General features: G+C 39.3%; 2 protein-coding genes across 5 annotated transcripts; both read left to right on the forward strand.

The window, feature by feature from the left end:
- The first annotated feature begins 10,691 nt into the window (after nucleotides 1–10,691).
- LOC149416474 (transmembrane protease serine 9-like) lies at nucleotides 10,692–113,043 on the forward strand. 4 transcript variants are annotated; one of them, XM_089641717.1, is made up of 14 exons: nucleotides 10,692–10,982; nucleotides 30,553–30,720; nucleotides 32,221–32,345; nucleotides 38,950–39,129; nucleotides 43,422–43,578; nucleotides 46,111–46,335; nucleotides 47,547–47,641; nucleotides 49,240–49,360; nucleotides 50,325–50,479; nucleotides 78,251–78,342; nucleotides 108,271–108,402; nucleotides 108,664–108,763; nucleotides 110,047–110,166; nucleotides 111,427–113,043. In XM_089641717.1, the coding sequence occupies exons 1-14, from the start codon at nucleotides 10,913–10,915 to the stop codon at nucleotides 111,592–111,594; spliced, it is 1,908 nt and encodes a 635-aa protein (XP_089497843.1). In that variant the 5' UTR covers nucleotides 10,692–10,912; the 3' UTR covers nucleotides 111,595–113,043. The 4 variants fall into 4 exon arrangements, 3 of the variants coding, with proteins under 3 accessions (XP_089497843.1, XP_089497842.1, XP_089497841.1); XM_089641716.1 differs by lacking the exons at nucleotides 10,692–10,982; nucleotides 30,553–30,720; nucleotides 32,221–32,345; ... (8 more) ...; nucleotides 110,047–110,166; nucleotides 111,427–113,043 and adding exons at nucleotides 33,118–34,479; nucleotides 36,100–37,376 and having other exon boundaries at nucleotides 38,950–39,065; XM_089641715.1 differs by lacking the exons at nucleotides 10,692–10,982; nucleotides 30,553–30,720; nucleotides 32,221–32,345; ... (9 more) ...; nucleotides 110,047–110,166; nucleotides 111,427–113,043 and adding exons at nucleotides 33,118–34,479; nucleotides 36,100–37,376; nucleotides 37,629–38,917.
- A 5,117-nt stretch (nucleotides 113,044–118,160) lies between these two features.
- LOC149416475 (uncharacterized) lies at nucleotides 118,161–132,686 on the forward strand. The gene is made up of 2 exons (XM_089641718.1): nucleotides 118,161–127,613; nucleotides 129,234–132,686. Exons 1-2 carry the CDS (start codon nucleotides 126,470–126,472, stop codon nucleotides 130,505–130,507), a joined length of 2,418 nt encoding a protein of 805 aa, XP_089497844.1. The 5' UTR covers nucleotides 118,161–126,469; the 3' UTR covers nucleotides 130,508–132,686.
- Nucleotides 132,687–144,179: the final 11,493 nt, after the last annotated feature.

Genomic DNA, 144,179 nt, shown 5'->3' on the forward strand with positions numbered 1-144,179 from the left:
TTTTCTTTACCCAATATAATATATTGTAATGGCACTACTCCCCAACTCAAACACGAGAAACGTTTTTCTCAATTAAATTGGGTAGTTACGTTAAACAGAAAACATTTTTATTGTAATTAGTTTTTTTTAGTTTAACATATTTATGTTTTTTATATAAAAGAAATATATTTTTAAATGAAAAAAATAAATAAATAATGAACAGGGAATCATGATTTATTTACAACTTTCTGAAGTCCCCGGCGTTGCCCACGTGGCCTCAGCCAGTCTTCTTCTAATAGAACGACTAGGTAGTTCACGTGGCCTCAGCCAGTCTTCTTCTAATAGAACGACTAGGTAGTTCACGTGGCCTCAGTCAGTCTTCTTCTAATAGAACGACTAGGTAGTTCACGTGGCCTCATCCAGTCTCCTTCTAATAGAACGACTAGTTAGTTCAGGTGGCCTCAGCCAGTGTTCTTCTAATAGAACGACTAGGTAGTTCACGTTACCTCAAAATAAAAAAAAATATTAAAATAAATTACAAAACGTATATTGATAAATAAAAAATATTCACGCTGGTTTGCTCTCGGTGGAAGCTTTAGCAAAAAGCAATCGAACGATGTTAGCCGGTTTGCCTCCCCTGTGCTAAGAACGATGTTAGCCGGTTTGCCTCCTCTGTGCTAAGAACGATGTTAGCCGGTTTGCCTCCTTTTGATAAGAACGATGTTAGCCGGTTTGCCTCCCCTGTGCTAAGAACGACGTTAGCCGGTTTGCCTCCCCTGTGCTAAGAACGATGTTAGCCGGTTTGCCTCCCCTGTGCTAAGAACGACGTTAGCCGGTTTGCCTCCCCTGTGCTAAGAACGACGTTAGCCGGTTTGCCTCCCTTGTGCTAAGAACGATGTTAGCCGGTTTGCCTCCCCTGTGCTAAGAACGATGTTAGCCGGTTTGCCTCCCCTGTGCTAAGAACGACGTTAGCCGGTTTGCCTCCCCTGTGCTAAGAACGATGTTAGCCGGTTTGCCTCCCCTGTGCTAAGAACGATGTTAGCCGGTTTGCCTCCCTTTGCTAAGAACGATGTTAGCCGGTTTGCCTCCCCTGTGCTAAGAACGATGTTAGCCGGTTTGCCTCCCCTGTGCTAAGAAATTCTCGTTTAATCCAATATTTTGACAAAATTTCAAAAAGATTTTCATAAAACACATAAATGTTCAATCAAGATACTGAATTTTATGAACATTTTATATTTGACGGATTTCGCAAAAAAGAGCGAAATCTATGATTTTTTAAAATTATTTTTATTCTAGATAAAAAAGAAAATTACATTTTCACTTATTTAACTATCAATAACAAATACATTACACATAAATATATTACACAACGATATTATTCACTTTCATTGTTTTGTTGATTGAGCATAAAACTGATTTTTTTTTTTTTAATGTACCTGCACTTTTTTTATTCATAAAAAAAGATAATAAATAAAATAGTTACCTGCAATGTCACTCTGGCCTAATGATTACTTACTGTTAATGCATAGTTCCCTGCAATGTCGCTCCGGCCTAATGATAACACACTGTTAATGCATAGTTCCCTGCCATGTCGCTCTGGCCTAATGATTACTTACTGTTAATGCATAGTTCCCTGCAATGTCGCTCCGGCCTAATGATAACACACTGTTAATGCATAGTTCCCTGCCATGTCGCTCCGGCCTAATGATTACTTACTGTTAATGCATAGTTCCCTGCAATGTCACTCTGGCCTTATGATTACTTACTGTTAATGCATAGTTCCCTGCAATGTCACTCTGGCCTAATGATTACTTACTGTTAATGCATAGTTCCCTGCAATGTCACTCTGGCCTAATGATTACTTACTGTTAATGCATAGTTCCCTGCAATGTCACTCTGGCCTAATGATTACTTACTGTTAATGCATAGTTCCCTGCAATGTCACTCTGGCCTAATGATTACTTACTGTTAATGCATAGTTCCCTGCAATGTCACTCTGGCCTAATGATTACTTACTGTTAATGCATAGTTCCCTGCCATGTCACTCTGGCCTAATGATTACTTACTGTTAATGCATAGTTCCCTGCAATGTCGCTCCGGCCTAATGATAACACACTGTTAATGCATAGTTCCCTGCCATGTCACTCTGGCCTAATGATTACTTACTGTTAATGCATAGTTCCCTGCAATGTCGCTCCGGCCTAATGATAACACACTGTTAATGCATAGTTCCCTGCCATGTCGCTCCGGCCTAATGATTACTTACTGTTAATGCATAGTTCCCTGCAATGTCACTCTGGCCTTATGATTACTTACTGTTAATGCATAGTTCCCTGCAATGTCACTCTGGCCTAATGATTACTTACTGTTAATGCATAGTTCCCTGCAATGTCACTCTGGCCTAATGATTACTTACTGTTAATGCATAGTTCCCTGCCATGTCACTCTGGCCTAATGATTACTTACTGTTAATGCATAGTTCCCTGCAATGTCGCTCCGGCCTAATGATAACACACTGTTAATGCATAGTTCCCTGCCATGTCACTCTGGCCTAATGATTACTTACTGTTAATGCATAGTTCCCTGCCATGTCGCTCCGGCCTAATGATTACTTACTTTTTATTTTTATATTTTTTTTATAGTGAATACCTCACAAGAGTCCCAACTGCTCCCGTCTGGAGCCAGTGAGACTATGGCATCCCCAATTGGGGGATGTTGTGAGGCTGAAGGTAAGTGGGGAAGTACCTGGCTATTCAGATCTAGTCACTAAACACGGCTAAAGCCATTTGGAGCAACGTTTCAATTCTGAATGGTGGTCTTACACCAGGGCGATACTGGTAGTATCTTCCACTCTGGAACGTGCCGCAAATATACTATATATTATTTTAATTAATTAATTGTGAAATAACACAAATTAATCAAATAAAATTTATTTGCGCACGCCGGGTTCGAACCCGCGACCTTCGGAATGGCAGTCCAATGCGTTACCACTGGACTATGCCGGCCGTCAAAACTACTGTTAACGCATAGTTACCTACAATGTCGCTCCAGCCTAATGATTACTTACAGTTAATGCATAGTTCCCTGCAATGTCTCTCCGGCCTAATGATTACTTACTGTTAATGCATTATAATTATTGTTCCACATCGTTTTTTTTAAATACTTGTATTCATAAAAAACAAAACATGCTCTGTGGTTTTTATAGGAATTCACAAAAATTTATTTCATTGTGATAAAATATATTTTTTTTATTTTGAGAAATAATTATAATGACAATACTCAAACAAGATAAGTTAAAAGATGACGGATTTCAAAATGCGTTTGGCTTTCAAGTCACGTATTCGCAGCTTATTAATAACCTCAATGATAAGATAAGTCATTTCTATCAACTTAGAAATGCCGCGCGCGTGTAAAATGATATCTATCGTTATCAAGATGTGCTTTATAACGATGTTCCTTTCCTTCATTATTTTTAATATTATCTGCAAAGTTTTATTTCTGACACAATATTGTAAAATAAATGGCCGTAACTCCATCAGCCATATGTTAACATAACTATTAAATGTTTGTTAACATTTGATTAACAAACCAATCATTTCGTGAACCGCTGCGATTTCACTAGTGCATTAAAATAACATAGAAAAGTAAAATAACGATTTACTTAGGAAATCACATCTCAAATGGGTCCACAAATGTAATCTATAATCGGCTCTACTGTAAAGTTGACAGAGACCACTGAGGAGATAACCGCTACAAGTGTGTCTGTGTGCCGGGAGTAAGGTCGATTTGCCCTTACTTTGTGTAATCTTTAATCGGCTCTACTGTAAAGTTGACAGAGACCACTGAGGAGATAACCGCTACAAGTGTGTCTGTGTGCCGGGAGTAAGGTCGATTTGCCCTTACTTTGTGTAATCTTTAATCGGCTCTACTGTAAATTTGACAGAGACCACTGAGGAGATAACCGCTACAAGTGTGTCTGTGTGCCGGGAGTAAGGTCGATTTGCCCTTACTTTGTGTAATCTTTAATCGGCTCTACTGTAAAGTTGACAGAGACCACTGAGGAGATAACCGCTACAAGTGTGTCTGTGTGCCGGGAGTAAGGTCGATTTGCCCTTACTTTGTGTAATCTTTAATCGGCTCTACTGTAAAGTTGACAGAGACCACTGAGGAGATAACCGCTACAAGTGTGTCTGTGTGCCGGGAGTAAGGTCGATTTGCCCTTACTTTGTGTAATCTTTAATCGGCTCTACTGTAAAGTTGACAGAGACCACTGAGGAGATAACCGCTACAAGTGTGTCTGTGTGCCGGGAGTAAGGTCGATTTGCCCTTACTTTGTGTAATCTTTAATCGGCTCTACTGTCAAGTTGACAGAGACCACTGAGGAGATAACCGCTACAAGTGTGTCTGTGTGCCGGGAGTAAGGTCGATTTGCCCTTACTTTGTGTAATCTTTAATCGGCTCTACTGTAAAGTTGACAGAGACCACTGAGGAGATAACCGCTAAAAGTGTGTCTGTGTGCCGGGAGTAAGGTCGATTTGCCCTTACTTTGTGTAATCTTTAATCGGCTCTACTGTCAAGTTGACAGAGACCACTGAGGAGATAACCGCTACAAGTGTGTCTGTGTGCCGGGAGTAAGGTCGATTTTCCCTTACTTTGTGTAATCTTTAATCGGCTCTACTGTAAAGTTGACAGAGACCACTGAGGAGATAACCGCTACAAGTGTGTCAGTGTGCCGGGAGTAAGGTCGATTTGCCCTTACTTTGTGTAATCTTTAATCGGCTCTACTGTAAAGTTGACAGAGACCACTGAGGAGATAACCGCTACAAGTGTGTCTGTGTGCCGGGAGTAAGGTCGATTTGCCCTTACTTTGTGTAATCTTTAATCGGCTCTACTGTAAAGTTGACAGAGACCACTGAGGAGATAACCGCTACAAGTGTGTCTGTGTGCCGGGAGTAAGGTCGATTTGCCCTTACTTTGTGTAATCTTTAATCGGCTCTACTGTAAAGTTGACAGAGACCACTGAGGAGATAACCGCTACAAGTGTGTCAGTGTGCCGGGAGTAAGGTCGATTTGCCTTTATTTTATAATTTGGAATACAATTCTTTATCAATGGTTGCTAAACCTTTTCATTTAAAATAATAATGACCCAGTTTGGGTCAACTATCAAGTATTTGGAACATAAATCCAAAATAAGCTCAGTGGTCCAGAGCACCTGACCGGCCATTAGAAGTTGCGGGTCCAATTCCCGTCGAAGACAATTATTTTTACTCGAGAGTTATTTTCAATTTGTATGGATATTTCAGTCGAGTAATTATCGGTTATATTAATTTGTTATCGTTTGTGCTACGCATTAAAAAACCTTGTCTTATAAATATTAGTTTATCATTAAAAAATACCAATCACATAATGTTGGAAAATACATTATCATTTATTATTGTATCAATCAAATAAAAATATAAAGATAATAAATCTACAGAACATTGTGGATTATATCATATCTTGTGATTCAGTTTCTCGGCAAGTCAACTTGCTTGTAACCATTTTCACGAGTAACGTACCTTTTACGTAATAAGTTCATTATTTATCTTTATTTCCATAATCTTATCTTCCATATATGTTATTGAATATGAAACTTGAATATAAGTCTGAAAAATAATATTTAAAACGCGATAAGAATTATATAAAAAAACTAAACACGATGACTAATTATAAACAAACGGTGAGAATAATATAAACAAGCTATGAAAATATAAATACACGGTTGTGAAAAATATATATAAAATACAGGTTGTTGGGGGGAAAGTGCACTAACTTCGGGGGGTGATTCTACATGGAAGAGGAAGATTAGAAGTACAAAAAATGATTAACTTTTTACGAAATTCCAATGTTTTAAGATAGTTTTTAGGTTGAAAAAGCTGAATTGTTTAAATGGGAAAATAAATATTGTTCAATTTACAAATATTTTAGTATGGGAAAAAGTTTTTTTTTCCTTTTTTACTTCTACCATCATGTGGAATCACCTCCCGAAGTTAGTGCACTTTACCCCCCGGACACTTTGATTTTTTTTACTAACTACTATTTTATATAAACGATAAATTAGCGCTCTTTTCCTTTTTTCGCGAGTAAATTATCAGAGGCTGCCATTTTGTTTATTAAAAAAAAAAAACTTCCATCAGGCACAAGATTAACTAATAAACTTATGAAATTTTCAAATATGATTTAAGATTTTCACGGCCCAAAGTATTTTTGCTATTTGTTTTTGGGGTGTTATGCCGTGTTGCGCTAACTCCTTCTTTAGCCAATGTTTCGGACAGCATTGCAGTGTCCATCATCAGGGCATATGTGTTATTTAACTTTTGTTAGATGTGTTATTTAAATAACACATCTGCCCTGATGATGGACACTGCAATGCTGTCCGAAACATTGGCTAAACTTAAGTTGACTTTTAACAAAGGCAGAATATAACACTTTAATGCACTAAATTTTTCGTAAATTCGCCAATTTTCGTAAATGGCGTAGTAAATATTTGTTGATTACAATTTTGCTTTCCAACAAACCGTTCATGTTTATTTCTATACTAATGTTAAGCTATGTTTTGTATAATACCCAATCTGACATTATTAAGGTTTGCTCAACAATAAATATTTCATATTTATTTTGCTAACATCAACAATGTTATTAAATGTTTTTCCGCTTTCATAGTACCTTAAGTACCTATTTTGTACTATTATTATTATTTATTGAACTTATTGAAGTATCTATATCTTGAATATACAACAACTCTCAACGGTAACTAGTATATTGTACCTGCTTGTACTGTATGTACTCGGCCGATTATACTAGTAATATACACTCATTATTGTACTCCTCATCAGCTTATCTTAAACATTGTATTTATGTAAAAGCGCTTTAACAAATACATTTCATATTTACCCAATTATAAATCCCAACATTTTTAAGCCCTTGTTAGAGATTTCTTTTATGTGGGTAACAAAAGAAAGATTTGATGGAAAAGTGATTTCTAACTCGTGTTAATGTTGTAATTAAAGATGACTGGATTTTTATTGGAGAAAATCTGACAATTTGACATTTTGAGATATTTAAGTAAAGTCTGTTTTTATTGCAGCAAATTAATAATTTGTTGATAGAAACTTTTAAGAGGAAGCTACAAGCCAAAAATGTGTTTATTATTGGTATACCTTATATTGTAGGTAATAGGCATTAAAATCGCTTGACAAACGGAGTCTAGAAACGTTCAATTTCAAGCACAAAACTGGTTTTTATTAATTTTCTATAATTTTATAAGAAAGCAAAAAAGTTAATCAAGTGAAACTGTCACAGATAATTTTAGCTGTAATACTGTATTTTTTTAAAGTTGTTTCCTTTACGCGTTCATACATTTCTATTGAAAGATTTTTTTTTTATTAGTTTACATTTATATTTTTTATTGAGTAATTTATTATTTTATTTGTATTCTACTCAAGCGAAACGATAGGAAAACCTTCAATTTATCTAAAGGATATTTTTTGGTATTCATAATGTACACCAATTCGTTATAAAGATGAATCAAAATAGTGATTTAGCATTAAGCTTCAGAGGGGCATTACTGACCACAAACATACCTAACATATTCCATTAGAGTTTCTGAAGGACAGATATGTTTTATCTGTTTTTCTATAATGCAGATATATGTGACTTATTCATCGTGAGGCTGGGTTTACATTTGTAAGTAAAATTTACGACTTTCGTAAATGTTTGATAAGTTACTCACAGAAGCGCTTACATATGCATCCAACTTATCGTAAATAATGTCACGGAAGTTGTTTACAAGTTTAATTTAAGAACTTCTCACAGAGACCGCTACACCAGTTATTCTATTTTTGGTAAGATGGCTTCCTGACAACAACGCGTTGTCGCCGACTTTGACAGCAGCTGTCAGTTAGTAACATTATTTGATAAGGGATTTGTTTATTTACGGTTAGATCATGGATCCCCATATAATACCCATTTCCGCACACAACGGATTGCCGCTGCGATAATATGCACAATTTAGTCAAACAAAATTAGGAGTTGGCTTCAAAGAAGAAGTACTGATGGGGCTTTCGTTCGTTTAACGGCAGAATTAATAATTGAGGATCAACAACAATTCTTTAATTTTATCCAAATAACAGCAACTGACTTCTAATACATATTGGAAAGGATTGGACCGCTAATTAAAAAGAATAATACTCGTTTACGGAATGCTATTTCACCAGCTGAAAATTAATGAGATTCCTGAGGCGTTTGAGTGTAACACCATGTACGATAGTGCGAGAAATGCGGAGATTCGCAAAGAGTACAAGGCTGATGTAAGCGTAATGAGTAAGATCAAGAAAGGGACGCTTAGATGGTTTGGGCATGTAGAGCGAATTAGCGAAGAAAGAAGTGTAGGAAGAATATACGATGCAAATGTGAATGGTAGCAGAAGTCGGGAACGTCCGAGGAAGACATGGCACGACCAAGTGAATCAGATACTTGAGTCGGGCCATGTCAAGAGTCAGAAGTATTTATTAGACGATGTATGAATGTGAATAAGGCAAGAAGTGTGTGGTGTGACCGAGTTGTTTGGCGGTCCGTCCTCTCAGGTTTATATACAGGGTGTATCGGCACTAACCCGACAAACTTTAACCAGCTATTCCTTAGCACATTTGGAGTAAACAATGTTTTGGGCACTTTGCTGTCCGGTAATTTTTTTTTAATAAAAAAATTACTATTCATATTTTTACCACATGTCACCAATGTTTTATCCTTTGTCAAAGTTTTGAAACCCATCTGGCAATATTTTATTCGGGTTTTGTTGAATAATGTACTTATGTACCTACATTGGCGCGTTTTTACAATCACAACGAAATGGCACGGCACCATTCGTCTCATTTTTAACTATTATTATTTAGTGTGTATGAAAGAACGAGGACTCTTTTTGATACACTTGCTATAACAGCTGTTGAACACGAGAAACAATGCCAATGACAGTGACGGAGAGTGGATTTAAAAAAAAAAATTGCCGATACACCCAGTATTATATAAAGTTTGTCGGGTACGTGCCGATACACCCAGTATACATAAAATCGATGTTTTGTAATAAAAATCTTACATTGGAGCTTACATTGCTAACGCTGGCTAAACCTTCTGAGATACATCAAATTGTATATGTTAAAAAGGCGTAAAGCAACGCCGGGTAATTGATTGAAGATGATCCATTATCTCCTCCGCTGGAAGGTATCACTTGACCTCTGTGTGTCCCCAAGTAACAACGAACAAGATATCTGAACAAATCGAATAACAAAATAATGTATTTTCCCCGAATTGTTGGTCATAAGCCAAAATAACAAACTTCTCTGCCAAGATGCGGACTCATGGAAATAGATCAATGGGTGGGATTAGGAAATAATGTTGCCATTCTTTTCTACTAAAGTTTTTACGCTCATATTTCATACCAAACTACGAAACCGAAAAATTTCGTAGAACGGTATAAAATATTCTTTCTTTTAAATAAATTAACGTCAAAATTCCCGAAGAATTGTTTTAAAATAAATTTGTCTTCCACCCCTTAAGGGTGATATTGGCATGATAAAGTTTACATTTTCTCTTAAAATTAGTTACAATTGTTTTAAACTACAGTTACATCCAAGAAACAAACACATTTAGCGAACACGAGGTTACTCGGGGTTATCAGTGGTTTGGAGTAAAGTTTTGATTCTAGTTAACTGGGTGTAGTTTTAAAGTAGAAATAATAATCTGATCAATGATTGAAAACGTTAATTTCTTTAGGTATTCAATTGACTTCATCGTAACATGTCTTCCTCGGGCGTCCCCGATTGCTTCTACCATTCACTTCCACGTCGTAACATCTCATAACACTCTTTTGTCCACTCTCTATGCACAAACAATCTAACCATTGCATTTCGCTTACATGAACCTGATACATACGCCTCACAGATAAGTGTTTGTTTCGTGTCTTACTCTGGTGTTAGATTTAATTAATATATCATTACCCATAATATGAATATTGAAACGCATACAAACTGCTTATTGCGGTTTAAATCCAATGACTCCACCTTAGATAAGATTTCACTATATTTGTAGGTTCAAGTGACCGCTCAACTTGCCATAATATCTTATATAACATGAAATGAACACTGGTTCCAGACGGTTGGGAGCAGCAGACAAATGTTTTATTCAAGTCCGGGCCTGCACCTACATGAAATACGTCAGCGTGTCTATTATCAGTTGTGTGTTTAGTAAACACTGATTTCACTTTGGCTTTGCGACTTCATATCAGGGCAAGAAACTTTTGGCTGAAACATTTCAATTCCGCCGTTAAATTATTTTTATTATAAAGCCACTATGGAAAAAAGTTTTCTAAATCCTTATGTTGTAAAAAAACGCATCAATTTTCTCGTATTCCCCGGCGTTGCGCGGGCTTAACACGGAGCTTTGCGAAATTTATTGTAGATACGACTGTCAGCTTGGACCTTTTCTTTTTCTAGGTAGGTTAACCGGGTCGTGCCTTTTGATGCGTAGGAACTGTTTCATAGTAACTGTTTCAATACATCATGTTAACCTTTCTCTTATTGTGCTAAAAAAATCCACGCGTCCCTGTGCTGCGTAGTCAATACACATCTCAAAATAAGCAATTTAATGTCGGAAAAATATGAATATTCATAGCTAATCGCTTATATTTATTATATTTTATATCAAAAGTGATAATAATTGTAATTTGATTGCTGAAAACAAGAAAAAACCATCGGCAGATGCTAAAAAAACATGCGAAGAGTCCTTATCTATTGCAAAAACTGCTATAGTTTATCTTTCATGTGAATTCAGTGATCACATTTAGTAGCTCGCAACTCGCAACGCGTCGCGGTGTACATACGTTCTGACCCTCGTTAAAATGATATTTTTTAAAATAGTTTTGGTTTTGTGCTTCACAATCATCTTTGGGATTAAACAATTTGAAGATGGTATGTTAATTACAAAATGTATTTATCCTGTTTAATATGCGCAGATATTTTGAATCTTTACAAGGCCAAAACGCACCACATTATAATAATAATTGTGTAGCGCTTTTTAAGTGAAAAATCACCTCTAGGGCGCCTTACTATTTCATATACTACATAGGCATTACCTTATTATTATATATACAGATAATTATTATTTTTTTATTACAGCGACTATTTAAACATTGTACATATAAAATATGATGTTAAATATACGTATAATATTATGTTGTATAACCTCACTAGGGTTGTGTGGCGGACTAAAGTAATTAATTTTGTTTTATTAGATTTTTATGTCGTTTTTAATGTTTTGTTCAGAATTTTTTTCATTAATCTCTTTCAGTCAGATTTTGATTCTAGATTTTTATCATTCAAATTTTCTATTCGCTTTATATCAGGGGGAAGGATATTGTGGAGTTTCCTCGCAAAATAAATATAATTTTTTGCCCGAATTTGGATTTATGACCTGGAATATTTTTTATGTCATTGTGATTTGACCTTGTTTGATGAATACGCGGTATTGTAGAGGATTCAGTATTTTTGAATGGTTTCAATAGTATATTTGTTGTACATTTGGTACATCAAAACTATTGAAAATTTCAATCGAAGGCGTTCTTATGGGTACTTTCAGTATGGTCTTTATGATTCCTTTTAGAATTGTGTTCAGGTTATGTATATACTTAGTTACAGCAGATCCCCATCCTATAATTCCATATTCAATACGAAAATGACATAAAGCGTAATAGATTTTTTCATATCATTTTTATTTACCACATTTCTTAGATTTTTAAAGAAATATATCAGTTTTGTAAGTTTTTCCGTGATACCTTTGATATGTTTTTGCTCTCATTTTTTATATGTTATTTTTTAATTTATTTATATAGAAAAAACCAACAGATCCTTTCTCATCTATAAATAATATACTTATAAAATATATAAATAAAATCTAATGAGATATTTTCATATTAACTTCATAGTATAACAAAAAACTAAGGGTCCAGTCCCCGTGGGATAAAATATTTACAAAAATTCGGAATTTTAAATATTTGATAAATACTAAAATAAGATATTAGAACACAAATAATAAATACAAATAATATTCTCCTAATTATTTATTGTAGTACCTAATGTTATATTGTTACTATGCTCTCATTAGCAATTAAATTAAATGTGTAAACTATATTGGTACGAGATCTACCTCATTTAAATTATTACTTACTTTTCCTCTAAACAGGGTGTGAAGGGACGTATTTAATATAGTTTTTTTTACCAGTGATTCTTGACATTATTTGGAGTAAAAAATGAAAGTTTAATCTATTATTCAATCTAAGATTCAATTAGAATTTGAAAATTTGCCAAAAAATCTGAAATAGCTGCTTTACAGATTTATCTCCTCCGTAATACAAGAATGTAATATTTAACACAAGTTCGTTGCCAACGATGTGTTCTATTCATTAAACCAAACATTTCATCTATTTATTTGATTTTTGACAAATTTAGCACACTTAACCTGCAAAACACTGTCTACTTTATGATAAAACAATAGTTGCTTCACCTTTATTTACCTACAATAAAAGTGATGTAAATATGGCTTCCAACAAAGTGGCAGATCTTCTGCTGATCCGAACACAAATATAAAGTAAGTCCAACAATTGAATTGTCCACTACTTGATTCTGTCCAAGGGAGGGTGGTCCGTCTGCGCTGCCCTTTTCCTACTAAACGTTCATTAGGATTTATCAAAATACCCATCCAAACTGAATAGTTACTTTTCAAATCAAAAGGTATAGCCAATACCCATCCAAACTGAATAGTTACTTTTCAAATCAAAAGGCATAGCAAATACCCATCCAAACTGAATAGTTACTTTTCAAATCAAAAGGCATAGCCAATACCCATTCAAACTGAATAGTTACTTTTCAAATCAAAAGGCATAGCATATATCTAATACGAATAAATATGTAACGTTTTGCAATGTAGTAAACTTACTTCAAACCATTCACAACCCCAAGCAACGCCGGGTACACGTCAGCTAGTTATACAAAACCTTACTTCAAACCATTCACAACCCCAAGCAACGCCGGGTACACGTCAGCTAGTTATACAAAACCTTACTTCAAACCATTCACAACCCCAAGCAACGCCGGGTACACGTCAGCTAGTTATACAAAACCTTACTTCAAACCATTCACAACCCCAAGCAACGCCGGGTACACGTCAGCTAGTTATACAAAACCTTACTTCAAACCATTCACAACCCCAAGCAACGCCGGGTACCTACACGTCAGCTAGTTATACAAAACCTTACTTCAAACCATTCACAACCCCAAGCAACGCCGGGTACACGTCAGCTAGTTATACAAAACCTTACTTCAAACCATTCACAACCCCAAGCAACGCCGGGTACCTACACGTCAGCTAGTTATACAAAACCTTACTTCAAACCATTCACAACCCCAAGCAACGCCGGGTACACGTCAGCTAGTTATACAAAACCTTACTTCAAACCATTCACAACCCCAAGCAACGCCGGGTACACGTCAGCTAGTTATACAAAACCTTACTTCAAACCATTCACAACCCCAAGCAACGCCGGGTACCTACACGTCAGCTAGTTATACAAAACCTTACTTCAAACCATTCACAACCCCAAGCAACGCCGGGTACACGTCAGCTAGTTATACAAAACCTTACTTCAAACCATTCACAACCCCAAGCAACGCCGGGTACACGTCAGCTAGTTATACAAAACCTTACTTCAAACCATTCACAACCCCAAGCAACGCCGGGTACACGTCAGCTAGTTATACAAAACCTTACTTCAAACCATTCACAACCCCAAGCAACGCCGGGTACACGTCAGCTAGTTATACAAAACCTTACTTCAAACCATTCACAACCCCAAGCAACGCCGGGTACCTACACGTCAGCTAGTTATACAAAACCTTACTTCAAACCATTCACAACCCCAAGCAACGCCGGGTACACGTCAGCTAGTTATACAAAACCTTACTTCAAACCATTCACAACCCCAAGCAACGCCGGGTACCTACACGTCAGCTAGTTATACAAAACCTTACTTCAAACCATTCACAACCCCAAGCAACGCCGGGTACACGTCAGCTAGTTATACAAAACCTTACTTCAAACCATTCACAACCCCAAGCAACGCCGGGTACCTACACGTCAGCTAGTTATACAAAACCTTTCTTGAAACCATTCACAACCCCAAGCAACGCCGGGTACACGTCAGCTAGTTATACAAAACCTTACTTCAAACCATTCACAACCCCAAGCAACGCCGGATACACGTCAGCTAGTTATACAAAACCTTACTTCAAACCATTCACAACCCCAAGCAACGCCGGGTACACGTAAGCTAGTTATACAAAACCTTACTTCAAACCATTCACAACCCCAAGCAACGCCGGGTACCTACACGTCAGCTAGTTATACAAAACCTTACTTCAAACCATTCACAACCCCAAGCAACGCCGGGTACACGTCAGCTAGTTATACAAAACCTTACTTCAAACCATTCACAACCCCAAGCAACGCCGGGTACACGTCAGCTAGTTATACAAAACCTTACTTCAAACCATTCACAACCCCAAGCAACGCCGGGTACCTACACGTCAGCTAGTTATACAAAACCTTACTTCAAACCATTCACAACCCCAAGCAACGCCGGGTACACGTCAGCTAGTTATACAAAACCTCACTTCAAACCATTCACAACCCCAAGCAACGCCGGGTACCTACACGTCAGCTAGTTATACAAAACCTTACTTCAAACCATTCACAACCCCAAGCAACGCCGGGTACACGTCAGCTAGTTATACAAAACCTTACTTCAAACCATTCACAACCCCAAGCAACGCCGGGTACACGTCAGCTAGTTATACAAAACCTTACTTCAAACCATTCACAACCCCAAGCAACGCCGGGTACCTACACGTCAGCTAGTTATACAAAACCTTACTTCAAACCATTCACAACCCCAAGCAACGCCGGGTACACGTCAGCTAGTTATACAAAACCTTACTTCAAACCATTCACAACCCCAAGCAACGCCGGGTACCTACACGTCAGCTAGTTATACAAAACCTTACTTCAAACCATTCACAACCCCAAGCAACGCCGGGTACACGTCAGCTAGTTATACAAAACCTTACTTCAAACCATTCACAACCCCAAGCAACGCCGGGTACACGTCAGCTAGTTATACAAAACCTTACTTCAAACCATTCACAACCCCAAGCAACGCCGGGTACACGTCAGCTAGTTATACAAAACCTTACTTCAAACCATTCACAACCCCAAGCAACGCCGGGTACACGTCAGCTAGTTATACAAAACCTTACTTCAAACCATTCACAACCCCAAGCAACGCCGGGTACACGTCAGCTAGTTATACAAAACCTTACTTCAAACCATTCACAACCCCAAGCAACGCCGGGTACACGTCAGCTAGTTATACAAAACCTTACTTCAAACCATTCACAACCCCAAGCAACGCCGGGTACCTACACGTCAGCTAGTTATACAAAACCTTACTTCAAACCATTCACAACCCCAAGCAACGCCGGGTACACGTCAGCTAGTTATACAAAACCTTACTTCAAACCATTCACAACCCCAAGCAACGCCGGGTACACGTCAGCTAGTTATACAAAACCTTACTTCAAACCATTCACAACCCCAAGCAACGCCGGGTACACGTCAGCTAGTTATACAAAACCTTACTTCAAACCATTCACAACCCCAAGCAACGCCGGGTACACGTCAGCTAGTTATACAAAACCTTACTTCAAACCATTCACAACCCCAAGCAACGCCGGGTACACGTCAGCTAGTTATACAAAACCTTACTTCAAACCATTCACAACCCCAAGCAACGCCGGGTACCTACACGTCAGCTAGTTATACAAAACCTTACTTCAAACCATTCACAACCCCAAGCAACGCCGGGTACACGTCAGCTAGTTATACAAAACCTTACTTCAAACCATTCACAACCCCAAGCAACGCCGGGTACACGTCAGCTAGTTATACAAAACCTTACTTCAAACCATTCACAACCCCAAGCAACGCCGGGTACCTACACGTCAGCTAGTTATACAAAACCTTACTTCAAACCATTCACAACCCCAAGCAACGCCGGGTACACGTCAGCTAGTTATACAAAACCTTACTTCAAACCATTCACAACCCCAAGCAACGCCGGGTACACGTCAGCTAGTTATACAAAACCTTACTTCAAACCATTCACAACCCCAAGCAACGCCGGGTACCTACACGTCAGCTAGTTATACAAAACCTTACTTCAAACCATTCACAACCCCAAGCAACGCCGGGTACACGTCAGCTAGTTATACAAAACCTTACTTCAAACCATTCACAACCCCAAGCAACGCCGGGTACACGTCAGCTAGTTATACAAAACCTTACTTCAAACCATTCACAACCCCAAGCAACGCCGGGTACACGTCAGCTAGTTATACAAAACCTTACTTCAAACCATTCACAACCCCAAGCAACGCCGGGTACACGTCAGCTAGTTATACAAAACCTTACTTCAAACCATTCACAACCCCAAGCAACGCCGGGTACACGTCAGCTAGTTATACAAAACCTTACTTCAAACCATTCACAACCCCAAGCAACGCCGGGTACACGTCAGCTAGTTATACAAAACCTTACTTCAAACCATTCACAACCCCAAGCAACGCCGGGTACACGTCAGCTAGTTATACAAAACCTTACTTCAAACCATTCACAACCCCAAGCAACGCCGGGTACACGTCAGCTAGTTATACAAAACCTTACTTCAAACCATTCACAACCCCAAGCAACGCCGGGTACCTACACGTCAGCTAGTTATACAAAACCTTACTTCAAACCATTCACAACCCCAAGCAACGCCGGGTACACGTCAGCTAGTTATACAAAACCTTACTTCAAACCATTCACAACCCCAAGCAACGCCGGGTACACGTCAGCTAGTTATACAAAACCTTAATTCAAACCATTCACAACCCCAAGCAACGCCGGGTACACGTCAGCTAGTTATACAAAACCTTACTTCAAACCATTCACAACCCCAAGCAACGCCGGGTACACGTCAGCTAGTTATACAAAACCTTACTTCAAACCATTCACAACCCCAAGCAACGCCGGGTACCTACACGTCAGCTAGTTATACAAAACCTTACTTCAAACCATTCACAACCCCAAGCAACGCCGGGTACACGTCAGCTAGTTATACAAAACCTTACTTCAAACCATTCACAACCCCAAGCAACGCCGGGTACCTACACGTCAGCTAGTTATACAAAACCTTACTTCAAACCATTCACAACCCCAAGCAACGCCGGGTACACGTCAGCTAGTTATACAAAACCTTACTTCAAACCATTCACAACCCCAAGCAACGCCGGGTACCTACACGTCAGCTAGTTATACAAAACCTTACTTCAAACCATTCACAACCCCAAGCAACGCCGGGTACACGTCAGCTAGTTATACAAAACCTTACTTCAAACCATTCACAACCCCAAGCAACGCCGGGTACACGTCAGCTAGTTATACAAAACCTTACTTCAAACCATTCACAACCCCAAGCAACGCCGGGTACCTACACGTCAGCTAGTTATACAAAACCTTACTTCAAACCATTCACAACCCCAAGCAACGCCGGGTACACGTCAGCTAGTTATACAAAACCTTACTTCAAACCATTCACAACCCCAAGCAACGCCGGGTACCTACACGTCAGCTAGTTATACAAAACCTTACTTCAAACCATTCACAACCCCAAGCAACGCCGGGTACACGTCAGCTAGTTATACAAAACCTTACTTCAAACCATTCACAACCCCAAGCAACGCCGGGTACCTACACGTCAGCTAGTTATACAAAACCTTACTTCAAACCATTCACAACCCCAAGCAACGCCGGGTACACGTCAGCTAGTTATACAAAACCTTACTTCAAACCATTCACAACCCCAAGCAACGCCGGGTACCTACACGTCAGCTAGTTATACAAAACCTTACTTCAAACCATTCACAACCCCAAGCAACGCCGGGTACCTACACGTCAGCTAGTTATACAAAACCTTACTTCAAACCATTCACAACCCCAAGCAACGCCGGGTACACGTCAGCTAGTTATACAAAACCTTACTTCAAACCATTCACAACCCCAAGCAACGCCGGGTACCTACACGTCAGCTAGTTATACAAAACCTTACTTCAAACCATTCACAACCCCAAGCAACGCCGGGTACCTACACGTCAGCTAGTTATACAAAACCTTACTTCAAACCATTCACAACCCCAAGCAACGCCGGGTACCTACACGTCAGCTAGTTATACAAAACCTTACTTCAAACCATTCACAACCCCAAGCAACGCCGGGTACACGTCAGCTAGTTATACAAAACCTTACTTCAAACCATTCACAACCCCAAGCAACGCCGGGTACCTACACGTCAGCTAGTTATACAAAACCTTACTTCAAACCATTCACAACCCCAAGCAACGCCGGGTACACGTCAGCTAGTTATACAAAACCTTACTTCAAACCATTCACAACCCCAAGCAACGCCGGGTACCTACACGTCAGCTAGTTATACAAAACCTTACTTCAAACCATTCACAACCCCAAGCAACGCCGGGTACACGTCAGCTAGTTATACAAAACCTTACTTCAAACCATTCACAACCCCAAGCAACGCCGGGTACACGTCAGCTAGTTATACAAAACCTTACTTCAAACCATTCACAACCCCAAGCAACGCCGGGTACCTACACGTCAGCTAGTTATACAAAACCTTACTTCAAACCATTCACAACCCCAAGCAACGCCGGGTACCTACACGTCAGCTAGTTATACAAAACCTTACTTCAAACCATTCACAACCCCAAGCAACGCCGGGTACACGTCAGCTAGTTATACAAAACCTTACTTCAAACCATTCACAACCCCAAGCAACGCCGGGTACACGTCAGCTAGTTATACAAAACCTTACTTCAAACCATTCACAACCCCAAGCAACGCCGGGTACACGTCAGCTAGTTAAACAGTGTTTTGAAGTTGAGTAGTGAGTAGTATTGTGAAGTGGTCAGTAATATTGGTATTGTGTTCCGTATGGATTGTTTGTTTGTATCATGATGTCCTCAATACATAATACAGTCAGCTAGTTATACAGTGTTTTGAAGTTGAGTAGTGAGTAGTATTGTGAAGTGGTCAGTAATATTGGTATTGTGTTCCGTATGGATTGTTTGTTTGTATCATGATGTCCTCAATACATAATACAATTAGAGTGTCTTCGTTATAACCTAACCTTGTTGGTAAAATAACTGTTTAAATAACTATTTATGGTAAAACGAGAAGTAAGTGAAAGGGTAAAGATAATATATGAATGGTTGAAGAGGTCGAGTACTTAAATACTTTTTACAATACAATGATTTTTTTTTAATAATATATTACACATTTTACAAATTTAAGGCAAAAAATCCCCATAGACTACTTTTTAGCAGTTTGTCTAACTGGTTCTTTACATTATAAATATTATTATAGTGAGTTTACAGTTACACTTTAACAATTACATAAAACAAAACAATTAAAAAAATTATAGAATATAGCAAAAGAATATTATGAAAACATAAATAACAATTTTAAAAGTCTTTAGAATAATATATCATTGTAAGCTAATACAAATTAATTCTTACAGTAAGCCAAGTCTTCAGTAAGTTCACCAATTGTGTGTTTTGGGTACAGTTTTTAATTTCAGCAGGTAACATATTAAAACAATTGGGAATCATATACTTATTATGTATTATGTTTCATTATTTTATACTATTATGTATTTACTTATTATGTATTATAGTATTATGATTTCATTTTAGCCTGTTTATATATGAAGGGTTAATTATGTGCTGAAATGTAATTTTGTACCACAGAATTGCTCTCACTGAAAGAATTTTGAGACTGATAGAATTATGGAATATAATGCCTTTCTTTGTATAAATTATTTTCAGCTAATAATTTAACCAATGAACACGGATTGAACATGGTCGATATTAGTTTTACAGGAAAATCCCCAAGCTGTTATTCCATACCTTATAACAGATTCAGCTAGAGATAAATAAATTATTCCAAGCTTGCAGATTGGAATAATTCCATTTTTAGTTTTTACAATCTGCTTATAATTGATCTTAGTCGTGCACAAACTTTGTTTATTTGTATTTCCCATTTGAAAAAACAATCAATATTGACACCTAAATAAACACATTCTTTAACTAGTTCCATTGTGAGCTTTTTTAAATTTTGACAGGAAACTCAACTTTATCAAGCATATAGAAATAATAACCAATAAAGCTTTGAAAATTTTGGGATTTATTTTAAGGGTATCTAGTGATTTCAATAATGTAAATACTGTAAAAACATTATAATATGTCACTAGTAAGGAGTCATGTAGAATACAATTCCACGGTTTTTTCCCCAAATTATGAGGTTCATTCACATGCGATTGAAAGAATCCAAAATACATTTTTAAGATATGTAAATTTTAAAATGGGCATTCCTAGAGAATGCCTAATTTACGATAATGTTAATTAAATTTAATAAAATTATCCGATCGTAGAATCATTTCCGATTTAACCTGTTTGTATAAAATCATTAATTCAATGTTTGATACCCCTGATTTATTGTATGTAATCTCTTTTCATACTCCAAGCAGTTCAGTTACAAGACAGTACCTACCATATTATTGTAGCAATTCTATATCAACGTCCCAATATCACACTCCTATGCGACGGATTCAACAGCTAGGAAACAAATACTCCGATGTTCTTGATATATTTAGTACATCACTTTTATTATACACACGTTAACGGTATTTTGTCGACTGAAAGAAAAAAAATATTTTGGATTTTTTATTTTTATATTTTGTACCTACACACTGTGTGGATTAAATTCAACTATATTTTTTATTTATATATGTGTTTTAAACAGTCATTTCCTGCACTATTTACTAGTATAATTTTTAAAATATTGTTATATGTGTATGTAAAAGCCTTAATAGGCGTAATAATAAATAAATACAAATTTTCGCTTGTACACATTGCAGGAATACCATCGTGTAATCAATCTGAGGTTTATGTATTTATTTCTGGTGTAATATATACCTTAACATTAGGGAATCTTATGTGTTACAATTTAGTTTTTTTGGCATTTATGATTAAGCCAGTCATGAGACCATTTTAAGAGTTCAATGTAGTATTTTTGTAAAAGGTCTATACAAGTTTGCAAATCAGTGCTAGAAATAACTAACGCATTATCATCCACATATTTACAAAGTGCTTTACATGTCTAAAAATGTGTTTAATAAAAGAAACATGCATAATATACATAATTGGACCTAATATGGAACCTTGAGGAACGCCGGCAAAAAACTTTTTTTTTGCTTAAAGAGTTTAAGAGTTTTAATTTCATGCATCGGTTCTTTAAGTAATTTTCAAAAAGTTTTAGTGGTTTTCCTATTATTCCTATAATTTCTAGTATTTTAAGTAATTTACCATGATCAATAGTATCAAAGGCTTTAGAGTAATCTATAAATAAGACAAATTTATGTTTTTTACAGTTTAATTCATTATTTATCATTAGACATCGGATTATATGCACTAACAAAGTGCCAAAATATGCATGCAAATATGCACTAAAAAAGGCCGAAATATGCACTAAAAACTCTTGATTTGCCCAAAATATGCACAATGCAAAATCAAAAAACCATTTAAATTTTTTATTTTAATTAAAGACCGTACAAATACAGCGAAATATTCTTAAAATTATGCGTAGTTTTTGTGACAATATACAACAAAGTATTTTTCCAAATTTTCGAGCTCAAATCTGTGACGTCTGCCACCCAGTATTAATTTGTACGCCGAAAACGACCTCTCTACGTCAACTGACGTCATTGGATAAAATTTAAAATTTGGCGCCATTTCTGTAGATATATGTTTAGGCAGGGTATGACCTGTGCCGTTGATGTAGGCATTAATGTTCTTCATATCTTCAAGACTCGGGTTTTAAGCAAAATAGAGTCTAACTTCTTACGAATCTTTTCTGACATTGAATTAGGAAGGGCGTTGGCGAGTTCGATCATTGTTTCCAGTATTTCTATTGCTTTAATTAGAGGAAGGTTTTTTGTTTCAAATTTTTTTATGGTATCTGGTAACTTGTGGAAATGTGTTGAGATGAGGGCGATATTCTGTTTAATGGATGCGTCTTCAAATGCTAGCTTGCTTGAATGAATTACAATGGCCTCAGAACTGTAAAATTGCCCAACTACTTGTTTTACGGCCTCAAAATTTTCAGCATAGAATAATACTGCCTTTAGCCAAGTACCCCATCGAGTAATTATGGGTTCTGGCGGCAATGCTAGATTTGGCAATTCCTCTTTATAAGACTGCACACGCGACGGTGCTTTTAAAAACACTTTTTTTGTAGAGGAAATTAATTTATTAACATTCCCATACTCTTGCCGTATCTCTTCTGCAAGGCGATGAAACCCGTGAGCTAAGCAGGTAATGTGTAGTAAATTTGGATAAAAAGTTTGCAAGGCTTGGCCAGCTTTCACCATGTATGGCGCAGCATCAGAAACAAACATGCAGATTTTTTCATCCACAGAACAATCGGGAAACAAAGATCTTATGGAATCATTTATGAAACGAGCAACAGTTGAATGATTTGTTTTTTCTAGGATTTTACAGGCAACCAAGTCACCTAGCTCCCTATACGTAAATGATACCTCTCGCTATTAAACGAAGTATGCACGATTTGGGAAAAAAGGCTGAAATATGCATTAACGTCGTAATTAGAGAGTTATATGCATTTGCATATGCAAATATGCAAATGCATATAATCCGATGTCTATTTATCATGTTGGCAAATTTTTGAAGCAGAAATTCTGTACTCTTCTGAAACCGTATTGATTAATATCTATTATTACATATTATAGCTGTGACGTACTAGATGTACGCCAATTATACGTTAAAACACTACTAAACTACATTTTCGACGAAAAAATAAATTTCAACATACACAAAATAACACTAACAGACCAGTAAGACAGTAAATTCAAGCTTTGGACAAAGACACTACCAATACCATGCTATAAAAGCTTTCAACAGTGTAAAACTTGAAATTAAAATTAACGAAAATAAAAATAAATTCACACACAAAATTACAAAATGGATTAAAGAACAAAAAGACAATATTACCAAAATATCATACTATAAAATTAAAATAAAACCTACACGTAACACACAAAGACCAATATAAACACACATCACTCACAAACACACAAGATTATATTTTTAAATGTATTATTTTCTCTTTAAATGTATTATGTAGATTATATTTTCATATAATAAAATGAAGGCCTCAGCACGGGCAAGCCACCCAGTGAGGCCAACATTACTGGAAAACTTTGAAATGTTAAAAATATTGTACCAAATAATAATAATAATAATAATAAATTATTTATTTCTTATTTATAGGATTTAAAAAAATATATATTTGAGGACCCCAGTAACCAAGGTAAACAACAATATTTGACATTCATTTGAAAAAAAAAACATTTTAAAGGTATATTTTTATGTTGACGTTTTTCTGGAACATAATATATCATAGATTTGTAATGTTGAAAGGTAGTTGAATTGGAAATTATAGATTTGTTATGTCGAAAGGTAGTTTGATTAGAATATTTAATTTGGTCATATTGAAAATTATTTGTTGATTTGGTTACTGGAATGTAGCAGTAACGATACAATCATCTCCTAGTTGTTTTGCAAAATGACAACAATGTCATTTGCAACCAACGTAGATGAACAGGGGATTATTATGTCATCTATACAGATGAACATGGATAGTCTAAGACCCCAAAAAACAGGTATTCCTAGACAGCGTATGAAATGGACGAACGATGTCAATATGTTCATTGTTCGTTCATATTTTTATGTAACCAAACTAGAAACAGATATGTTGTTATATAGGAAAAAAAAAAGTGGGTGTGTCAAGCCTACGCAAGACAGAAGTGAAACTTCTAGTATTCCTCTCTCTCTATTTTCATTTCATCAAAAATTAAATGAATTAATTAAATGAACTACAACTATAAATGTAAATGTAAACGCAACACAAAACGCGAACACAACTTATCACAGCGGGAGCACGCTGCTAACTGATTCACTGGCCGTGGTGGGCGTGGCCGCGCAAGTGCGCTACCGGCCGACCTGCTAAACCGAACTCGTATCTCGCTCGTAACTCAAAGCAAAACGTTCGTGAGCGGCTCCCCCACCTCAACAAGCGCATATGGTGAGAGAGGGACAGTGAACGGTGAGCGGTGGTGGGGGTACCCGCATTTTCGTGTCGATCCTGACTCGGTTTTACTCCGTCCCCGAATTACGCGCCTAAAGAAGTTTCACTTCAATAATATTCACTTTTCTCACAAAATTATCCGATTGCCCAGGTAAACGAACAAAGATTAGCAGACCAAAAGCGAGCAATTTTCAAAAATAATTTAATTCCTGTAGTCACATTAGAACAGATTAAAAGAGAAGTAGCAGATAGATTGCAAATGGGAAATAATTTAGAACAAATTAACACAAGTAATGTCATATCAGATACATTTAATGTAGATAGTTTGGATAATATTCTAGTCGAAATGTCCAATGAAATTACAGTAGATTCAAATAACTTAGACGTTATTTATAATCTTAGGGAAATCAACATTGCAAATTTAAACTTTGTTGATGATAATGTAATAGAATTATCTAACTTACTTCATAATAATATAAACAGATATATAGATATTTTTTTTATTTATTGTTTTTGTGTTTAGTTCGTAGAACTCCATTTAATTTTTTATAAATTTAATTTAGATTAAATTTGATAATAGTATTATTTAGTTCTGCAAGTGTGTTAGTTTTAAAACTAAAACACTTGCAGAACTTAATAATACTATTATCAAATTTAATCTAAATTAAATTTATAAAAAATTAAATTTATAAAAAAAAAAAAAAAAGATATATAGATGTAGAACCAACAGTTAGACCAAAATTACCAAAATTGAATACGTCAGAGAAATTATCTAAATTAATTTTTTAATTAAATAACATAATTTTACCGAAAATAATTTTTGACGAAATTAGTTTTTTAGATCTTCATACAATAGTATATGCTAGTGCTGTTACTGTTTGTAATAAGTTAGGAATCAAATTATCATCCTCTGATGATAGATCATATAGTTATAGTAAACCAGAATGGCAGATCAGATTAGAAAATGATGTAGTATTTTTAAGAAGTAACATAGCTAGAGTAATAGAACATAAAAATGGGAATAGAAGTAGGAAAATTTTGAGACATGTAGATGAAATTGGGAGAAAATTTGGTTATAACATAGATAGTCATAATAATGAAAATATAATCAATGATTTATTGGATTTATTAAAACAAAAATTAGGCGTAAAAGCTAGTAGATTAAAAATATATAATTATACGTATAATAAAAAAAATAATAACAGATTATTCCAGAAAAATGAAAAAATATTTTATTCCAAACTTGACGATAAACAAAATATTATTTCGAATAATAATATTCCGTTGGCATCTGAATAAGATATGCGCAATTTTTGGACTAAAATTTGGAGTAAAGATATAAAACATAACGAATCAAGTCCCTGGATAGAAAATGAAGAACTCAATTTTTCAGGCATTGAACAAATGAGTTTTTCTAATATATCGGTTGAATTGTTAACCAAAATTATTAAAAATACTCATAATTGGAAAGCCACGGGTTGCGATTGGATACATAATTTTTGGTACAAACGTCTAACTACTTTACATCCTCTTTTGGCAAAAAATCTTTCAAAATTTGTCAGTCAACCACAAAATTTTCCAAATTTTCTAACTAAAGGCATTACTTATATGTTGTCCAAAAGCGAAAATATTAATAATCCCTCTCAGTACAGACCCATTACATGTTTACCGACAATATACAAAATTTTAACATCTTGCTTGACAGATTTAATATATACTCATTTAGATGAAAAAAATATTTTATCTGAACAACAAAAAGGTTGTCGCAGAAAACATATGGGATGTAAAGAACAATAAGTTATTGATTCTGTATTTCTAAAACAGATTCAAACTCGAAAACGTAATTTACATACTTGCTATATAGACTACCAAAAGGCTTTCGATAGTGTCCCGCACTCGTGGCTGATCAAAGTATTAAATACATATAAAATTAACCCCATTATTATTAGCTTTTTGGAAAATATTATGTCCTTTTGGAATACCAATTTACTTATCAATTTAAAAGGTAAGAAAATAGTAATACCGGGCATTTCAATTAAAAGAGGAATTTTTCAAGGAGACTCATTGAGTCCTCTTTGGTTTTGCTTAGCATTGAATCCTCTATCTAAAATGTTAATTAAAAGCAAGTTTGGAATAAAAGTTTAGGGTAGTACAAGGGAGAGTAGTAAAATTTCGCATTTATTATATATGGAGGACATAAAATTATTTTCGAATTCTGAACAAAATTTAGAGAAAATGATCGAGGTAGTTAAAAACTTTTCAGATGATATCAAAATGACTTTTGGTTTAGATAAATGTAGAACGATCCATATAGAGAAAGGCAAAATTGTAGATAGGGACGAGAGTATATTTAGAAATTTCCAAATTACTAGTATGAAAAGGGATGAGGTTTATAAGTATTTAGAATACCCACAATCAAATAGATTAGACCATACTAGTATTAAAAATGATATTACGATTAAATTTCAAACTAGGATCAGGAAAATTTTAAAATGCAATCTATCTGCTAAAATTTTTGTAAAAGCAATAAATACTTGGGCAATACCTCTATTAACGTACTCATTTGGCATAATTAAATGGTCTAATACAGATTTAGAAAACTTAGAAAGATTAATTAGAACTACGCTAACAAATTTTGATTGCCATCATCCAAATTCAGCTATAGAACGAGTTAATTTACCTAGAAATTTAGGAGGTAGAGGTATAGTCAAAATAACTTCTTTGAAACATAATCAGGTAGAAATGCTAAGAACTTTTTTTCCATTGGAAAGCTCATAGCTCAGAAATGCACAAAATAATTTGCAAGGCAGATAGAAATATTACACCTTTAAATTTATACGATGAGAATGCCAACATTTTTATAAATCCCAACCAGGAATTATTAGATTCCTGGTCAAATAAAATTTTACACGCAAAACACTTCAATTATCTCAACTAAACGTATGTTGACAAATTTTCGTCAAACAAATGGTTGAGTATTGGAGAGTTGAGAAATAGAAGGATTTATGCATGCTATTCAGGATAGAGTCATTAATACTAAAAATTATAGATAGCATATAATCAAAGATACAAATCAAATTGATGATTTGTGTAGAAAATGTTTGGCTTTTCCGGAAACTATAGAACATATTATATCGGGATGTTCTATATTAGCACCGTACGAACCAAATTCATTTTTAGAAAACGAATTTTATAAAATATATTATGATAAAACTATACTAACAGACCGAGCGATTAGTCATAATAGACCCGATATAGTTTTACATGACAAAATTAAAAAAAATAACTTATATCATTGATGTCGCTATACCAAATTCCTGTAATATTCAAAAATCTGTCAGCGAAAAAATAAGAAAATACACAGATTTAGGAAATGAAATAAAAAGAATTTGGCATTTTGAATACATGTAGGATAACAAAAGATTTTTTTAATATTTATGTTGAGGGATCAGTAGGATTTATAGGCCCTGTTAGAAGTTCTACCGAGCCGAACCCTCTGATATGAAAATATCTAGAGACGGTGAATTTTTTTTCCCATTTGATATCTGGTGAGTTGACGTGTTGTTGTTCTTGTATTGTTTTGTATTTATTTTACTTATATAATGCATTTACATAGTGTTAATTGACTAGCTGATCATTTGTGGAAAAGTGAGTGGAAGGGTTTAGTTTTTCCTATGGGGAAGATTTAACCCGGACAATAAAATCGGAAGGTAAAAAATAATTAGAAAAATCTTCTAAATATTTGTTTAATTTTAATTTGAATATATTTTTCAAGATTTTTTCCTAGTGATGGTAAGATACTAATTGGTCTGTAGTTACCACAGACATAAGAATATATAGACTAGAAATTAAAGATGAGGGGTAAAATCAACTGTTGAAGAACGAAGGGGGTAAAGCTGACTGTGATTCGTCAATAAATCAATCTGACAGTATATAGGCATCTCGCATTATAATATCACCATTTACTTCTTTCAAGTAAAATCTGCTTTTGAATGAATAGACATTTTTACATGGGAGCGCAAATTACTCGCCACGTTATGAACTAATTTGCGAAGTCCAAATTTGGCAAAAAAAAAACTTCTATTTTCAGAGTCGAATATTTTGTTTACGTATTTAGTTAAGACACTTTTATAAGTGTTCATAATTTACTTCCCAGTAACAACGATGCGCACACTTGAGAATCGCTACATTCGACCAATGTTGGCTCGATGTGAAAGTATATGTTTCTACAACTGATTCATATTATACGACGTGAATAAGCTTAAAATGATGCTTACATATGGAATGTAATACGACAATTGGGTTTATTCTCTTTTTCACATCTATTTTTACAAGTTTTCATATCACAAGCCACTATTTTGCCGTTTTCATAAAATGCCTCGACCATAGCTCGACGCTAGTTCGAACAAGAATGATGACGTCACATTCTCAATATTCACGGGAAGCCATACGCGAGCCCAGCCGGCTCCAATAGAACCGGTATGGGGAGTGGGGAATAATACGCTTTTAATCACTTAGGGCAGGTTTACTAATATTCATATGTCTTTGGTAGTTACCCAATACAGTTTGGTCACCTACCTTAAATATAGGTCTTATAATACTACATTTTAAGTCATCGGGAATTTTTGCTTAAAATAAGATTCTATTTATAAAATGGGTTATAATTGGAACTAAGATTGAAATATGTTTTTTAATATCTTTCATCCTGACATTATCAATTCCTGGAGAAGAACTCTTTATTTGTCTAACAATACTTTCTATATCCGCAGCTGTTGCCCTCGGTGCTTTGAGGCATCTTTTCTGGTTCAAATTCAATTGTCTTATGGTTGCACTTATTTATTATTTGTTAACACTTTCAAAGAAATAATCAACAAAATCATTAGTCACACTAATCACATTAATCACACACAAACTCCAACGGCTCGGAGGGCTTTGAAGCAGAGAATGGACGGTTATCTCGAGAGTATTTCATCCTGGGGTAAAAATAATCTCGTCGAATTTAATGTTTCAAAGACCCAATCCTGTCTGATTACGTCTAAAAGGGATCCAAATGATAATCTAGTCTCCTTCAACGGAAGCAATCTTCCGAACAGGCCTTCCATTGATATGCTTGGTGTAACTATAAGTGACCAGCTCAGGTATGGGGGCTCCATCGAAGCCAGAGTAAAGTTGGCCTCTCAGAAGCTGGGCGTACTGTACAGGGCCCGCAGATACTTTAATAGTACACAACTGCTGACCCTGTACAAATCGCAAGTGCGACCTACTGTCGAATTTGGCAGCCATCTCTGGTCCGGAGCCCCAAAATATCTGAAAAAAACCTTTGACTCTGCAAAAACGGGCGGTCCGTTTGATAGATTCCCCAATCTTAACAGACGGACTGCAATTTTTAGAGCACAGGCGTCAGGTAGGTATGCTGTCCTTGTTCTATCGGTATTACAATGGAAGATGCTCTGAGGAACTAGCGTCATTGATCCCTTCGGCACCGGTGCGTAGTCGGGATACACGCCAAACGCGCGCCCAACATTTGTACACGGTTGACATTTGTCACATGAGAACGGGTCGCTTCTACGATTCGTTCTTAAGTTCAACAGCTCGGCTGTGGAACGAACTGCCGGCCTCTACGTTTCCTCCCTCCTACAACATGGGACTCTTTAAGACTCATGTTCACTCCTTCCTCTCCACAAAAAGACCCTCCACCCAGCATCCCCAAAGATGACGTAGGCCCTGAGGGAAATTATTTTCTTCAGGGCCTCCTGTGTGGAGTTAATATAAAAAAATAAATTAAAAAAAACACGAGATTCGAATGCAACGTTGTGTCAACATTTCAAAGCAATCGGTGAAGAATAAGAGATGTGAGAAAACTTTATATGCCGAACGAGGCATCCCAATAAAGCTTCATTTTCCTTTTCTTTCCTTTTAGTAATCTTCAAACCAATAAATAAACAACGGCAGTAACCGATAATACGATAACCGACACTACTTATCTACATTTTGCAAATATAATTTTGTCTCAATATTTAAAAAAAATAACAAATAAGTTGATAACATCATAGAAATGTGAGGCCACATATAACAAACAAAACTAACACGAATGAAACAAATAATCAGATATATACTAAATTATAGCCAAGAATGATTTTATAATTCCAGATTGCGGATTGGAAGATTCTGTCTCGATGCCACTGGTGCGGCGTGGTAGGCGTGTGCCAAACGGTGAATTTCCATGGCACGTGGCCATCTTCCTCAAAGAAGGGACTGGAGACAACTACATCCAAATATGCGGCGGCACATTAGTGCGGAGTCGACTGGTGATAACCGGTGAGTTCTGTTCTACCAGGGACTTTCCATATCCTCATTAATTATATTAACATTCTAAAACGAAACAGCTTTCGATACCACCGCAGGAAACTGTAATACTAAGTGGATTCAAATGGTCCATACAAATATCTTTCATACACACAGAGATAGAGTGAGACGGAATATAGGAGTGAAGAGAGAGTGGTTGTTATCAATTGGAAATATCTTTAGTTGACTTTTATTCAAACGTCACTAAAAAACCTTTGTTCTCTTCTGTAGTGCTCCGCTCTGTATTAGGTCTCTCCCTCTTAATTTGTGATAAAGACATTATAATGGTTTATTGTAATCCGTGTTATGCAGACATTATTTTATTGATGTTTTATTCTTTCACAAAAATTCTGGCAGAAACGGAAACTTCTCTGTACTTTTATCGACCTCTAAATAGCATTTTATGACCGCGTTTAAAGGAAAAACCGCGGATGGTATATAATCTTTTGGATTTCAGGCAAATACGTCTCAGTACCTTCGAGGGAAGCGTTGCTTGTGTCGGAGTGAACGGTGGTTTTAAAACGGTGGTGCGAAATTGAACAATCTGAAATTATGTTGCCTGATGCTCGTTTCCGATGAATGAAGTATGAATTATTAATGATGAATATAATCACGGTGTTTGAAAGAGACAATACGAAAACAGCGTGAAATATACTGCCGGGGTAAGTATGGTAACAGTGTCTGAGTTTAGTAACGGGTAGTATAGTTGTCCCAGAGTACCTGGTAGAGCCATGGTCTTCTCCACTGCTGAACATCACCTTCAAATCCGTCCACCACCGACGTGGTGTAGAGCCACCGTCCATCTCCGCTTCATCTGGTGTTGACCATCGAACTGGAGGATTTGCCGTCGACTACGTCCACCGACGCTGTGTCCATCTTCGGCCTGATTAATTCCATTAACTGTGTCGAGCATCGGTTTGGAGTCATCGCAACATCTACACTGTGTAATAAACGTTGTCATATTTCACCACATCTCTCTTTCGTCTCACCTTACCATCGCAGAATATATCTGAGCAGTCATCTCCATCTATATTACAATGAAGCTTTTGACTGAAAATAGATTATAAAAAAATGTTATATTACTTTTGTATTTCTTGGTCATTGACTAAGTAACAATTTGTTGACATTTTGTTCTGAAGAGATTTATTTTGGATGCGTCGAAACCGGTAGCAAATAAATAAAAATCAAGTAAAAAGTTTACATGTGAAATAAAGCTCTCCAAAGCAAAATTTTAAATATTCTGTGAAAATGTTGAATATGTATGTATTCAAATTTTCTTGGGAAATTTTCGTGAGTGCAAGTGAATGTAATGTAGGATTATTCTGCCAGTCATCCTCATACAAAGTTCCCGGCCCCCACTCAGAAGAGCTGTAGAGAGTCATGCAAAGGTAGTAAAGGTGACAAGACCTCCCTGTTGACAACACAACTACTTGTTAAATACTTTTAAAGCACCATATTCTTTATCGTTTCTAGCTGCACATTGCTTCTCCGACGAAGAGTATAACCACACGGTTGATGTAACTGCCTATCGAATAGTTGGAGGGAGCCTCCTTTCTTCCTGGACTACTGAAGGGCTAGTAGGCAGACAGCAATCAGAGGTTTTTATAACACACTTCATTAACTAACTGATGCAACATTGTTGCATTTCCCATTCGGTGTGAGATCACGTGCAGCGGGAACTTATACACAGATCTGTTTAAATGCGTCAATAGCAATACTGCCTATTTACAAGCTGGACTCCACCTGAAGAACTATTGAAACCACCATCATCAAATATAGTCCCTTCTCTGTTTAACGTCATCTATCCCTTACTTTTTAATACGCACTGTCCTCACCATTACCATAGGGCGTGTCGGATGCCTTGTTTTACCCATTATGCATGGTTTACTGTTATTTACCTACTATACCTACGAAGATCACAGTTGTTACTCACTAAGAATAGTTTACTGTTTTTTATCCACTATGCATAGTTCATTATTGTTACCCATTATGCATAATTTACTGTTATTTACCATACATAGATCACTGTTGTTACCTATTATGCAAAGCTAACTGTTATTTACCCACTGTGCATGGTTTATTATTTTAATAATTTTAGAATCTGTTGGAAAACTAAAGGAGTGGGAATCTACCAATTTTGGGGATTTTCAGTAACAAAATTTATTTATTATGTAGCATAGGCTTTATTTAAAACCTATAAAGTGAGATAAACATTACCATTTTGCAGCCAAATCGACGTTTCTTACCAAGTTCGTGTGTAATTCTTAGTTTAAATCTCCCGCCAATGTCACCTGCTAGTTCCTAATGCATCCTTCAGGCGGCGCCAGTAGTGGGGACGCCATCAATGATGCTATAATTTCATGTTTCATTTAGCATTTATTTTGCGAAGGTCAAACACGTTTGGTTTGTTTACAAACATCAAATACCTTAAAATAACCTGTTTTTCAGTATTTGCGCAAAATTTACATTTTTTTCGAGGTTATTAACAGTGTGACTGTTCGAACTCCGTAAAATTGCGATTTATTAGAGTTTCGTGTGTTTTTGTTTAGTGTTTTTTGTGGTTTCTTTGTGTTTTCTTGATTATGTCGGATTCCGAACGTTCCGAGAGCGGGGAAGCCGAATTTTCGAGGGCGGAAGTCATGAAGGTGATCCACACGGACACGCGGGGCAAGCGTTCAAGGGTCTGCGCGGAAAACAAGGCCAAGAGGCAGAGGGTTTGTGAATTAGCTCCCGCCGACCCTCGAATTGACCTGTTAACACAGCAGATGTCCCAGATGCAGGAAATGTTGCGTCTGCTGCTAGAGAAGCGTTCGGAGGCTCCCGTCCGTGGCGCCTTGGATGACGATGACGATGACGAGGACAGCATCTCCCTGGACACCCCTGCGTCGCTTCGGGAGGAATTGGCAGGAGATTTGGGAATGGGACTCATCCATCCGAATAAGCCGTCTCGCGACTTGGATCTCGGGGAGTGGACAACTGACCTAAAGCAGCCGAAGATACCATCGGCCGACCCAGGGAGGGTGAGAAAAGTGGAGCTCCTTCAGCATCTGGGGACGGCCAACTGGAACAATGTCCGCTACCTCGAGATCCAGAAGTCGTATGCCGCAACCCCCCTCTTCTCAATGTTGGCATTGAACCCTGAATTGAAGCGCCTAGCTCAGGAGAAATCGGCCAGTACGTCAACGGACTCCTTCTGCGGCTCCCTGACCAATGCTCTTTCCCTGCAGGCTGATCTCCTGAAGGCCTCCTTGCAGGAGCTGGTCAACTGGAGTGCGGAACCGGGCACGAAGCTGAGCACTTCCACTCTTTTCGAGAAGGTGCAGTCTCTCTTCGCGGCGGGGTCTGAGTCCCAGAAGGTGTCCAAAGACATCATGCAGATGGTCTGCGGAAAACGGGCTAGCCACATTGAGTATCGACGAGAGGGGGCATTGCGAGGCATCAGCGACGGATACGTCCGAGATGCCTTACGGAAGATTCCGCCCACATCGGAATATCTCTTTGACCCGAACCTCCTGTCGGCCCAGCTGGATAAGTTGGGGGGAGTGAAGAAGTGCCTCGCTCCTCAGCCTAGCACGTCGCGACCAGCTCCTCCCGTTAAACCTGTGACTGTGCAGAACTCGCAGCCCTTTCGTCCTAGAGTACAGCAGGGGAGAACCATCGCGAGAAGGGAGCACCCTGAGAGTCGAGGTCCAGAACCAGCCCGTAGGGCCGCTAAAGCTTTCCCTCCCCGAGGTAGGTTCCGGCCCAAGGAAAGAGCAGGGAAGCCAGACCGTAAGAGGTTTTAACAGCGGGCCCTCTTTTCAAGGGGGTCAGTTGCGCTCATTCGCAGGTAGGTGGAGGAACCTTGGTGCCCCTACTATCATCCTTAAGATGTTAGATGGCTACCGAATTCCATTTTCATCAAAACCTCCACTAAATAATAATATTGATTTATTTAACTCCCCTTTCGCCACTAAGACTTCTGTGGCAATGACAGAACAAATAGAAAAACTCAAAGCCCTTAAGGTTTTAGAGTCGGCACCTGCCACTCCCTCATTTATTTCTAACATGTTTCTGGTCCCCAAATCAGATGGCTCAAAGAGGCCGGTCTTTAACTTAAAGTATTTAAACAATTTTCTGACTGTCAGTAAATTTCGTCTGGTAAACGTTTATCGAGTTCCTACTTTTCTACAACCGAATGACTGGATGGTTAAAGTGGACCTCACACATGCTTACTTTCATGTACCTGTGAGTGAGCAGCATAGATGTTTCCTTAGACTTATCTATAGGAATGAACTCTTGCAGATGACATCCCTCCCCTTTGGCTTGGCCACCGCACCTAAGGCATTCGCAACCTTCACTAACTGGGTAGCGCAGGAACTGCGGAAGAGAGGGATGAGAATTCTAGTGTATCTGGATGATTTTTTATTAGTAAACCAATGCCTGCCTACTTTAAAACACCAGTCTATTGAAATGGTGGAGTTTTTGCAAGGCTTGGGATGGCATATACAATTTGATAAGTCAATATTAGAACCATCACAACAAGTTCAATTTCTTGGTATCAGCTGGAATACTCTAACTAATGAAAAGTCTCTCCCTCAGAACAAGGTTTCAGCCCTATCTTATTTGTTAAAGGGTTTTATTCAGACGGGTAGGTGGTCACTAGATAAGGGGCGCAGCCTCTTGGGCTCTTTAAACTTTGCTAGTTTTGCAGTTCCAAGAGGCAGGCTCAACAGCCGGCACATACAGAAAGGGTGCTTAGGACTCAGACACTACCACCCTTGGGAGTCATCACCAATTCCGGCAGCTACCGCTCGGGAATTGAGATGGTGGGTTCGATCGCTCACCCTGACGTCACCTATACATCTGCCGCTGTTTGAGCATTACTTGACAACCGATGCCTCTGATCAGGGTTGGGGTGCCCAGCTGGACGAAAAGCTTCTCAGCGGTGTGTGGGCTGATGACCAGCTGAATCTTCACTCCAATGTAAAGGAGATGCTCGCCGTGTTGGCTGCCTTGTCTCCTCACGCGCTTGAGCTATCTGGCTCGGGTCTTCTGATCCAGTCGGATAACAGGTCTGTCGTATCTTATCTCCGCAAGGAGGGTGGTACCAGGTCAACTCAACTCCTGAGCTGTACTCGACTAGTGCTAGATGTTTTGGATAAACACTGTGTCTCCATGACAGCACAATACTTACCCGGTCGTTTCAATGAAGTAGCGGACTGTCTATCTCGTCATCGTGCTGTACCCGAATGGCACTTGCTACCCTCTTTCACGGAGGTAGCATTCAGAAAATGGGGACGACCCGAGATAGACCTATTTGGCTCTAGGACAGCGCATGTGGTTCAAAGGTATGTTTCTCTTGATTTTCAGGACGACAAGGCAGACTACCACAATGCTTGGAGCAGGGACTGGGACTATCAGCTGGCTTGGATCTTCCCTCCCCCGTGCCTCATGCCGAGGGTTCTTTGCCACCTGAACAGGGCAAGGGGATTATACCTGGTAGTGGCTCCTCGTTGGGAAAGGGCATTTTGGAGAGCGGATCTGAAGTGTCGGGCCTTGGGTCCACCTCTTACGATTCACAATCTAGGAGAAACACTGATAGACACCAGGACCAACAACCCCCCTCCTCAAGTAGAGTCCTTCACTCTGGAGATTTGGCTTTGTGGGGGTGGGACAAAAACCTAACAAGATGGTCAAGTCAGCAGAAGGAAATTCTTAGATCCGGGTGGAGAAGTTCCACCCTTCGCACTTATGCTCCGGCATGGCGGAGGTGGCAGCGCTGGGCGTCAGAGAATCAGCTCGATGCCACGCGTCCCAAAGCTGAAGACTTAGCCAGGTTCCTAGCCGATCTACACATCAGAGAAAAGCTATCGCTGAGTACCATTTTAGTTCACAAGTCAGTGGTGTGTACCTTAGGCTCTCCCGAAGACAATAGAGAGCTGAGCTCCAATCCGATAGTGAAGAAGATATTAAAAGGGATATCTTTAGCTAGATTAAGGCCTTCAAAACCCCCCATTTGGGACCCGAGGATTGTATCATCATGGCTGGAGAAGAATTTGCCTCAACATATTACTCTCTTTGAAGCATCAAGGAGAGCAGCCACCATCCTGCTTTTGGCATCAGGGCGCCGAGTCCACGATCTCACATTGCTCCATTGCACAGCTGAAAGATTGTCAGTGGACAGTGAAGGCATCTCCATTTGGCCAGTGTTTGGTGGCAAGACAGATTCGGCAGACTGGCAACAATCAGGGTGGAGACTGGCTCGCTCGGAGTCTAGGAACATAGACCCTGTCTATTGGACGGAAAAGGTCATAGAACTGTCAAAGGAACGGAGAGCGCAGGCGATACTACCTAGCCTATTTATTACAACTTGTGGGACAGTGAAAGCGGCTTCCAGGGCAGTAATTGCAGGTTGGATTAGGACAGTCCTCAGGGATGCTGGTGTAGAGGATCCACCTGGCAGGATCCGTTCAGCAGTGGCATCTCTGAACTGGCTGCAGAATTATAAGCTGGACGATATACTGTCACGTGGTAACTGGAGAAGTCCCAATACCTTTGCCAGGTTCTATAGAAGGGAAATTGCAGAATCGGCTGGCCGAGTCAACACCGACCCATCTGTTGCTGACCTTTTTCAACCTCTGTAACTGGTTAGCTGATTTCTGGAAATCTTGCCCCTATTTTCTTTTTAGCAAATAAATTTAAATATTATATTTGATTCACATTAGCATAATGTCACCAGGCGATAACAAACAATATCTCACTTTATAGGTTTTAAATAAAGCCTATGCTACATAATGAAAAAGTTTTACCTTACAATAAAACTTATATTATGTACTTAGCTTTATTTAAAACCTAGGCAAGGGCTGCCTGATGAGATCTAATGAAACATGAAATTATAGCATCATTGATGGCGTCCCCACTACTGGCGCCGCCTGAAGGATGCATTAGGAACTAGCAGGTGACATTGGCGGGAGATTTAAACTAAGAATTACACACGAACTTGGTAAGAAACGTCGATTTGGCTGCAAAATGGTAATGTTTATCTCACTTTATAGGTTTTAAATAAAGCTAAGTACATAATATAAGTTTTATTGTAAGGTAAAACTTTTTCATTTATTACGCCCCGATGGGCTTTTACATTGTACATATTTTACATAATTTACTGCATAATACAGTGACAACATAAAGTTTTTATTTTTAAAACATTAAAACAAAAATAAAAATTTTTTAAGTTCACAAGATATCTACGAGAAAACAACAAATACATATACGCAATCGCTCTTTAAATATGCTACATAAAAATGTCATTCAGGTATCTCTTGAACACAGGCAAACATATTAAATATGTCGATATTTGAGGTGAATTTGTTTCCGAGTGTGTGAAAGCGAGAAATAAGTGCATGTATGTGATAGTTGGTACTAAAGTTATTGTTGCAGAATATGTAATATATTTTGCCTAGTTGCTCGAGTAGGTACTCTGAAATCTTTGAATTGCAGGAGTTCATAACAGTCTAGTTTGGAGTTAATAATCTTAAATAAAACATTTATTTTTCTTCTGTTTTGTAGGGAGTGTATTTTAAGTGTATTTATTTATTAATTTGCCATTTAGTAAGAATGTAGAGTTTATGTGTTGAATAGGTATGTGTAATTTGAAGTTAATAAATCGAAAAAATTTGTGCTTTTTTTAAACTTTAATTATAATCAACAACATAACAGGATTAAAAGTAAGAAAATGGCTGCGAGAACAAAGTGATAATTATGAAGACGATGTAAAGACAACTTGAAACTCAATACAAAGGTTTAAACAACTACAGGCAGCCTCACAAGAGGAAACTCTAGTGAGGAGGACTGTCAAAAAAATTGAATTTATACTTATATTATACTTTATACCTACATCATGTTTGACGTTGAAACTAATAAAATTATATACATATACATATATTTAAACATCAATACTAATCAACGTAACATAAGACATATAAACATAGATACTAAAGATAATAAAGAGACATTAGTAGTAGGCATATTTAAGTTGCACATAACCTGCCTCACAAGGCGAACCTGTATTGAGGCAGAAATTTGAGCAAAATGACTTAATTCACTGTCACAAGAGATATAACATTTGACTTCAGATAAAACCATTTATTTACTAGTAGTTGCAGCATTACTACAACGCACAATAATTTTATTCGAAATAATAATTATAAAACAATATTGCAGGTGCGTGCAGTTATCTTGGCTGAAAATTACGGAGGGCTCGCCCGTAAGTTACAAGATGACATCGCGATCGTCCACCTGGAGAGAGAGTTCACCTTCTCCTCCGTAGTGCGTCCAGTTTGTGTGGACTTGGTGGACAGTGAGCTGCAAGACACCCAGACCAGCCCGGGCAGTGTGGGGAAGGTAATTACGCACATCGTTATCTTAGTTAATAGTGGCAGAGAGCGTCAGTAGCGCATCATCCCTTATGTCAAGCCACATATCAAGATGACATCGCCATTGTTCACCTGGAGAGAGAGTTCACCTTCTCCTCCGTAGTGCGTCCAGTCTGTCTGGACTTGGTGGACAGGGAGCTGCACGTCACCCAGACCAGCCCGGGCAGTGTGGGGAAGGTAATTACGCACATCGTTATCTTAGTTAATAGTGGCAGAGAGCGTCAGTAGCGCATCATCCCTTATGTCAAGCCACATATCAAGATGACATCGCCATTGTTCACCTGGAGAGAGAGTTCACCTTCTCCTCCGTAGTGCGTCCAGTCTGTCTGGACTTGGTGGACAGGGAGCTGCACGTCACCCAGACCAGCCCGGGCAGTGTGGGGAAGGTAATTACGCACATCGTTATCTTAGTTAATAGTGGCAGAGAGCGTCAGTAGCGCATCATCCCTTATGTCAAGCCACATATCAAGATGACATCGCCATTGTTCACCTGGAGAGAGAGTTCACCTTCTCCTCCGTAGTGCGTCCAGTCTGTCTGGACTTGGTGGACAGGGAGCTGCACGTCACCCAGACCAGCCCGGGCAGTGTGGGGAAGGTAATTACGCACATCGTTATCTTAGTTAATAGTGGCAGAGAGCGTCAGTAGCGCATCATCCCTTATGTCAAGCCACATATCAAGATGACATCGCCATTATTCACCTGGAGAGAGAGTTCACCTTCTCCTCCGTAGTGCGTCCAGTCTGTCTGGACTTGGTGGACAGGGAGCTGCACGTCACCCAGACCAGCCCGGGCAGTGTGGGGAAGGTAATTACGCACATCGTTATCTTAGTTAATAGTGGCAGAGAGCGTCAGTAGCGCATCATCCCTTATGTCAAGCCACATATCAAGATGACATCGCCATTGTTCACCTGGAGAGAGAGTTCACCTTCTCCTCCGTAGTGCGTCCAGTCTGTCTGGACTTGGTGGACAGGGAGCTGCACGTCACCCAGACCAGCCCGGGCAGTGTGGGGAAGGTAATTACGCACATCGTTATCTTAGTTAATAGTGGCAGAGAGCGTCAGTAGCGCATCATCCCTTATGTCAAGCCACATATCAAGATGACATCGCCATTATTCACCTGGAGAGAGAGTTCACCTTCTCCTCCGTAGTGCGTCCAGTCTGTCTGGACTTGGTGGACAGGGAGCTGCACGTCACCCAGACCAGCCCGGGCAGTGTGGGGAAGGTAATTACGCACATCGTTATCTTAGTTAATAGTGGCAGAGAGCGTCAGTAGCGCATCATCCCTTATGTCAAGCCACATATCAAGATGACATCGCCATTGTTCACCTGGAGAGAGAGTTCACCTTCTCCTCCGTAGTGCGTCCAGTCTGTCTGGACTTGGTGGACAGGGAGCTGCACGTCACCCAGACCAGCCCGGGCAGTGTGGGGAAGGTAATTACGCACATCGTTATCTTAGTTAATAGTGGCAGAGAGCGTCAGTAGCGCATCATCCCTTATGTCAAGCCACATATCAAGATGACATCGCCATTGTTCACCTGGAGAGAGAGTTCACCTTCTCCTCCGTAGTGCGTCCAGTCTGTCTGGACTTGGTGGACAGGGAGCTGCACGTCACCCAGACCAGCCCGGGCAGTGTGGGGAAGGTAATTACGCACATCGTTATCTTAGTTAATAGTGGCAGAGAGCGTCAGTAGCGCATCATCCCTTATGTCAAGCCACATATCAAGATGACATCGCCATTGTTCACCTGGAGAGAGAGTTCACCTTCTCCTCCGTAGTGCGTCCAGTCTGTCTGGACTTGGTGGACAGGGAGCTGCACGTCACCCAGACCAGCCCGGGCAGTGTGGGGAAGGTAATTACGCACATCGTTATCTTAGTTAATAGTGGCAGAGAGCGTCAGTAGCGCATCATCCCTTATGTCAAGCCACATATCAAGATGACATCGCCATTGTTCACCTGGAGAGAGAGTTCACCTTCTCCTCCGTAGTGCGTCCAGTCTGTCTGGACTTGGTGGACAGGGAGCTGCACGTCACCCAGACCAGCCCGGGCAGTGTGGGGAAGGTAATTACGCACATCGTTATCTTAGTTAATAGTGGCAGAGAGCGTCAGTAGCGCATCATCCCTTATGTCAAGCCACATATCAAGATGACATCGCCATTGTTCACCTGGAGAGAGAGTTCACCTTCTCCTCCGTAGTGCGTCCAGTCTGTCTGGACTTGGTGGACAGGGAGCTGCACGTCACCCAGACCAGCCCGGGCAGTGTGGGGAAGGTAATTACGCACATCGTTATCTTAGTTAATAGTGGCAGAGAGCGTCAGTAGCGCATCATCCCTTATGTCAAGCCACATATCAAGATGACATCGCCATTGTTCACCTGGAGAGAGAGTTCACCTTCTCCTCCGTAGTGCGTCCAGTCTGTCTGGACTTGGTGGACAGGGAGCTGCACGTCACCCAGACCAGCCCGGGCAGTGTGGGGAAGGTAATTACGCACATCGTTATCTTAGTTAATAGTGGCAGAGAGCGTCAGTAGCGCATCATCCCTTATGTCAAGCCACATATCAAGATGACATCGCCATTGTTCACCTGGAGAGAGAGTTCACCTTCTCCTCCGTAGTGCGTCCAGTCTGTCTGGACTTGGTGGACAGGGAGCTGCACGTCACCCAGACCAGCCCGGGCAGTGTGGGGAAGGTAATTACGCACATCGTTATCTTAGTTAATAGTGGCAGAGAGCGTCAGTAGCGCATCATCCCTTATGTCAAGCCACATATCAAGATGACATCGCCATTGTTCACCTGGAGAGAGAGTTCACCTTCTCCTCCGTAGTGCGTCCAGTCTGTCTGGACTTGGTGGACAGGGAGCTGCACGTCACCCAGACCAGCCCGGGCAGTGTGGGGAAGGTAATTACGCACATCGTTATCTTAGTTAATAGTGGCAGAGAGCGTCAGTAGCGCATCATCCCTTATGTCAAGCCACATATCAAGATGACATCGCCATTGTTCACCTGGAGAGAGAGTTCACCTTCTCCTCCGTAGTGCGTCCAGTCTGTCTGGACTTGGTGGACAGGGAGCTGCACGTCACCCAGACCAGCCCGGGCAGTGTGGGGAAGGTAATTACGCACATCGTTATCTTAGTTAATAGTGGCAGAGAGCGTCAGTAGCGCATCATCCCTTATGTCAAGCCATATTTAAATAATAATAATTCGATGACTTGTATAGCGCCATTTCTGTTCAAAATCTTATAATACATTTCTACAGTGATCTATGTTATTACTTAACTATTTATGGAGATAATATACAGTACAATACTTTCCTGGTAGGTCACTTGAGATTAACACTTAATTAACATTGTTTAATTGTTTATTGGCGAAATTTAGATACAGGATTTAGGATATAATTGGAAAATTGAATATAACTGGACTTTCTCTTAGGAATGGTATATTTAATTTAAGGGTAAGACAGCTAAAAAAGGTAAGTTCTTAGTTTAGACCTGAATTCTGTTGGACTTGTTATGGATCTTAGTTCCGGAGGGAGTTTATTCCAAGCCTTCGGACCAGATACTCCGAAAGCGCGATCACCAAACTTAGTATTTGGCTTGCGCTTAGGTTCCATCAGTCTGCCTACAGCTGCTGATGTTGCTGATCTAAGAGTTGACTGCCTCAGACCAGTGTTTTCCGGGACGCATAGTTCAGAGAAGGTGGGGCCATTTCATTGATGGATTTAAACACCATCCAGCACAGTTTGTACTGGATTCTTTCAGGGCACTTGAGCCAGTGAAGGTTACGAAGGTGTTCTGAAATGTGCGAATATTTTGAACCCCGGTTATGAGCCGTGATGAGTTGCATTAAACACTGATTGAAGTTTGTCAATTTGATATTTTGGAAGGCTGGCATAAATGTCGTTGCAGTAATCTAGACGTGAGACTACGTGAGATATGAATTACTTCTCTAGCTAAAGTACAATTTATTTCAGCAGCTAATAACTCTAATTTATAAGTCAGTAGTTCAAGCGTTAACTATTTAAGAAATATATTTGTACAGCGCCCTTGAGGTGATTTCTCACGAAAACGGCGCTATATAAATTAGCCAAATTTATTATTATTATTTACATTGATATGAATTATCTTCTAAAAAAGATAAAATAGCTAAAGTACAATTTAATTCAGCAGCTAATAACTCTAATATATATTTAAATGAATTATCTTCTCTAGCTAAAGCAGAATTTAAATTAACAGCTAATAACTCTAATTTTATTGATTGTCCTACAGGTGGCGGGCTGGGGGCTAACTGAATCAGGCACCGCATCAGTAAAACTGAACTTCCTGAGGATTCCTGTGGTGGGGAGAGAGCAGTGCTACCGGGAGATGCGGCTCGACTTCAGGCTGCACATCACATCAGATAAGATTTGCGCAGGACTCAGGAATGGTTAGTTTATGCTAAAACATTAATATTCCGCCGTGTGCCCGGGAGACAGCGGGGGCGGGCTGGTGTTCCCGCTGCAGAACGTAAGCACAAGTCCCCGTGCTGATACCTGCCTAACCGAAACTTTCCAATTCCTTCCAGGTTCAGCATTGTGCCAGGGAGACAGCGGGGGCGGGCTGGTGTTCCCGCTGCAGAACGTAAGCACAAGTCCCCGTGCTGATACCTGCCTAACCGAAATTTTCCAATTCCTTCCAGGTTCAGCATTGTGCCAGGGAGACAGCGGAGGCGGGCTGGTGTTCCCGCTGCAGAACGTAAGCACAAGTCCCCGTGCTGATACCTGCCTAACCGAAACTTTCCAATTCCTTCCAGGTTCAGCATTGTGCCAGGGAGACAGCGGGGGCGGGCTGGTGTTCCCGCTGCAGAACGTAAGCACAAGTCCCCGTGCTGATACCTGCCTAACCGAAACTTTCCAATTCCTTCCAGGTTCAGCATTGTGCCAGGGAGACAGCGGGGGCGGGCTGGTGTTCCCGCTGCAGAACGTAAGCACAAGTCCCCGTGCTGATACCTGCCTAACCGAAACTTTCCAATTCCTTCCAGGTTCAGCATTGTGCCAGGGAGACAGCGGGGGCGGGCTGGTGTTCCCGCTGCAGAACGTAAGCACAAGTCCCCGTGCTGATACCTGCCTAACCGAAACTTTCCAATTCCTTCCAGGTTCAGCATTGTGCCAGGGAGACAGCGGGGGCGGGCTGGTGTTCCCGCTGCAGAACGTAAGCACAAGTCCCCGTGCTGATACCTGCCTAACCGAAACTTTCCAATTCCTTCCAGGTTCAGCATTGTGCCAGGGAGACAGCGGGGGCGGGCTAGTGTTCCCGCTGCAGAACGTAAGCACAAGTCCCCGTGCTGATACCTGCCTAACCGAAACTTTCCAATTCCTTCCAGGTTCAGCATTGTGCCAGGGAGACAGCGGGGGCGGGCTGGTGTTCCCGCTGCAGAACGTAAGCACAAGTCCCCGTGCTGATACCTGCCTAACCGAAACTTTCCAATTCCTTCCAGGTTCAGCATTGTGCCAGGGAGACAGCGGGGGCGGGCTGGTGTTCCCGCTGCAGAACGTAAGCACAAGTCCCCGTGCTGATACCTGCCTAACCGAAACTTTCCAATTCCTTCCAGGTTCAGCATTGTGCCAGGGAGACAGCGGGGGCGGGCTGGTGTTCCCGCTGCAGAACGTAAGCACAAGTCCCCGTGCTGATACCTGCCTAACCGAAACTTTCCAATTCCTTCCAGGTTCAGCATTGTGCCAGGGAGACAGCGGGGGCGGGCTGGTGTTCCCGCTGCAGAACGTAAGCACAAGTCCCCGTGCTGATACCTGCCTAACCGAAACTTTCCAATTCCTTCCAGGTTCAGCATTGTGCCAGGGAGACAGCGGGGGCGGGCTGGTGTTCCCGCTGCAGAACGTAAGCACAAGTCCCCGTGCTGATACCTGCCTAACCGAAACTTTCCAATTCCTTCCAGGTTCAGCATTGTGCCAGGGAGACAGCGGGGGCGGGCTGGTGTTCCCGCTGCAGAACGTAAGCACAAGTCCCCGTGCTGATACCTGCCTAACCGAAACTTTCCAATTCCTTCCAGGTTCAGCATTGTGCCAGGGAGACAGCGGGGGCGGGCTGGTGTTCCCGCTGCAGAACGTAAGCACAAGTCCCCGTGCTGATACCTGCCTAACCGAAACTTTCCAATTCCTTCCAGGTTCAGCATTGTGCCAGGGAGACAGCGGGGGCGGGCTGGTGTTCCCGCTGCAGAACGTAAGCACAAGTCCCCGTGCTGATACCTGCCTAACCGAAACTTTCCAATTCCTTCCAGGTTCAGCATTGTGCCAGGGAGACAGCGGGGGCGGGCTGGTGTTCCCGCTGCAGAACGTAAGCACAAGTCCCCGTGCTGATACCTGCCTAACCGAAACTTTCCAATTCCTTCCAGGTTCAGCATTGTGCCAGGGAGACAGCGGGGGCGGGCTGGTGTTCCCGCTGCAGAACGTAAGCACAAGTCCCCGTGCTGATACCTGCCTAACCGAAACTTTCCAATTCCTTCCAGGTTCAGCATTGTGCCAGGGAGACAGCGGGGGCGGGCTGGTGTTCCCGCTGCAGAACGTAAGCACAAGTCCCCGTGCTGATACCTGCCTAACCGAAACTTTCCAATTCCTTCCAGGTTCAGCATTGTGCCAGGGAGACAGCGGGGGCGGGCTGGTGTTCCCGCTGCAGAACGTAAGCACAAGTCCCCGTGCTGATACCTGCCTAACCGAAACTTTCCAATTCCTTCCAGGTTCAGCATTGTGCCAGGGAGACAGCGGGGGCGGGCTGGTGTTCCCGCTGCAGAACGTAAGCACAAGTCCCCGTGCTGATACCTGCCTAACCGAAACTTTCCAATTCCTTCCAGGTTCAGCATTGTGCCAGGGAGACAGCGGGGGCGGGCTGGTGTTCCCGCTGCAGAACGTAAGCACAAGTCCCCGTGCTGATACCTGCCTAACCGAAACTTTCCAATTCCTTCCAGGTTCAGCATTGTGCCAGGGAGACAGCGGGGGCGGGCTGGTGTTCCCGCTACGGGACACAACAGGCATACACCCCCAGCGCTGGTACCTGCGCGCAGTGTTGAGCAATGCGCCGAGACCCCAAGGCCAGGAAGAATTCTGCCAGACGGAACATCTAGCAGTGTATACCAACGTTTATCAACATAGGACGTGGCTCTCAAAAAAAATGGATCAGCTGCAACCGCAAAGTAAAATCTAATTTCTTATAAGTAATAAGTAAAAGTCACAAATAGAGGTAAGAAGATACTTCCATTATTTTTCTGATTTTGTGAGAAGGTATCGCACAAGAGTCCCAAATACTCCCAACCGTCAGTAAGTCTATGGCATCCCCAATTGCGGTATATTAGATGGGTTGCAGATGCGGGAGAGGAAGGTGGGGAAGTGCCTGGCTTTACAGTTCACCAAACAAGGCTAAAGCCATTTCAAGCCAATTTTTGATTCTGAATGGTGGTCTTTCACCAGGGTGATACTGAAAGTATCTACCACTGATCAGGTCTTCTAGGTGACCACAAAACAGCAGGACGGAGCGCCGCTTACTGCAGCCTTAACATGCAACAGGATCTAAACAACAGAATGGTCCTGTTTTGTGGCCACGTCGGAGCCCTTATCCAACTCCTTTTCGACTTTTCTTGTGGGGTTATCTTAAGAAAATTATTTATGCAAACAAATCCGGGATCGGCAACAAGTGAGAGAATCTGCGCGAAAATTGCGACTGTAACTCCCCCTTGAGTCATCCTCCTTCAGTAGGCCCCATTGAGCCAGCATCCTTCAGTCAGACTGCCTTGATTCAGCATCCTTCAGTCAGACTGCCTTGATTCAGCATCCTTCAGTCAGACTGCCTTGAGTCAGCATCCTTCAGTCAGACTCCCTTGATTCAGTATCCTTCAGTCAGACTGCCTTGATTCAGCATCCTTCAATCAGACTGCCTTGATTCAGCATCCTTCAGTCAGACTGCCTTGAGTTCAGCCCCTTTGAGTCTAATCTTTGCTGATCTGAGATCAAAATATCCAACAAATTAAAACTACCTACTACTGGTCAGAAGCATTTTATTGGCCGTAACAAACATTTTTCATATTTTAGAAATTATGAATTAAGTTTCACCAAAATTAAAAAAAAAAATTATTACCCATATAAACATAAAAACAAGTTTGTGTTCCAACGTTAATTGGATGTTTATAATTTCCATACCTAACTCTTTGTTTTTTTTTTTATTTAATAGTAATAATTGTTATATTTTACAAAGAAAATGACATGTTTATTTTGTAAATACCAATTAATAACTCGGCGATAATTTCCAAAGTTGCCTCTGAAATAATGAAAACCCGATTATTTAATTTTCTTTATTTATTAATAATAAAAGTAAGTTTAGAATAGAATATGGTATGTTTAATATTTACAGAGAGCTGCAGGGCAGGGAGGTCAGTTGGAAGGTGCAAGTGGTTGAAAAACTGCCCCGCAGCGATAGAAGGCGCTTCTCGTGGAATTGTGCCCCAGGTATATTTTGTTTTATTTCTTTAAGAAACAAACAGCTGTAAATGAAGTCGATTAATATAATTGAAAATAACGTATTTTATCGAATTAGGTTTCAAATTAATAGTTTAGTTTATAGGTAATGTAATAAACCAAAAAAATATATATATTATAAATTATAACATACTAACTGCGCTCCCCGGCGTTGCCCTTACGTATCATGTTTAATGACCGTTAAAATTAAGTATTTCCTCTTATTTGAAACGCCAATTATGTACAATTTCATCAAGAAGCACCAACATTCTGATTTAAGGCGTGGGAGAGGGGAAGGGGTGGTGGTTATTTTCTTCATTATGTAGTGACACCACAGGCAGAGGTGTAATCCCATTATTTACGCCTTTAACCCCCCCCCCCCCTGACTATCAGAAGTGTTAAGTTTGACACCATTTTTATTTTTTTTACATCTATGTCAATAATCTCACCACTCACTACTTGCTTCATTCACAAAGCAGATCTTTCTTGTCATTTATGTATGCTTACAATAAAATGAAATATTCGAAAGTGATGGAACTTGAAAAGAAAATGATTTTAAAATAACAATCCATGTTTATAAAGTTACATAGTGTACTGTGTAATACTAATTACTCTTTCAGTTTTACTTGCAAAGTTTCCTTAATACGCCGCTACAGCGCTGGTATAGCTATACGGTGAAGAGGGCCGTGTACTGCTGGAGCTTAAAAATTTACTAATAAAATTACTAATATTCATACAAGATTTTTTTTAGACTGGCATGGAAAATTTAGAAAAAATTTATACACAAAACTGTGTTAACGAAATTCAAATGCGATGAAGATCGACGATGTCCGGCGAATGTAAGTGAGACAGAACGCTGGGCTATTGGGCCAAATGTGAAATTAGTTTCCTTTCAAATTTGTATGGAAGGTTCTTGTAGTTTTGTCATAATTACCATTTACATGATTGATTAGTTATAATTACTAATAAAAGCAATTCACTCATAACTTTAAAACAAAAAAACGACTTCCGAAGGAAATTCTGTTCTACTGTTGCCCCGAAAACATTTCTGTCTAAAGGGAAAAGAATCCTGCTCACCAATATATATTTCAAGATTGTCCCATTTCCCAGCTCTGCTCACCCTCCAGACTAAGTAATGTTGGTTCAACCAATCAAAACACGCTACAGACGATCCAACTTGGTTGGTGGTTGGATGCTGTATTAGTACAACCGTTCAAATTGATAGCCACGCCCCCTTATCGTATACAATGCATCTCCACACGGTTCAACTTTACCTTCAACATTCAACTAGATTGACACAACCAAATTGAATGGTCTGTAGCGCCCATAATATTTGTTGATTATCACTATACATTTATCCTAACGAAGAAACCATTGCTTTAATAATATGTTGCTTATTTTGATTAGACTTTTGTGTAGACAAAGTTATTTATTTGTCATTAAATTAAAATAACACCACAAAGTGAAGTAGAAGTATTATTAGTTTCTTTATTTGGTTTCTGTTCCTCTGTTGAGTTTTGGTGCAAATAACCGGCTGTCACGATAAACCGACTGTGTCCGTTATAATACAAGAGTGTCCCTTTTCCCAGCCCTGCTCGCCCTCCAGTCCAAAGATCTGCTGTGTGAAGTCTGTGGAGTCTGTGGAGACCTGCCCGCCTCTGCCGCGTTCTACTGTCAGCCAGCGGAAGACTGGTTCAAAGGCCAACGACTGTAAGTTGCATTGCTCTGCATTCATTCTGGCTCTAATAATAATGCACACACTTGAGATGACTTATTGCCTCATCATATTATTATGTATCGTGTCACAAAAGCAAGTCCAAGCTGGCCAACATTATCATCACCATCTCCCTCCTCTAGTGGAGCTATGCTGGGCATGTGACAGATGACCGCTGGAATCTCAGTTTCATCGAGTGGCGTCCGTGGTTAGGAAAGAGAAGCAGAGGTCGCTCACAGATCAGATGGGCTGGTTATTTGAGGAGAACTGCAGGATTCATACGTAAGAGATTCGCCTTAAATCGACAAAACTGATTATATTTAAGGGACGACCATATGCAAAGCTGGACGCTGGGGGCTGGAGGCTCATAAAGAGGAAGAAAAAGTTACAAATGCAACAATTTTCTTCCGAGACAATTTATTTAATAACTAACACCTCTGTCATAGGTCACCCCAAGTGGTTCGCAACGTTTGGTGACTTAGCAGGAGTGCTCGGGTTCATCGGGTGAGGTGTGTTAAGGATGCGAATACCCATCGACCTCTTGACCTCTTCAACTGATCTCTTGAACCGTTGCCTTGCACTGCAGCAGGAAGGACAAATCATTCGTCCGTCACTCCAGAACAAACTGATCCCTAGATTCTTACCCATCCCTCATACTTTATACCTTCCCAGAACTTCCTCACCTTCCTTTTCTTAATAAAACCATTCACACAGCATCCCCAAAGATAACATAGGCACTCGACGGAAATTATTTTCCTGAAGTCCTTTTGTGTAGATATGGAGGCATGATGCGTGTCTTCGGCAATTAGCTAATCATCACGGCATCACCCTAACACTATTCTTACAATAACGATTTTAATAATAAAAAATAATAAAAATCGAACAAAGAAAATTGCAATTGGAAAAGTCATTTATAATATTATTAAATAAATACAAATAATGTTTACTCGTTGCTTGCAGACTGCGTAGACCTGGCCGAAAAACTGTACCCGTGCCAGCGGAACGGGTCCAGTTGGAGCAGAGGAGATCTGTGCGGGGATGAACCAGACAAACACAATTCAGGATACGGCATATTACCCCTTACTAAAGCCAGCCCCTCGGAGGTCCAGACATATGTGAGTAATATACTTGTACAAATAATAATACAATAGTAGAAGATTATATTGAGCACCAGGCCGAGAACCACGGTACAAATAATAATCCCTAAAGTCAATACGACAACGGCACAACACCATTACACATACTCATCGATTAAATAATCCCTAAAGACAAAAGACAAAACTAGGCTGGGCCAAAGGCACATCAACTATATTGCCCCAAAATTGTTCAATTCTTTACCCAATTCCATCAACATGTGTCAAAACCTGAACTTATATAAGAAAAAAGTTAAAAGTTGGATAAGAAATATTTTCGAAGCGAGTAACTTTTTTCGTTAAGTTAAGCTATTTGTTTCTAAATAATAATAATACGAGTATCTATTGTAAACATTTGAAAAAATATCCGTTTACAAAATATATAAATACTATAAGATCCCCCGCAGTGCTTCGCTATTGTAAATGTCTTTCTCGGGCGTCTCCGACTTCTTCCACCATTCACTACCGTATACCACAATGTTACTGTTAAAATATATAAATACTATGGGATCCCCCGCAGTGCTTCGCTATTGTAAATGTCTTTCTCGGGCGTCTCCGACTTCTTCCACCATTCACTACCGTATACCAACCACAATGTTACTGTTAAAATATATAAATACTATGGGATCCCCCGCAGTGCTTCGCTATTGTAAATGTCTTTCTCGGGCGTCTCCGACTTCTTCCACCATTCACTACCGTATACCACAATGTTACTGTTAAAATATATAAATACTATGGGATCCCCCGCAGTGCTTCGCTATTGTAAATGTCTTTCTCGGGCGTCTCCGACTTCTTCCACCATTCACTACCGTATACCAACCACAATGTTACTGTTAAAATATACAAATACTATGGGATCCCCCGCAGTGCTTCGCTATTGTAAATGTCTTTCTCGGGCGTCTCCGACTTCTTCCACCATTCACTACCGTATACCACAATGTTACTGTTAAAATATATAAATACTATGGGATCCCCCGCAGTGCTTCGCTATTGTAAATGTCTTTCTCGGGCGTCTCCGACTTCTTCCACCATTCACTACCGTATACCAACCACAATGTTACTGTTAAAATATATAAATACTATGGGATCCCCCGCAGTGCTTCGCTATTGTAAATGTCTTTCTCGGGCGTCTCCGACTTCTTCCACCATTCACTACCGTATACCAACCACAATGTTACTGTTAAAATATATAAATACTATGGGATCCCCCGCAGTGCTTCGCTATTGTAAATGTCTTTCTCGGGCGTCTCCGACTTCTTCCACCATTCACTACCGTATACCACAATGTTACTGTTAAAATATATAAATACTATGGGATCCCCCGCAGTGCTTCGCTATTGTAAATGTCTTTCTCGGGCGTCTCCGACTTCTTCCACCATTCACTACCGTATACCACAATGTTACTGTTAAAATATATAAATACTATGGGATCCCCCGCAGTGCTTCGCTATTGTAAATGTCTTTCTCGGGCGTCTCCGACTTCTTCCACCATTCACTACCGTATACCAACCACAATGTTACTGTTAAAATATATAAATACTATGGGATCCCCCGCAGTGCTTCGCTATTGTAAATGTCTTTCTCGGGCGTCTCCGACTTCTTCCACCATTCACTACCGTATACCAACCACAATGTTACTGTTAAAATATATAAATACTATGGGATCCCCCGCAGTGCTTCGCTATTGTAAATGTCTTTCTCGGGCGTCTCCGACTTCTTCCACCATTCACTACCGTATACCAACCACAATGTTACTGTTAAAATATATAAATACTATGGGATCCCCCGCAGTGCTTCGCTATTGTAAATGTCTTTCTCGGGCGTCTCCGACTTCTTCCACCATTCACTACCGTATACCACAATGTTACTGTTAAAATATATAAATACTATGGGATCCCCCGCAGTGCTTCGCTATTGTAAATGTCTTTCTCGGGCGTCTCCGACTTCTTCCACCATTCACTACCGTATACCAACCACAATGTTACTGTTAAAATATATAAATACTATGGGATCCCCCGCAGTGCTTCGCTATTGTAAATGTCTTTCTCGGGCGTCTCCGACTTCTTCCACCATTCACTACCGTATACCAACCACAATGTTACTGTTAAAATATATAAATACTATGGGATCCCCCGCAGTGCTTCGCTATTGTAAATGTCTTTCTCGGGCGTCTCCGACTTCTTCCACCATTCACTACCGTATACCAACCACAATGTTACTGTTAAAATATATAAATACTATGGGATCCCCCGCAGTGCTTCGCTATTGTAAATGTCTTTCTCGGGCGTCTCCGACTTCTTCCACCATTCACTACCGTATACCAACCACAATGTTACTGTTAAAATATATAAATACTATGGGATCCCCCGCAGTGCTTCGCTATTGTAAATGTCTTTCTCGGGCGTCTCCGACTTCTTCCACCATTCACTACCGTATACCAACCACAATGTTACTGTTAAAATATATAAATACTATGGGATCCCCCGCAGTGCTTCGCTATTGTAAATGTCTTTCTCGGGCGTCTCCGACTTCTTCCACCATTCACTACCGTATACCACAATGTTACTGTTAAAATATATAAATACTATGGGATCCCCCGCAGTGCTTCGCTATTGTAAATGTCTTTCTCGGGCGTCTCCGACTTCTTCCACCATTCACTACCGTATACCACAATGTTACTGTTAAAATATATAAATACTATGGGATCCCCCGCAGTGCTTCGCTATTGTAAATGTCTTTCTCGGGCGTCTCCGACTTCTTCCACCATTCACTACCGTATACCAACCACAATGTTACTGTTAAAATATATAAATACTATGGGATCCCCCGCAGTGCTTCGCTATTGTAAATGTCTTTCTCGGGCGTCTCCGACTTCTTCCACCATTCACTACCGTATACCAACCACAATGTTACTGTTAAAATATATAAATACTATGGGATCCCCCGCAGTGCTTCGCTATTGTAAATGTCTTTCTCGGGCGTCTCCGACTTCTTCCACCATTCACTACCGTATACCAACCACAATGTTACTGTTAAAATATATAAATACTATGGGATCCCCCGCAGTGCTTCGCTATTGTAAATGTCTTTCTCGGGCGTCTCCGACTTCTTCCACCATTCACTACCGTATACCACAATGTTACTGTTAAAATATATAAATACTATGGGATCCCCCGCAGTGCTTCGCTATTGTAAATGTCTTTCTCGGGCGTCTCCGACTTCTTCCACCATTCACTACCGTATACCACAATGTTACTGTTAAAATATATAAATACTATGGGATCCCCCGCAGTGCTTCGCTATTGTAAATGTCTTTCTCGGGCGTCTCCGACTTCTTCCACCATTCACTACCGTATACCACAATGTTACTGTTAAAATATATAAATACTATGGGATCCCCCGCAGTGCTTCGCTATTGTAAATGTCTTTCTCGGGCGTCTCCGACTTCTTCCACCATTCACTACCGTATACCAACCACAATGTTACTGTTAAAATATATAAATACTATGGGATCCCCCGCAGTGCTTCGCTATTGTAAATGTCTTTCTCGGGCGTCTCCGACTTCTTCCACCATTCACTACCGTATACCACAATGTTACTGTTAAAATATATAAATACTATGGGATCCCCCGCAGTGCTTCGCTATTGTAAATGTCTTTCTCGGGCGTCTCCGACTTCTTCCACCATTCACTACCGTATACCAACCACAATGTTACTGTTAAAATATATAAATACTATGGGATCCCCCGCAGTGCTTCGCTATTGTAAATGTCTTTCTCGGGCGTCTCCGACTTCTTCCACCATTCACTACCGTATACCACAATGTTACTGTTAAAATATATAAATACTATGGGATCCCCCGCAGTGCTTCACTATTGTAAATGTCTTTCTCGGGCGTCTCCGACTTCTTCCACCATTCACTACCGTATACCAACCACAATGTTACTGTTAAAATATATAAATACTATGGGATCCCCCGCAGTGCTTCGCTATTGTAAATGTCTTTCTCGGGCGTCTCCGACTTCTTCCACCATTCACTACCGTATACCAACCACAATGTTACTGTTAAAATATATAAATACTATGGGATCCCCCGCAGTGCTTCGCTATTGTAAATGTCTTTCTCGGGCGTCTCCGACTTCTTCCACCATTCACTACCGTATACCACAATGTTACTGTTAAAATATATAAATACTATGGGATCCCCCGCAGTGCTTCGCTATTGTAAATGTCTTTCTCGGGCGTCTCCGACTTCTTCCACCATTCACTACCGTATACCACAATGTTACTGTTAAAATATATAAATACTATGGGATCCCCCGCAGTGCTTCGCTATTGTAAATGTCTTTCTCGGGCGTCTCCGACTTCTTCCACCATTCACTACCGTATACCACAATGTTACTGTTAAAATATATAAATACTATGGGATCCCCCGCAGTGCTTCGCTATTGTAAATGTCTTTCTCGGGCGTCTCCGACTTCTTCCACCATTCACTACCGTATACCAACCACAATGTTACTGTTAAAATATATAAATACTATGGGATCCCCCGCAGTGCTTCGCTATTGTAAATGTCTTTCTCGGGCGTCTCCGACTTCTTCCACCATTCACTACCGTATACCAACCACAATGTTACTGTTAAAATATATAAATACTATGGGATCCCCCGCAGTGCTTCGCTATTGTAAATGTCGTTCTCGGGCGTCTCCGACTTCTTCCACCATTCACTACCGTATACCAACCACAATGTTACTGTTAAAATATATAAATACTATGGGATCCCCCGCAGTGCTTCGCTATTGTAAATGTCTTTCTCGGGCGTCTCCGACTTCTTCCACCATTCACTACCGTATACCACAATGTTACTGTTAAAATATATAAATACTATGGGATCCCCCGCAGTGCTTCGCTATTGTAAATGTCTTTCTCGGGCGTCTCCGACTTCTTCCACCATTCACTACCGTATACCACAATGTTACTGTTAAAATATATAAATACTATGGGATCCCCCGCAGTGCTTCGCTATTGTAAATGTCTTTCTCGGGCGTCTCCGACTTCTTCCACCATTCACTACCGTATACCACAATGTTACTGTTAAAATATATAAATACTATGGGATCCCCCGCAGTGCTTCACTATTGTAAATGTCTTTCTCGGGCGTCTCCGACTTCTTCCACCATTCACTACCGTATACCAACCACAATGTTACTGTTAAAATATATAAATACTATGGGATCCCCCGCAGTGCTTCGCTATTGTAAATGTCTTTCTCGGGCGTCTCCGACTTCTTCCACCATTCACTACCGTATACCAACCACAATGTTACTGTTAAAATATATAAATACTATGGGATCCCCCGCAGTGCTTCGCTATTGTAAATGTCTTTCTCGGGCGTCTCCGACTTCTTCCACCATTCACTACCGTATACCACAATGTTACTGTTAAAATATATAAATACTATGGGATCCCCCGCAGTGCTTCGCTATTGTAAATGTCTTTCTCGGGCGTCTCCGACTTCTTCCACCATTCACTACCGTATACCACAATGTTACTGTTAAAATATATAAATACTATGGGATCCCCCGCAGTGCTTCGCTATTGTAAATGTCTTTCTCGGGCGTCTCCGACTTCTTCCACCATTCACTACCGTATACCAACCACAATGTTACTGTTAAAATATATAAATACTATGGGATCCCCCGCAGTGCTTCGCTATTGTAAATGTCTTTCTCGGGCGTCTCCGACTTCTTCCACCATTCACTACCGTATACCACAATGTTACTGTTAAAATATATAAATACTATGGGATCCCCCGCAGTGCTTCGCTATTGTAAATGTCTTTCTCGGGCGTCTCCGACTTCTTCCACCATTCACTACCGTATACCAACCACAATGTTACTGTTAAAATATATAAATACTATGGGATCCCCCGCAGTGCTTCGCTATTGTAAATGTCTTTCTCGGGCGTCTCCGACTTCTTCCACCATTCACTACCGTATACCACAATGTTACTGTTAAAATATATAAATACTATGGGATCCCCCGCAGTGCTTCGCTATTGTAAATGTCTTTCTCGGGCGTCTCCGACTTCTTCCACCATTCACTACCGTATACCAACCACAATGTTACTGTTAAAATATATAAATACTATGGGATCCCCCGCAGTGCTTCGCTATTGTAAATGTCTTTCTCGGGCGTCTCCGACTTCTTCCACCATTCACTACCGTATACCAACCACAATGTTACTGTTAAAATATATAAATACTATGGGATCCCCCGCAGTGCTTCGCTATTGTAAATGTCGTTCTCGGGCGTCTCCGACTTCTTCCACCATTCACTACCGTATACCAACCACAATGTTACTGTTAAAATATATAAATACTATGGGATCCCCCGCAGTGCTTCGCTATTGTAAATGTCTTTCTCGGGCGTCTCCGACTTCTTCCACCATTCACTACCGTATACCAACCACAATGTTACTGTTAAAATATATAAATACTATGGGATCCCCCGCAGTGCTTCGCTATTGTAAATGTCTTTCTCGGGCGTCTCCGACTTCTTCCACCATTCACTACCGTATACCAACCACAATGTTACTGTTAAAATATATAAATACTATGGGATCCCCCGCAGTGCTTCGCTATTGTAAATGTCTTTCTCGGGCGTCTCCGACTTCTTCCACCATTCACTACCGTATACCAACCACAATGTTACTGTTAAAATATATAAATACTATGGGATCCCCCGCAGTGCTTCGCTATTGTAAATGTCTTTCTCGGGCGTCTCCGACTTCTTCCACCATTCACTACCGTATACCAACCACAATGTTACTGTTAAAATATATAAATACTATGGGATCCCCCGCAGTGCTTCGCTATTGTAAATGTCGTTCTCGGGCGTCTCCGACTTCTTCCACCATTCACTACCGTATACCAACCACAATGTTACTGTTAAAATATATAAATACTATGGGATCCCCCGCAGTGCTTCGCTATTGTAAATGTCTTTCTCGGGCGTCTCCGACTTCTTCCACCATTCACTACCGTATACCAACCACAATGTTACTGTTAAAATATATAAATACTATGGGATCCCCCGCAGTGCTTCGCTATTGTAAATGTCTTTCTCGGGCGTCTCCGACTTCTTCCACCATTCACTACCGTATACCAACCACAATGTTACTGTTAAAATATATAAATACTATGGGATCCCCCGCAGTGCTTCGCTATTGTAAATGTCTTTCTCGGGCGTCTCCGACTTCTTCCACCATTCACTACCGTATACCACAATGTTACTGTTAAAATATATAAATACTATGGGATCCCCCGCAGTGCTTCGCTATTGTAAATGTCTTTCTCGGGCGTCTCCGACTTCTTCCACCATTCACTACCGTATACCAACCACAATGTTACTGTTAAAATATATAAATACTATGGGATCCCCCGCAGTGCTTCGCTATTGTAAATGTCTTTCTCGGGCGTCTCCGACTTCTTCCACCATTCACTACCGTATACCACAATGTTACTGTTAAAATATATAAATACTATGGGATCCCCCGCAGTGCTTCGCTATTGTAAATGTCTTTCTCGGGCGTCTCCGACTTCTTCCACCATTCACTACCGTATACCAACCACAATGTTACTGTTAAAATATATAAATACTATGGGATCCCCCGCAGTGCTTCGCTATTGTAAATGTCTTTCTCGGGCGTCTCCGACTTCTTCCACCATTCACTACCGTATACCACAATGTTACTGTTAAAATATATAAATACTATGGGATCCCCCGCAGTGCTTCGCTATTGTAAATGTCTTTCTCGGGCGTCTCCGACTTCTTCCACCATTCACTACCGTATACCAACCACAATGTTACTGTTAAAATATATAAATACTATGGGATCCCCCGCAGTGCTTCGCTATTGTAAATGTCTTTCTCGGGCGTCTACGACTTCTTCCACCATTCACTACCGTATACCAACCACAATGTTACTGTTAAAATATATAAATACTATGGGATCCCCCGCAGTGCTTCGCTATTGTAAATGTCTTTCTCGGGCGTCTCCGACTTCTTCCACCATTCACTACCGTATACCAACCACAATGTTACTGTTAAAATATATAAATACTATGGGATCCCCCGCAGTGCTTCGCTATTGTAAATGTCTTTCTCGGGCGTCTCCGACTTCTTCCACCATTCACTACCGTATACCACAATGTTACTGTTAAAATATATAAATACTATGGGATCCCCCGCAGTGCTTCGCTATTGTAAATGTCTTTCTCGGGCGTCTCCGACTTCTTCCACCATTCACTACCGTATACCAACCACAATGTTACTGTTAAAATATATAAATACTATGGGATCCCCCGCAGTGCTTCGCTATTGTAAATGTCTTTCTCGGGCGTCTCCGACTTCTTCCACCATTCACTACCGTATACCAACCACAATGTTACTGTTAAAATATATAAATACTATGGGATCCCCCGCAGTGCTTCGCTATTGTAAATGTCTTTCTCGGGCGTCTCCGACTTCTTCCACCATTCACTACCGTATACCACAATGTTACTGTTAAAATATATAAATACTATGGGATCCCCCGCAGTGCTTCGCTATTGTAAATGTCTTTCTCGGGCGTCTCCGACTTCTTCCACCATTCACTACCGTATACCACAATGTTACTGTTAAAATATATAAATACTATGGGATCCCCCGCAGTGCTTCGCTATTGTAAATGTCTTTCTCGGGCGTCTCCGACTTCTTCCACCATTCACTACCGTATACCACAATGTTACTGTAAAAATATATAAATACTATGGGATCCCCCGCAGTGCTTCGCTATTGTAAATGTCTTTCTCGGGCGTCTCCGACTTCTTCCACCATTCACTACCGTATACCACAATGTTACTGTTAAAATATATAAATACTATGGGATCCCCCGCAGTGCTTCGCTATTGTAAATGTCTTTCTCGGGCGTCTCCGACTTCTTCCACCATTCACTACCGTATACCACAATGTTACTGTTAAAATATATAAATACTATGGGATCCCCCGCAGTGCTTCGCTATTGTAAATGTCTTTCTCGGGCGTCTCCGACTTCTTCCACCATTCACTACCGTATACCACAATGTTACTGTTAAAATATATAAATACTATGGGATCCCCCGCAGTGCTTCGCTATTGTAAATGTCTTTCTCGGGCGTCTCCGACTTCTTCCACCATTCACTACCGTATACCACAATGTTACTGTTAAAATATATAAATACTATGGGATCCCCCGCAGTGCTTCGCTATTGTAAATGTCTTTCTCGGGCGTCTCCGACTTCTTCCACCATTCACTACCGTATACCACAATGTTACTGTTAAAATATATAAATACTATGGGATCCCCCGCAGTGCTTCGCTATTGTAAATGTCTTTCTCGGGCGTCTCCGACTTCTTCCACCATTCACTACCGTATACCAACCACAATGTTACTGTTAAAATATATAAATACTATGGGATCCCCCGCAGTGCTTCGCTATTGTAAATGTCTTTCTCGGGCGTCTCCGACTTCTTCCACCATTCACTACCGTATACCACAATGTTACTGTTAAAATATATAAATACTATGGGATCCCCCGCAGTGCTTCGCTATTGTAAATGTCTTTCTCGGGCGTCTCCGACTTCTTCCACCATTCACTACCGTATACCAACCACAATGTTACTGTTAAAATATATAAATACTATGGGATCCCCCGCAGTGCTTCGCTATTGTAAATGTCTTTCTCGGGCGTCTCCGACTTCTTCCACCATTCACTACCGTATACCAACCACAATGTTACTGTTAAAATATATAAATACTATGGGATCCCCCGCAGTGCTTCGCTATTGTAAATGTCTTTCTCGGGCGTCTCCGACTTCTTCCACCATTCACTACCGTATACCAACCACAATGTTACTGTTAAAATATATAAATACTATGGGATCCCCCGCAGTGCTTCGCTATTGTAAATGTCTTTCTCGGGCGTCTCCGACTTCTTCCACCATTCACTACCGTATACCACAATGTTACTGTTAAAATATATAAATACTATGGGATCCCCCGCAGTGCTTCGCTATTGTAAATGTCTTTCTCGGGCGTCTCCGACTTCTTCCACCATTCACTACCGTATACCAACCACAATGTTACTGTTAAAATATATAAATACTATGGGATCCCCCGCAGTGCTTCGCTATTGTAAATGTCTTTCTCGGGCGTCTCCGACTTCTTCCACCATTCACTACCGTATACCAACCACAATGTTACTGTTAAAATATATAAATACTATGGGATCCCCCGCAGTGCTTCGCTATTGTAAATGTCTTTCTCGGGCGTCTCCGACTTCTTCCACCATTCACTACCGTATACCAACCACAATGTTACTGTTAAAATATATAAATACTATGGGATCCCCCGCAGTGCTTCGCTATTGTAAATGTCTTTCTCGGGCGTCTCCGACTTCTTCCACCATTCACTACCGTATACCAACCACAATGTTACTGTTAAAATATATAAATACTATGGGATCCCCCGCAGTGCTTCGCTATTGTAAATGTCTTTCTCGGGCGTCTCCGACTTCTTCCACCATTCACTACCGTATACCACAATGTTACTGTTAAAATATATAAATACTATGGGATCCCCCGCAGTGCTTCGCTATTGTAAATGTCTTTCTCAGGCGTCTCCGACTTCTTCCACCATTCACTACCGTATACCAACCACAATGTTACTGTTAAAATATATAAATACTATGGGATCCCCCGCAGTGCTTCGCTATTGTAAATGTCTTTCTCGGGCGTCTCCGACTTCTTCCACCATTCACTACCGTATACCAACCACAATGTTACTGTTAAAATATATAAATACTATGGGATCCCCCGCAGTGCTTCGCTATTGTAAATGTCTTTCTCGGGCGTCTCCGACTTCTTCCACCATTCACTACCGTATACCAACCACAATGTTACTGTTAAAATATATAAATACTATGGGATCCCCCGCAGTGCTTCGCTATTGTAAATGTCTTTCTCGGGCGTCTCCGACTTCTTCCACCATTCACTACCGTATACCACAATGTTACTGTTAAAATATATAAATACTATGGGATCCCCCGCAGTGCTTCGCTATTGTAAATGTCTTTCTCGGGCGTCTCCGACTTCTTCCACCATTCACTACCGTATACCACAATGTTACTGTTAAAATATATAAATACTATGGGATCCCCCGCAGTGCTTCGCTATTGTAAATGTCTTTCTCGGGCGTCTCCGACTTCTTCCACCATTCACTACCGTATACCACAATGTTACTGTTAAAATATATAAATACTATGGGATCCCCCGCAGTGCTTCGCTATTGTAAATGTCTTTCTCGGGCGTCTCCGACTTCTTCCACCATTCACTACCGTATACCACAATGTTACTGTTAAAATATATAAATACTATGGGATCCCCCGCAGTGCTTCGCTATTGTAAATGTCTTTCTCGGGCGTCTCCGACTTCTTCCACCATTCACTACCGTATACCACAATGTTACTGTTAAAATATATAAATACTATGGGATCCCCCGCAGTGCTTCGCTATTGTAAATGTCTTTCTCGGGCGTCTCCGACTTCTTCCACCATTCACTACCGTATACCACAATGTTACTGTTAAAATATATAAATACTATGGGATCCCCCGCAGTGCTTCGCTATTGTAAATGTCTTTCTCGGGCGTCTCCGACTTCTTCCACCATTCACTACCGTATACCAACCACAATGTTACTGTTAAAATATATAAATACTATGGGATCCCTCGCAGTGCTTCGCTATTGTAAATGTCTTTCTCGGGCGTCTCCGACTTCTTCCACCATTCACTACCGTATACCAACCACAATGTTACTGTTAAAATATATAAATACTATGGGATCCCCCGCAGTGATTCGCTATTGTAAATGTCTTTCTCGGGCGTCTCCGACTTCTTCCACCATTCACTACCGTATACCAACCACAATGTTACTGTTAAAATATATAAATACTATGGGATCCCCCGCAGTGCTTCGCTATTGTAAATGTCTTTCTCGGGCGTCTCCGACTTCTTCCACCATTCACTACCGTATACCACAATGTTACTGTTAAAATATATAAATACTATGGGATCCCCCGCAGTGCTTCGCTATTGTAAATGTCTTTCTCGGGCGTCTCCGACTTCTTCCACCATTCACTACCGTATACCACAATGTTACTGTTAAAATATATAAATACTATGGGATCCCCCGCAGTGCTTCGCTATTGTAAATGTCTTTCTCGGGCGTCTCCGACTTCTTCCACCATTCACTACCGTATACCACAATGTTACTGTTAAAATATATAAATACTATGGGATCCCCCGCAGTGCTTCGCTATTGTAAATGTCTTTCTCGGGCGTCTCCGACTTCTTCCACCATTCACTACCGTATACCACAATGTTACTGTTAAAATATATAAATACTATGGGATCCCCCGCAGTGCTTCGCTATTGTAAATGTCTTTCTCGGGCGTCTCCGACTTCTTCCACCATTCACTACCGTATACCACAATGTTACTGTTAAAATATATAAATACTATGGGATCCCCCGCAGTGCTTCGCTATTGTAAATGTCTTTCTCGGGCGTCTCCGACTTCTTCCACCATTCACTACCGTATACCACAATGTTACTGTTAAAATATATAAATACTATGGGATCCCCCGCAGTGCTTCGCTATTGTAAATGTCTTTCTCGGGCGTCTCCGACTTCTTCCACCATTCACTACCGTATACCACAATGTTACTGTTAAAATATATAAATACTATGGGATCCCCCGCAGTGCTTCGCTATTGTAAATGTCTTTCTCGGGCGTCTCCGACTTCTTCCACCATTCACTACCGTATACCACAATGTTACTGTTAAAATATATAAATACTATGGGATCCCCCGCAGTGCTTCGCTATTGTAAATGTCTTTCTCGGGCGTCTCCGACTTCTTCCACCATTCACTACCGTATACCAACCACAATGTTACTGTTAAAATATATAAATACTATGGGATCCCCCGCAGTGCTTCGCTATTGTAAATGTCTTTCTCGGGCGTCTCCGACTTCTTCCACCATTCACTACCGTATACCAACCACAATGTTACTGTTAAAATATATAAATACTATGGGATCCCCCGCAGTGCTTCGCTATTGTAAATGTCTTTCTCGGGCGTCTCCGACTTCTTCCACCATTCACTACCGTATACCAACCACAATGTTACTGTTAAAATATATAAATACTATGGGATCCCCCGCAGTGCTTCGCTATTGTAAATGTCTTTCTCGGGCGTCTCCGACTTCTTCCACCATTCACTACCGTATACCACAATGTTACTGTTAAAATATATAAATACTATGGGATCCCCCGCAGTGCTTCGCTATTGTAAATGTCTTTCTCGGGCGTCTCCGACTTCTTCCACCATTCACTACCGTATACCACAATGTTACTGTTAAAATATATAAATACTATGGGATCCCCCGCAGTGCTTCGCTATTGTAAATGTCTTTCTCGGGCGTCTCCGACTTCTTCCACCATTCACTACCGTATACCACAATGTTACTGTTAAAATATATAAATACTATGGGATCCCCCGCAGTGCTTCGCTATTGTAAATGTCTTTCTCGGGCGTCTCCGACTTCTTCCACCATTCACTACCGTATACCACAATGTTACTGTTAAAATATATAAATACTATGGGATCCCCCGCAGTGCTTCGCTATTGTAAATGTCTTTCTCGGGCGTCTCCGACTTCTTCCACCATTCACTACCGTATACCACAATGTTACTGTTAAAATATATAAATACTATGGGATCCCCCGCAGTGCTTCGCTATTGTAAATGTCTTTCTCGGGCGTCTCCGACTTCTTCCACCATTCACTACCGTATACCAACCACAATGTTACTGTTAAAATATATAAATACTATGGGATCCCTCGCAGTGCTTCGCTATTGTAAATGTCTTTCTCGGGCGTCTCCGACTTCTTCCACCATTCACTACCGTATACCAACCACAATGTTACTGTTAAAATATATAAATACTATGGGATCCCCCGCAGTGCTTCGCTATTGTAAATGTCTTTCTCGGGCGTCTCCGACTTCTTCCACCATTCACTACCGTATACCAACCACAATGTTACTGTTAAAATATATAAATACTATGGGATCCCCCGCAGTGATTCGCTATTGTAAATGTCTTTCTCGGGCGTCTCTGACTTCTTCCACCATTCACTACCGTATACCACAATGTTACTGTTAAAATATATAAATACTATGGGATCCCCCGCAGTGCTTCGCTATTGTAAATGTCTTTCTCGGGCGTCTCCGACTTCTTCCACCATTCACTACCGTATACCACAATGTTACTGTTAAAATATATAAATACTATGGGATCCCCCGCAGTGCTTCGCTATTGTAAATGTCTTTCTCGGGCGTCTCCGACTTCTTCCACCATTCACTACCGTATACCACAATGTTACTGTTAAAATATATAAATACTATGGGATCCCTCGCAGTGCTTCGCTATTGTAAATGTCTTTCTCGGGCGTCTCCGACTTCTTCCACCATTCACTACCGTATACCAACCACAATGTTACTGTTAAAATATATAAATACTATGGGATCCCCCGCAGTGCTTCGCTATTGTAAATGTCTTTCTCGGGCGTCTCCGACTTCTTCCACCATTCACTACCGTATACCAACCACAATGTTACTGTTAAAATATATAAATACTATGGGATCCCCCGCAGTGATTCGCTATTGTAAATGTCTTTCTCGGGCGTCTCCGACTTCTTCCACCATTCACTACCGTATACCACAATGTTACTGTTAAAATATATAAATACTATGGGATCCCCCGCAGTGCTTCGCTATTGTAAATGTCTTTCTCGGGCGTCTCCGACTTCTTCCACCATTCACTACCGTATACCACAATGTTACTGTTAAAATATATAAATACTATGGGATCCCCCGCAGTGCTTCGCTATTGTAAATGTCTTTCTCGGGCGTCTCCGACTTCTTCCACCATTCACTACCGTATACCAACCACAATGTTACTGTTAAAATATATAAATACTATGGGATCCCTCGCAGTGCTTCGCTATTGTAAATGTCTTTCTCGGGCGTCTCCGACTTCTTCCACCATTCACTACCGTATACCAACCACAATGTTACTGTTAAAATATATAAATACTATGGGATCCCCCGCAGTGCTTCGCTATTGTAAATGTCTTTCTCGGGCGTCTCCGACTTCTTCCACCATTCACTACCGTATACCACAATGTTACTGTTAAAATATATAAATACTATGGGATCCCCCGCAGTGCTTCGCTATTGTAAATGTCTTTCTCGGGCGTCTCCGACTTCTTCCACCATTCACTACCGTATACCACAATGTTACTGTTAAAATATATAAATACTATGGGATCCCCCGCAGTGCTTCGCTATTGTAAATGTCTTTCTCGGGCGTCTCCGACTTCTTCCACCATTCACTACCGTATACCAACCACAATGTTACTGTTAAAATATATAAATACTATGGGATCCCCCGCAGTGCTTCGCTATTGTAAATGTCTTTCTCGGGCGTCTCCGACTTCTTCCACCATTCACTACCGTATACCAACCACAATGTTACTGTTAAAATATATAAATACTATGGGATCCCCCGCAGTGCTTCGCTATTGTAAATGTCTTTCTCGGGCGTCTCCGACTTCTTCCACCATTCACTACCGTATACCACAATGTTACTGTTAAAATATATAAATACTATGGGATCCCCCGCAGTGCTTCGCTATTGTAAATGTCTTTCTCGGGCGTCTCCGACTTCTTCCACCATTCACTACCGTATACCACAATGTTACTGTTAAAATATATAAATACTATGGGATCCCCCGCAGTGCTTCGCTATTGTAAATGTCTTTCTCGGGCGTCTCCGACTTCTTCCACCATTCACTACCGTATACCAACCACAATGTTACTGTTAAAATATATAAATACTATGGGATCCCCCGCAGTGCTTCGCTATTGTAAATGTCTTTCTCGGGCGTCTCCGACTTCTTCCACCATTCACTACCGTATACCAACCACAATGTTACTGTTAAAATATATAAATACTATGGGATCCCCCGCAGTGCTTCGCTATTGTAAATGTCTTTCTCGGGCGTCTCCGACTTCTTCCACCATTCACTACCGTATACCAACCACAATGTTACTGTTAAAATATATAAATACTATGGGATCCCCCGCAGTGCTTCGCTATTGTAAATGTCTTTCTCGGGCGTCTCCGACTTCTTCCACCATTCACTACCGTATACCACAATGTTACTGTTAAAATATATAAATACTATGGGATCCCCCGCAGTGCTTCGCTATTGTAAATGTCTTTCTCGGGCGTCTCCGACTTCTTCCACCATTCACTACCGTATACCACAATGTTACTGTTAAAATATATAAATACTATGGGATCCCCCGCAGTGCTTCGCTATTGTAAATGTCTTTCTCGGGCGTCTCCGACTTCTTCCACCATTCACTACCGTATACCACAATGTTACTGTTAAAATATATAAATACTATGGGATCCCCCGCAGTGCTTCGCTATTGTAAATGTCTTTCTCGGGCGTCTCCGACTTCTTCCACCATTCACTACCGTATACCAACCACAATGTTACTGTTAAAATATATAAATACTATGGGATCCCCCGCAGTGCTTCGCTATTGTAAATGTCTTTCTCGGGCGTCTCCGACTTCTTCCACCATTCACTACCGTATACCACAATGTTACTGTTAAAATATATAAATACTATGGGATCCCCCGCAGTGCTTCGCTATTGTAAATGTCTTTCTCGGGCGTCTCCGACTTCTTCCACCATTCACTACCGTATACCACAATGTTACTGTTAAAATATATAAATACTATGGGATCCCCCGCAGTGCTTCGCTATTGTAAATGTCTTTCTCGGGCGTCTCCGACTTCTTCCACCATTCACTACCGTATACCACAATGTTACTGTTAAAATATATAAATACTATGGGATCCCCCGCAGTGCTTCGCTATTGTAAATGTCTTTCTCGGGCGTCTCCGACTTCTTCCACCATTCACTACCGTATACCACAATGTTACTGTTAAAATATATAAATACTATGGGATCCCCCGCAGTGCTTCGCTATTGTAAATGTCTTTCTCGGGCGTCTCCGACTTCTTCCACCATTCACTACCGTATACCAACCACAATGTTACTGTTAAAATATATAAATACTATGGGATCCCCCGCAGTGCTTCGCTATTGTAAATGTCTTTCTCGGGCGTCTCCGACTTCTTCCACCATTCACTACCGTATACCACAATGTTACTGTTAAAATATATAAATACTATGGGATCCCCCGCAGTGCTTCGCTATTGTAAATGTCTTTCTCGGGCGTCTCCGACTTCTTCCACCATTCACTACCGTATACCACAATGTTACTGTTAAAATATATAAATACTATGGGATCCCCCGCAGTGCTTCGCTATTGTAAATGTCTTTCTCGGGCGTCTCCGACTTCTTCCACCATTCACTACCGTATACCACCACAATGTTACTGTTAAAATATATAAATACTATGGGATCCCCCGCAGTGCTTCGCTATTGTAAATGTCTTTCTCGGGCGTCTCCGACTTCTTCCACCATTCACTACCGTATACCAACCACAATGTTACTGTTAAAATATATAAATACTATGGGATCCCCCGCAGTGCTTCGCTATTGTAAATGTCTTTCTCGGGCGTCTCCGACTTCTTCCACCATTCACTACCGTATACCACAATGTTACTGTTAAAATATATAAATACTATGGGATCCCCCGCAGTGCTTCGCTATTGTAAATGTCTTTCTCGGGCGTCTCCGACTTCTTCCACCATTCACTACCGTATACCAACCACAATGTTACTGTTAAAATATATAAATACTATGGGATCCCCCGCAGTGCTTCGCTATTGTAAATGTCTTTCTCGGGCGTCTCCGACTTCTTCCACCATTCACTACCGTATACCACAATGTTACTGTTAAAATATATAAATACTATGGGATCCCCCGCAGTGCTTCGCTATTGTAAATGTCTTTCTCGGGCGTCTCCGACTTCTTCCACCATTCACTACCGTATACCACAATGTTACTGTTAAAATATATAAATACTATGGGATCCCCCGCAGTGCTTCGCTATTGTAAATGTCTTTCTCGGGCGTCTCCGACTTCTTCCACCATTCACTACCGTATACCACAATGTTACTGTTAAAATATATAAATACTATGGGATCCCCCGCAGTGCTTCGCTATTGTAAATGTCTTTCTCGGGCGTCTCCGACTTCTTCCACCATTCACTACCGTATACCACAATGTTACTGTTAAAATATATAAATACTATGGGATCCCCCGCAGTGCTTCGCTATTGTAAATGTCTTTCTCGGGCGTCTCCGACTTCTTCCACCATTCACTACCGTATACCACAATGTTACTGTTAAAATATATAAATACTATGGGATCCCCCGCAGTGCTTCGCTATTGTAAATGTCTTTCTCGGGCGTCTCCGACTTCTTCCACCATTCACTACCGTATACCACAATGTTACTGTTAAAATATATAAATACTATGGGATCCCCCGCAGTGCTTCGCTATTGTAAATGTCTTTCTCGGGCGTCTCCGACTTCTTCCACCATTCACTACCGTATACCACAATGTTACTGTTAAAATATATAAATACTATGGGATCCCCCGCAGTGCTTCGCTATTGTAAATGTCTTTCTCGGGCGTCTCCGACTTCTTCCACCATTCACTACCGTATACCACAATGTTACTGTTAAAATATATAAATACTATGGGATCCCCCGCAGTGCTTCGCTATTGTAAATGTCTTTCTCGGGCGTCTCCGACTTCTTCCACCATTCACTACCGTATACCACAATGTTACTGTTAAAATATATAAATACTATGGGATCCCCCGCAGTGCTTCGCTATTGTAAATGTCTTTCTCGGGCGTCTCCGACTTCTTCCACCATTCACTACCGTATACCACAATGTTACTGTTAAAATATATAAATACTATGGGATCCCCCGCAGTGCTTCGCTATTGTAAATGTCTTTCTCGGGCGTCTCCGACTTCTTCCACCATTCACTACCGTATACCACAATGTTACTGTTAAAATATATAAATACTATGGGATCCCCCGCAGTGCTTCGCTATTGTAAATGTCTTTCTCGGGCGTCTCCGACTTCTTCCACCATTCACTACCGTATACCACAATGTTACTGTTAAAATATATAAATACTATGGGATCCCCCGCAGTGCTTCGCTATTGTAAATGTCTTTCTCGGGCGTCTCCGACTTCTTCCACCATTCACTACCGTATACCACAATGTTACTGTTAAAATATATAAATACTATGGGATCCCCCGCAGTGCTTCGCTATTGTAAATGTCTTTCTCGGGCGTCTCCGACTTCTTCCACCATTCACTACCGTATACCACAATGTTACTGTTAAAATATATAAATACTATGGGATCCCCCGCAGTGCTTCGCTATTGTAAATGTCTTTCTCGGGCGTCTCCGACTTCTTCCACCATTCACTACCGTATACCAACCACAATGTTACTGTTAAAATATATAAATACTATGGGATCCCCCGCAGTGCTTCGCTATTGTAAATGTCTTTCTCGGGCGTCTCCGACTTCTTCCACCATTCACTACCGTATACCACAATGTTACTGTTAAAATATATAAATACTATGGGATCCCCCGCAGTGCTTCGCTATTGTAAATGTCTTTCTCGGGCGTCTCCGACTTCTTCCACCATTCACTACCGTATACCACAATGTTACTGTTAAAATATATAAATACTATGGGATCCCCCGCAGTGCTTCGCTATTGTAAATGTCTTTCTCGGGCGTCTCCGACTTCTTCCACCATTCACTACCGTATACCAACCACAATGTTACTGTTAAAATATATAAATACTATGGGATCCCCCGCAGTGCTTCGCTATTGTAAATGTCTTTCTCGGGCGTCTCCGACTTCTTCCACCATTCACTACCGTATACCAACCACAATGTTACTGTTAAAATATATAAATACTATGGGATCCCCCGCAGTGCTTCGCTATTGTAAATGTCTTTCTCGGGCGTCTCCGACTTCTTCCACCATTCACTACCGTATACCACAATGTTACTGTTAAAATATATAAATACTATGGGATCCCCCGCAGTGCTTCGCTATTGTAAATGTCTTTCTCGGGCGTCTCCGACTTCTTCCACCATTCACTACCGTATACCACAATGTTACTGTTAAAATATATAAATACTATGGGATCCCCCGCAGTGCTTCGCTATTGTAAATGTCTTTCTCGGGCGTCTCCGACTTCTTCCACCATTCACTACCGTATACCAACCACAATGTTACTGTTAAAATATATAAATACTATGGGATCCCCCGCAGTGCTTCGCTATTGTAAATGTCTTTCTCGGGCGTCTCCGACTTCTTCCACCATTCACTACCGTATACCAACCACAATGTTACTGTTAAAATATATAAATACTATGGGATCCCCCGCAGTGCTTCGCTATTGTAAATGTCTTTCTCGGGCGTCTCCGACTTCTTCCACCATTCACTACCGTATACCACAATGTTACTGTTAAAATACTACATTACATTGACTTTCCGAATTTTGGGAGCACAAACACAAGCAAGCTGAATGTTTAAATACTAAGAAAATTAGAAACCAGTTAGAATTTAGCTAAACCATTTGGAATGTATTTTATAATATAAGAAGTTGTCCTGCCACAGACCACCTTCAGCGAAGTTCAAATTTGTGATTGTATGTATTTTTGGATGAGATCTCAAATATATTTTTTTCCATTTTGACAACAGCACCACTTATCACCACTTACCATACATATTCATTGAAATCGGTTGTGCGGTTTCGGATATTAGCGTGTACGAATACAGTGACACGTTATCTTTTATATTTTTTTATTTTATTTTATTTGGAAAACCAACAGTTATAATAATTACAAAGTATGGTGTATTAAGTGTTAATTATTTAACCAATAATAGGTTTTCACTTAAGTATTTTAATTATTTAGTGAATATATAATATTTATGTAATAAAAAAAGTTACATTAGCCTATAGGGATGGGATGGGGGAGGGAGGGGTATGGGATGGATCTAGTCTGTGTAATGTGTAGCATGAACGTAATAAAAAATAAAAATGATAATATAATTATTTATTGATTTTAGGTTTGAAATTGTGGGGTGCTGAGTTAAATAAGTCTAATTCACTGTATGAAGTATTAAAATTGTATGAAGCACGGTGAATAAAAGCATTTTGTTTTGAGTTCGTGTTACATTGAGGGATGTTTAATGTGTGATTTTGTCTGGTTTGTCTGATGGGTACTCTTAATTGAATTCTTTCAAGTAATTCCGGGCAATCTATCACAGAGGTGGCAATTTTTTGTAAAAATAGTACGTCTGCGGAGTTTCTAGGACTTTCCAGTGACGAAATCCTGAAAAACGCTGCTGACTCCTCGTGACTCAGATGAGGACGATAGGCCCGAAAATCAAGGTATCGTAGAAAACGATATTGCACTTTCTCAATCCTTTCTATGTGTGACTTATACATGGGATTCCATACTTGAGAGACGTACTCAAGAGAACTGCGTACATAAGCAAAGTACAGCATTTTCATGGTATTTACTTTTTTAAAATGTTTGCAGGTTCTGAGTACAAAGCCTTGGAAGCTTTTGCAACCGTGGATTCGATATGGCGCTCAAAAAGTAATTTCGGATCTAACACTACTCCCAGATCCTTAGCCTCTGTCATTTTGCTCAGTATTGTGCCGTTAAGGGAGTAATTAAAAGAAATGGGATTTTTATTTCGGGTGAAGCTGATGGTGCCACATTTTTTTACATTTATTTGCAGGTTGTGTTCTGCACAATAAATATTTAGGCGATTTAGATCTTCTTGCACGCGGGTACACTCATTGATACACGTGACAGGGGAGAATATTTTCATGTCATCTGCGTATAGTAAAGTTCTGGAGTGGTAAAAACATTTCCCAATGTCATTAATATATATATTAAAGAGTAATGGTCCCAATAATGACCCCTGGGGTACTCCCGACTGCACGGTTTCCCAGTTCGATTTATAGCCACCGACGACTACTGCTTGGCTACGGTTTGCAATATAGGACGAGAGCCATCTGAGGAGGTCTCCGTGTACACCGATTTGTAAAAGTTTTCTCAGCAAGATATCATGAATAACTAAATCAAAAGCTTTACTATAATCTGTATATATTGCATCTACCTGTATACGCTGATCCATATTATCTTGTAAGAATTCGGTGAATGCCGTTTGAATTGAAGTTAGTGGTTGTAGATTTCCCCCTCATAAATCCATGTTGGTTATTATTGAGTGACGATCTCAAGGCCGAAAACATCTGGTCATACACAATTTTTTCGAAAACCTTACTAAAGATGCAGAGCTTTGAAATTGGCCTATAATTTTCGACGTTAGATTTTTGGCCATTTTTGAAGATGGGAGTTACAAATGCCGTTTTCCAGGTGTTTGGGACTATTCCCTCTGCAAGGGAGCGACTAAAAATTATGGATAGCGGTTTAGATAGGCTGCGGGCACATTTGTTTATGAAGAAAGGGGGAATTTTATCTGGGCCTGCGCCTTTTTTGAGATCTAAGTCTTCAAGGTGTTTCTGTATATGATGCTGGTCGACTTCAATATTATTAATGCTAGCAACACAGAGCTCTTTGGGGTTGTCCGGTAGGATCTGGATGTTTCGAGCATTAATGTTGTAGACAGACATGAAATATTTAGAGAACAAGTTACAGATGGCAGACCCATTTTCAGCTTTTTCGTCTTTAAATGTCATAGTGTTCGGAACACTGTGGGATTTGGAGTTGGATTTTATGTAATTCCAAACTTTTTTTGGGTCGGAGGATATATCATGTTCGATTTTTAATAAGTAAATATTGTGGCATTCCCAATTAAGTTTTTTGTGGCGTGATCTTAGTAAAGAGAAAGTGGCGTAGTCAGATGGGTTTTTGTATATCTTAAACTTTTTAAAGTATTTGTATTTTTCTGATGTCAATTTAATGAGGGCCGAATTATACCATGGCGGGTATTTAGAATTCCTACATAGTTTTTTGGGAATGTAGGCGTCTATAAGATTATTTAATTGTGAATAGAATTTTTTTAATGCCGTGTTTACATCACCAATCGAAAGGAGCTCATGCCAGTTTACCTGGTCGAGACATGTATTAATTTGTTCGTAATCACCGCGCCTAAAGACGTAACCGCTTCTTAGTTCCTCCACTAGTGGATCGGGTTCGGAAAATGAAACTTCTACGATTAGTGAGGTGTGATGAGGGTCTTCTGAAATTAATGGTTCATCACATGCAGAGACCGTGACGAAGTCATTACATAGGACGAGATCAAGAAAGTGACCGTTGGTATTTGGAATTCCATTATATTGGTGCAATCCAGAAAAATGCATGCAGTCTATAAATGATGTGCTAACAGGCGATAAGCGATCACTGGGTATAAGGGACGTGTTATTGGGAGACTTATTCCATGAAATGTCAGAGAGGTTGAAGTCACCTAGGATAATGAATTTGTCTGAGGGAAATTGCAATGTAAGTGCTGAAATTTGGGTGAGGAAGCTTTCCATATTTTCACGATATGTTGGTCCTTTAGGGAGGTAAGCACAGCATATGTGAAGATTTGTGTGTTTGGATCCCTTAGATTCTAATGATATCCAGATGTCCTCAGCTCGCGAATGCCACCCTGGGCGCTCGTGAGCTACCAGTTCACGACGAACAGCGACTAAGATACCCCCGCCCAAGCGCTGCCCTGTGCAAGCGTAGTCCCGATCTCGGCGGTGTACATCGTAGCGATCATCAAATAACTCTTCATTACGGATGCCATCAACAAGCCACGATTCGGTCAGAGCGATAACGTCATACTCGTTGGATCGAACTGCCATCAGCAATGTGTCAGTCTTAGTGCGTAGCCCTCTTACGTTTTGGTGATATATATTTAATTTATTTAGAGTCATTGGACTGAGAAAAATCGATAATTAAGTTTGTGTTTATTTTTATATAATTCCGAAATATTTTTGCAAAATGTTTAAAGAACGAAAAGTGTGTTAGTGTGAATAGATCCTTAGGGTAGGTGATGGGGATGAGGGAGGGAAGGGTACATTTAAAGTAATATAAATCATTAAGAATAGTTAAAATGAAGTTAGTATGAAATACGATCAATTTAAATGGTCTTATCTTGAGGCTTGGCTCGGCTGAGGGCCTGCTGCATCTCCTCGGTTGGGTCCTGTGGCCGGAGGCTCGCGGTCCATCTTCTTCAGGTCTGCCTCCTTTGAGATTATGATGGGCGCTGATGACGTATTTCGTCGAGCGTGAATTATGCAGTTTTTTGTCCATACAAACTGAAAACCCTTTTGTTTCGCGAGAAGCCTTGCGCGGTAAAATAGCTGTTTGTTTATGCTAGTGAGATGGTCACCCACATAGACATTTTGCGGTAATCCCGTAAATCCTAAGTCCGTCGAGGAGATCTCTTTGCGGTCTTTTACCGCCTGCAGAAGCTGGTTTTTTAAGTTTCGGCTGGTAAATTTCACAACTATTGATTTAGTTTTTATCTTTCCAGTCTCGCGCCCTCTGGGAGCAACACGTGTTACGAACTCCATGTCCCTTTCGCCGATATCCACGTTGCTCAGACTATATATATATTTAGTTATGTACAGAGGAATTTTATTTTTATTTGAAAAGATCTGTAATTATTAAAATTTTATTTTGCAATAATTAACATATTGGTAACCTGTTATTCTAACTAGGGTAACTCGAGAACTGTTTTCAGGTGAACAATGAAATTGGAGTTGAAATCTCTGTTTCTCAATCCTAATGCATTTGTATCTTGACATCTCTGACTTGTTCCACCATCGACACGTGAGTCTCTCAGCATTACACCAGTGCCGAACGGATCAATGCCGCTAGCTCTTCGGAGCACCTTCCATTGAAATACTGGTAGATCTTGACGCAGAATACATTCCTGACGTCTGTGCATGTGTCTGCATTTATCTGTCTGTTAATATAAAGGAATCGTCAATATCCCCGTCCACACACCGCGCTCCTAGCGTTCGAGGCGGTTCCCAGTCAAATAATTATTTATTTAGCAGTCAAAAGAGCAAACTTAATCGATAAAATGTCGAGCCTTTCCATTAATGTTCAACTATTATTGATACTTGCTAACACTCATAAATAAACCACTCATAGATCGATATCTTCAAGTTTTTTTATGTTTGTACACTACTTGACAACAGTAGTTGTAGTAGTAAAATGAGTCACAAACTAATTTAAGTCGGAATAAACTGTATTATTGTAAAAACTTCAAAAGTTCACTTCAAACATGAACTTACGTAGGAAGTAAACTTGGGTCGAGTTGAATATATGTTAGTATAGCCGCTACATTACATGGTATTATGTTTACGAGATGATATTACATTACGTATTAGTTTACGATCATATTTCCGATGTTTGATGTCTGGTGCATGCGTCGCACGCCTCTCAAAGTCAGGATGAAGCCATTGCTTGATACTTGCTAGTACTTGTCTAGTTCAGTAAGGGCCCGTTCCCACTTCCGTTTTCAAATCGGAGGCGGGTCCCGTTTTAAAAACGGATGCCCTAGTGGCTGTAGTGGATGTATGGAGCTGTTCACACTTGTCCGACACGATTTGAAAACGGATCCGACATTTTTTGTCGGATGGCTCGCCAGCGCAGCGCGTCCGTTTTCAAATCGTGTCGGAACACGCTCGCTCATAGTGTTGTATGGAGCTGTTCACACTTGTCGTCCAGTTGTTCCGGCAGAGTCCCCGCCACACCCCAACCCCTCCCCGCCCGCTCACAGTCGCAAAGAAGCAAGCACGCTGCGTGCTTGTATTTGGTTATTTTGTTAAGTAAATAAATCAAAACTACAATAATGTATAAGGAAATAAATCCCGAAAATTTAATACTACTGGTCGAAGAAAGAGTATAGTAATATTTTATCTTTAACTAAATAAAAACGAAACACTTGGTGTACACAACTTTTGTATATCAAAATTTTAATTTTAATTTTTTAAAGTTTACTTTTTTTTTAATTTTAAAGCTTTAATGAAATGCACGGAAGAGCGTATTAGTTAAATAAACACATAATAAAAAATATTTGAGTTGTTATTGTTTTCTTACTTTAAAATATCGATAGCCTTTCTTCAGGACAAATGCACTTTTTCAATTTTGTATTTTGATATGTTAAGCTCTCTGAAACTCATTCCAGTAGATGGTTAAAGGAAGTGATAGACATTCTCTTAAGCCATTAAGCGCCCTTGAGGTGATTTTCTCATGGTGAAAACGGCGCTATATAAATAATCCAATCATTATTATTCTAAAATAATTAAAGAATTTTAGTTCATCACTTCTCAACTCACCAATTAACACTTGGAAAATTCCTACAGAAAATCATTCGGCTATGATTGGGTGTACCCAAAATTTTCTTTTCACTTTTTTCCTTCTATTTAATAAGTACCACATGACAACAAGAGCTTCATCGTCGTCCATTGCGCACCATTACTGAATAATGAGCAAATAACATGTTTTTGTTGAATCGACAAATATTTTTTTTCGTAGAGTATGGTCCGTTTTTAAAACGGATCCGTTTTTAAAACGGTAGTGTGAACAGGGTCATTGGCCGTCCGTTTTTAAAACGGGACCCGCCTCCGATTTGAAAACGGAAGTGAGAACGGGCCCTAACAGTTGTTAAACAAGTATTTTGTAGACTTCATTGAAAATAAACCTTTTTTTACATGGTAATATTATTCTTAATAAATAGTAATTTCTGTTATAACTCCGGTTCAATGAGCTCTAGAACTTTTGCTTTGAATTTCAGTGTTATTTTCAAAATTGTGTTTCAAAAAATCAGACAAGAAATAAAGCAGGTACCTACCAATACTATAATATTTCTTACCGAATATTATTTTAATTGGCATTTTAAAAGTTTGAATCGATTTGTGGAGATTTCATACCATTCCCATTGCTATATTCTGTTGGTGGAGATTTCATACCATTCCCATTGCTATATTCTGTTTGTGGAGATTTCATACCATTCCCATTGCTATATTCTGTTTGTGGAGATTTCATACCATTCCCATTGCTATATTCTGTTTGTGGAGATTTCATACCATTCCCATTGCTATATTCTGTTTGTGGAGATTTCATACCATTCCCATTGCTATATTCTGTTTGTGGAGATTTCATACCATTCCCATTGCTATATTCTGTTTAGATGAGACACAAAGTGAAAAATTTGTCCACATTTTAACAAACCAATTAGTCTAATTTAACCTTCAACCATCCAACGCTACCGTCGCTCTACCGCCGAACGACCGGAAATTATTTAATTCATTCCCCGGCACTGCTACTCGCGTGATAGTGTAACACGTTTCAAGAGATATTAGAACGCTATAGCACCTCTACGACTATCCCGTGATTTTTAATTATAAACATTGCGCTAATTATAAGCCAAAATGTTTTGAATGTGTATTACTAATAATATTAATTAATAACTTTTTAATATAATATGATATGAATTATTATAACACAGATATTATATAAGATTGTTTTTTTCCAGGGATTGGTGTCTGACACATTGGGGTTACCAGTGTACCTGGTAAGCGAGCGCTGGCTCCTTTCCACGGCATCAGAATGGAACTATCTGCTTGGGTAAGTTCCAGTAGTAAGTTACAGCGCGCTTGTGCTTGTAGGGCGGACTGATTATTCTCAGTAACGGAACTTATATTCCTCTGGCTAATACTACTAGTACTGCACAGCTAATATTATTTACACTTTAACACCCTTTAGTATATAATCATTTTTTTCTGTAAATTCGACACAACTGATATAAAACCGTTAATCATACGTAAATGGTTGTTTATAATTGGGTAAATTTAGAAAAAAAAGGTTTATCCAGTTGTTTCAAAAAGACAAGTCGGTAATATTCATGTTTTTTTTACGTATGATATCGGAGAACTTAAAGAAATTTTTTTCCGTGGGAGCCTGTGTCATCTTTGGAGATGCTGTGTGGAGGGTCTTTCGATGAGAGGAAAGAGTGAGCATAAGCTCAGTAATCGATAGTTAAAAAAATTTCAAGACCCATATTGTAGGAGGGAGGATACACAGGAGGTTTCACAGCCGAGCTATTCAACTCAAGAACGAGTCCTTTAAGCGACCCGTTCTCAGGTGACATATGTCAACCGTGTGCATATGTTGGGAGAGAGTTTGACGTGTTTCCCGACCACAGATAATGTTTAGAAAAGTTATTTTTACGTCACCTTATGTAGGCATACGGGGGGTATCAGGGCGGACCCGGCAGACTTTAACTAGCGATTACTGAGCTTATTTAGACGTCACCTTATGTAGGCATACGGGGGGTATCAGGGCGGACCTGGCAGACTTTAACTAGCGATTAGTGAGCTTATTTAGACGTCACCTTATGTAGGCATACGGGGGGTATCAGGGCGGACCCGGCAGACTTTAACTAGCGATTACTGAGCTTATTTAGACGTCACCTTATGTAGGCATACGGGGGGTATCAGGGCGGACCCGGCAGACTTTAACTAGCGATTACTGAGCTTATTTAGACGTCACCTTATGTAGGCATACGGGGGGTATCAGGGCGGACCCGGCAGACTTTAACTAGCGATTACTGAGCTTATTTAGACGTCACCTTATGTAGGCATACGGGGGGTATCAGGGCGGACCCGGCAGACTTTAACTAGCGATTACTGAGCTTATTTAGACGTCACCTTGTAACATTTATTGCCAATGGGTGGGTGATGAAGAGATTCATTGTATAAATTAATGATGGGTCTTTCGATTGTGACATTAATTGGTAAATTACCGAATACAATTATCTAGTCATCTACGCACACGCACTAACTCAATGTAGGTAGGTAGTGATGAGAACTGATAAGGATGATTAAATAATAGAATATTTTAAATATCAACAGACGCTAATTTATTAAAACAATTATTAAAATAATTAATCAAATAAAATAAACATGAGACTCTAACAAACAACTTATCTCAGGGCGTGTCAAGAATGTACGTGAATTTAACGCCATCTTGATAAAATTTTTGACTAACGAACATGTGACATTAATAAATTTAAAACACTTAAATCTTGTAAGGAATGTCTGAGCGGGCGCCAGCGAGTTATAAAATAACTACGCAAGAAGTTAAAATGAGTAATCCCTATTTGAATTATAAGTACATTGTTAAAAAGATATAAGTGAAAAAGACCTTTCGTAGTTTGCACAGTAGACCCTCATTGTTCCAGCGTCGTACGAACACACCGTCTGCTACCGAGTCCAGCAAGCAACTGTCGACGAAGTGCGCTCCGCACTCATAGCTCGAAACAGTAGTGCCAATTGTAGAATGTTGACCAATGTTTATCTTAATCGGGTAGGAACTGCCCGTCCAGAAGTACGCACTGCTACATTACCCCCCTTCCAAAGGAAAAAATTTTCGGCACGACAATTTTTTTTTTTTTTGATTTTCTCCTCATGCCTCCAAATCCAAGTCCAATAAGTGGTAAAGAGTCACAAAATGCAGATAATGCCTTAGAAGAAGAGTCCAGCACGTTCTGTAGAAGTCCGTGATGTGCTCGCTGAGCAAGGATTGAAGCGCCAACACCCAGGAAGTAGAAGGAAGAATTCTCGCTGATGGAATATCTGAATGACCCTCTTCTGACATCAGTGAAGAAGATTGAACTTGCTTGGCGAAGATAATGAGCCCCGATAATTGTATCACCATTCTCCAATGTTGACAACAAATGCAATCTTGAGAAGCTGCACCCTCTTTCTGATAGCAGTGAACGGCCAGGTAGTATCCTATTAAACTCTTCCCGTAGAAGAATGTTGCTTCCCTGAAGACTCGATCTTGAACAAAATTGCTTCCTCGAAGAATTGATAAAAGTTTGTAAATCTTGAAATTTTGTATTATCTTGAGTTATCTTGACGTGAAGAACCGAAGACTGATGAAGGCGACTGACTTCCTTGAGGCAAGTGAAAAGAAAGGTATGCTATGCTTGACAAAATGGATTACTGAGCAAGGAATTTAACAACTACTGAAGTGTAAACAAAACTTGAATAGAATAACAAATGAAAAGATAAACTGTAGTAAAGACTAACAAAATTTATAAAAAAAATTTTTTTATAAAACGAGTCTAGCTAAAAGTGAAAGCTGAGCGCCCAACAAAAGTTAAATTGAAGCTAAAAGAAAAAACTATAAAATGAAACTAATAACGTCTATATCCACATTGAAGTTACTGCCCTCTGCGAGCAGAGATGAAAAATTATAAAGTTATCCCAGAAACAAACCCAAATTCATAATAAGATAGAAGAGACCGGCTCAAACAGAACCATATATTGATGACCCAATATTGACAAAATACAGCTAAGTCCAAATGAAATTGATGCGACTTATCTTGAGCTCAGAGAGAAGCCACAGCAATTGCATGTGAAAACGCATAGTATTTGTTAAAAGAAAATGTAAAAAAAATTACTCATTTACATTCTTAATAATATGAACAAATATCAATTTAATAATAATTCAAGCCAAGGACATTAAGGGCGACTTGCACCAACTATCGCAAATTTTATCTTAAATTGTATTTAACTAAACGTATTTAAGACCCTAAATACATTTAACTTAAATGCGTTTAGTTGCGTCCTGCACCACGCAGTTCGGTGGCAATTTTAGTTAAACGCGTTTAACGCGTCGGTAAAACAGTTACCGCGTGTTTACCGCCATTTACGCGTAAATAAAACAGCTACGATGTTTCATTTTACTTGAAGTGTCAAAATATATTGTGATTGTGTGTGTGGTTTAATAGTGTGTTCATTTATTTTATGAAGAAAAAGTTAAAGCAAATAGACATAATGATGAAATAATACAAAAAGAGCTTCTGTTGTTGGAATTAAAAATAAAACAATTATCCGAGTAATTTTGTTTTTTTTTATTTCTTTTACATATTATATTGTTTTAAAGTATTATAAGAATGCTGTAGGTATGATTAGAAGTTTACAACCTTGCAAAGTACTCCTCGATAAGGAGTGTTAGCTCCAGGTGACGAGCACCTCGCTGATGTTTTATTGGTGTTGAATTTTAACTGAGGTTCAATTTCTTGCACTAATAATGATGTCATTTCTTTACTGAGACGAAATATTCTTTGAAATTTCTTGGCACTGAGTGTTTCAAATAAATTTGTTCTCTTGTTTACTTTTCTGACTATATTATAATTTATTTAAGTTATTTATAATTTCAATAACATAATTTCTTCATGATCGTCAGAATACAAATCCCAAATGTTCATTGTGAATACAAATTAAAATGAGATAGATTTTAAACACAATCAGAAATCGAAGAGATAACCTAAATATTTTTGACAGTACTGCTTTACGAGTAGGGCTAAACACGTTTAACTCAGTTAAACAGCCGCTTTTGGGTATTTAACTTTGACAGTTCTTTAAACGCATTTAACGAATTAAATTTTGTGGTGCAAGACGCCAAGTCGACTTAAATCAAATAATGTGTTTAAAATTATATTTAAATCAAATTTAACTTATGGTGCAAGCCGCCCTAAGAGCAATAAAAGTAAAAAAACTTCATGAAAGGATGCAATTTTTAAATGTTAACAAAAATATGAATCTGTAAATCTCAAATAACCTGAGCGAGTGAAAACTCACTAAATTTCAAAATAAATATTAAATAAATAAATAAATTATTAAATTAATTATTATGACATAAATTTTTTTTTTTAAATATTTGAAAAGTGTATTCAACAGTGACTAAATCAAAGAAAACACCATGCCAATGGTTTCCTAAAACCAGAGAAAAATAGAATGTTATGAGCATCTGAGGCTATCGCGGAAAACTGCATGAAGTATTTTCTAAATTAATGAATTAAAATAGTCAACCAACACCAAGGCAAACTAAGGTACTAAAGAACAACATATAAAGAACAACCATGCACACAATTAAAATGATACGAGGACCAAGCTTGGTACAGAACTGTTAAACCGAAATACAGCTTCGTATATGCCATAATTGAAATACAGTATGTCCCTCTAGAAAGGACAAACCGTACCTCAAAACAAGTCGCCATCGCGTACTTAGTTCATTAAAGAACAATTAGTATAATCTCACAAAGTAAAATCAGCTATTAAAAGATCCCTCGAACAGAAAAACAGCACAAAACAGTGGCCAACTGAGATTGTGAACTTCACTGCCCTCGGATAACGTATAAAATGATACAATGGATTCAAATCGTGAGATCACAAAATGTTCAAAACAATATGATTCAACTTAAATCCAAAAAAAAAAAGTGGATTCAATGCGTGAGATTAAAAAACGTCAATCCCCCGCGTTGAATCGGAATGGACACATTACTCCCCAAAACACATACTACACATGTACACAAAGACAAAACAAAACTTATACAAAAATCCACTCAATGTGAAGACACAAAAATACTAGTCATGTCCTCACAATGAGAGAACACAAGAAAAATTGCAAACCTGAGGGCAAGGCAAGCAATAACCTAATATATAACAAGAGAAAAGGGATTAATTCTCAAATAAAAGTATAACGATTACAACATAAGAAAAAAATAGTTCATCAATTAACCCACCCCAAGGTCAGTTAGCTTCTTCTAACTTGATTATATCCTTAACATGAAAAGTTCCCACGGGTTTCCCTGTCGTATCCGCTAATTGATAAGCAACCGGCGATATCTTGCAAATAATTTTACTACGTATAAATTTGGGGGCTAATTTTGCTGAAAAGTATCTACCAGCGTCAGACAAAGCAAATGACCTTCTCCAGACAATGTCCCCAACCTCATATTGAACGTCCCTACGACGCAGATTATATTGAACCTTATTACGTTCGTATGATTGTCTTAAGGACGTGCGAACTTGGGAGAAAATGTCATTTAATTCATGTAAATCAGATGCCCATGAATCGCGTTTAGAGAATCTGATGTCTTCCGCGTTAAAGTCTACACCTTTGTAGTCATTTCCCGAAATTACAATCTCTCTACCAAAATTAAGGAAGAACGGAGTATAGCCTGTGACTTCATGAACAGCCATGTTTATAGCCAGTTCAATTTCAGGTAGATGGCACGCCCAGGATCTGTGATCAGATCCCACAAAAGAACCCAGGGCTGCTACCAACACCTTGTTTACACGCTCAACAGGGTTATTCTGCGGGTGATATCTGCAATTATAAAACATGTGACGGATATGAAATTTATTGGCCAGCGCTTTCATGTCACGCGATATATATTGTGGGCCATTATCCAAAACAATCGTATCTGGAACACCGAATTTATAAAAGATATCATTTTCCAAAATTTCCGCAATAACACTACCCGTTGCTTTCCTAAGTGGAAAAAGTCTAGTATACTTGGTAAAGAAATCAGAAACCACTAAAAGGTTAGTATAACCCTTTTTGTAAGAATTAGGGTAAGGACCTAATAGATCTGTCGCAATCATTTGCCACGGCCTTTGCACCAGTTTCGGGTCACCCATCAAACCAGGCGGCAGTAAGTTAGAACTTTTATAACCTAAACAAGTATGACATTTACTTACAAAAGACTTCACATCAGCTGCCATTTTTGGCCAGTAGTATTTAAGTTTAATCCTATTTAACGTTTTTAAGATGCCAAAATGTGCACAAGAAGGCGGAACGTGATTTTGAACGATGACGTTTTTCCTACACTCTTTTGGGAGAACTTCCTTCCAGTCATAAGACCTGTGTAGAGCCTCCATGCTCTGAATGTGTTTGAAGATGACACCATTGCAAACTTTAAACGCTGGAAATTTTTCCGGATTAGCCAAAATTTTCTCTTTCAAACTTAAGTACCAACGGTCGGAAGTGGAAAAGGACTGATTAATCAAGTCAACATGTAAAGGGTCACGAGACAGTGCGTCCGGAACAATGTTGTCTTTACCGCTCCTATGAATTATTTCAAAATTGAACTGCTGAAGTCTAACCGCCCACCGCGCTAATCTACCCGACGGAGACTTTAGGTTTGTAAGCCATTTTAGACTATGGTGATCAGTGATCACCTTGACAGGAATAGGCGAACCTTCAATATAACCCCTAAATTTCTCTAGTGCAAATATCATAGCATTTAACTCCTTCTCGGTTGTGGAGTGATTTTTCTCCTGTGCAGATAGTGATCTGGAAATAAAGGAAATAGGGTGTTCTATACCATTAACGTCAGATTGAGAAAGGACCGCCCCCAAACCGGTGTTCGATGCATCGCAACTAATTGTAAAGGGTTTACTAAAGTCGGGACAAGCAAGAACAGGAGCCTTGACCAGAATATTCTTTAATTTGGTAAAGGCAGCATCAGCCTGTTCATTCCATACAATTTTTTTACCAGCAAACTCCTTTTTGGTTAAATAATGCAAAGGTGCTGCAATTAAAGAAAAATTTAAAATAAACCTTTTGTACCAAGAAAGTATACCGATAAACCTACGCAAGCTCTTTTGCGACGTTGGAATGGGGAAGTCAACGATTGCTTTTACTTTTCCCTGGTCAGTTCTCAACCCATCCTTATCAATCACGAAACCTAGGTATTTAAGGGAGTCACGACAAAAGACTGACTTCTCTACGTTGTTATGGATATGTATTTGACACTATGTTACGATACTTACTTAGCCCATAGATGTGTTAATAGGCTGTTATTGTGTGTGGTTTTTCTAAGTACATTATTGACTGTTAATATGATTGAATAGTGGGTGGCCAAGTTTGACTTTGTTGGTCTTTGAAGGCCAACGCGCCAGAGTCCCTTCCAGTGGTTGAACTGGAAAAGAGCTCGCCAAACCGACCTACCGACGGTAGAGCATAATTCTCCATTCAGGGCGGGGAAAAATATATCCCATCTACATGATGTTTGAAAGGAAGTTGCAAGGTTGTAGAATGAAAGTAATCTGGATAAACTTTGGACTGGCCGTAACAAATTATATTTGATAAATTTCACAGAGAAATACAAAAAAGGTGAAAACTTACCCCCATCGACCAGAACGTAGAATCTATCTACCCTGTCTAAAATAATAAGAACGTATTTAGTTATGAGGAACGAACACTGAGTGCCGCGAATGGCGGAGTAGATGAATCAGCCATGTAGCTAGAGGACGGCAGCATCAGGATGTGGCTGGCCGACGGCCCAGTGTGGTCCAGCCAGTAGGAGTAGACGGCATCAGAATGTGGCTGGCCTACGGCCCAGTGTGGTCCAGCCAAGAGGAGTAGACGGCATCAGAATGTGGCTGGCCTACGGCCCAGTGTGGTCCAGCCCTGAGTAGACGGTTAATCCGTAAGTTGCCCTTCCACGAGGCAAGGTGGAACTTAATAATGCTCTGAATCAAAATGCACACGGCGAAAACAGTTTATCGGCAGAAATAATCACCGATCGCTTGGATAAACTATGATTACCCCCACGGCCACACATGGTAAAAACGTTTTCATTATTCACGCCACCCGGGGCGAATTCCACTCGCGGGAAATATGACTAGACTTCTAATCTCGAAGCACAAACTGAACATTTCGGTATTAATCGCAAATCCATGAAATAACTTTCGATTAGAGCCTCAGACCTCCAGAAATAATAATTGACCCCCCGACCGGACACCCTCTCCCTTCTCTGACCGGCCGGGAAGTGCCACCATCTCTAATTTTTTCTCACTTCCTGTTAAAGTTCCTTGTTGCCAGAGCATAAACAATAGACAAGATAAATCACAGATTTGACAGGTTCTTACTTAGAGTGAAAATCGTATGTTATTTTCATAACATTACCCCGGTCGCCCCCAACGTGTTTGCCCTCAAACACAAGGAGAACAAAATAAAAGCCTGAGCTAAGAGATACCCTAACTTGGTCTGATGGGTTCCTAAAACATACATGATATAATAACATAAAAAAACGAGTTATATAGCAGAAATGTACTAAAAGTAATAGTATGCTTGCAAAAGGGTGTGTCACAAAATCAGTCGCGCCCATCATGCGTAAGACATGATGGATGAGTCTGCGGCGCATCCAATTGAAGTTCAGAGTATTAGATATAACAAAATCAGAACTTAGAAATAAAGACCTTAAATTGTACACAATTAGCAGTAAGAAGATACGTGGACGGGGCCCGTAATCACCCGCAGCATGTACGACGCTGGGTGATGTATTCTGACTCTCGTCTGGGACTACCGTAGACGTAGCATCTATAACAGAATAGAACTTAAAATTAGTATACAAATATTATCACTAAAGCATGACATCAATATACATCAAAACATTAAATATGCACAATGCATCACTGTTCAGATTCACTTTTTTAAATAAGCCAAAGTAGGCTACACTCGTAGATGGTGTACCATCTGCACTTTATCACTGATTCTAAATCCATTTTGGAAAAGAAGAGTTCCTCTATAGAAGAGTATTCCTATCTAACTCCCTAAACTGGTCTCGTGGGTTTAGTTTTTCTGACAGTTATACAATAGAAAACAACATATAAGTTTATTTTACCATTGGTATATGAAATACAGGATATAACCAACCATTGTAAATGAATGGTGTTATGAATAGTCTTACAATCATCGCAAAAATGATGCCACATTATTTAGTAAACAACCATCGTTAAAAATGGTGCCAATAGAATTGTTAGCGACCATCGTAAATAAATGGTGCTATAAATAGTCTACAACCATCGTTAAAAATGGTGCCAATCAATTAAGTATTCGTCTTTTGTCCCCGAGGGTTCAATTTGTAAATTGTAGTATTAGTGTAACTAATTACCGAGGTTCTCACAGGAACCAATCAATCACTAATTTATTTTTAGGATTGATTTACATTTTTCAAATGATGAAGTTTTAATATTATATAAATTTATTAATATTAGTTCAGTAGTAACTTGTTTATAGAAACTTAACAAGAATTTTTTGTAATAGTAAAGATACTTACATAGACAAATGGGCAATGAGACCTATGTAAGCACAATATATTTAAACTCGGAACATCTTGAAATACTGGGCGAATAACTCCATATGTTTTTACTTAAAGTAATACAATATAAAGGTATATGAACACAGTTCATATGATATTAAGCTTAGAATACAAGAGGATATGCGGGTTCATATCGTCGTATAATCCAAGTTGACATAAAAATAAACTTAAAAATAAATATGAGCTAAGTTGAACTGATCGTGACCAGAAATATAAATGTATTTGTGTTTCGAAGCATCTCACATTTGTATATATATTTTATAATCTACAAAATTTTAACTTATTATTTTAATGAGAAATTATACTCGAGTAATCAACTGGAGTAAAATTAATTTTCCGTAAAGGACGAACTTAAAAATATGTATATTTTATAATCTACAAAATTTTAACTTATTATTCTAATGAGAAATTATACTCGAGTATCAACTAGAGTAAAATTAAATTTTCCGTTTTTCTTCGGCGGCGGTACCTCCACCTCAGAACTCGAGCCCGAAAGAACCCGTCTAACCAAGCGGAGCCAACTCTGCACTCGCACTTCCTCTGCGCAAAGGAAGGCGCGTGAACAGAGCGACTCACATTTAGTTTTTTTCCTTTTTTTTTTTTGAATCTCCATATTTTAAAGAAGCAACCCTAGGTTTAGAGTTGTTGTGACTCTTCTTCCTACATTCCGATATTAGATGCCCCTTTAATTTACAAAAAGAACAATAAATATTGTTCCCTGAAGAATTTGTTTCAGTATGACACATCTCCTTTTCTCATTGATGTTGTCTATTGTTGTCGACATTTTGAAGTTTACTTATGAAACCGCAAGTATTGAATACAAAATGATAATAAATTAGCTAATGACGATAGCTATGAATATATTGCACTCCCGCGAGGCAAATATATAATTAAATGCACTTATAAGCACTGTATAGTATTGGTTGCATAACATAATTATCGAAACTTTCAAAGTGTATTATTATTTTGACAGTTGTTGTCAAAATCGCGATGTTTGTTTACGCTTGACATTCCTAGCTGTCAAGTTGACACATAGTATTGTGTTGCCCGTAAAATAAAATAATATTGCCCGTAAAATAAAATAATATTGCCCGTAAAATAAAAATAAATTATAATAATGCGTACAAATCGTTATTTATGTTGGTTGCACTGATGGCACTTTGATAAGTTCGCACTGTTGACTGACATTTATGTACCTAATAACATTTATAGGTTATGTTTTATGTGAGACACGTCGAAACAAAACAAATACACATGATTACTAAAATGCTTGCAACTTCGACTCAAAATCAAATAATAAGAACAAATACGAACCAACCACGTTGATGCGCCATGTTATGAATAAGCCATGTTATGTTTTAATTTACATACAGGGCGGGGAGAATTATATAATAGATGCATGACGTTTGAAAGGAAGTTGCAAGGTTGTAGAATGAAAGTAATCTGGATAAACTTACTGGCCGTAACAAATTATATTTGATAAATTTCACAGAGAAATACAAAAAAGGTGAAAACTTACCCCCATCGACCAGAACGTAGAATCTATCTACCCTGTCTAAAATAATAAGAACGTATTTAGTTATGAGGAACGAACACTGAGTGCCGCGAATGGCGGAGTAGATGAATCAGCCATGTAGCTAGAGGACGGCAGCATCAGGATGTGGCTGGCCGACGGCCCAGTGTGGTCCAGCCAGTAGGAGTAGACGGCATCAGAATGTGGCTGGCCTACGGCCCAGTGTGGTCCAGCCAAGAGGAGTAGACGGCATCAGAATGTGGCTGGCCTACGGCCCAGTGTGGTCCAGCCAAGAGGAGTAGACGGCATCAGAATGTGGCTGGCCTACGGCCCAGTGTGGTCCAGCCAAGAGGAGTAGACGGCATCAGAATGTGGCTGGCCTACGGCCCAGTGTGGTCCAGCCCTGAGTAGACGGTTAATCCGTAAGTTGCCCTTCCACGAGGCAAGGTGGAACTTAATAATGCTCTGAATCAAAATGCACACGGCGAAAACAGTTTATCGGCAGAAATAATCACCGATCGCTTGGATAAACTATGATTACCCCCACGGCCACACATGGTAAAAACGTTTTCATTATTCACGCCACCCGGGGCGAATTCCACTCGCGGGAAATATGACTAGACTTCTAATCTCGAAGCACAAACTGAACATTTCGGTATTAATCGCAAATCCATGAAATAACTTTCGATTAGAGCCTCAGACCTCCAGAAATAATAATTGACCCCCCGACCGGACACCCTCTCCCTTCTCTGACCGGCCGGGAAGTGCCACCATCTTGAATTTTTTCTCACTTCCTGTTAAAGTTCCTTGTTGCCAGAGCATAAACAATAGACAAGATAAATCACAGATTTGACAGGTTCTTACTTAGAGTGAAAATCGTATGTTATTTTCATAACAACGTTAATAGTCAAACCTGCGGCTTGTAACTTTTGTTTAACCCGTCTTAAAAGATCAATGTGTTTTTCAAAGGTAGAGCTAATGATAATTATGTCATCTAGATAACAAAAGACCTTCCCATCGAACTCCGGACCCAAGACCTCGTCCATTAGCCTCATCATCCGAGAACTTGCACCATGAAGACCAAAAGGCATTGTTACAAAGTGGAATAGGCCTCGTTTAGGGATAGTAAATGCGGTTTTCTCTTTAGAATCTTCCTCTAACGGGATTTGAAAAAAAGCATCATTAAGGTCTAAAGTTGATAGATAACGTGCTCCTCCGAGACTATTTAAGATATCAGATATCAACGGTAGACTATACGCGTCCCGTCGCGAGACCGCGTTGAGTTTTCTACTATCCAAGCAAAGTCTAAAAGAACCATTTTTCTTAGGCACTAAAACAATAGGGTTATTCCACGAGCTATTGCTGGGTTCTACTACTCCCAGATTTAATAGTCTGTCAAGTTCTCTGTGAGCTTCCGGCAATAAATGAGGAGATATCGGATAAACACGTTGCTTAATAGGTTGACAATCACCCGTGTCAATGACATGTTTTTCAAGAGACGTTCTACCCAAACGATTACCAGAAAAGGCTTTAAATTCCAGTATAACGTTATTTAAGATTGATTGTTGAGATGAATCTAAGTTCTCAAAGCTATCCAGTCCTCTTACCTCAGACACGCAACTATTGTCAGAGTCATTAGTCATTAATTTAGTTAACTTGGGACAAATGTTAAAAACTTTCCAAAAGTCGCAACCGAGGATGATGTTAGATTTTATATCTGGCATAACCACAAAATTAAAAATTTTCTTAACGTTACCAAGAACTACCGGAACCGCAATTTTGTGAACGCACTCCACAGTATGACCCGTAGCAGAAGTGAGTGAAAATTTTTTCTTAAGAACAGAAAGATTTAACCTTAGATTTAAAAATTGACGATGAAAATTATTACCAATAATTGAGATATGCGAACCAGAGTCGAGAAGGCCAGAAAAGTTGGAACCCAGAACCTGGAAAATGATGTGTGGACGGCCATCCCTTTTAGCCGCACTCACCACCTTCGAAGTCCAAAGGTTCTTGAAGAAAGTTCTGGTTTCCGACAGCACAGCAAACCGATGCCTGGCGGTGATGTCAGCGAACGGTGTCGACTTGCCGCCCGCAGACAGGACCCCCAGGACATCTAGTTTTTTGCCTGCCGGCAGTTGCATGAAGGCGCCTTCACCCCAGGACGGCCACAGCGGAAACATCTCACCTCCCTAGAACTCATATTTGACGGGCTACGTTTACTGAACTCAAAAGATTGACGATGATTCCTGAAATTGGGATTATTCTGAGACATTCTGTTATTCCCTCTGCTAAATGCATTATTTGAGGAGGAATGAGAAACATTATTATAATTAACTGTATTTGCATTTGGCGGGGAAGGTCTGGAATCAGACCGACTGTCTGCTAGTTCAATCATTTTTCCCAATTTTTTTAGACAATTAATGTCCGAGATGACAGAGAGCGACAATTTTTTAATGTATCTCGGTAACATATTACATTGCAATATTTCCAGAATTTCGTCATCTGGTAATTTCGACGACAATTGATTGTTTAAAGTCAAGACACGTGTTATAAATGAACCCAGGTTCTCTTTTTGTTGCTGGTACGTGGCTCTGATCTGAGCAACTAAACGTCTTTCATGGTCCAGTAGCTCGAATTCTTCCTTTAGAGCAATTACAATATCCGACCATGACTTAAAAGAAGAACGGTTGACTCTAAACCAGTCTAAAGCATGACCTGTAAAAAGTTCCACCGCAGATGAAAAAAGAGAAGCTGTACTTACGTTCCGAGATATAGACAAATCGTTGACCCGTTCAATGAAATTATGTACGTTCCCCGTACCGTCGAAGGTTAAGTTCCATTTGTGAACCGGAACTGTGTTAGACACGACCGCCGAATTTGCCGAAGTAGTGCCATCCTCTGGTTTTGACATGATTAACGCACGACTTCTTGTTAAAATGGTCGAATCCGTCATACCTAACTAACAGGGTAGGTAGAAAAAATCATTAGAACATGCAAGCAACAATACAACAACCACAATCACCGCAAAACAAAAAATATAAAAGAAGTGTGACGTCAGCGTACTAACGAACACGATAATAAGACGAAAAACGTCATGAGTTGTGCCAGATTAAAAAGCTGCGTAATATGAAAAATTATTAAAATCTCAGAGACACGATGTATTTCGAACAACACCCGAACATCTACCATGCAAAACGAAAGGTCTTTTTCAAGGGATTATACAAGAAAATTATGAAAAAAAATCAGACATACCAATACAAGATTAAAACAATGAAAGAAAAAAAATACTGCATTTATTAATTAGTCAAACTTAGGTTCACCCACAAGGGCTGCCATTTGTAACATTTATTGCCAATGGGTGGGTGATGAAGAGATTCATTGTATAAATTAATGATGGGTCTTTCGATTGTGACATTAATTGGTAAATTACCGAATACAATTATCTAGTCATCTACGCACACGCACTAACTCAATGTAGGTAGGTAGTGATGAGAACTGATAAGGATGATTAAATAATAGAATATTTTAAATATCAACAGACGCTAATTTATTAAAACAATTATTAAAATAATTAATCAAATAAAATAAACATGAGACTCTAACAAACAACTTATCTCAGGGCGTGTCAAGAATGTACGTGAATTTAACGCCATCTTGATAAAATTTTTGACTAACGAACATGTGACATTAATAAATTTAAAACACTTAAATCTTGTAAGGAATGTCTGAGCGGGCGCCAGCGAGTTATAAAATAACTACGCAAGAAGTTAAAATGAGTAATCCCTATTTGAATTATAAGTACATTGTTAAAAAGATATAAGTGAAAAAGACCTTTCGTAGTTTGCACAGTAGACCCTCATTGTTCCAGCGTCGTACGAACACACCGTCTGCTACCGAGTCCAGCAAGCAACTGTCGACGAAGGGAGTCGCTATATGCACAGCGACTAGTCGACAGGGGCGTGGCCAACATATCCGAGCATACCCGAGTGTGTTCCGAGTAAATTGTTTCTCACTGCCATGTCACTGCCGTGAAACGAAACGTCAGAAATCATCAGAAATTGCGTCTTTGTGTGCCGGTTTATACCGTCTTTTAGAAGTTTCGTTAAGTAATTTCAAAAAGAATTCAGAGACGGGTGTTATCAGTGGATACATTGACAATGAAGTAAATTATGAAGCATGTCTGTGTTCTGTGAACGCGTTGGGGCACTCTTTTTCAACGAGAGACAGTATGAAAAAGAAGAGGTAAGTTCTAAACCTTAGGGCCTAGGTCTATGGTAGGCCTTCCCATTTCTTCAGTTCATAAGCAGCTGCTGATATTTACGAGTTATTCGAAATTAACATTTCCAATCTTTCAGATGCAGTATACACGTTCTGCCCGCCTACAGTGGAGTTCTTTGGGATTCCATTTTTTTGGGCTGCCATTTACATTCGGTATGAATGCGTACAGAGTGCGCCAAGGCCCCCGACTACACCGCCCAAATAAAAAGAAGAAAATAGAGTTGAATTGGTATGTTAATACACCCTTGAACCACATCAGCTAGGCCTACTCCCCCTCGTCTTTCAATAGTAGCATTGACAGAGCACCGAGGACTCTCTGGTCCAAGATTAATGTCTATAACCCCAAAATGATCACCTTATCGTCGGTGATGTGTTTAAAATAAAAAAAAGCGATGGGCCTGGGCCTAGGTAATCTAGGACTAGATTACACCAGGGGCCTTCCTAATATGGTAGTTGGAGCTCCGTCTCATTTAGATTAACACGACAATCACACCAATCACAATTCATCTTTGTGTGTTTAAAAGTGTGCCGTGGCTCGTAACACATCCTCATGTCGTGTTAGTCTAAAGAAGACCATGCTCAAAGTGCCAAATTAATTAAAGCCCCTGCAGCTATATCTCATTTCACAATTTTAATTCATATCACACTGGATTATAACCACACTTGTAATTTTATACTAATGTCAACATTGCATAGGCCCTAACAACTTTTGTAAAAGTTAATCATCTGCGTCAAATAAATTAACCATAGGCAATTTATTTGCCCCATAAATAATAGGCGTCTTATGCGTATAAGCCTATTAGACCATATACCTTGAATTGTTCTTTCAGGCTGATCACCCAAACCATAAGAAGAAGAGGTTCCGGGTTTCGGACTCCAAGAAGCTTGGTTGTCCCGCAATGATGAGTGTGAAACAAATAAAATATTTTCCAGAATTTCCTGTTCCACCTCAAATTGCAGAAAGAGCAAAAACGAAGGTATGATAGTTTCTTTTCTCTGCTTATCCCTACATGGGCAATCACTTTATAACATTATTTTAATGTTTTCACTATAGTTAGATGCAGTGTTGTGTCAGATACTTTTTAAAAGTATCTAGATACAGATACCTGGCAAAATTTGTAGCCAGATACAGATACAAGATACATTGTAAAATTGTATCTGTATGTAGATACATATACTTTTTAAAAGTAACTCACAGATACTCGGATACTTTTCTTCTTTTTGGGGGAAAACTTAAAAAAATATATTATATATTATCGAAAACAGCGATTACTTTAATTTCTTAAAGACGGTAGACGTAAACGCTTGTGATTATTTTACATATTTACACTTGCTTGTTTTATTCGTTGCCCAAAAAGATATTGGCAAATTGGCCTGCAAGCGGTGATAACATAAATGCATTAGGGGTCCTCGCGAGTACCCGGGTAGCATATTACTATCCGGGTACCCGACGCCCCTTGGATAAATAAAACATACGTGAACTATGTGCAACTTGATTACTTTGGGTTCTGATGGAAAATTAAAAAAAAAAAATTAATTATTCATTATTTTATTTTTTAAATTCTTTTTTTTTTATATAAGGGGGTACCCGGGTACTCGGTTACTCGGTTACTCGGGTTAGGACCCCTAAAATGCATGTATATAAACTGCTATAAAATATTATACACTAGATGGACAAAGGTACCCACTAGCTGAATCTGTGAGAAAACTTTAAAATTAACTAGAGAAAATCGGTAAAGAAGTTCACTTCGAAAATAAAGTATCTGAAAGTATCTGAGGTGTCAGATACTAGTAAAAATGTATCTAGATACAGATACAGTTATAGAAATATAGCTAGATACAGATACACAAAAATGTATCTAGATACTTCACAACACTGGTTAGATGCAAGGTTATACAAATACCGTTTTGGACAACACACATTTGTTTAGAAGGAAATGTGGTGGGAATACGCAACTTCCCATCGCTTACTTAAACACATTTTCAACATTCTTATCTATTGAATTTGACTGTGCTGCCATGGTAGAGGTCAGCACAGTACCATGGCCGGAAATATGATTCCCAGGGCCTCAACACTGCAAAATAGGTGTGAAGCATACTTCCCTGTGCCCTTCAGGAAATCAGATATTTTTTTGTTGAAAATATTATTTTATATTTTTTACTGCCTACCAAACCAATAATTACTGTTTTTGTAGGGTTCTGTTATTTTTATTTATAGTAAAACATTGTGGCTTGTTTTCAGATTCTGAAACGAGTGAAGGCAGCCCTTCAATCCACCAGCCCACCTAAATGTGTGCTACGTTATTACGCCTTGGCAATCGGAGAAGCGAGCCACAACCACAGCAGAGACGCGGCCAAGATGACCCAAGAAATTCATCCTGACCTGATACAGGAGATCAACAGGCTTGTTGAAGCTGGAGTTTCCTCAGTACGAGATGTGTCTCTATTGTTGGAGCAATTTATTAAACATAAATTTCAGGATGGGGCAGAACCTGATCGGCTCAATTCAGGGTTTATCTGTCATGTTTTTAAAGGGGTTTGTTCCCTCAATGTTTATATTTCCTTTGTGTGGTGTAATGTATTATTTTCCATTAATAAAATAATATCAAATTTTTTAAATTTTTTTTTATTGGTTTTCAAGCTACAATCCCGTTAAACTGCAATAAAGCAGTTTGTCAACAGGATGTTAATGATCAATTACATACATACACACATAATATTATTACTATAACTATACAATTAACACACCTAAATTAATATAAACTATCTCTATTTAGTAACCATTGTTTCAGCATACCTATATCTCAATCTATTTGTAGAATCGCAATTTTTTATATTAATGGGTAACATGTTAAGCATTTTTGGCACGTTAAATTCTAGGGTTCGCCGTCCGTATTTATTATTATATTTTGGAACAAGCATTCCTTCATTCTTTGTAAACCTTGTATTATATTCATGTTCCACTTTCTTTTTATAATCAGACTCAGATACAATTGTTGAATCAATATTTTGTACCATAATAAGGCCTGCACCGGTAATATTGTTAAATTCCGATACAACAATGATATGTTTCGTCTCTGTGAAAAAATATGTTTTTGAGCTAATAACTTAACCATAGAATTTTGTACTGATTGCAGGTGGTTTAAATTAGTTTTACAAGAGTGACCCCAAGTAGTTAAACCATACCGTAAAGTTGATTCTGCGAGTGATAGGTAAATAATTTTTTAAATATTCACCGGAACGAAACATTTCAGTTTGTATATCCTACCCACTATCGCTCTCAGCCGCTTGCAAGTTTTGTTTATTTGTGTATCCCATTTGAAATGACAATCAACAGTCACCCCCAAATAAACGTATTCATTTACCAGTTCAATACTTTCACACATACAGGGCTGTAAAATGTTTTGATGAATACATATAAAGTTATGTGAAATTATTTTAGGCATGATCTGAAATGAAGCATGTGGAGACCGTATGTGCATCAATTTAGTTTTCTTGGTATTAATGATTAGACCTGCGTCATGTGACCATTTTATCAGGGACGTAAAGTCATGTTGCATATATTTAATCGCAATGGATAATTGTTCATCGGATATGACAAGAGCAGTGTCGTCAGCATATACAAAGTGTCTTACATATTTAAATATTTTTTTCATTATTGATACAAATATAATATAAAGGGTTGGACCCAAAATCGACCCCTGCGGGACTACAGCATAGATTTTTTTCCTCCAGCTCATTTTTTCTAATATTTTTACACAGATATGTCTATTAAATAAATAATTTTTAAACAAATTCAGTAGGTTACCTCTAATTCCAATTGCTTCTAAGATTTTTAATAATTTCTGTGGGTCAATTGTATCAAACGCTTTGGAGTTATCTATAAATAGTACTAAAACATGTCTTTTATGGTTTAATTCATTATTAATATAATTTGAAAAATCCTGTAATAAATTCTCTGTGCTTTTTTCTTTTGAAAGCCATATTGTTTTTGGTCTATAATGCTAAATTTTTCTAAGTATATGAATCAATGAATTGCCCAACTTCCTTCATTGCTCACTTATCCTTCAACATACTATATGGCATCCAAATTTTCACATAGACTCCAAATAATGCTAGTTTTACTTTCCCATAGGTGTACTGTTTTGTAATGTAAAAAGATTAGATACTTTGAGTATATATTATAGGCCTAGTACGAATCTGTACAAAAGTTGAACATAGGGCCTACCACAAGTCTTTTACTGTCCAAAATGAATTATATTTGCAGGAATTAGAATGTGGTTGCCATACCAAACAGTCTTTATTGAGGCTTTGGAATCGACTTTATGATATTGGCCATATAGTAATGTAATCTAACCAAATGAAATCACGGTGCAAGAATTGTATGAAACTAAAGATGAAAATTAGCTATCGGCTGCTCGGCAATATTCGGAAATGCTCGGCCGTGACGTCACAAAAAAAATCTGAGCGGAGAACCAATTTCAAATAAAGCGCCGAAACACTTCACTTCGGGTATGCTCGGATATGTTGGCCACGCCCCCTGTCGACTAGTCGCTGTGCATATAGCGACTCCCGTCGACGAAGTGCGCTCCGCACTCATAGCTCGAAACAGTAGTGCCAATTGTAGAATGTTGACCAATGTTTATCTTAATCGGGTAGGAACTGCCCGTCCAGAAGTACGCACTGCTACAACCTTATGTAGGCATACGGGGGGTATCAGAGCGGACCCGGCAGACCTTAACTTGCGATTACTGAGCTTATTTAGACGTCACCTTATGTAGGCATACGGGGGGTATCAGGGCGGACCCGGCAGACTTTAACTAGCGATTACTGAGCTTATTTAGACGTCACCTTATGTAGGCATACGGGGGGTATCAGGGCGGACCCAGCAGACTTTAACTAGCGATTACTGAGCTTATTTAGACGTCACCTTATGTAGGCATACGGGGGGTATCAGGGTGGACCCGGCAGACTTTAACTAGCGATTACTGAGCTTATTTAGACGTCACCTTATGTAGGCATACGGGGGGTATCAGGGTGGACCCGGCAGACTTTAACTAGCGATTACTGAGCTTATTTAGACGTCACCTTATGTAGGCATACGGGGGGTATCAGGGCGGACCCGGCAGACTTTAACTAGCGATTACTGAGCTTATTTAGACGTCACCTTATGTAGGCATACGGGGGGTATCAGGGTGGACCCGGCAGACTTTAACTAGCGATTACTGAGCTTATTTAGACGTCACCTTATGTAGGCATACGGGGGGTATCAGGGCGGACCCGGCAGACTTTAACTAGCGATTACTGAACTTATATATATTATTATTACATCAATAGATGGCGGTACGAGTGCCTTCACGAATTCACAAAATACTAATATTGAAAGTGTGTCGTATAATAGTACCACTACCAATTGGGAATATTAAAGTAAATCAACAAACCAATAAGAAATTATATCATATGATAGTACACAGATAACTGTCATGTTGTTAAGCCTGGCAGCTTATTACTATTTGATAGAAACCCAAAACGCACCTAGAATCGGCGTTTTCAAATGTCAAACTGTCTGTTTAGTTCCACCCTGTACCTGTACTTAGATAGCATGCAAACTGTCTGTTTAGCTCCACCCTGTACCTGTACTTAGATAGCATGCAAACTGTCTGTTTAGCTCCACCCTGTACCTGTACTTAGATAGCATGCAAACTGTTTGTTTAGCTCCACCCTGTACCTGTACTTAGATAGCATGCAAAATGTTTGTTTAGCTCCACCCTGTTCTAAGATAGCATGCAAACTGTCTTTTTAGCTACACCCTGTACCTGTTCTAAGATAGCTTGCAAACTGTTTGTTTAGCTCCACCTTGTACCTGTTCTAAGATAGCATGCAAACTGTCTGTTTAGCTCCACTCTGTACCTGTACTAATATAGCATGCAAACTGTCTGTTTAGCTCCACCCTGTACATGTACTTAGATAGCACGCAAACTGTCTGTTTAGCTCCACCCTGTACCTGTACTTAGATAGCATGCAAACTGTCTGTTTAGCTCCACCCTGTACCTGTACTTAGATAGCACGCAAACTGTCTGTTTAGCTCCACCCTGTACCTGTACTTAGATAGCACGCAAACTGTCTGTTTAGCTCCACCCTGTACCTGTACTTAGATAGCACGCAAACTGTCTGTTTAGCTCCACCCTGTACCTGTACTTAGATAGCATGCAAACTGTCTGTTTAGCTCCACCCTCTACCTGTACTTAGATAGCATACAAACTGTCTGTTTAGCTCCACCCTGTACCTGTACATAGATAGCATGCAAACTGTCTGTTTAGCTCCACCCTGTACATGTACTTAGATAGCACGCAAACTGTCTGTTTAGCTCCACCCTGTACCTGTACTTAGATAGCATGCAAACTGTCTGTTTAGCTCCACCCTCTACCTGTACTTAGATAGCATACAAACTGTCTGTTTAGCTCCACCCTGTACCTGTACATAGATAGCATGCAAACTGTCTGTTTAGCTCCACCCTGTACATGTACTTAGATAGCACGCAAACTGTCTGTTTAGCTCCACCCTGTACCTGTACTTAGATAGCATGCAAACTGTCTGTTTAGCTCCACCCTGTACCTGTACATAGATAGCATGCAAACTGTCTGTTTAGCTCCACCCTGTACATGTACTTAGATAGCACGCAAACTGTCTGTTTAGCTCCACCCTGTACCTGTACTTAGATAGCATGCAAACTGTCTGTTTAGCTCCACCCTGTACCTGTACATAGATAGCATGCAAACTGTCTGTTTAGCTCCACCCTGTACCTGTACTTAGATAGCACGCAAACTGTCTGTTTAGCTCCACCCTGTACCTGTACTTAGATAGCATGCAAACTGTCTGTTTAGCTCCACCCTGTACCTGTACATAGATAGCATACAAACTGTCTGTTTAGCTCCACCCTGTACCTGTACATAGATAGCATGCAAACTGTCTGTTTAGCTCCACCCTGTACATGTACTTAGATAGCACGCAAACTGTCTGTTTAGCTCCACCCTGTACCTGTACATAGATAGCATGCAAACTGTCTGTTTAGCTCCACCCTGTACCTGTACTTAGATAGCACGCAAACTGTCTGTTTAGCTCCACCCTGTACCTGTACTTAGATAGCATGCAAACTGTCTGTTTAGCTCCACCCTGTACCTGTACATAGATAGCATACAAACTGTCTGTTTAGCTCCACCCTGTACCTGTACATAGATAGCATGCAAACTGTCTGTTTAGCTCCACCCTGTACATGTACTTAGATAGCACGCAAACTGTCTGTCTAGCTCCACCCTGTACCTGTACTTAGATAGCACGCAAACTGTCTGTTTAGCTCCACCCTCTACCTGTACTTAGATAGCATACAAACTGTCTGTTTAGCTCCACCCTGTACCTGTACATAGATAGCATGCAAACTGTCTGTTTAGCTCCACCCTCTACCTGTACTTAGATAGCATACAAACTGTCTGTTTAGCTCCACCCTGTACCTGTACATAGATAGCATGCAAACTGTCTGTTTAGCTCCACCCTGTACCTGTACTTAGATAGCATGCAAACTGTCTGTTTAGCTCCACCCTCTACCTGTACTTAGATAGCATACAAACTGTCTGTTTAGCTCCACCCTGTACCTGTACATAGATAGCATGCAAACTGTCTGTTTAGCTCCACCCTGTACATGTACTTAGATAGCACGCAAACTGTCTGTTTAGCTCCACCCTGTACCTGTACTTAGATAGCATGCAAACTGTCTGTTTAGCTCCACCCTGTACCTGTACTTAGATAGCATACAAACTGACTGTTTGAGTCCGATTCGAGCCGCGGTCAACAGTGATTGTGTGTACCTTACTATTGCTGAGTGCCGTTCGCCCGTTCCTGCGCTGCGTACAGATAAGAGCATTCAGTTTAAAACAGCATTCAGTTTAAAACATAAATAAGAATACTTAATTTTATACCTGTGCGTATAGGAAGTACTAATTTACAAGTGCAAATCGAGTTTTAGTGTAGTGATAGAATTCCAAGTGATTCCAATCTCGCAGTTAAAAGATATATCAAAAACAAAATAATTATAAATCTGTCAATCGAACTGTCGATTCGTTAGTTCGCACTTGCTTCTAGTGTGTGTGTAAGTAAAGTTACCTTCACATTTACGCATACTATCCCGAGTACGTGATCAGGGCAGCTAAACTTTTTCATATTTTATATTTCTGCTTCGATCTACTAATTATGGATTCGTGTGATCCCTACCATTTTATTACGATGGCAAGTAATATAATAAACTCTATGAACAGTACCATTATGGATCCATCGAATAAATTTACCAAAGAGCAAATGGCTAAATTAACTCCTAAACTTTCGGAACTTTTGGGGAATATTAGTGTTGTTGGTGCGAAAGTGGGCTTCCTGGAAGGAGAGCTGAAGGCCTATACAAACATCTCACAACAGAAGCCACCTCAGGTCCAACCTCTACCTAACACCATCCAAGACCTACCTGGAATTTACGAAACACTAGCGGAAATGGAGGAGAGAAAATTACGTTCTAAGAATATTATAATGTTTAATGTACCTGAGTGCTCAACTGGTACTCAAACTGACTGCATGAGGGAGGATAAGAACAAAGTTTTGAGTATTCTAAGCAAAGTTGAAAATGTTGATACCTCTGAAATAAAAATGTTCCGTTTAGGTAAAAAAGAAATGGATAAAATACGTCCGATCAAGATTGAACTGTCAGATCAACATCAAGTGAAACTGGTTCTTCAAAAAAAGGCGATAGACTACAAAAATTTCAGTATTAAAACCAAAAAAGACTTAACATGGGTTCAGCGCCAAGAAATTCAAAATGTATGGAAGGAGTTAGAAAACCGGAAAAATAAGGGAGAAAATAATTTAACCATAAAATATATTAACAACTCACCTAAAATTATCAATGTTCAACCAAAAAACTCCAGCCATATAAACGCCTCATCTACTACCAGAACGTCAGGGGCATCAGAACAAAATTAAAGGAGTTCAGAGTAAATGCTCCATCTTTCTCAAATGATGTCATCATACTCACTGAAACATGGCTAACATCATCAATCTTCTCAGCGGAGCTAGGACTACATAGGCACCATGTCCACCGAGCAGACCGGAGTCAGAATACCAGCTCCAATACAAGAGGAGGTGGTGTCCTGATAGCGGTCCGCAAAAATATTACTTCGAAAGCACTCAAAATCAAAAATACTGATGTGGAACAATTGTTCGTATTGTTAAGTGGTGATTTCAAGAAAACTATTATTGGAACTGTTTATATTCCTCCTAATGCCAACATATCAATCTATAAAAAACACTGTGAAGATGTTGAGTTAGTAAAAACAAAATATCCAAATCATCAAATAATTATTTGCGGTGATTATAATTTACCTAATTGCAATTTCAACGTTTTAGACAGTAATTTTAATTCAATACCAGCAACCGCCTGCGAACGAGTAATTCTAGATATGTCTTTACTTTTTAATTTAACCCAATATAACCATGTACGTAATATTAATAATCGTGTTCTAGATCTAGTTTTGTCAAATGAAAGCAACGTTATTATAAATGAATCATTAGAGTCTATTCTTCCGATAGACAACCACCATCCCCCACTAGCAATACTTATCTCTTGTACTAAAGAAGGCAATCAAAATAATTCAATTCCTACGTATAACTTTAAAAATGCGAATTATCGGGACATAAATGATCGTCTCCACAAGGAAGATTGGTCATTTCTTAAGGAAGGCGATATTAATCAAAATATTGAATCTTTTTATTACTTGCTGGATAAAATTATTACAGATCTCATCCCACTCATTCATTTTAAAGAATCAAAATATCCGAGATGGTTCAACAAAGAACTTGTTCAATTAACTGCCCTTAAAAAAGTTTTACATAAGAAATATAAAGAAGACAGGTCTTTATCAAATTATATTGAATTTAAAAACGTTAGAAAAGATTGTAAAATCTTATCAAAAATGTGCTACAATTCTTTTATTAATAATGTTGAAACTTCAATAAATCATAATGTAAAGTATTTTTGGAACTATGCAAAATCAATGAAAAATAACAACTTTGGTATACCCGCCAACTTGGAATATGCAGGTAAAAAGGCCAAAGACACTAAAAGTATCGCTGACCTTTTTGCTGATTTTTTTAAAAGCGTTTATGAATGTGAGACACCAGTTTCTGCTAGTACAGTATCAAATTTTACTACTGATCATAATCTTAATTTACCTTTTATCCACATAGAATATAATGATATATTGACTGAACTAAAATTACTAGATCAAAGCAAAAGTGGTGGACCAGATAAAATACCTCCTGTATTTTTGAATAATTGTGCTACCAATCTGGCGTATCCTTTATATTTGCTGTTTAATCAGTCTTTACGAACAGGATGTTTTCCTACTAAATGGAAATTCAGCTTTCTTACGCCTATTTTTAAAAAAGGCGATAAACACGAGGTGATTAATTACAGACCGGTGTGCCTTTTATCAACAATTCCTAAAGTTTTTGAAAAAATTCTTCTTAAAAAAGTTATTTTACGATTAAACCACGTCATTTCTCCTAAGCAACATGGTTTCTCTACTGGAAAATCTACCCTTACTAACTTGTTAACCTATCAAAACTATATATCTGATTCCATGTCTAGTAAATGTCAAGTTGACTCTATTTATACCGATTTTAGCAAGGCGTTCGATAAAGTCAATCATGAGTTATTGCTGAATAAACTCCATAAATTCGGTATAGGTGGTTCACTATATAAGTGGTTTAATAGTTACTTGACCGACAGATTACTGGCTGTTAAAATTGATGGCACATTTTCATACAAATTCACTGCTACGAGTGGTGTTCCCCAGGGATCACACTTAGGACCAATCCTGTTTTTATTATTTGTCAATGATGTATTGTATATTTTCAATGATGTTCAAGTGTTAATGTTTGCAGACGACCTGAAATTATTCAAAGCAATCAGAAACATTAACGATTGCCATATATTGTCAAATAACTTGTCAAGATTAATTATATGGTGTCGTGATAACCGCTTGCAACTTAACATAAGCAAATGTCAAATTATGAGGTTTCATCGAATAAAGTATCCAATATTTTTTGATTATTCCATTAACAACATGTCGTTAGTATCTGTCTCGGAAATTAATGACTTAGGTATTTGGTTTGACACGAAACTTAACTTTATCAAGCATATTGAAATAATAACCAATAAAGCTTTGAAAATGTTGGGATTTGTTTTAAGGGTATCTAGTGATTTCAATAATGTAAATACTGTAAAAACATTATATATGTCACTAGTAAGGAGTCATGTAGAATACAATTCCACGGTTTGGTCCCCAAATTATGAGGTTCATTCACATGCGATTGAAAGAATCCAAAATAAATTTTTAAGATATGTAAATTTCAAAATGGGCATTCCTAGAGAAAACCTAAATTACGATAACTTACTTTGTTCATTAAATTTAATAAAATTATCTGATCGCAGAATTATTTCCGATTTAACCTGTTTGTATAAAATCATTAATTCAATGTTTGATACCCCTGATTTATTATATGTAATCTCTTTTCATACTCCAAGCAGGTCGGTTTCAAGACAGTACCTACCATATTATTGTAGCAATTCTATGTCAACGTCCCAATATCATACTCCTATGCGACGGATTCAACAGCTAGGAAACAAATACTGAGATGTTGTTGATATATTTAGTACATCAATTTCAATATATAAGCATACCCTATTGAAGTTTTTTTTTCATCGAGTAGTGGAATATTTGAATAAAGGTATTTAATTTGATTTGACTAACATATAATAATTTTGTCAACTGAAATAGAAAAAAATATTTTGGATTTTTTATATGTTGTGCCTGCATACTGTGTAGATCAAATCAAGTTGAGTGATATTTTGACTTTATATTTATTTTTCTGCAATTGTTTTAATAGTCGTTTCCTGCACTATTTTCATGTATAATTTCGTAAATATTTTTTATATATATGTATGTAAAAGCCTTAATAGGCGTGAAATAAATAAATAAATAAGAGATTATTGTTACATTTTATTTAATATTGTTTATCGTTTACCTATTTGTTTCCATTCCTGCTTACGGCTAATCCGTTTTTGTTTGTACAGTCAATGAAATAGACTGCGTATTATTTTTCAGTTTAATTTTTAAAAGTTAAGTTTTTTTTATATAATGGAGGAAGATGAAGATAGACCTCCCGACCCAGGGTCGATATTGGATTTTTCTGATTCGGAATCTAATACGAGCCAGGTTTCTATTACGCTCCCATCTCGTAAACGACGACCATCGCAAAGCCTTCACATTCCATCGAAAGTTAAATCTATAACGCCGGTTCAACAAACCTCGACCCCTAACGACCTTAACACCAATAGTAACATCCAGCCAAGTACTTTAACTAGCGATAATGCAAAAAGTACTGAATTACTTTATCCTGCTTCAGCTTCCGGTCCATTTACCGTTAATGTTCAGAGAACTGAACAGGGAAAACTTATTCATCCTTTAGATTTTGGAAAATTCGTATTTGACTCAAAAAATAATAACCTTGGTATTGTTAACGGTTCAATTAAACTGGAAGGGCGATATAAATTATCTATCGAGTTTAACACTGCCGCTTCCGCAAATGGATTTGTAAAAAAAATTGACTCGCTCTCAAATCATAAATATAAATCGTTCATCCCTACATTTAACCTTTCGAGAATGGGTCTTGTGCGAGGAATTCCCGCGGAGATCCCAGAGGCTGAAATTGTTGATGCTTTGAATAATTCTCACGGAACCCCAAAAGTATTAAAAGTACGTCGACTGAACTACAAGGATTCTACTGACGGAAACACGATCTGGAAACCTTCCCAGTCTGTTGTTGTTACATTTGAGGGACAATCCCTACCGTCTCGTGTGTTAATTTACTATACCTCGCTTCCCGTCGAAGTTTATAAATTTCCAACAATTCAATGTTTCAACTGCTGCCGGTTCGGACATTCGAAATCTGTATGCCGCTCCCCCCCACGTTGTTACTATTGTGGAGAAGCTCACCCATTTGATCAATGTCCGAAATCTTTCAATGATCCCATTTGCATTAACTGTTCGGGTGCACATACCGCAGTCAGTCTAGCCTGTCCGGAATTAACAAGACAGAAGAACATAAACATAAAATGGCTACCGAGAACATTTCGTACTTCCAGGCCTCAAAGTTAATCTCTCCTGCGAAAAAATCATTCGCAGAGATGACATCGTCCTCAGCTCCTTTCCAAACAACCACCTTTTTAAATTCAACGTCATCTTCTCACAGAGATTCTTAAATCCAACATGACTCGTGCCTGGGAAGAAAATTGGGCAGGCTCCAAAATAAGAACTGGATCTTTCTATGCTGGAATTCAAAACCATATCCCTGCTAAGCCATGGTTTCACGGTAAAAAACTGTCAAAGCGATTCATTTCATGTATTTCGAGAATGAGAATTGGTCACTGTTCAATTGCATCCCACTTGGCTAGAATTAGAGTTTTGGATGATCCGGTCTGCCAGTGCGGTGTGGAAGAGGAAACCCTCGACCACGTTTTCTTTAACTGTAAAAATCATTCATCTTTCAAGAACATATACCGCCGTCTTATTAAAATCACACACCAGTCCCCCCTTAACATTTCATACCTTTTATCTCTTAACAATTCTCGTGTTCATACAGCTTTATGTAAGTTTATTAACCTGAATGAATTCAACATTTAATTTGTTTTAGCGATCTAAATGAGTCCAATGATTAATTTGTTTTATTATTCTCCCAATAGATTAACCGAATTTTTTTATCCACTTTAACTGTTACCGGCACAAAGCACTCTTTTCAGGGTGAAATGCCTAAAACCAAAAAAAAAAAAAAAAACTGACTGTTTAGCTCCACCTTGTACCTGTTGCAGTTGGAAATAATAACGTATTATATTATCTGCTTTATTATTCTTCTGTTTATAATTTCTAACTAATTTTACTTTTTGAATACTGGTATACTAAATGTGTCCGGGGGTAAAGTGCTCCAACTTCGGGGGGTGATAGTACAAGTAAAAAATAAGGGTGACTTTTTGCAAAATTTCAATGTTAAAAAGTATTTTAGTTAAAATTTTGACTGCTCATAAATACTAAATATAAAGTATAATTTAAAAGCGCTTAATCTCACAATTACAATAAAGACAATGAATTCTCACGAATTGACAAGCCTAACGTTGGTCCTAGCCCAGTAGCCCAATAGCCCAGTACGCTGTATTACCTAGATATTTTACATCAACAAAATTTTGTCTGAAATCATTATTTAACGCTTTAATCTTAAACTATAGATTTATGTTGTAAATGTGGGTTTTATTGCGTTTCACTGTTTTATTTACTATGGTTGTATGTCTACATTAATTACGAAAATAACTGGGAATGGCATACGAAGGGTAGTTTTAGATGTTTTAGATAGTTGCTTTCTGTTAAATTACATCATTTTGCCTATCACCTTTAATGAATCTTACAAAATATGGTCTCATATTTTTCAACGGCTAATTTAATCAAAGTGAAATTGAAAGTTATTGATATCGATGACTGTAAAATCATTCATAGAACAACGACAAAATTAATAAAACATTTTTACTAAACCTTTAACAATTTTTATGCAGAAAAAGGTAGTTTATTTGTATAAACCGTTGTAAGTTACTAATGCCAATTTGTATGTTAATATGTAATACTGTTGATTGATCGTTGATTGGTTGTAGGTTGTCTGCTGTGGATATCACCCCCCCTCCAGAGGTGGTGTTCACCGTGAGCAGGAGTGTGCTCCATCCCCAGTACCTCCCCAGGAGAAGTCCAAGAACTAATGATATAGCTCTTCTGGAAATGGACAGACCGTAAGCATCAAACATTAATAATAAATTACTTGCCATGCCATAGTCCCACTAGCTCTGTGCAGTTGTGACCCTCGTGAGGTAATCCGATAAAAGTTAAAAAATAATTGTTTGCCACAAGACCAATTACAAATTTCCTGGTATCAATACATTTTCATTAAATTTTTCATATCTAAAATAATATTTCAATGGTAGTAAAGGTACAAGTAAGATGTAGTTAGGAAATATAATGATTGATAGAGTAACTCTGTGATGGTGTTTCAGGGTCCTCTTCAGCAGGAACTATCGGCCGGTTTGTCTTCACACGCCGCAGGACTCTGTGGGAGGACTGACACTGACTATGCGGGACTGGAGGGGTAATAAGGTAAGTTAACCATAATGCCCGGGCAAGGAGCTTGCAGAGGTCGCTGATATTTTCGTTTTAAATCTAGACACATTCAAAGCCAAATTAGTTCAGCACTGTTAGTTCATGTAAATAACGAGTAGGTAATCATTATTATTCACAATATCATTTTCAATTTATATTTTTTTTATTACACCTATATAAATTTCAAGTGCTTTTTTTAAGTTAGCGAAAAACTTAACAAGTTTTTTTAAATTTTGTATTTTTTTCAACCATTTTTTGGAGATGCTGTGGGGGGAGGCTTTTTAAGAATCATAGAAAGTTCTGGGAAGGACAAAAGGTATGAGTGGAGGGGGTATCTGGGGGTCAATATGTCCAGGAGGAAGGGGTGTATGAATCCATCCCTCCCACTGCGGTACAAGGCGATGGGTCGACAGGGTCCGGCTGGAGAGGTCAAAAGGTCTCCCTCAACCAGTCTCTCTCAATCCGACCCACCAAACGCAAAGACCTAGACTAATCTCACCCCATGAACCCGGGCACCCCTGCTAAGTCACCAAACTTAGCGAACCACTGGCATTGGTTATTCAATAAATGGTTCCCCGTAAATAATATTAATATTACATACAATCTCCTGATAAAGCAGACGCTTGTGCTTAAGAGAGGAGAACTTATATATTAAATATACCATTCCTGAGAGAAAGTCCAGTTAATAATAATTGGATAATTTGTATAGCGCCGTTTTTGTGAAAAATCACCTCAAGGGCGCTGAATCACCTCAAGGGCGCTAGGTAGGGCGCGTTATATCCAATTATATCCTAAATCCTGTATCTAAATTTCGCCAATAAACAATTAGATAATATTTATTAAGTGTTAATCTCAAGTGACCTACCAGGTAAGTATTGTACTGTATATTATCTCCATAAATAGTTAGTAATAACATAGATCACTGTAGAAATGTATTATACGTTTGTACAGCGCCCTTGAAGTGATTTTGCAAAAAAACGGCGCTATACAAGTCATCCAATTATTATTATTATTATTGTGTAAAGTTGCAAAACGAAATTTAAAGTGAAAGGTAGATAGTTATGTTAAGTGATGTTTTAAACATTATGTGTCTGACTAATAAACGTGTTTTACAACTAACACAACTGTTATACAACCATTCATATATGGCAATCTGTTAAAATTTAAAATACGTTTATTAGTAAGGCGATAAGTATGTAAATTAGTGGCCTCCAGCATCTCTTCAGTACGAAAGTAAATACATAATAATTAGTTGTTATTGTTTCTGTGTATATTCACAGGAGCCAGCGACCCTTCTGCCCCAAGAGGAGTGCAGCAGACTGTTCCCTCGCGGCAGTTTTGGAGCACCTGATGGAGTTACAGACGGACACATGTGCACCAACAGCAGATCGAGGCGTTGTGTAAGTAGCAATGAAGCAACTATTCATTAATTCAATGCAGTGCTCGATGGGCCTTGCGGGCTATTCTGTGATTTTTTTAAATCATTCATTTATTAAATTTATATATAATATATATCCCTTAGTTCCCATTTCTTATTAAATTAAATGATTAACACACAAAGGGATCTTGTTGTATTGGTTCATTCAATCGCAAATGTTAAAATAACTTTTTATTACGCAATTTCAATATGTAAAATTTGGTTACTTTTGTAAATTAAATGTTTTCTGTAGGTAGGTACCTAATCTTTTTATACACGGTGTCCGGAAAATCGTAGCACAATCGGGAAATTAGTGAATCTATATCATATTTTGTATTAATTTTGTGGTATAACATTTTTTTATTTGACATTTCAATTTTGAGTAAATAATTTTTGGTATAATTAAAGTCTCCAGGGGGTTAATAACAGCTGTTATAAAATGCACTGAAGCGTACAGCCTGCTCTAAAGGTTTTATAACCCTTTAGTAGCCGAAAATAAAACATGATGATATTTGATGTAGATTTACAAGTTTCCCGCTTATACCACGAGTTTCCGGGCACCGTGCATTACGAATGTTTTTGTTGTTGGAATCTATTTTATTGAGAGCTCACGTTTGAATGTATTTGTGCAGACCGGCCGCGACAGTATTAGTTTGGACACACAGTCCCCTCTTACCCCAAAGCAATAATAATACAAAAGCAAGGAGCTCATTATTCTGATAGTTTTGTAGATTTTGGTGATTAAAAATTCTTATTTAGTTTAACCTCATTCAGAATTGAAGCATTGCTTGAAATGGTTTTAGCCGTGTTTAGTGGCCAGATCTGAATACTCAAGTACTCCCCCGAATTTCTCTTTCCCATCTCCTTCCCCTCCCCTATACCTTCAGCCTCACAATATTCACTAATGTGGGATGCTTTTGGTGACTTAGTAGGGGTGCCCGGGTTCATGAAGTGGGGGGTGTCTAGGTCTGTTTGCCACCTTCTGCGTGGCGGGTCGGATCGAGAGAGACTGGTTGAGGGAAACCTTTGGACCTCTCCAGCCGCACTCTCTCTCGACCCATCGTCTCGCCCCGCAGTGGGAGGGATGAATGCAACGTCCATTACTACTGGACACACTGACCCCCAGATGTATCCTATTCCTATCCACCCCTCATACCATTTCCCGCTCGTGCCACCGAGCTTTTCACTACACAAAGGCATTGCTTATATTCTGCATTGACTGACTCTAATGTGTGCATTGCAGTTCTTCAATGAAGACTACCTCACAGCCAGCAACCGTGACAGAGTGGCCTGCACCCGGCTGCTGGTGGGGATCTCCTTGTTTTACAAGAGACAGGGTGACACCTGCCAGCAACTGTTCCTCCGCGTGGCCCACTACACCCCCTGGGTGGAGAGTGTGGTGTGGCCATAAGCTGCGTCTGCCCGTCTGACCATCAAATGTTCCTCCGCGTGGCCCACTACAACCCCTGGGTGGAGAGTGTGGTGTGGCCATAAGCTGCGTCTGCCCGTCTGACCATCAACTGTTCCTCCGCGTGGCCCACTACACCCCCTGGGTGGAGAGTGTGGTGTGGCCATAAGCTGCGTCTGCCCGTCTGACCATCAAATGTTCCTCCGCGTGGCCCACTACAACCCCTGGGTGGAGAGTGTGGTGTGGCCATAAGCTGCGTCTGCCCGTCTGACCATCAAATGTTCCTCCGCGTGGCCCACTACACCCCCTGGGTGGAGAGTGTGGTGAGGCCATGAGCTGCGTCTGCCCGTCTGACCATCAACTGTTCCTCCGCATGTCCCACTACACCCCCTGGGTGGAGAGTGTGGTGAGGCCATAAGCTGCGTCTGCCCGTCTGACCATCAACTGTTCCTCCGCATGTCCCACTACACCCCCTGGGTGGAGAGTGTGGTGAGGCCATAAGCTGCGTCTGCCCGTCTGACCAGCAACTGTTCCTCCGCGTGGCCCACTACACCCCCTGGGTGGAGAGTGTGGTGAGGCCATAAGCTGCGTCTGCCCGTCTGACCATCAACTGTTCCTCCGCATGTCCCACTACACCCCCTGGGTGGAGAGTGTGGTGAGGCCATAAGCTGCATCTGCCCGTCTGACCAGCAACTGTTCCTCCGCATGTCCCACTACACCCCCTGGGTGGAGAGTGTGGTGAGGCCATAAGCTGCGTCTGCCCGTCTGACCAGCAACTGTTCCTCCGCATGGCCCACTACACCCCCTGGGTGGAGAGTGTGGTGAGGCCATAAGCTGCGTCTGCCCGTCTGACCAGCAACTGTTCCTCCGCATGTCCCACTACACCCCCTGGGTGGAGAGTGTGGTGAGGCCATAAGCTGCGTCTGCCCGTCTGACCAGCAACTGTTCCTCCGCATGTCCCACTACACCCCCTGGGTGGAGAGTGTGGTGAGGCCATAAGCTGCGTCTGCCCGTCTGACCAGCAACTGTTCCTCCGCATGTCCCACTACACCCCCTGGGTGGAGAGTGTGGTGAGGCCATAAGCTGCGTCTGCCCGTCTGACCAGCAACTGTTCCTCCGCATGTCCCACTACACCCCCTGGGTGGAGAGTGTGGTGAGGCCATAAGCTGCGTCTGCCCGTCTGACCAGCAACTGTTCCTCCGCATGTCCCACTACACCCCCTGGGTGGAGAGTGTGGTGAGGCCATAAGCTGCGTCTGCCCGTCTGACCAGCAACTGTTCCTCCGCATGTCCCACTACACCCCCTGGGTGGAGAGTGTGGTGAGGCCATAAGCTGCGTCTGCCCGTCTGACCAGCAACTGTTCCTCCGCATGGCCCACTACACCCCCTGGGTGGAGAGTGTGGTGTGGCCATAAGCTGCGTCTGCCCGTCTGACCATCAACTGTTCCTCCGCGTGTCCCACTACACCCCCTGGGTGGAGAGTGTGGTGTGGCCATAAGTTGCGTCTGCCCGTCTGACCAGCAACTGTTCCTCCGCATGGCCCACTACACCCCCTGGGTGGAGAGTGTGGTGTGGCCATAAGCTGCGTCTGCCCGTCTGACCAGCAACTGTTCCTCCGCATGGCCCACTACACCCCCTGGGTGGAGAGTGTGGTGAGGCCATAAGCTGCGTCTGCCCGTCTGACCAGCAACTGTTCCTCCGCATGGCCCACTACACCCCCTGGGTGGAGAGTGTGGTGTGGCCATAAGCTGCGTCTGCCCGTCTGACCATCAACTGTTCCTCCGCGTGTCCCACTACACCCCCTGGGTGGAGAGTGTGGTGTGGCCATAAGCTGCGTCTGCCCGTCTGACCAGCAACTGTTCCTCCGCATGGCCCACTACACCCCCTGGGTGGAGAGTGTGGTGTGGCCATAAGCTGCGTCTGCCCGTCTGACCAGCAACTGTTCCTCCGCATGGCCCACTACACCCCCTGGGTGGAGAGTGTGGTGTGGCCATAAGCTGCGTCTGCCCGTCTGACCAGCAACTGTTCCTCCGCATGTCCCACTACACCCCCTGGGTGGAGAGTGTGGTGTGGCCATAAGCTGCGTCTGCCCGTCTGACCATCAACAGTTCCTCCGCGTGGCCCACTACACCCCCTGGGTGGAGAGTGTGGTGTGGCCATAAGCTGCGTCTGCCCGTCTAACCAGCAACTTTTCCTCCGCGTGGCCCACTACACCCCCTGGGTGGAGAGTGTGTTGTGGCCATAAGCTACGTCTGGCCGTCTGCAATATCCATGATTTCCTTCATATTTAGTTATGTAATAGCGCACACCTGTGAAAAATCACGGGATAGTCCTAATTCTTCATTAATAAGATCAGTTTTTTTCATATAACAATTATTTTCCATTAAAATATTATTTATTTATTTTATTTTATTTTATTAATGCCTAGAAGGCTTTTACATATACATGTTATGGGTTTTGTTGTTCAGTAGCATTATAAAATATTTTAATTACATAGCATAATAAATTGAGTATGAACTTACATAACAATGTGTAGGGTTATTGTTATGGTGTTATTATTTTATAAACATAAGCAAGCAAAGTTTATTGTACAAAGTACGTCAGTTGAATATTTTACAGAACATAGGTTAAACTAATACATAAACTTGAGAAAAATATAACAGATATAGGTAGGTAGTTAAGTAGATACAATTCAAGTATATAGTTACGGTGTTATAGGAATTTGGACAATGAGTTCGATAAGTTTATATAAATATAGTGTAGTTACAAGAGTACAATAATGTAAGTAGGTAATACACACAAGACAAGTAAGTTTGTTATTATTATTATAAAGATAAACACTACAGTTTGTTGTAAACCATCTTTGTAATCATCAATCTTTATTTTACCCGATTGGGAATTTTACGAAACAAAGCTTAGTTAATGAAACAATAAAATATGCGTTTGAAAAAAAAAAATTATGAATCTGTTACAAACATTCTAGTATACTGTATTTTAGTTTGTATACTGATTGGTGATGATAAACATCAATTGAGCTATACTTATTACCGAGTATGTGAAGTCTTTGAATAGGTGAGTTTTGAAAATAATTGCTAGCAGATATGGGAACATTATATAGAGCGGTCTGTCGAGTGTCGCGCGTAGGTACACGGAGCGATATAAGACTCGTCAAATCAATGGCGTCCAGTCTGCCATTCGAAATTTTGAAAAGAGATACTAAGTCGCACACTGTGCGTCTCAATGATAAATCGGTTAAATTTAGTAAGTTCATGAGGAAAGTGTAATTAAGATATTCGTTTGGAATTCCTAATTTATAATTAATAAATCGCAGAAATTTATGTTGCACTCTTTCAATTTTTAATTGGTGAATCTTATAAAATGGAGTCCAGATTGTTGAGTTATACTCTAGATTACTTCTAACTAAACCAGTGAATAGCAGTTTGAAGGAATTTATTAATTTAAAATCTTTCGCTGTCCTTAATATAAAACCCAAACATTTCATGGCCTTGTTGGTTATTTCGTTTATATGAGGAACAAATGTTAGTTGCCTGTCAAAAATAATACCAAGATCCTTAATATTCTCAACTCTTTTTTAGGAAAATGTTGTTGATGCTATATTGATGCGTAATGGGATTTTTGATTCGGGCAAAAGTTATCGTTTGACATTTATCAATATTGAGAAATAGTTCATTGTGGGTGCACCACTCTTGTAGCCTCACAAGATTAAATTGTAGTACGTAACAGTCATGAATATTTGTAATGGTTTTATAAATTTTGAGATCATCTGCAAATAAGAGAATCATGAATCCATCAAAAACCGTAGTAATATCATTGATAAACAATAAAAATAGTACTGGTCCTAAATGAGACCCCTGTGGGACGCCGGTAAAGACTTCGAACTGGTGTGAATAGTGTGAGTTGAGTTTAACACATATTTTTCTTTTATGCAGATAACTCTCAAACCATCTCAAAATATTCCCTGTTATTCCAAGGGCACTAAGTTTATGTATGAGAATTTTATGTGAGACTTTGTCGAATGCCTTACTAAAGTCAGTATACACTACGTCTGTTTGAAGACGCTTTTGCATTGTATTAAATAGGTATTCCTGATAGATCATCAAGTTTGTAAAAGTAGATCTTTTTGCCATGAAACCATGTTGACGATGTGAAATAACTTTGTTAATCTCAGGCGAGAGTTTAGAAAGCAGAGCAGATTCAAATAGTTTAGGGATTGACGATTGGATACGTATAGGTCTATAGTTAGAGATATCTGATCTATTTCCTTTCTTAAAGATTGGAAATAGAAAACTGGTTTTCCATTTTTGTGGAAAGGTACCAATTTTTAGAGACAAGTTAAAAAGTTTAGTTAGAGGTAATGTTAAAACTGATAAGCATTTTGATAAGAAAATTGGAGGAATGTTATCGGGACCAGCCGATTTATTAATATCAAGGGATTTTAATTTAGTTCTAATATCGCTTTCTTTGAATATACATTGGCTAAAATCGATCTTGTTGTCATTGTTAGCTGTAGTTGTATCGAATAATGGAGAGTTGTTTGCAGTATCATAGACTTTGCTGAAAAATTCAGCAAACAGATTGACTACTTCTTGGGGGGTATCGGCCATTTTATTATCTAAATACATGTTTGACGGAATACTAGAGTCATTATTATTGAGCATGTTCGCAAATTTATAAATGTTCTGAGGATTAGCTGCTGCCAATTCTTCGCAGTTTTCGATACACCTTTTGTAACATAACTTGGACATATTTTTAGTTGTCTTTCTTAGTTCACAAAATTTTACATAATCTTTAGGATCACGTGACGATTTATAAACTTTATGAGCAATTTTTTTGTCTCTAATTATTTTAATAAGGTCGTTGCTAAACCATTTTGGGTAGTTGTGCACAGTGATTTTAGTGACGGGTACAAACAATTCAATTGCATTATTTAAAATTAAGTAAAATTTGTCTACCATTACATTTAGGTTTTCTTCAAAGTCAAGAAAGTTCCAGTCAGTAGACAATAGAAAATTTGTGATTTGCTTAAAATCAGCTTTGAAAAAGTTTAATTTTGTTGATGGAGATGGATTTTTTTCTATTTTTGAACTGTAGCATTCGATCGTTAAAGGAGGGTGATACTTGTCGATTGGGAGAATATCTTCAGCAGATGCGGATACTTTTACAGAAGAAGAATTGGAAAACACTAGATCGAGAAGACGAGCGTTAACATTGTAGACATAGTTTAACTGCCGGAGACTTAAAAAATTTGACATCTCGATTATATCATGGGAACCATGATTGATGTTGTCCGTGCATGAAGTTTTATTGTTTTCTGTGTCCCACGTTACATTAGGTAGATTGTAGTCTCCTGTTAATATCAAAGTGGCATCTGGAAATTTTCTTCGTATTGTTTCAGCTTCGAGGTAGTGGTCTTTGTATAATTGAGCATCAGAAGAAGGGGGTACATATAAGCAGCCAACAATAATTTTTTCCTTATTGGTAGACACCAAGATGAATAGTTGTTCCAGATGAGTGTAGATGCATTTGAGTTTTCTTGAGTTGAATTTCTTATTTACGGATATTAACACACCACCTCCTCTAGTTTTATTGCTATTGCTTCTATCTTGTCTGTACACTGTGTGTTCAAAGAAACCCAATTCCGTAGTATCAATGTTTTTGTTCAGCCATGTCTCAGTGAAAGCGTAAGAATCGTAATCCAGAGTAGGTAAGGTTGATTTCAGGTCCTGTAATTTTGTTCTTAGTCCACGTATGTTTTGATAAAATATTTTTATTTTGGAATTTAGTTTTTTGGGTTCGATTTGACTATCGACCACAGACATAGGAATTAATAGACGAGAAGATAATGGCGAGGGGTAAAATCAACTGTTGAAGAACGAAGGGGGTTAAGCTGACTGTGATTCGTCAATAAATCAATCTGACAGTAAATAGGCATCTCGCATTATAATATCACCATTTACTTCTTAAAAGTAAAATCTGCTTTTGAATGAATAGACATTTTTACATGGGAGCGCAAATTACTCGCCACGTTATGAACAAATTTGCGAAGTCCAAATTCGGCAAAGTAAATTTCTTCTGTTTGCAGAGTCGTAGTTAGTTTCAGAGTATTTAGTTAAGACACTTTTACAAATGTTTCATAATTTACTTACCCCAGTAAACAACGATGAGCACACTTGAGAATCGCTACATTGTGATGTGATAGTATATGTTTCTAAAACTGATCCATATAATACGGTGTGAATAAGCTTAAAATAAAGTAAAATAATGCTTACTTATGGAATGTAATACGACAATTGGATTTATTCTCTTTTTCACATCTATTTTTACAAGTTTTCATATCACAAGTCAACATTTTGCCGTGTTATTTCGTAAAATGAACCGATGATGCCTCGACCATAGTTCGCACAAGAATGATGACGTCACGTTTTCAAATTTCACTTGAGGCCATACGCGAGCACAGCCGGCTCCAATGGAACCGGTATGGGGAGTGGGGATAATACGCTTTTAATCACTTAGGGCAGGTCTACTAATATTCATATGTCTATGCTATCGACGGATTATTATTTATGTATTTTATCGTGATATCCGTTTCACCAGAAGATTTTCTATTTTCCAATTCTTTTCTTAGGTCACTCAATTGTTTCCGCTGCATAAATGACTGATCTTGGTAAATACGTATATTATTTTTTAATGCGTGTTTCTTGCTTAATAGTATTTTCGGCCATTTAGCTTCTGGAAACTCGATTTCAATTCCTCTTGGTTTATCGGCACGCCTTTGACCCAATCTGTAGATTTTCAAGTCAAGATTTAATGTTGACATATCTAAATCTGAGATTATTTTTTTCACTGACACTATGTCGCTATTTATTGATTCAGTCTGAGATAACGATGTATTCTCCGGAATATTATGAATAATCAAATTTTTATCTCTGTAATTTTGTTCTTTGATTTCGGCGAGGATATCACAGACACTCTGAGTTTGTGGAACTGAGGGGGTGCACACATTAGGGGTTGCAGTTTTAAGAGCTGTTAATTCACCCTCAAGATTCGCCATTTTAACAGCCATTTGGCCAATTGTTCCTAATATGTCATTGGTTCTAGGAATAATTTTAGCGATATGTTCTTTCGTAAATTTATTATTGGGATCCATAATCATGTTGGTCAGTAAGTTCACTGCGTCCTTTGCGAGACAAATATATGCCTGAGCATCCATATTAAGAATGGTTTTTGGAAAGAAAAAGTTGTAATTATTTACTTGCAGATGTGGCTAATGGGACAGCCTAGATATCTCAGCGCACTCGGAACCAATATGTTAGTAGGTACTATACTGGCCAATACACTACTCACTGCGGCTTCGGTATAGGTAGATACCCACAAAGTTAACAATAAAAATACTAAATTGTTTGACACTTGGCGTATTCAAATATTAGTTTTGGATTATTATGAGTTGGTTAAATGTGAATTAAATAATGCACAATGCAAGCTCTTACACTTCGCCACTTCGAGGTACCAAAATTTTACAGTGAATTTCGGTAAAACTCTTTAAATTTAAATATCTTTGTAATGACAATTTTTTGCGTCTGAACAGCAATAATATAACTCGGTTTATTCTTATTTATATTAGAAGAATATTATATAACTTTAATCGCTTGTCTGAATTCTTCGCACAATCAGTTCCAATTTTCAAATCCTGGTGGTAAACTGCTTAATTGCAGTTTAACAGGATAAAGAATGAATAAAAAAGTTCAAAGCAAAATTAGAATTCATGAAAGCAGATTTCACGCAGGACTAAAGCACAGCACAGACAACCGTAATAAGTGTTTGATTATGTACCCTTTCTTGAATGTGTTTTAGAATTTTTGTTTTTGTGTTTCTGTGGCTCAATCTGTCTGTGGAGATAGAGTAACAATAGCGCCTGTTGCTTTTACGTCCAACAGATTGCACTGTTTTTCAAATAAATAATAATAATAATAATAATTGTTTATTCCAGAATGTGGGGAGGTGAGTGCAATCCCACACATTCCATAAAATATAACTACAATGTTATATACAGAGATAAGTAGGTACAAATAAAATAAAATATGAAATGTAAGTATGATAAAACAAATAAAACATAAGAAAAAGTAAAAGGAAATATATAGAGTGGAGAGTGATAACATAAAACATTTACATTTCTTGGAAGCTTATTGGTATATCGGAGCGATAATTATGGGGGCCAATATTTTTCTCCAATGTTTTTCGATGCTCGATCCTGAGGTCTGGCGGGTTTCGATGATGAGGACGTTTCTGGAGTTGTTGATCCTTCCTCTCGTTTCTGCTACCCTGGTTCTCATTAGGGCTGCAAAGCCGGGAACTCTCCCCTCCATGAACATCGAGGAGGCACTGCAGTACCTTGGAAGTCCGAACATTATGCGGTAAGCATTATTATATTGAATCCGAAGCCTTTCCATGGTACGCATTTTGAAATTGGCCCACAGCTCGCAAGTATACAAGGTAGTGCAGAAAGCTAAGAATAGCGTCCTTTTCACCTTCGGGCTGCAGAGTCTAAATCTTCTACTGAGCATGTTACTTTTTATGCTCAGTGCTCGCCTCTGCCTGTCGATGTCGTCGTCATCCGTTAAGTTGTTGGTGATGATATGCCCTAAATATTTCGTTGTTTCTACTATTATGAGAGGTTCTCCATTCAAGAATGCTGGGGGAATATTTTTTGGTCCTTCTCTGTATTTGACGACCAGCAGTGCTGTTTTTTTCGCGTTATATAACATGTTTGTTTCGAGTGCATATTCTTCACAGATCTTCAAGAGAATTCTTAGTCCCCTTATTGACGGTGCCATCAGCACCATATCGTCTGCATAGCTCACATTGTTGATGCATTGTCCTCCAATATGGCAGACTACCCCAGCGTTATTTAACCTGTGAGTTAATTCATCCATATATATGTTGAACAGTACTGGGGACAAACAACCTCCTTGTGTGACCCCACTCTTTAAGAAAAAGGGTTCTGAGAAACCATCTTTTCATTTAACTAGGTTTTCTTGTTGACGGTGCCATGTGTCGAGAATTCGTACTACTTTCCATGGTAGGCCTCTTTCTTTTAGTTTGGTGTTAATAATGGATGGTAGACTCTGTCGAAGGCCTTACTAAGGTCCAAAAAGCATGCGTAAGTTGTTGTTTTTCTCTTCCTATAGTATTCCAGCGTCCGTTTTACGCAGAATATGGCTGAGTCTGTGGAGCATTCAGTTTTGAAACCCATCTGATTATCTTTCGTTTTCAGTTGGGGTCCGACTTGATCAAAGAGAACTCGTTCAAATATTCTGGCGGTGACGGTGGCGATGGATATCGGTCTGTAATTTTTCTGTAAAGTTATGTCTGTCAGTTTAGATTTTACTATCGGTATTATGATTGTCTTTGTCATGTCTTTGGGTAGATAACCACTCTTTATAATATCGGTGAACAATGTTGCCAGTAGTTTTAGAATCGCTACCCCTGCATGTTTGACGTGTTCGGTACTTAAGCCGTCATGTCCTGCTGATGTTCCGGATTTCATGTTTTTGATGGCGGTTTTCACCATGTTTGCAGTAACTATAGGGTCAATGTCATCATAGGCGTTCAAATGCGTTACGTTTGAGGAGATGGTCGGCGTGGTAGTCGCGAAATGTTTTTTGAAAATATTGGCAATTACTTCAGGATTTGTTTCTCCGTTTATGTTACACGAAACTTTGGAACGCATGTTCAACATTTTATTAGACTTATTCCAAAATGATTTGAAGTCCCGATTATCTAAGTCCGCTGCTATTTTATCCATCGGGAGTTGTGTCGAATTCTTTTGGCATTGTTTTAGAGCTGTTTTGAAGGCGGCACGCTTTGTCCTTCTATCCTCCGCGATGGGACCATTGTGCGGTCTCCCATTATCAATCCAGGTGAGCATCGCTTGTCTTGATTTTTCGTATTTGTCTGTAACAAATTCATTCCATCCGCAAATTTGCTTATATTTTGGTGTAGTAGTATTTCTAAATATACGAGTGGCACTGTATCGTAATTCTTGTACTATACATCCGTAGAGGTGTTTTATTTTGGCACGTTCAGGGTTGCCACCGTCCTCACGAAATGTATTTTTTGGCTTGATTTTAGCTAGATAAGTTTGCGAACATGAGTTATAAATTCCGATATCACGTATATTTTTCGGATTCCATAATGCTGGATCCCTTAAAATAGATGAAAATTCTTCCGATGTTACAATTCCATTCGTATTTAAAGTTAGTTCGAGGGGTCGGTGGTCAGTCCAATCAACATCGTAATGTATTTTCATCTCGATAATTTGTTTATAAATATTTTTCGTAACTAGACAGTGGTCTAACCACCTGGCAGTACTATGCGCGTCACTGACGTATGTGTAAGAATTCTCAGGTAAAATTTGTGTGTCGGCACAAATGTATTCGAATTCTTGACAAAAAGATTTTAGCTCTATTCCAAAGAGTGAGTCGGGATTAGCGTTGAAGTCTCCGATAATAATTGAATTGATATAATCTTTGTCGTCAATGAGCGTTTGTAAGGAGGCCAGGCAGTTGGTAAACTCCTCAAAGTTGTCAGTTAAGCAAGTCGGCATATAGATAGTGAAGATGGTTAAGTTTTCAGTATTCAGACTCACCTCGATTCCGGCCATACGACAATTGTCCATCGGGATTGTGGTAACCCTTAAATTTTGCTTGTAAATTATCCCAACTCCGCCGTACTACGGCCTACCTAGTAGGGGACCGTTAGCTATATTGACGGCAGAGGTGCCCAAGCTATTGAAATGCGGGTGAATATTGGACAAAAATTCAATCTCGGTTGGGAGTAGCCACGTTTCTTGGACTAGTATAATGTCATATGATTCGCAGAGATCGTGAATAAATTTTTCGGAGCTACGGACCGATCTGCAATTAATCGAAATAATTCTTAATTTATCGGTTGTCATTTTGATATTTGGTTGATGCACGCGATTCTATATATTTACGGAATACAATTCCTTCCGGCCATAGTTCTTCCACCAGGTATTTCGGCCCTTCAGTTTCTTTTACAGAAAGTTTGAAGGTGTTAAATGGCGTGGGACGGTAAGGCTTAATTTTTTCGATCTTAGTATTTTCGAGACCATTATCTGCAAGGTAGGTCTTAACGTCGTCCTCGGTAGTTTCCAATGTAAACCTTGAAATATAAATTTACGTAATTAAATCTGCCGACTTCAGTGTCGTTGAGGTTGCTTTTCCTCTCAAGTTACGTTTGGGTTTTCTAGTTACTAATGTAAATCCTTTCTCATCTTACCAACGGAGATAAAGAGGGGCTTTTATTTTAGTTTAATCCAGTCCCATCTAAATTATTTAATAGAAATATGGGGAAACACATAGGTACACTACATACCTAAATGATCTACAAACAATACAAAACAAAGTTATTAAAAAACTCTTCAATTATAACCCGGACACTCCCACAAAAAAACTGTATCAGGAAACGAAACTTTTGAAAATAAGAAAATTGTACGAATACAACATATGCCTCCTAATCTACAAAATCCAAAATGGACTTATACACACAAACACAACATTTAAACAAACGTCACAAGTACACTAACATTATACTAGGCAACATAACAAATTGTACACACATGCTGTAAGGACTGAAAGTGGCAAAAGAGGCATTGGCCACGAGGGTGTACAAATATACAATCTCCTTCCAGATAAACTTAAGACGGAGAGTATAAATGTATTTAAGAAAAAACTTTTTAATCTTAAGTTATTAGAACAATATTAGAATAATATTTATTTAATGTTATATATTTAAGTTAAGAAAGTGAAATGTAAATTTCTTTTAACTTAATAAATAAAAAAAAAATTTAAAAAATCTTCCGCAGGAGGCCGGGGCCGCGGGCCGTGGTCACGCGATACCTGTTTATTATTTTGTTTTAAAGCATGTGCGAAGTTCATTCCCGGCTGCACTGGACTATTTGGAGTGTGTTCGTTCATTATCTTTGTGTGTGTGGTTGACATTGCATTACTAGAACCAGTCGATAAGCAGGATGCGCCGCCCGTCGGTATTTGTTTACTATCTGGAAATTGTTGCTTACCCTCAGTTAAGTGGTTAATAATTACTTCCGAATTCCCAGTTAAGTTACTTTGTTTGTTTGGGACCTGAATATTTGCAATTTGCTCTCTTATTAGTGCCAGTTCTTGTTTTATGTCTTCATTTTTTGTGGTCGATGAATCTTTTAGTTCGGTTTTTATATGAGTTATTTCCGTTTTCAGTGCATTGAGTTCCTTAAGGAGTTTGGACACATCTATGCTGTCGAAGTTGATGGGAGGCAATTTATGCAATTGTTTAGCAACGAACACTGGTAGCTTATCAGGATCGGTCTCCTTCAATGCTTTCAGGATGTCCTGGAGGTCTCGGCTGATTCTGCCATCTCCTTTCCGCAAAGTTCGTTTATCCGGAAGCTTTTCAAACGGGATAGTTTTCGCCTCCTTTATTTCCTCTTCAGAGTAAGTAGAGATGCATAATTGTGTAATTGCAATCTCATCCAGAGTGTCTGCCTTGTTTTGAATGAACGTAAGACACTCGTTTATAATTATATTACATGAGTTACACGACAAAGCGATGCGATACGGTCTTCTGTCGCGACAATACTGAAATAAGCCTTTTGTTCAACAGATGTCGCTGTTTTTTATAACATGTTTTTACCTGTACCATTTATCTAATATAAGTATATAAAAATTCACGCGTATTCGAATACAACGTTGTGTCAACATTTCAAAGCAATCGGTGAAGAACTTTAGGAGATTTCAGATTTTGAACAAATGAACAATTACATTTTTATTTATATGGCGCTGATTACCGATTTGTAAAATGTGACGGGAGTTCGTGCAGCCGGGCCTTATGACTGCTTTACACCATCCTTTTTTTTTCATAAAATTTGTTAATTCCTAGCAATTCGAAAAAAAGGACGTGTTCTGTTTTGGTAGTTGGTACCGTGAGTGGTATATCTACGTTGGTAACGATTTTCGAACAGTTTAAGATGAGCGACATTTGTTGACTTCTGTCATCTCTCATTTTTTTTTAAATATAAACAGTTAAAAAACGTAAAGAATAATACATTTAGCAGATTGACCAAAAAAAATCCCACGCGTGGTTCGCGGGTATACTTGTGTTTATTAACAGTTAAAATTTTACTCACATACATACATTATCTTTGTAGAAGATTAGAAAATAAAATTGAAAAAATAAAAAATCGGTCTTACTGAATTACAATCAAAATACATGATTAAAAAATATTAAAAACAATGAAATTAAAAATGTTAAGTTACATCAGGTCAGATGTTACAGCAGGTCGGATGCTACGGCAAGTAAATGTTTGTATCAATGGTATTTATCCAAGACTCAATATGATTCATCAAAGAGTTAAAAAGTTTTACCTAACTATATCACATGACGTTTATTCAGTTTTATGTATTTGAATTTTTCTTGTATTATTTAATTTAGTTATAAAAAAATACGTTTTTATATCTAGTAAAAACCTTTGGAATAACTTGGAAGCAAATCTTATTTGTATGGCTACTAGGCATACTTTAAACTGCATCCAAAACTTATTCTTTATAGCATTTAGGCATAACCCACTAAAAGCTGCAAGGCTTTTAGCTTCTTTAAAATCCATCGATAGTTCATTGAATATCTGGAATCCTTTAAAATAGAGATTATTTTGAGTTCCCAACAAATTTATAAAGTGTAAAATCTTCTCAGCTTCTCGTGGGGTATTCATGTATGTATTTAGAAATTTGAATTTTAATTATGTATTTCCGGGGCATCTTATCTTAGAGCTTAAATGTAAATATAAAGATATTGTAAATTATACGCTGTCTCACACTTAACATACCTAGTTGTTTCTGCATATTCATTATATTAGAAAACCTACTACAATTCAATACTGCTCGCATGTCTCTATTTTGAATTATTTGCAATTTTTTATTTGCGTTATTTATTTTCTTGTGCAAACAAAGAAATATAAAAAATGTTTGTTTTTTAGGAAATAATACAAGCGAACTTTACATACATACTGTTAACTAATGATGAATATCTATGTGTGTTAACTTCATATTGTTAATGCTTTTATTAATGAATGAATCGAGACAGGGGTGTGACAGTTATTGCTTTGGCATCTGCGCTGCTGTGTTTTGGTGCTTTCACCTCATACATAATACGAATATCATATCGATCAAGATACGGTGATCAGGCAGGCAATTTCACCAAGATATACGTACCTATTGAAATCATTACGATAAAGGTTCAAACGACGAACGGGTAAACAAAAACATTGATTGGATAACGACCAAGCACAAACCAAGACCGAGAAAAAAATTATTTCTTCTCTAATTGCAACTATCTGTATGAAAATAATGGTTGAATAGTGCAAAGTTTTCATTATGTAGCATAGGCTTTATTTAAAACCTATAAAGTGAGATAAACATTACCATTTTGCAGCCAAATCGACGTTTCTTACCAATTTCGTGTGTAATTCTTAGTTTAAATCTCCCGCCAATGTCACCTGCTAGTTCCAAATGCATCCTTGAGGCGGCGCCAGTAGTGGGACGCCACCAGTGACGCTATAATTTCATGCTTCATTAGCATTTATTTTGCGAAGGTCAAACACGTTTGGTTTGTTTACAAACATCAAATACCGTAAAATAACCTGTTTTTCAGTATTTGCGCAAAATTTACATATTTTTTTTCGAGGTTATTAACAGTGTGACTGTTCGAACTCCGTAAAATTGCGATTTATAGAGTTTCGTGTGTTTTTGTTTAGTGTTTTTTTGTGGTTTCTTTGTGTTTTCGCGATTATGTCGGATTCCGAACGTTCCGAGAGCGGGGAAGCCGAATTTTCGAGGGCGGAAGTCATGAAGGTGATCCACACGGACACGCGGGGAAAGCGTTCGAGGGTCTGCGCGGAAGACAAAGCCAAAAGGCAGAGGGTTTGTGAATTAGCTCCCGCCGACCCGCGAATTGACCTGTTAACACAGCAGATGTCCCAGATGCAGGAAATGTTGCGTCTGCTGCTAGAGAAGCGTTCGGAGGCTCCCGTCCGTGGCGCCTCGGACGACGATGACGAGGACAGCATCTCCCTGGACACCCCTGCGTCGCTTCGGGAGGAATTGGCAGGAGATTTGGGAATGGGACTCATCCATCCGAATAAGCCGTCTCGCGACTTGGATCTCGGGGAGTGGACAACTGACCTAAAGCAGCCGAAGATACCATCGGCCGACCCAGGGAGGGTGAAAAAAGTGGAGCTCCTTCAGCATCTGGGGACGGCCAACTGGAACAATGTCCGCTACCTCGAGATCCAGAAGTCGTATGCCGCAACCCCCCTCTTCTCAATGTTGGCATTGAACCCTGAATTGAAGCGCCTAGCTCAGGAGAAATCGGCCAGTACGTCAACGGACTCCTTCTGCGGCTCCCTGACCAATGCTCTTTCCCTGCAGGCTGATCTCCTGAAGGCCTCCTTGCAGGAGCTGGTCAACTGGAGTGCGGAACCGGGCACGAAGCTGAGCACTTCCACTCTTTTCGAGAAGGTGCAGTCTCTCTTCGCGGCGGGGTCTGAGTCCCAGAAGGTGTCCAAAGACATCATGCAGATGGTCTGCGGAAAACGGGCTAGCCACATTGAGTATCGACGAGAGGGGGCATTGCGAGGCATCAGCGACGGATACGTCCGAGATGCCTTACGGAAGATTCCGCCCACATCGGAATATCTCTTTGACCCGAACCTCCTGTCGGCCCAGCTGGATAAGTTGGGGGGAGTGAAGAAGTGCCTCGCTCCTCAGCCTAGCACGTCGCGACCAGCTCCTCCCGTTAAACCTGTGACTGTGCAGAACTCGCAGCCCTTTCGTCCTAGAGTACAGCAGGGGAGAACCATCGCGAGAAGGGAGCACCCTGAGAGTCGAGGTCCAGAACCAGCCCGTAGGGCCGCTAAAGCTTTCCCTCCCCGAGGTAGGTTCCGGCCCAAGGAAAGAGCAGGGAAGCCAGACCGTAAGAGGTTTTAACAGCGGGCCCTCTTTTCAAGGGGGTCAGTTGCGCTCATTCGCAGGTAGGTGGAGGAACCTTGGTGCCCCTACTATCATCCTTAAGATGTTAGATGGCTACCGAATTCCATTTTCATCAAAACCTCCACTAAATAATAATATTGATTTATTTAACTCCCCTTTCGCCACTAAGACTTCTGTGGCAATGACAGAACAAATAGAAAAACTCAAAGCCCTTAAGGTTTTAGAGTCGGCACCTGCCACTCCCTCATTTATTTCTAACATGTTTCTGGTCCCCAAATCAGATGGCTCAAAGAGGCCGGTCTTTAACTTAAAGTATTTAAACAATTTTCTGACTGTCAGTAAATTTCGTCTGGTAAACGTTTATCGAGTTCCTACTTTTCTACAACCGAATGACTGGATGGTTAAAGTGGACCTCACACATGCTTACTTTCATGTACCTGTGAGTGAGCAGCATAGATGTTTCCTTAGACTTATCTATAGGAATGAACTCTTGCAGATGACATCCCTCCCCTTTGGCTTGGCCACCGCACCTAAGGCATTCGCAACCTTCACTAACTGGGTAGCGCAGGAACTGCGGAAGAGAGGGATGAGAATTCTAGTGTATCTGGATGATTTTTTATTAGTAAACCAATGCCTGCCTACTTTAAAACACCAGTCTATTGAAATGGTGGAGTTTTTGCAAGGCTTGGGATGGCATATACAATTTGATAAGTCAATATTAGAACCATCACAACAAGTTCAATTTCTTGGTATCAGCTGGAATACTCTAACTAATGAAAAGTCTCTCCCTCAGAACAAGGTTTCAGCCCTATCTTATTTGTTAAAGGGTTTTATTCAGACGGGTAGGTGGTCACTAGATAAGGGGCGCAGCCTCTTGGGCTCTTTAAACTTTGCTAGTTTTGCAGTTCCAAGAGGCAGGCTCAACAGCCGGCACATACAGAAAGGGTGCTTAGGACTCAGACACTACCACCCTTGGGAGTCATCACCAATTCCGGCAGCTACCGCTCGGGAATTGAGATGGTGGGTTCGATCGCTCACCCTGACGTCACCTATACATCTGCCGCTGTTTGAGCATTACTTGACAACCGATGCCTCTGATCAGGGTTGGGGTGCCCAGCTGGACGAAAAGCTTCTCAGCGGTGTGTGGGCTGATGACCAGCTGAATCTTCACTCCAACGTAAAGGAGATGCTCGCCGTGTTGGCTGCCTTGTCTCCTCACGCGCTTGAGCTATCTGGCTCGGGTCTTCTGATCCAGTCGGATAACAGGTCTGTCGTATCTTATCTCCGCAAGGAGGGTGGTACCAGGTCAACTCAACTCCTGAGCTGTACTCGACTAGTGCTAGATGTTTTGGATAAACACTGTGTCTCCATGACAGCACAATACTTACCCGGTCGTTTCAATGAAGTAGCGGACTGTCTATCTCGTCATCGTGCTGTACCCGAATGGCACTTGCTACCCTCTTTCACGGAGGTAGCATTCAGAAAATGGGGACGACCCGAGATAGACCTATTTGGCTCTAGGACAGCGCATGTGGTTCAAAGGTATGTTTCTCTTGATTTTCAGGACGACAAGGCAGACTACCACAATGCTTGGAGCAGGGACTGGGACTATCAGCTGGCTTGGATCTTCCCTCCCCCGTGCCTCATGCCGAGGGTTCTTTGCCACCTGAACAGGGCAAGGGGATTATACCTGGTAGTGGCTCCTCGTTGGGAAAGGGCATTTTGGAGAGCGGATCTGAAGTGTCGGGCCTTGGGTCCACCTCTTACGATTCACAATCTAGGAGAAACACTGATAGACACCAGGACCAACAACCCCCCTCCTCAAGTAGAGTCCTTCACTCTGGAGATTTGGCTTTGTGGGGGTGGGACAAAAACCTAACAAGATGGTCAAGTCAGCAGAAGGAACTTCTTAGATCCGGATGGAGAAGTTCCACCCTTCGCACTTATGCTCCGGCATGGCGGAGGTGGCAGCGCTGGGCGTCAGAGAATCAGCTCGATGCCACGCGTCCCAAAGCTGAAGACTTAGCCAGGTTCCTAGCCGATCTACACATCAGAGAAAAGCTATCGCTGAGTACCATTTTAGTTCACAAGTCAGTGGTGTGTACCTTAGGCTCTCCCGAAGACAATAGAGAGCTGAGCTCCAATCCGATAGTGAAGAAGATATTAAAAGGGATATCTTTAGCTAGACTAAGGCCTTCGAAACCCCCCATTTGGGACCCGAGGGTTGTATCATCATGGCTGGAGAAGAATTTGCCTCAACATATTACTCTCTTTGAAGCATCAAGGAGAGCAGCCACCATCCTGCTTTTGGCATCAGGGCGCCGAGTCCACGATCTCACATTGCTCCATTGCACAGCTGAAAGATTGTCAGTGGACAGTGAAGGCATCTCCATTTGGCCAGTGTTTGGTGGCAAGACAGATTCGGCAGACTGGCAACAATCAGGGTGGAGACTGGCTCGCTCGGAGTCTAGGAACATAGACCCTGTCTATTGGACGGAAAAGGTCATAGAACTGTCAAAGGAACGGAGAGCGCAGGCGATACTACCTAGCCTATTTATTACAACTTGTGGGACAGTGAAAGCGGCCTCCAGGGCAGTAATTGCAGGTTGGATTAGGACAGTCCTCAGGGATGCTGGTGTAGAGGATCCACCTGGCAGCATCCGTTCAGCAGTGGCATCTCTGAACTGGCTGCAGAATTATAAGCTGGACGATATACTGTCACGTGGTAACTGGAGAAGTCCCAATACCTTTGCCAGGTTCTATAGAAGGGAAATTGCAGAATCGGCTGGCCGAGTCAACACCGACCCATCTGTCGCTGACCTTTTTCAACCTCTGTAACTGGTTAGCTGATTTCTGGAAATCTTGCCCCTATTTTCTTTTTATTTGATTCACATTAGCATAATGTCACCAGGCGATAACAAACAATATCTCACTTTATAGGTTTTAAATAAAGCCTATGCTACATAATGAAAAAGTTTTACCTTACAATAAAACTTATATTATGTACTTAGCTTTATTTAAAACCTAGGCAAGGGCTGCCTGATGAGATCTAATGAAGCATGAAATTATAGCGTCACTGGTGGCGTCCCACTACTGGCGCCGCCTCAAGGATGCATTTGGAACTAGCAGGTGACATTGGCGGGAGATTTAAACTAAGAATTACACACGAAATTGGTAAGAAACGTCGATTTGGCTGCAAAATGGTAATGTTTATCTCACTTTATAGGTTTTAAATAAAGCTAAGTACATAATATAAGTTTTATTGCAAGGTAAAACTTTTTCATTTTCCTCCCGATATGGAGATCAGGATGAAAAAGAGGATGGTGTAAAGCTAGCCTTAGATTATTTGTTTAAAGAATGTAAAACTCGACCATTTCATGTCATCCAGGGTGGAAGATACTCTCAGTATCGCCATGGTAAAGATCATTTTGCCACCGTTTAGAATCCAAACATTTAAGCCGTATTTTTTTTAGAAACTTTTAAATAATCATTTATCTATTATTATTTTTTTGTTAATCCTTATATTCATGTATGTAATTATGCTTTATTTTGTGACTTTATCAATAATGTGTTGTGTTATTTGAGCTATATACAATAAAACAAAGATATTATAGAAAATTGTGAATGAAAGAATAATAATTATTTTTTACATAATATGTGTTTGCATTCTAGTTGTAACACTGTCACTGTACTAAACACGTATTAACAATGTTACTGTATTGAACTAGATGTAACATTGTCACTGTATTGAACAAGATGTAACACTGTCACTGTACTGAACAAGTATTAACACTGTTACTGTATTGAACTAGATGTAGCATTGTCACTGTATTGATCAAGATGTAACACTGTCACTGTATTGAACAAGATGTAACACTGTCACTGTACTGAACAAGTATTAACACTGTTACTGTATTGAACTAGATGTAGCATTGTCACTGTATTGATCAAGATGTAACACTGTCACTGTACTGAACTAGTTGTAACCCTGTCACAGTACTGAACTAGACTGCTTCAAAATGATTTTTTTTTCATTGAATATACAAACACATTACAATAATTTACAAATGTAGATATTTCGAGGCTGATTGCGAAAAAATTAGAAAATTTTTACAAAAATTGCCCAACTCAATTGAGAAATTATTTCTCGTGTTTGAGTTGGGGAGCGTTGTGAGTCATTATGGTTTATAGGTTGTAAAATTTCACTAGTTGATGTAGCTAAAAATTAACAAATAGCTATAAAACTAGATGTTCAATTTGATAACACTATATAATTAAGAAAATAAGAAATTTAATTATAAACTAAAAAATATAACTTAAATAATATAATAGTTATTAAACTTAGAAAAAATAAGATATAAAAATAAAAATGTACTTATTGGGTACGAAATAATAGAAGGTAGGTACAGTACTGGTAGTAAATTGTTCAAAGACCGAGCTGGCAATCTTGTATGAAATGGGTACTTAATAAAATGCAACAACAATAAACGCATATTTGGAAGTTCAAAAAAGAACTTTAGAGGATATGTATTTTTTTTAAATATTAAATTTTGTTTATATATATTTTTTATTTTTTATTAATCATTAATCAATTTTTCTAAATTCATAACGTGAATTTAGGAAAATTTAATCAATAAAAATTACAAATGAGTTCATATAAACAATTATTTGAAAAATGTATCCAATGAAATTAAAACTTGTGATTACCGTTGGGTTTATCTAAAAGTTGTTTGATTTGTGATTTGAAAGTTTTGTAATTTTTTTCAGTTGTAATTTTATCCGGAAGGGCATTAAATAATTTTATACCTTGATAAGTATAATGGTGTTGACCAGCACTAGTTTTACATTTAGGAATTTCTAAGTTACCACGTGATCTAGATCGGTTAATTATTTTTGTAGAAATTGTTGAATTGAAATGGTCTTTATGAATTTGTAACAGTGCATTCTTTTTAAAAATTTTGTTTAAGCTAAGTATAAAATAAAACTAAGTATATAATAAAGTGACAAATTTTAAGTCTTCAGACTTGAGTTATTTTGTCCAAATCCAACCCTTTCCTTCAGTTTTTGTTGTTTTTATTAGAGTTTTCAAATGTAGAGTTTGGAGAGTCCTGTCTACTTCCACACTAGTTGCAGTTGGTGAGACTATCATCAAGAAGGTGTGTGCTAACTGAAGGTATCTCCCTCTGATCCAGAACTTGTAATGCGTTGCCACGTCTTCCCACCATAACTCCAGTTACCAAAAACTACTCTAATTGCACAGGGCTGGCCTTGCATACGTCTTCCTACTTCTACAACATACCCCACTCTGTCTCTAGTCACCCGAGACTACTCCAATTGCACCAACTAGCATAATATGTTATGTAGTAATCTTTGCCCAGAATTACGATGGAGGGTAATAATTTGGATTCTTCAGGCGTCGTCTTCAATTTATCTCTTAAAAATACAAAAAACATCAGTAATGTATAAAAAAATGAAAAATAGTAACATAATGGTTTTATAATTTAAAAATTAAATTAATAATTTTTAAATTCAAAAATCTTTTAATGAAAAAATAAGAAAGTACACAGATTTAGGAAATGAGATAAAAAGAATTTGGCATTCTCAGACTATAAAAATATTACCATTCGTTATTTCGGCTACTGGCATTATACCTAGCTCTCTCATTCAAAATTTAGGCGTATTAGATCTATCAAAAAATTTACATAGAAAAATGCAAAAATCAGTCATTTTAAATACATGTAGGATTACGAAAGATTTTTTAAATATTTATGTTGAGGGATCAGTAGGATTTATAGGCCCTGTTAGGAGTTCTACCGAGCCGAACCCTCTGATATGAAAATATCTGGAGTGGGTGAATTATTTTCCCATTTGATCTCTGGTGAGTTGACGTGTTGTTCTTGTATTGTTTTGTATTTATTTTGCTTATATAATGCACTTGCATAATGTGGATTTACTAGATGATCATTTGTGGAAAAGTGTGTGGAAGGGTTTAGTTTTTTCTATGGGGAAGATTTAATTCTATACCAGAAATATTAAATGTGATTTTTTTTCAATGTTGTTCCAGATAGGACTGACAAGAAACAGTCCAGAAGTTACGTACAACATAAAGGTGTAGATTATATACAATGCACTGGAAGGTGCGACAAGGTAAACAAGACCGATAATATATACAGGAGACGTTCATAGTAAATTATGTCATTTTTTCTTCTCTTTCTTTCTTTTCTCCTTTTTAAAATAATAGTTTACTGTATATTTTCTTGCAATTAAATATCAATGTATATAATGTTCATGTTTACTACATTATACTGTAATGAATTGGCTAGAATTAGAATAATAGGTAGAATCGTTAATGTAATAATATTGTTCTCTTAATATATAATCTACAGGCTTGTCCTAGTGAGAATTTCAACGTAAAAAAAGATGCATTGTAAAGACACAATAAATAAATAGTTGTTGCAGTATAGAGTACAGTTGATACTTGCTGTAACTCGTTATTTTCGGAAGAGAATCAAAATGGGTAATTAGTTACTTTAAACGTATACGCATTGGCACACAAATTGTTGGTTTGCGCGAGGGCCGAGTCTCGTGAAAACGAATAGTTGAGTGCTAGGAGTGTAAAGTGGTTTACATTTACTTCCCGTGAGCACTTAGGCTATAGGCCCATTGTGCTATCTGCCATTTTACCTCATTCCTTTAACAGTCACCCAGTCCCTTTAATAAATTTCACCAGGGTTGTTATTGGGTATGTGGCTATGTCTTCTGGTTCCACAATGTGTGTTCCCAGGTTTCATCTCTCCTCTCCACACCTCCTTGGTTTCCTAAAGGCCCCGGGATGGAAGAGGGTTTCGTCTCTCCTCTCTACTCCTCCTTGGTTCCCCGAAGGCCCCGCAACGGAGGAGTCTACTCTTCCTTGGTTCCCTGAAGGCCCCATGGAGGAAGAGTCCACTCCCCCTCGGTTCCTCGAAGGCCCCACGAGGAAAGTGGGTCTCGTCGCTTCTCTCCACTCCTCCTTGGTTCCCTGAAGGTCCCAATAGGGAAGAGGCCTTCAAGGAACTGGAGAAGATGGTTTCTATTGTTTTCATGTTTCTTATTTTGACAATATCATTCACGTGGTCGTAACCGATGTGTTTACCAGAGGCGTCGCAATTCACACAATACACAATATCTGAGATTTTTCTCAATAGCTTTGCTTTTACGAAACGGGGTGCCAGTTTGGCAGAGAAGTATAGAACATCTTGTAAGAGGATGTTGTTTCGGCTCCAGAACACGTCATTTTCTATGAAAGCGACATGTTTCCTGCGTAGGTTATATCTGTCTGCACTTTGTTAATGAGCGAGTAGTAATGCGTCAGTTACTTCACTGTAAATGGCAGAGAGATGACATAATCCAGACGATGGACATAATTTTCTACCGGGTTGTTTGTAGAAGGAAAAGACGACGAAAAGTTGGTTCCTGTGGTATGGTATGATATGGTATATAAATATCTAATAATATTATCGTTATTAATTTCATCTATGGAATTTTATCGAACAGTTGAGAAAATTAATCAAAGTGCTTATATTTCCTTTATATCTTGTACATCTCCCCAGTGGCAGTAAAAAAAAATTAAAAACACTATTTGGGATTCACTGCCAATGGGGAGGTGTACGAGAAGTTCAGAAAGTCTGTACAGATATTGTATTCTTAATAGGAAACAATTTGTCACCTAATCAATCTCGGGAGCATGGCGGGAAACCAATTTACAGAGAAGAATTGATTTCTAAATCTGTTTTACACACGAATTGGTTTCTAACTGTTTCTTCTTCAGAGGTGGTTGTTGAACTGACTTGACATCAAATCTGGCTCTATATTTATAGGGCAAACTCGGGTCGGGTCTTTACTAATATGAACCTCCCCTTTGTGAATTAGTTAGGCTGTTGGCCGGCTGAAAAGGATGTAACATTGTGGGGCAATACTTCTAACTATGTTAGTTCAACTCACCTAAACCATCACCCTCTATCTCGTTTATTTATTTTACAATAAAATATACAGTTTTACATATTGGCTTTGATGCTTAACATTTTTTCAAATTGCAAAAAATACAGTTAGGTGTCAGTTTTCAGATTATTATTTTAGCGTATACTCATTTTTTGATGTTTATATTTATTTCCTGGTCATAATGACAATCATTTTCTCGTAATTTAGTCCCATGTTACCAGAAATGGTCATTTTGCCCCTTTGCTGTGATTGGCTCTAGGTTTCGGCCATTAAGAGTTCACATTTCATCCAGTGATTAGTGGAGGGGAGACAACGTAAATAGTGAGGCAGTTCTTTAGCGGTGGTCATTCCTTCATCTGCTGGCTCTGGGTGAAGAGATTGCCTACAGGAACCTCGTAGCGTAGTGAACTAAACATATTTCAGAGCGCTTACCTACAGGAACCTCGTAGCGTAGTGAAATAAACATATTTCAGAGCTCTTACCTACAGGAACCTCGTAGCGTAGTGAACTAAACATATTTCAGAGCGCTTACCTACAGGAACCTCGTAGCGTAGTGAAATAAACATATTTCAGAGCTCTTACCTACAGGAACCTCGTAGCGTAGTGAACTAAACATATTTCAGAGCGCTTACCTACAGGAACCTCGTAGCGTAGTGAAATAAACATATTTCAGAGCTCTTACCTACAGGAACCTCGTAGCGTAGTGAACTAAACATATTTCAGAGCGCTTACCTACAGGAACCTCGTAGCGTAGTGAAATAAACATATTTCAGAGCTCTTACCTACAGGAACCTCGTAGCGTAGTGAACTAAACATATTTCAGAGCGCTTACCTACAGGAACCTCGTAGCGTAGTGAAATAAACATATTTCAGAGCTCTTACCTACAGGAACCTCGTAGCGTAGTGAACTAAACATATTTCAGAGCGCTTACCTACAGGAACCTCGTAGCGTAGTGAAATAAACATATTTCAGAGCTCTTACCTACAGGAACCTCGTAGCGTAGTGAACTAAACATATTTCAGAGCGCTTACCTACAGGAACCTCGTAGCGTAGTGAAATAAACATATTTCAGAGCTCTTACCTACAGGAACCTCGTAGCGTAGTGAACTAAACATATTTCAGAGCGCTTACCTACAGGAACCTCGTAGCGTAGTGAAATAAACATATTTCAGAGCTCTTACCTACAGGAACCTCGTAGCGTAGTGAACTAAACATATTTCAGAGCGCTTACCTACAGGAACCTCGTAGCGTAGTGAAATAAACATATTTCAGAGCTCTTACCTACAGGAACCTCGTAGCGTAGTGAACTAAACATATTTCAGAGCGCTTACCTACAGGAACCTCGTAGCGTAGTGAACTAAACATATTTCAGAGCGCTTACCTACAGGAACCTCGTAGCGTAGTGAAATAAACATATTTCAGAGCTCTTACCTACAGGAACCTCGTAGCGTAGTGAACTAAACATATTTCAGAGCGCTTACCTACAGGAACCTCGTAGCGTAGTGAAATAAACATATTTCAGAGCTCTTACCTACAGGAACCTCGTAGCATAGTGAACTAAACATATTTCAGAGCGCTTACCTACAGGAACCTCGTAGCGTAGTGAAATAAACATATTTCAGAGCTCTTACCTACAGGAACCTCGTAGCATAGTGAACTAAACATATTTCAGAGCGCTTACCTACAGGAACCTCGTAGCGTAGTGAAATAAACATATTTCAGAGCTCTTACCTACAGGAACCTCGTAGCGTAGTGAACTAAACATATTTCAGAGCGCTTACCTACAGGAACCTCGTAGCGTAGTGAAATAAACATATTTCAGAGCTCTTACCTACAGGAACCTCGTAGCGTAGTGAACTAAACATATTTCAGAGCGCTTACCTACAGGAACCTCGTAGCGTAGTGAACTAAACATATTTCAGAGCGCTTACCTACAGGAACCTCGTAGCGTAGTGAAATAAACATATTTCAGAGCGCTTACCTACAGGAACCTCGTAGCGTAGTGAAATAAACATATTTCAGAGCTCTTACCTACAGGAACCTCGTAGCGTAGTGAACTAAACATATTTCAGAGCGCTTACCTACAGGAACCTCGTAGCGTAGTGAAATAAACATATTTCAGAGCTCTTACCTACAGGAACCTCGTAGCGTAGTGAACTAAACATATTTCAGAGCGCTTACCTACAGGAACCTCGTAGCGTAGTGAAATAAACATATTTCAGAGCTCTTACCTACAGGAACCTCGTAGCGTAGTGAACTAAACATATTTCAGAGCGCTTACCTACAGGAACCTCGTAGCGTAGTGAAATAAACATATTTCAGAGCTCTTACCTACAGGAACCTCGTAGCGTAGTGAACTAAACATATTTCAGAGCGCTTACCTACAGGAACCTCGTAGCGTAGTGAAATAAACATATTTCAGAGCTCTTACCTACAGGAACCTCGTAGCGTAGTGAACTAAACATATTTCAGAGCGCTTACCTACAGGAACCTCGTAGCGTAGTGAAATAAACATATTTCAGAGCTCTTACCTACAGGAACCTCGTAGCGTAGTGAACTAAACATATTTCAGAGCGCTTACCTACAGGAACCTCGTAGCGTAGTGAAATAAACATATTTCAGAGCTCTTACCTACAGGAACCTCGTAGCGTAGTGAACTAAACATATTTCAGAGCGCTTACCTACAGGAACCTCGTAGCGTAGTGAACTAAACATATTTCAGAGCGCTTACCTACAGGAACCTCGTAGCGTAGTGAAATAAACATATTTCAGAGCTCTTACCTACAGGAACCTCGTAGCGTAGTGAACTAAACATATTTCAGAGCGCTTACCTACAGGAACCTCGTAGCGTAGTGAAATAAACATATTTCAGAGCTCTTACCTACAGGAACCTCGTAGCGTAGTGAACTAAACATATTTCAGAGCGCTTACCTACAGGAACCTCGTAGCGTAGTGAAATAAACATATTTCAGAGCTCTTACCTACAGGAACCTCGTAGCATAGTGAACTAAACATATTTCAGAGCGCTTACCTACAGGAACCTCGTAGCGTAGTGAAATAAACATATTTCAGAGCTCTTACCTACAGGAACCTCGTAGCGTAGTGAACTAAACATATTTCAGAGCGCTTACCTACAGGAACCTCGTAGCGTAGTGAAATAAACATATTTCAGAGCTCTTACCTACAGGAACCTCGTAGCGTAGTGAACTAAACATATTTCAGAGCGCTTACCTACAGGAACCTCGTAGCGTAGTGAACTAAACATATTTCAGAGCGCTTACCTACAGGAACCTCGTAGCGTAGTGAAATAAACATATTTCAGAGCGCTTACCTACAGGAACCTCGTAGCGTAGTGAAATAAACATATTTCAGAGCTCTTACCTACAGGAACCTCGTAGCGTAGTGAACTAAACATATTTCAGAGCGCTTACCTACAGGAACCTCGTAGCGTAGTGAAATAAACATATTTCAGAGCTCTTACCTACAGGAACCTCGTAGCGTAGTGAACTAAACATATTTCAGAGCGCTTACCTACAGGAACCTCGTAGCGTAGTGAAATAAACATATTTCAGAGCTCTTACCTACAGGAACCTCGTAGCGTAGTGAACTAAACATATTTCAGAGCGCTTACCTACAGGAACCTCGTAGCGTAGTGAAATAAACATATTTCAGAGCTCTTACCTACAGGAACCTCGTAGCGTAGTGAACTAAACATATTTCAGAGCGCTTACCTACAGGAACCTCGTAGCGTAGTGAAATAAACATATTTCAGAGCTCTTACCTACAGGAACCTCGTAGCGTAGTGAACTAAACATATTTCAGAGCGCTTACCTACAGGAACCTCGTAGCGTAGTGAAATAAACATATTTCAGAGCTCTTACCTACAGGAACCTCGTAGCGTAGTGAAATAAACATATTTCAGAGCTCTTACCTACAGGAACCTCGTAGCGTAGTGAAATAAACATATTTCAGAGCTCTTACCTACAGGAACCTCGTAGCGTAATGAAATAAACATATTTTAGAGAGCTCCGCTACGGGGAACCTCGGAAAAATAGTATTTTTGTATCTATGAGAGGTGTTTTTCATTCAGAATATGGTAAAAGTTATAGGTCAACTTTCGCACCTATTCTATTTTTGAGAATAAAAGTAATATGTTGCGACCATTTTCGGCAATATTATCATATTTTTCAAATTTGATCGACTAAGGATCAAATTAATTATAATTTTTTACAAACATTTCTTATTTTACTCTTGTATCTTGACAAACTAAAGATCTAGTTATCAAGTTATACCTCTTAGCATATTGCCATATAGTAAATATATGTCCCCGTAGAACGCTGGTGCTACATTAGTTATATAAAACAACACAAGGGCAGGGCACAATAAGACGGGAAGCAGGTTTGAGTGTCAGCCATGATTGATAATTCACGGCACGATATTGACCCAGGCCGGGGAACAGCTATCTTGTTCTGATTACTTCATTCAGGTTAGGACGGGGATCGTTAATGACAACATAATGATATTTAACAAGTGGATACTATGGTAGGGCTTGTACATCAACACAATGGTGATTTACACAGAGCATTTTAAGGTTATCCATGGGTTCATGGAATACAATACGGGTACATGGATTCTATACTAAATCTCTCACTTCTGGTGAATCATAAACAGAAACTCGGCACTGAATTAATATCAAAGTACATGAAGGGGAATTAAATGGTTTCAGCTTACTTGAATTTCAACAATTGTTCGGTACATCGGATTCTGACTCAGAAGCATATTTAGATCTTTGACCAGATTCGCAGTAGGATCCAGTCAGGAGTTCATCCTTCAATTCTTGTTAAAAGCTAGTGATTTTAATATCGACGTTTTTAATTAATTTAGCTTCCGCGCAACGCGAGAGGCAGACGCGTTGCACGTCTTGTCGCTAGGAGCGCTGCTGCTGATCTCGCGTGTTGGTTTAGTTCCGATAGTGGCTGCAATACGCCGATGGTGTGGGGCAGCACTTTCTTGTTACGATTTAAAACGGTTTCATAACTTAATTATTATCGAGCCATAATCGGCAGAACAGCGTAAGCGACAATTTGTAAATTATACAGGAGAAGGTTTTTTTTAATTAACTTTCTTAATGGATTCCAAAAAGGATTTAGGTTAATCAAGATTAATAATCTTTGGTTACTGCCTGTATGAAATGAAAATACTTTTTATTTGAATGCCTCCAGTTGTCGAGATAGTGGCGGTAACGCTGTTTTGCCTGTAACCCTAACAGATTTTTTTCCCTCTGAAATGTCGCTTACGCTATTTGGAGTAGATTTTTTATCATGCAATAGGCCATAAGTAACTACTAATAAAAAACATATATATTTTAAAAGTAATATTTTTTTAATTATCTTGCTTGTACTTTACAGGGAAAATTAAGATTATATGTTATTTTCTAAAAACAAAAAAAAATAAAAATGTTATTTCCAAAACAATAAAAATAAAACAAAAATATTTTAACAAATAATAAACATAATAGATACAACGTATATATTTTTTTAATAATAGCCCTTATTTCGGCAATTTTTCAAAACTTTGTTGGTTTGAGCCACATTTTTCAAAACTATTCACATGTCTTCCTGGTCGGATTCAGGTAAGGTATCTTCCACTGTGGATCCATGTGGCAGTTCCAAAAATTCATGCCTCATCCTCTCAGGAATAATACCTTTCTCGCAGAGACCTTTAAGATCCCTATACTTGATCTCCGTATTTACGCTTTCTCCATGGGGAGTGGTTAGCACCTTCTCGAGGTCAAAACTTGCGCACAAAATATCATTATCATTTTTGCTTTTAGCCTGATCATTAATGAAGATCTCTTTGCATTTTTCCTTTTCGCTGAGGTGACTTTTGTAAATATCCATTTCAGTTTGCTGAAGCTTCTCGTCACCGGACAAATTTTTCACTTTCTCACATAAAAAACACTTGTCCTTTTTAGGTAAATGAAAACCCAAGTTGAAATTCGTATTAAATATTTTTCTAAAAATATTCAGACTCACAATGTTACTATGCCCAGATTCATCTAATGAATTAACATTTTCAATGTATATTTTATACACAGTTTTCACATTACGCAAATCGGCAGGAAGATATCTTTTCGAAGATTTATTTCGACAGTAGTGAGATGGAACAGCGGGCAATTGTGTAATAAACTTTATTACCATTTCCTTTTTTTCTTGGTCCGTTTTATTGGATGGTTCGTGCTTTCCTCTCATATCGGCTTTAGAAAAATTATTTTCTAAAATATTATTGCATGCATGCCTGATAGTCATTTGCCCGATGTCAAAAGTTTTCAAAATAAATTGCTGACAGACTTGAACTCTTTTCCTGTTCCAATTTATGAAATATTTATATGATGTGTTTCTTCTGCTATCATTTTTAGCCCTTTTTCTTTTGATTGGCTGTTTGTTTATACATTTTTTTTTAATTTTTTTTTTTTTACTTTATTTATTTTCAATTCTTTACATATATTATACATAATAATAGACGGTAAATAATAACATAATATATATTACCAAAATTGTATATACAAGAAATGAAAACCCACTAAGGCACTGCCTGAGTGTGGGTAATATAAAACCATTACTATATTTCAAGTACCTAAGTATAATATAATATATAAGTAGAAAAAGTTTTTTTTTGTTTATAGTTATTAAACTGGAACATTCTCTACCGTTCGGCGTAAGAACGTAACCGACCATATTGTCGCTTACGCTATCAAATGACGTCAGTTGCGCTGTTTTGCTCGCCTACAAGATTTGTAAGGAAGTTAATACGCTAAAAGGCACAGGTACCAAAAAAGCGTCAGGCGTATAAGATAGAACTGTTATATTTTTGTCGCATACGTATTAGGTAACATTGAACTGCTTTCGTTAAAAATCGTAATTTGACAAAAAACGTCGCTTACGCTGTTCTGCCGATTATGGCTCGTTATAATGATGATTCATGCTTACCCGTTTGTCTAATCTAGAACTTAAATTGCCTAATATATGGGACAATCAACACGCAAATGGCACAAAAAGAGATATTGAACTTTTTCAATGAATAGTTAGATTTACCAAAGATTTTCTTTTCCCGTTAATTATTTTCTTCTTCATTGCTCATACTTGGCAGTACTCCCTTTTTAAAATAAATAATATTTTTTGTACATTTTACACTTTTACATATTTTATTATTTTAACATTTTATACTTGTTACTCTATACCTTTCTCTGAGTTGTTTAACTCTTACATTTTACGCTTGTTACTTAATATGTTTGTTTGAGTTTTTGTACTTTCACTATTCTTACATTTGTTGATGGCACACGTTGTGCCGTATATATGAAAAAATAAAAAAAAACACTATGTATTCTTTTATCGAAGGAAACAAGCACTTTGTGATGTGACATTATATATTAAATGAAAAAAAATACACTTTGTAAAACACCACTTTTATTATGAATTAATATTAACAGCCAACCAGGTTTCGCTTCTACTTACTTACGTGGGTTCAATATTTTAGATTTTTCAAATTACTTGAGTTTGACAAGCAAAATCGTCATATAGAACAGCGTGTTAACGCGCTCATTTTGTATGGCCGGCCTTGTTAGCACGGCTACCAAGAGCGCGTAAACGCGCTTAAGGCACGCAACCGGTTAAATACAACTTTACTCTATACATATTGTTATATACTAAGTAAGAGCTTCACAGCTGCACTTATAGAGGGCAGTGCATAGAGCTTGCGTAAAAGTCCGCAAGATGGCAGCTAGTAGCCAGTAGTCGCCAGGGCCAGTGGGAATGCTCCCAGACAAACTTACTGTTTCAGATCACATTTAGCCAGCTTCTAGTTAGGTCGACTATCGAGTCACCATTGTAATACGCGAAGTATTAACAAATCCCTGATTTATCACAAAGAACCATTTATATTTAATGATACTGCTACCCGGTTCAGAACAGATATTGTCTAGTGAGTTGGGTACCGCACATGATTTGTAAATAACCATTGATGTCAATAAACAACCGGGTTACCGGCAATAATAAATAAAAATAAAATTTGTGACTTAATGTGGTTGTTTAAAATGATTAATTTGTTTTTGAATACTCCTGAGTTGCGATATTTCATATTGTTCCATGTTCCTGCCAGGACAGTTACAAGACAGTACCTACCATATTATTGTAGCAATTCTTTTACAACGTCGCAAGACTACGCGCCTATGAGACGAATCCAAAATTTGGGAAAACATATCTACGATGTTGTAGATATATTTAGTTTAAAAATTTTCCAACTTAAGTTCGCTTTGTTACATTTTATGACTTCAAATAGAACTGATTCATTTGGTGAAATGTAAACCATTTTAAACCAAACAGAGTTAAGAGTCTGGATGTGCAAAATGTAGTTGGTCGATTTATTGTATACATATTATAATGATATTTATTTTATTTATTTATTTATTAATTTATGTCTATTCTTGAATACACGTTTTACAAATTATTACAGTGGTTTATATTGCAGTACAGA

Source organism: Hesperophylax consimilis, chromosome 17, assembly GCF_061612785.1.
Source record: "Hesperophylax consimilis isolate HC1 chromosome 17, BYU_Hcon_1.0, whole genome shotgun sequence".
NCBI classification, from domain to species: Eukaryota; Metazoa; Arthropoda; class Insecta; order Trichoptera; family Limnephilidae; genus Hesperophylax; species Hesperophylax consimilis.

Bases quoted from the DNA above. Each gene is read 5' to 3' on its own strand.
- LOC149416474 (XM_089641716.1), top strand. From the start codon at position 33,330: ATGTCGGATTCCGAACGTTCCGAGAGCGGGGAAGCCGAATTTTCGAGG. The intron at 34,480-36,099 runs GTAGGTTCCGGC...CTTGATTTTCAG, and splicing joins TAAAGCTTTCCCTCCCCGAG to GACGACAAGGCAGACTACCA.
- LOC149416475 (XM_089641718.1), top strand. From the start codon at position 126,470: ATGTCGGATTCCGAACGTTCCGAGAGCGGGGAAGCCGAATTTTCGAGG. The intron at 127,614-129,233 runs GTAGGTTCCGGC...CTTGATTTTCAG, and splicing joins TAAAGCTTTCCCTCCCCGAG to GACGACAAGGCAGACTACCA.